We start from the raw sequence: 144,179 nt of genomic DNA on the forward strand, positions 1-144,179 counted from the left end.
ACTGCATCTTTATATAATACATTTATCACTAGCCACTTTAACTATGCCGCTTTGTTTACATACTCATCTCATATGTATATACTGTACTCAATACCATCTACTGTATCTTGCCTATGCCGCTCTGTACCATCACTCATTCATATATCTTTATGTACATATTCTTTATCCCCTTACACTTGTGTACAAAAGGACGTTGAACGCACCATTCGCAAAATTCTAATTTTATATACCATAAAATTGTATGCATGTTCGTTGCGGTAGCGTGGCCGAGTGGTCTAAGGCGCTGGATTTAGGCTCCAGTCATTTCGATGGCGTGGGTTCGAATCCCACCGCTGCCAGAACTGTGTTTTTATTTTGAAAAATCTATGCAAAACGGACATTACAGACTACTTGACCTTGACGTAATTTCAACTGCAACCTTTTATGGTGTTGCTGTATGATTTGTGGATTATGCAATTGCTCCCTCATGTTGTGCATGTATCATAGCTTCTTGTCTTTTATTGTCATTAGTCTTTTTCTGTAGGCAGAACTGAGCGATGTCACCTGATGTAAAGTACTAAAGTATATATACTTTAAATACTTTAAATACTACTTAAGTCGTTTTTGGGGTATCTGTACTTTACTTTACTATTTATATTTTTGCGAACTTTTACTTTTACTTCACTACATTCCTAAAGAAAATAATGTACTTTTTACTCCATACATTTTCCCTGACACCCAAAAGTACTCGTTACATTTTTACATAAATGGACCAAATCACACACATCAAGAGAACTTCCCTCTTCATCTCTACTGCCTCTGATCTGACTTGCTAAACACAAATGCTTTGATTGTAATTATGTCTGAGGTTGGAGTGTGCCCCTTGCTGTCCGTCAATAATTGTTTTACTTTAGTGCGGAGCCCCTAGTCCCACTGTACATGCCTAAGATACCTCCTTTGTCCCAACTCCCACACATGCAGTGACCACACCCAGTATAACCAGCGTGTCCAGAGATGCAACCTTTCTTATCGTCACTCAGTGCCTGGGCTAACCTCCACTGTACCCGCACCTCACCATACGCCTCTCTGCACATTATTCCCTGAATCTATTCTACCACACCCAGAAATCTGCTCCTTTTATTCTCTGTCCCCAAAGCACGAGACTACCAGTTTTGCTAGCCTTTAGCCGTACCTTCATCCTACTCCTCTTTTGTTCCTCGGGTAATGTGGAGGCTAACCCAGGCCCTGCGTGTCCCCAGGCACTGTCATTTGTTGACTTCTGTAATCGAAAAAGCCTTGGTTTCATGCATGTAAACATCAGAAGCCTCCTCCCTAAGTTTTTTTACTCACTGCTTTAGCACACTCCCCCAACCCTGATGTCCTTGCCGTGTCTGAATCCTGGCTGAGGAAGGCCACCAACATTTCTGAGATTTCCATACCCAACTACAACGTTTTCCGTCAAGATAGAACTGCCAAAGGGGGAGGAGTTGTAATCTACTGCAGAGATAGCTTGCAAAGTTTTGTCATACTCTCCAGATCTTTGCCCAAACAGTTCGAGCTTCTAATTAAAAAAAAATAATCTCTCCAGAAATAAGTCTCTCACTGTTGCCGCCTGTTATAGACCCCCCTCAGCTCCCAGCTGTGCCCTGGACACTATATGTGAATTGATTGCCCCCCATCTGTCTTCAGAGTTCGTTCTGTTAGGTGACCTAAACTGGGATATGCTTAAAACCCCAGTAGCCCTACGATCTAAGATAGATGCCCTCAATCTCACACAAATTATCAAGGTAACCACCAGGAACAACCCTGAATCCGTAAACATGGGCACCCTCATAGATATTATCCAGACCAACTTGCCCTCCAAATAAACCTCTGCTGTTTTCAATCAGGATCTGAGTGATCACTGCCTCATTGCCTGCATCCGCTATGGGTTCGCTGTCAAACGACCACCCCTCATCACTGTCAAACGCTCCCTAAAACACTTCTGCGAGCAGGCCTTTTTAATCGACCTGGCCCAGGTATCCTGGAAGGATATTGACCTTATCCCGTCAGTCGAGGATGCCTGGTAGTTCTTTAAAAGTAATTTCCTCACCATCTTAAATAAGCATGCCCCATTCAAAAAAAATGTAAAACTAAGAACAGATATAGCCCTTGGTTCACTCCAGACCTGACTGCCCTTGATCAGCAAAAAAACATCCTGTGGCGGACTGCAATAGCATCGAATAGTCCCGCGATATGCAACTGTTCAGGGAAGTCAGGAACCAATACACACAGTCAGTCAGGAAAGCAAAGGCCAGCTTTTTCAAACAGAAATTTGCATCCTGTAGCTCTAACTACAAAACATTTTGGGACACTGTAAAGTCCATGGAGAATAAGAGCACCTCCTCCCAGCTGCCCACTGCACTACAGCTATGTAACACGGTCACCACTGATAAATCCATGGTAATCGAACATTTCAATAAGCATTTCTCTACGGCTGGCCATGCTTTCCTCCTGGCTACCCCAACCCCGGCCAACAGCTCCACATCCCTCGCAGCTACTTGCCCAATCCTTCCCAGCTTCTCCTTCACCCAAATCAAGATAGCAGATGTTCTGAAAGAGCTGCAAAACCTGGACCCGTGCAAATCAGCTGGGCTAGACCATCTGGACCCTCTCTTTCTAAAACTATCCACTGCCATTGTTGCAACCCCTATTACCAGTCTGTTCAAACTCTCCGTCGTATCGTCCGAGATCTCCAAAGATTGGAAAGCTGCAGCGGTCATCCTCCTCTTCAAAGGGGGTGACACTCTAGACCTAAACTGTTATAGACCTATATCCATCCCGCTCTGCCTTTCTAAAGTCTTCGAAAGCCAAGTTAATAAACAGATCACTGACCATTTCGAATCCCAACGTACCTTTTCCACTGTGCAATCCGGTTTCCGAGCTGGTCATGGGTGCACCTCAGTCATGCTCAAGGTACTAAACGATATCATAACCGCCATCGATAAAAGACAGTACTGTGCAGCTGTCTCCACCGACCTGGCCAAAGCTTTCGACTCTGTCAATCACCGTATTCTTATCGGCAGACTCAATAGCCTTGGTTTCTCAAATGACTGCCTCGCCTGGTTCATCAACTACTTCTCAGACAGAGTTCAGTGTGTCAAATCGGAGGGCCTGTTGTCCGGACCTCTGGCAGTCACTATGGGGGTACCACAGGGTTCAATTCCCGGGCCGACTCTTTTCTCTGTATATATCAACGATGTCGCTCTTGTTGCGGGTGATTCCCTGATCCATCTCTACGCAGAAGACACCATTCTGTATACATCTGGCCTTTCTTTGGACACTGTGTTAACTAACCTCCAAACGAGCTTCAATGCCATACAACACTCCTTCCGTGGCCTCCAACTTCTCTTAAACGGGAGTAAAACCAAATTCATGCTTTCAACCGTTTGCTGCCCACACCCACCCGCCAGCCCGACTAGCATCACTACTCTGGACGGTTCTGACCTAGAATACGTGGACAACTACAAATACCTAGGTGTCCGGCAAGACTGTAAAACTCTCCTTCCAGTATATCAAACATCTCCAATCCAAAACCAAATCTAGAATTGGCTTTCTATTTCGCAACTTAGCCTCCTTCACTCACGCCGCCAAACTTACCCTAGTAAAACTGACTATCCTACCGATCCTCGACTTCGGGGATGTCATCTACAAAATAGCTTCCAATACTCTAATTAGCAAATTGGATGTAGTCTATCACAGTGCCATCCGTTTTGTTACCAAAGCGCCTTATACCACCAACCACTGCGACCTGTATGCTCTAGTCAGCTGGCCCTCGCTACATATTCGTCGCCAGACCCACTGGCTTCAGGTCATCTATAAGTCTATGGTAGGTAAAGCTCTGCCTTATCTCAGCTCACTGATCACGATAACAACACCCACCCGTAGCACGTGCTCCAGCAGGTATATCTCGCTGGTCATCCCCAAAGCCAACACCTCATTTGGCCGCCTTTCCTTCCAGTTCTCTGCTGCCAGTGACTGGAACGAATTGCAAAAATCGCTGAAGCTGGAGACTTACATTTCCCTCACTAACTTTAAACTTCAGCTATCTGAGCAGCTAACCGATCGCTGCAGCTGTACACAGTCCATCTGTAAATAGCCCACCCAATCCATTTGCACACACTGTATATCGACTTTCTTTTTTTCTATTATGTTATTGACTGTATGCTTGTTTATTCCATGTGTAACTCGGGCATTGATGTTTCTGTTGCAGTGCTTTGATTTATCTTGGCCAGGTCGCAGTTGTAAATGAGAACATGTTCTCAACTAGCTTACCTGGTTAAATAAAGGTGAAATAAAAAAGAAAAGTAAAAGAAAGAAAAAAGAAAAAAAAGAAAATGGTGCCATCTGCTTTAATTAATGTAAGGAATTAGAAATGGATTGTACTTTTACTTTTCATACTTAAGCATATTTAAAACAGAACCCTTTTAGACTTTTACTCAAGTAGTATTTTACTAGGTGACTTTCACTTTTACTTGAGTCATTTTCTATTAAGGTATCTTTACTTTTACTCAAGTATGACAATTGAGTAATTTTTCCCCCACTTGTAAAAAATTCATTAAACAAATATATATTTTTGGTCTTAATTTAAGGTTAGGTTTATGCATTAGGGTTAGCAGTGTGGTCACGGTACGGGTTAAGGTTAGGGTTAGGTTAAAAATCTGATTTTATGACTTTCTGTCCCATTGTCACAAAACGACAAACAGTTGTGTTTAGTAAGGCTTTATTCCGTTCATGTCATTCAGCAAAACATATTATTTAATCATTGTTTCATATTGCAATATTTGAATTGAAGAAAAATGGAAGAGCACTGGGAGCAATTAAATATTTCTCAGATACACACCATAAACATAAAAACTATTCTTAATACAAAATAGTAATTGGCATTCAACATAGAAAGGCTTTCTCTTTTTCCCAAAAGCTTATAAAATGACTATGACTGGTTGATTTAATCCTACAGACTAAATGTGGATCACAACAAATCCCTCACCAAAGAAGATGAGGGGGGGGGGGGCATGCATTATTATGAATGACAATCAACATATTTATATATATATATACAGCACCAGTCCAAAGTTTGGACACACCTACTCATTCAAGTGTTGTTCTTTATTTTTCTTTATTTTTAACATGTTCTACATTGTATAATAACAGTGAAGTCATCAGAACTATGAAATAACACATGGAATCATGTCGTAACCATAAAAGTGCTAAACAAATCAAAATACATTTTATATTTGAGATTCTTCAAAGTAGCCACTGCCTTGATGACAGCTTTGCACAGTCCTGGCATTCTCTCAATCAGCTTCACCTGGAATGCTTTTCCAACATCTGAGCACTTGTTGGCTGCTTTTCCTACACTCTGCGGTCCGACTCATCCCAAACCAAACTATCTCAAATTGGTTGAGGTCGGGGGATTGTAGAGGCCAGGTCATCTGATGCCACACTCCATCACTCTCCTTCTTGGTTAAATAGCCCTTACACAGCCTGGAAGTGTGTTGGGTCATTGTCCTGTTGAAAAACAAATGATAGTCCCACTACGCACAAGCCAGATGGGATGGCGTATCGCTGCAGAGTGCTGTGGTAGCCATGCTGGTTAAGTGTGCATTAAATTCTAAATTAATCACAGACATTGTCACCAGCAAAGCACCCCCACACCCTCACACTTCCTCCTCCATGCTTCATGGTGGGAATCACACATGCGGAGATCATCCATTCACCTACTCTGCATTTCACAAAGACACAGCAGTCTTCTCAATTTGGTTGATCTCCATATGTGATATTTCATAGTTTTGATGTCTTCACTATTATTGTACAATGTAAAAAATAGTAAAAATAAAGAAAAACCCTTGAATGAGTAGGTGTGTCTAAACGTTTGACTGGGACTGTATATATATATATACAGTATATAAACATCAATGCAAAGAGGAATCCTTTTTACTAAAACTTCTGTTTTCACTTCAGTCCAATAAAATGTTAAATTTCTAAATTCACAGAAAGTCATACCATGTAGTACTTTTTAAGTCTGTACTGTACTGTACTGTACTGTACTGTATTCACATTATGATTCTCTGGTTCAATATATTAGAACCTCTTTCTCAAGAAAATAAACCCAGATACATGATATACTCCGCCCTATGGAAGGCAATAGGGTTTGAACAAAGCACCATATTATTTCAAATATTCTACATACTATACATTTGATAATCATCCATCTACAGCCTTAGTCATTTGTATGATAACATGATATACCATGATAAACATTATAGAAGGGCGGAGTTGCTAGCATTAGGTCAACAGTATGTGGTATATTAATGTGGTCTTCTATGTGTATCTAGATGTACACTATGCATGCTTTCTATCATTGCTTTTAGCTTGATGTAAGGCCAAGACCATAGGTGTCCAGAAAGGCGGCTAACAAATAAAACGTATTAGTGAGTGTATTAGCTGTGTTTGATTTGGGTTGGGTCTTAGTGGGCTGTTACTTGAGTTTTAGCCACAGTAGCTACCTAGTGATCCCAGAGCCAGGAGCAAAGTAGGAGGACAGCCAGGCTGAACCCCAACAGCAGCAGGAGGACCAGGAGCAGGGGAACAGTCCAAGAGGGGCCTAGGGGGGAGGGCCTGGAGCAGGATGGTCGGGACCGTATGTACTGGTCCACTGAGTCCCCCAGGCTGTAGCGTCTGGGGCAGTAGCCCAGGTCTCGACGGGCCTTCTCGATCTTGAAGGTGTGGCTCACTGCAATGTTCCTCACCTAGGAGGATGCAGAAAAGATTCAGAGAAATGGTTGCCAGGTACCTGACTGTCTCTGCATTCAACAAAGTTAACTGTCTTGGTTGTTAAGACTTGACCCGTTGGTTAAAGCAGAAACAGACTGGCACCCAACACCCAGTTAAAGGAAATAGAGTTAAACAAGCTGTTAAGGAGAAGAGTGTTAGTGGTCTGTACTGTGCCCCTGTCTCTCGCCCCCACCTCTTTGCCACGAAGGCAGCTTAACAAACTCAATAGCACTCCTTCACTCTTGCCCAATCAGGGTGCTCTGAGATGGGCATAGCGCTCAGTACAGCCTGGGAGGCAAGTTAGGAGCTCTGGAGCTTCAAGGGAGTTTGACTCCATGCTAATGTCTTTGAATAACCTCAGTTTACCAACATCCTGCCCCCCCGTGTGAAGGATGTCTCGCTGGTTCCTATATCCCCTTACTACACAGAGGATACGATGTCTGCATGGAAAATACCTGTAGTGACAGAAGCTCTCAGACAAACCCGGTGGCTCAGTGTAACACAGAGATTCAACAGGTTTCCTTAACCTTGAACACTTTTACACTATATATACAAAGGTATGTGGACACCCCTTCAAATTAGTGGATTTGGTTATTTCAGCCACACCTGTTACTGACAGGTGTATAAAATTCAGCATACAGCCATGCAATCTCCATAGACAAACATTGGCAGTAGAATGGCCTGTACTGAAGAGCTCAGTGACTTTCAACGTTGCATCATCATAGGATGCCACCTTTCTAATAAATCAGTTCGTCAAATTTATTCCCTGCAAGAACTGTAAGTGCTGTTATTGTGAAGTGGAAACGTCTAGGAGCAACAACGGCTCAGCCACAAAGTGGTAGGCAACAAAAGCTCACCGAACGGTACCGCCGAGTGCTGAAGTGTGTAGCGCATATAAATCTTCTGTCCTCGGTTGCAACACTCACTACCGAGTTCCAAACTGTCTCTGGAAGCAACGTCAGCACAATAACTATTCGTCTGGAGCTTCATGAAATGGGTTTCCATGGCCCAAGCAGCCGCACACAAGCCTAAGATCACCATGCACAATGCCAAGAGACGGCTGGAGTGGTGTAAAGCTCGCTGCCATTGGACTCTGGAGCAGTTGAAACGTGTTCTCTGGAGTGATGAATCACACTTCACCATCTGACAGTCCAAAGGACAAATCTGTGTTTGATGAATGCCAGGAGAACGCTACCTGCCCCAATGCATAGTGCCAACTGTAAAGTTTGGTGGAGGAGGAATAACGGTCTGGGGCTGTTTTTCATGGTTTGTGCTAGGCCACTTAGTTCCAGTGAAGGGAAATCTTAAAACTATAGCTTCCAACTTTGTGGCAACGGTTTGGGGAAGGCCCTTTCCTGTTTCAGCATGACAATGCCCCCATGCACAAAGCGAGGTCCATACAGAAATTGTTTGTCAAGATCGGCGTGGAAGAACTTGACTGGCCTGCACAGAGCTCTGACCTCAACCCCATTGAACACCTTTGGAATGTTACTTTTGGTCATGTAGTGGATCTTTTGAATGTTTTGGTATTCATGCCTAAAAAGTCACTTTCTGACCACTTCGTCCATGGGCAAACATGTCTGGAAAGTTGTGTTTAAAACAACAGCGATTGAATTCAAATGGATTTACCCTTTAGAGACTTAGCATGTATGTCTCTCTGTACACCTGTCTGTCTCTGACGGACCACTGACTGCTGTCTCTTGTTAGCCCAGCAATAGGACCGTTGAGCAGAGTAGTGATGTTGTCCAGTAATGGTTCAGGTTAGGAGATAACCCTAAAGCAAGGTAACTAGTTGGAGTTGAGCCTGCAATGAGGTCAGTTCCTGTGTCCCCAGTGTTGAACTTCCTGACCCAGTCAATTTGGGTAGATGTTGGCTCTAACCACAGATCTAGGATTACCTTACTGTAAGTCATAGACAATCTTATGAGGAGTAAAATAATGTCTGACCCTGGATCAGTGATTATGGGGCAACTTCTCCCTACTCCATCCCACCCTTCCAGGAGAAATACACACAACAGGCTAATATTTTATTCACAGGACAATTATCGATCTCCCGGTGGCAGCCGCCAGAATGTCTGACTGAAGCAGCTCCTGGACCAGCAGCCCTGTGGGCACGGCTTTGGTTTCTGTCTCATCACACATTCATGAAGTAATACCTTCTTGGGTACGACAGATAGCAGCTCCTACTACAAACAGCTTCTCGGGCCCTCCTCAGTGCCAGGGCAGGATGTATGCGATACTACTGCCATCAGTATGGCTGCTTTCCATTCCAAAACCATATTTTTCTACCTCCTTTTACGGACCTTGAAAGGTCGGAGATGTGTGACATCAGACCTGGGTTCAAATACTATTTCAACTTATCTTAATTACTTTCACATACATTTGAAGTAAGTATTCAGATATATATCATTTCAAAAGACAAGTCATTCAATATTTTAATGCATTTGAAAGTTCACAAGTGTATAAAACAATTATTGCCCTTATGCCCTCAGAACAGCCTCATATCATCGGGGCATGGACTCTACAAGGTGTTGAAAGCGTTCCACAGGAATGCTGGCCTATGTTGACTCCAATGCTTCCCACAGTTGTGTCAAGTTGGCTCGATGTCCTTTGGGTGATGGACCATTCTTGGTACACACATGAAACTGTTGAGCGTGAAAAACTCAACAGTGTTGCAGTTCTTGACACACTTAAATCGGTGCGGCTAGAACCTACTACCATACCCCAAATCTTCTTTTGTCTTTCCCAGTCACCCTCTGAACGGCATTCATACACAATACATGTCTCACCTATATTAAGGTATAAACATCATTCTTTAACCTATCTCCTCCCCTTCATCAGCACTGATTGTGACATCAATAAGATTTCATAGCATTCCCCTGGTCAGCCAATGTCATGGAAGAGCAGGTGTTCCTAATGTTTTGTACACTCAGTGTACACTTGGAAAGTATACAACACATTTAAATACACTGACTCAAATACACTCCCATGGTTTTAACCCAGGTATTTGAAAAATAGTATTTGAAATAAGTATTTGAAAATCCTTTAAAATAAACCTTGCAAAAAATAAACATCCTCTCACTGTCAACTGTGTTTATTTAACATGTGTAAATATTCGTATGAACATAACAAGATTCAACAACTGAGACATAAACTGAACAAGTTCCACACACATGTGACTAACAGAAATGGAATAATGTGTCCCTGAACAAAGGGGGGGTCAAAATCTAAAGTAAAAGTCAGTTTCTGGTGGCCACCAGCTGAATTAAGTACTGCAGTGCATCCCCTCCTCATGGACTGCACCAGATTTGTCAGTTTTTGCTGTGAGATGTTACCCCACTCTTCCACCAAGGCACCTGCAAGTTTTCGGACATTTCTGGGGGGGAACGGCCCTAGCCGTCACCCTCCAATCCAACAGGTCCCAGACGTGCTCAATGGGATTGAGATCCGGGCTCATTGCTGGCCATGGCAGAACACTGACATTCCGGTCTTGCAGGAAATCACGCACAGAATGAAATCAAATCAAATTTATTTGTCACATACACATGGTTAGCAGATGTTAATGCGAGTGTAGCGAAATGCTTGTGCTTCTAGTTCCGACAATGCAGTAAAAAGAATATGTACATAAGGATATATGAATGAGTGATGGTACAGAGCAGCATAGGCAAGATACAGTAGATGGTATCAAGTACAGTATATACATATAAGATGAGTATGTAAACAAAGTGGCATAGTTAAAGTGGCTAGTGATACATGTATTACATAAGGATGCAGTCGATGATATAGAGTACAGTATATACGTATGCATATGAGATGAATAATGTAGGGTAAGTAACATTATATAAGGTAGCATTGTTTAAAGTGGCTAGTGATATATTTACATCATTCCCATCAATTCCCATTATTAAAGTGGCTGGAGTTGAGTCAGTGTCAGTGTGTTGGCAGCAGCCACTCAATGTTAGTGGTGGCTGTTTAACAGTCTGATGGCCTTGAGATAGAAGCTGTTTTTCAGTCTCTCTGTCCCAGCTTTGATGCACCTGTACTGACCTTGCCTTCTGGATGATAGCGGGGTGAACAGGCAGTGGCTCGGGTGGTTGATGTCCTTGATGATCTTTATGGCCTTCCTGTAACATCGGGTGGTGTAGGTGTCCTGGAGGGCAGGTAGTTTGCCCCCGGTGATGCGTTGTGCAGACCTCACTACCCTCTGGAGAGCCTTACGGTTGAGGGCGGAGCAGTTTCCGTACCAGGCGGTGATACAGCCCACCTCTGTGCATCTGTAGAAGTTTGTGAGTGCTTTTGGTGACAAGCCGAATTTCTTCAGCCTCCTGAGGTTGAAGAGGCGCTGCTGCGCCTTCTTCACGACGCTGTCAGTGTGAGTGGACCAATTCAGTTTGTCTGTGATGTGTATGCCGAGGAACTTAAAACTTGCTACCCTCTCCACTACTGTTCCATCGATGTGGATAGGGGGGTGTTCCCACTGCTGTTTCCTGAAGTCCACAATCATCTCCTTAGTTTTGTTGACGTTGAGTGTGAGGTTATTTTCCTGACACCACACTCCGAGGGCCCTCACCTCCTCCCTGAAGGCTGTCTCGTCGTTGTTGGTAATCAAGCCTACCACTGTTGTGTCGTCCGCAAACTTGATGATTGAGTTGGAGGCATGCATGGCCACGCAGTCGTGGGTGAACAGGGAGTACAGGAGAGGGCTCAGAACGCACCCTTGTGGGGCCCCAGTGTTGAGGATCAGAGGGGAGGAGATGTTGTTACCTACCCTCACCACCTGGGAGCGGCCCGTCAGGAAGTCCAGTACCCAGTTGCACAGGGCGGGGTCGAGACCCAGGGTCTCGAGCTTGATGACGAGCTTGGAGGGTACTATGGTGTTGAATGCCGAGCTGTAGTCGATGAACAGCATTCTCACATAGGTATTCCTCTTGTCCAGATGGGTTAGGGCAGTGTGTAGTGTGGTTGAGATTGCATCGTCTGTGGACCTATTTGGGCGGTAAGCAAATTGGAGTGGGTCTAGGGTGTCAGGTAGGGTGGAGGTGATATGGTCCTTGACTAGTCTCTCAAAGCACTTCATGATGACGGAAGTGAGTGCTACGGGCGGTAGTCGTTTAGCTCAGTTACCTTAGCTTTCTTGGGAACAGGAACAATGGTGGCCCTCTTGAAGCATGTGGGAACAGCAGACTGGTATAGGGATTGATTGAATATGTCCGTAAACACACCGGCCAGCTGGTCTGCGCATGCTCTGAGGGCGCGGCTGGGGATGCCGTCTGGGCCTGCAGCCTTGCGAGGGTTAACACGTTTAAATGTCTTACTCACCTCGGCTGCAGTGAAGGAGAGACCGCATGTTTTCGTTGCAGGCCGTGTCAGTGGCACTGTATTGTCCTCAAAGCGGGCAAAAAAGTTATTTAGTCTGCCTGGGAGCAAGACATCCTGGTCCGTGACTGGGCTGGATTTCTTCCTGTAGTCCGTGATTGACTGTAGACCCTGCCACATGCCTCTTGTGTCTGAGCCGTTGAATTGAGATTCTACTTTGTCTCTGTACTGACGCTTGGCTTGTTTGATAGCCTTGCGGAGGGAATAGCTGCACTGTTTGTATTCAGTCATGTTACCAGACACCTTGCCCTGATTAAAATAAGCAGTATGGCTGGTGGCACTGTCATGCTGGAGGGTCATGTCAGGATAATCCTGCAGGAGGGGTACCATATGAGGGAGGAGGATGTCTTCCCTGTAACGCACAGCGGTAAGATTGCCTGCAATGACGACAAGCTCAGTCTGTGTTGTGACATATCGCCCCAGACCATGACTGACCCTCCACCTCCAAATAGATCCCGCTCCAGAGTACAGGCCTCGGTGTAACGCTCATTCCTTCGACGATAAATGCGAATCCGACCATCACCCCTGGTGAGACAAAATCAAGACTCGTCAGTGAAGAACACTTTTTGCCAGTCCTGTCTGGTCCAGCGATGGTGGGTTTGTGTCCATATGCGAAGTTGTTGCAGATGATGTCTGGTGAGGACCTGCCTTGCAACAGGCCTACAAGCCCTCAGTCTAGCCTCTCTCAGCCTATTGCGGACAGTGAGCACTGATGGAGGGATTGTGCGTTCCTGGTGTAACTCGGGCAGTTGTTGTTGCCATCCTGTACCTGTCCCGCAGGTGTGATGTTCGGATGTACCGATCGTGTGCAGGTGTTGTTACACGTGGTCTTCCACTGCGAGGATGATCAGCTGTCCGTCCTGTCTCCCTGTAGCGCTGTACGGACATTGCAATTTATTGCCCAGGCCACATCTGCAGTCCTCATGCCTCCTTGCAGCATGCCTATGCCACATTCCGCAGATGAGCAGGGACTCTGGGCATCTTTCTTTTGGTGTTTTTCAGAGTCAGTAGAAAGGCCTCTTTAGTGTCCTAAGTTTTCATAACTGTGACCTTGAATACTAAAATACTCAGAAAAAGTATTTTAAATACCAGATATTCAAATACACATGTATTTGACCCCAGGTCAGTTTGACATAAGCCATTTCCAGTCCAATCATATCCATGAAAGAGAGGGAACATCTACATTTTAGTCACTTAGCAGACACTCTTATCCAGAGCAACTTACAGTAGTGAGTGGATACATTTTCATACTGGTCTCCCGTGGGCATCAAACACACAACCCTGACATTGCAACCACCATGCTCTACCAACTGAGCTACACAGAACAAGGTAAGAAGGAGGGGGCCTATACATTCTGAGCAGTTATTGCTGTTTGCAGTAACAGATAAACTTTTTTCAACTGCATCTCAATGGTCTCATCAGTTCCCCACCTGACTGCATCTCAGTGATCTCGTAAGTTCCTATACTGACTGCATCCCCATGTTCTTGTCAGTTCCTCTCCTGACTGCATCTCAATGGTCTCGTCAGTTCCTCTCCTGACTGCATCTCAATGGTCTCGTCAGTTCCTCTCCTGACTGCATCTCAATGGTCTCGTCAGTTCCTCTCCTGACTGCATCTCAATGGTCTCGTCAGTTCCTCTCCTGACTGCATCTAAATGGTCTCGTCAGTTCCTCTCCTGATTGCGTCTCAATGGTCTCATCAGTTCCTCTCCTGAATGCATCTAAATGGTCTCGTCAGTTCCTCTCCTGACTGCATCTAAATGGTCTCGTCAGTTCCTCTCCTGATTGCGTCTCAATGGTCTCATCAGTTCCTCTCCTGAATGCATCTAAATGGTCTCGTCAGTTCCTCTCCTGACTGCATCTAAATGGTCTCGTCAGTTCCTCTCCTGGCAAACAGTATAAAGAAGCATCGTTTCTCCATCTTCCAACGAATTCATGAAATCTCTCATTTTTGATTGACCCTGATCCATAATAAACCGTATGTATAAGAGATTGGATCAGGAAGGAAGGGGGTCGGTGAGCCTGGAAAATACTTCACTAATGAAGCCTCAGTGAGACAAACAATAATCTAATGAAGCATCTAGTAACCCAAGACAGACAGACAGACAGACAGACAGACAGACAGACAGACAGACAGACAGACAGACAGACAGACAGAGACAGACACAGACAGACAGACAGACAGACAGACAGACAGACAGACAGACAGACAGACAGACAGACAGACAGACAGACAGACAGACAGACAGACAGACAGACAGACAGACAGACAGACTATAGTAAGTGCCTGTTAAGCGCTAAATAAAGTAACAGAGTTGACTGAAACAGGGTTGACGACTTGTGACAAGGGAAATGGAAGCTGGAACAGGGAGGGGAATTGAATGCAAGTTTCACAATGTTTTATTTATTGTTAAAACATTTCTAGCCTGTCTATCTATGGGTAACAAGGTTGACGTATTACTAATGCTCAACCTGCTCAGTATTCCACCACAAACACCAGAAAATGGCCAAAAAGTATCACACCTGGATCTGTTTCACCTGTCTTTGTGCTTGTCTCCACCCACCTCCAGATCAAATCAAATTTAATTTGTCACATGCCCCGAATACAACAGGTGTAGTAGACCTTACAGTGAAATGCTTACTTACAACAGGTGTAGCCCTTAACCAACAATGCAGTTTTAAGAAAATACCTAAAAAAAAATATTAAATAGCAGCAGTAAATGACAATAGCGGGGCTATATACAGGGGGTACTGGTACAGAGTCAATGTGCGGTGGCACCGGTGTTGAGGTAATTTAAGTAATATGTACATGGAGGTAGAGTTATTAAAGTGACTATGCATAGATAATAACAAAGAGTAGCAGCAGCGTATAAGAGGGGGGGCAATGCAAAGAGTCTGGGTAGCCATTTGATTAGCTGTTCAGGAGTCTTATGGCTTGGGGGTAGAAGCTCTTTAGAAGCCTCTTGGACCTAGACTTGGCGCTCCGGTACTGCTTGCCGTGTGGTAGCAGAGAGAACAGTCTATGACTAGGGTGGCTGGAGTCTTTAACAATTTTTAGGGCCTTTCTCTGACACCTACTGGTATAGAGGTCCTGGATGGCAGGAAGCTTGGGCCTGTTGATGTACTAGGCCGTATGCAGTACCCTCTGTAGTGCCTTGCGGTCAGAGGCCGAGCTGTTTCCATACCAGACAGTGATGCAACCCAACAGGATGCTCTCAATGGTGCAGCTGTAAAACCTTTCGAGGATCTGAGGACCCATGCCAAATTTCTTCAGTCTCCTGAGGGGGAATAGGTTTTGACGTGCCCTCATCACGACTGTCTTGATGTGTTTGGACCATGTTAGTTTGTTGGAGATGTGGACACCAAGGATATTGAAGCTCTCAACCTGCTCCACTCCAGCCCCGTCGATGAGAATGGGGGCGTACTCGGTAATCCTTTTCCTGTATCCACAATTATCCTCTTTGTCTTGATCACATTGAGTGAGAGGTTGTTGTCCTTGCACCACACAGTCAGGTCTCTGATCTCCTTCCTATAGGCCGTCTCATCGTTGTCAGCGATCAGGGCTACACCTGTTGTGTAGATGTTGCCCATCTTCCCATTATCCCCTGTGTATTTATACCTGTGTTCTCTGTTTGTCTGTTGCCAGTTCATCTTGTCTTGTCAGGTCTTACCAGCCTTCCTGTTTCTCTAGTTATATTTTCTAGATCCCGGTTCTGACCATTCTGCCTGCCCTGACCCTGAGTCTGCCTACCGTGATGTACCCGCCGGACTCTGACTTGATCACGAACCTCAGCCTGCCCTCGACCTGTCATTTGACTGCCCCGTGCTCCTAATAAATGATCTGTACTATCCTCCCCCCGTGTCTGCATCTGGGTCATATCCTGTGTCGTCATAAAAAGGGTAGAACCAGCTTACCTGATTTTACACTATGATTTGACTATTAGATGTTCAACGTTTCTTTAAAAAAAGTTTTTGTTTCAATGAATTATTTCATCATATTAAAACGAGAGTTCAGTTCACGTAACAGGGTTGGCCTTAAAATTGGGGATGGGATTTTTTTTAAACCTTAAAATGGATCCATAATCACATGAATAAATAATCATCTTCAGAAATGACTTTGTCAAACCAACAAAATAACTACGGCTTTACAATGATGGTGAAAACCTGGATAAATTTTGGGACTAATTGTGTTAAAATATTCCTAGAAGTCACAGAGGATGCAAAGAGGGACATGTCCAAATGCAGAATTGTAACACTTTAGTAAGTCTTTATTCAAAAAAATAAATCTGATTTATTGAATATTCCACGTGGTCTATATTGAAGGGCACTTCATGGCTTTCAAATTTGTGCACAATTTCTACTTAAAATATCAAAGGTACTCATTTTGTGGAACGACCCTGCCACCGTGGCCCAGTGGGGTTCTACACTGACTGAGACATGTCATCATGACCCAGAATACAATAACTTCAGAACTTTAGAACTCACACAGAGTGAAAGGTCTAAGTAAATTCAAAATGTTCTCCCTTCTGTGAGTTTGCTCTTTGTATCGAGTATGTGACAGGAAAGAGACTGTTACACTTAATTAATACACTGAATATGTAACACTGGAAAACATGGTATATTTCTCAACAACGTTTTCTTGCAAGTGTGGTGAGGAAGGTTGGTCCTCACATCAGTGCTTGGCTGCAATGTAAAACTGAGAAGGGAGAAAGAAGAAGAATGGGTAAAAAGGCAGAGTAAAAATGGGAAATGAGAAGAGGGATTAGATGTAGAAAGCGCTATGAAGGTAGGTAGGTAGGTAGGTAGGCAGGTAAGCAGCCAGGCAGGCAGGTACATATAGATAGGTATGTAAGTAGTAGATAGGTACTGTAGATACATAGCTGTACGCTTACCTCATTTCTGGTGAAGAGCAGAGGGATCTCCACTATTGGCCTCAGAGCCAGGTGTAAACATTCCATCAGAATGGCTGTGAAATACACACCTCAGATGAGGAGGGAAGACAGCAGCGTGGCAGGTCTGAGCTACGAGCAGCGTACTATTACAACAGGTTGGCAAGTATGAAACTGGTGTGTATCCTGACAGATTGTGGCTGGTGTTGGGCATGATCAGCGTCCTGTTACAGCAGCGTGGGTATTGGTGTGTGTGCGTGTATGTGTGTGTGTGAATGCGTGCCCGTTTGTGTCTCCTACCTGCTGAATAGACCAGTGAGACAGGCAAGTGTATCAACGGTCGGCTGTACCCCAGCTTCTCAAACTAGAGAGGAGGGGAAAGACAGAGGGGATATCAAAGACCAAGACAAGATAAACTATATGTGTTAATCACCCAAAGAATATATAGAGTTACTCACCAGTGGTGTTAACCATTCAAACAGGTTGACAGATTCCCCGTCGTTGATGAAGTAGGCCTGTCCACTCTGAGGGAGAAAGGTTGATATTACTATGTATACACCCCCACCCCAAACACACAGGCCTAAATATGTACAATGTGTACAAATGCCACTTGAAGGTAGAACAAACAAGTGCTGAAACGATCATTGGTATCCATGGAGATGGTGAGTAGTAGTAAACTCACAGCCACACAGTTCCTCTTGGGTGTGAGGCTCTCAGCAGCCAGGATGTGGGCCAACACCAGGTTGTCCACATGGACCCAGTTCATCTTGGCCTGGCGGTTTCCAAAGCTAAAACTGAACAACCGGCGCTCCACATTCACCTGGGGAGAGAGAGAAGAAGAAGTGAAGAAAGAGAGAGAGAGAGAGAGAGAGAGAGAGAGAGAGAGAGAGAGAGAGAGAGAGAGAGAGAGAGAGAGAGAGAGAGAGAGAGAGAGAGAGAGAGAGAGAGAGAGAGAGAGAGATCAAGAGCGAGAGAGCAAGAGCAAGAGAGAGCAAGAGTGAGAGAGAGAGAGCAAGAGCGAGAGAGAGAGAGCAAGAGCAAGAGAGAGCAAGAGCGAGAGAGAGAGCAAGAGCGAGAGAGAGAGAGCAAGAGCAAGAGAGAGCAAGAGAGATACAGATACAGATACAGTCTAGGTTAGACTGTATTGTTGTGCTGAGAGTATGTCTGTTCTCATGTGAGTGTGTTTGGGGTTGTGTACGTGTGTCAAGGCATGCATGGGTTTGTGTGTGTACAATGGTCTGACATTGAGTGAGGGGAGAGGTAAACTGTATTAGGGGAAGAAAGATTAAAAGGCCTCTAAGCAGCTTTCCCTATAGTGAACCGGGAACTGCAGCATCCGAGCCCTGTTCAACCCAGCCCAGCATAGAGTATTCCTTCCCTTCATTCTCCCCAGGGGAGAGAGAGAGAGGCGTGAAACAGGATACTTTTAAGAGGGTCCATTAATAATATATCCTCACCAGGTACACATTCTGCCAGCCGATCTAAACCCTAAGAGAACCTCTATACCTGATAGAAGGGCAATGAGACAGGGCTGTCATTTTATTGTGCCACCCACACAATTAAACAGTACACAGACATTTATCCCTATGGTGCCGCTGTCTTGGATGGAAAGTGACAAATCAGGTGGAATGTAGAGATGTCGCAGTTCTTTTCATTGTGATTCTATGTGGTAGGTAGGTGTACGGACACTCACCATAACCCTGTGTAGGTGTCGTCTCTCTTCTGGCCCGTAGATGCCTGAGGGTCTCAGAACACAGGTCCGCAAGAGACCCCCACCTTTAAAGAAGATAATGGCATTGAATAATGAACTGAATCTGGCAACACTGAAAGTTTGTTACAAATGAGTTACTCCACCGTGTAATTACTTATAACTGAGTCTTACTTACATACAGTATTACAGTAACCTACATACATTTGCATAGTACATTAGTAATAGTTCATCAACATATATAATATGCTAACCTTTGCTTCAACCTGAACCCATCTTCCAGTGTTAATATATTTCCTCTACATCCCGTCTTAATAGATGCATGAATGGTCCAGTAATGACATAGCGCCATGCTCCTAGCTTAGTTTAATATATAATGACATAGCGCCATGCTCCTAGCTTAGTTTAATATATAATGACACAGCGCCATGCTCCTAGCTTAGTTTAATATATAATGACATAGCGCCATGTTTAATATATAATGACATAGCGCCATGCTCCTAGCTTAGTTTAATATATAATGACATAGCGCCATGCTCCTAGCTTAGTTTAATATATAATGACATAGCGCCATGCTCCTAGCTTAGTTTAATATATAATGACATAGCGCCATGCTCCTAGCTTAGTTTAATATATAATGACACAGCGCCATGCTCCTAGCTTAGTTTAATATATAATGACATAGCGCCATGCTCCTAGCTTAGTTTAATATATAATGACACAGCGCCATGCTCCTAGCTTAGTTTAATATATAATGACATAGCGCCATGCTCCTAGCTTAGTTTAATATATAATGACACAGCGCCATGCTCCTAGCTTAGTTTAATATATAATGACACAGCGCCATGCTCCTAGCTTAGTTTAATATATAATGACACAGCGCCATGCTCCTAGCTTAGTTTAATATATAATGACACAGCGCCATGCTCCTAGCTTAGTTTAATATATAATGACATAGCGCCATGCTCCTAGCTTAGTTTAATATATAATGACATAGCGCCATGCTCCTAGCTTAGTTTAATATATAATGACACAGCGCCATGCTCCTAGCTTAGTTTAATATATAATGACACAGCGCCATGCTCCTAGCTTAGTTTAATATATAATGACACAGCGCCATGCTCCTAGCTTAGTTTAATATATAATGACATAGCGCCATGCTCTAGCTAGCTTCATTTAATATATAATGACATAGTGCCATGCTCCTAGCTTCATTTAATATATAATGACATAGCAGCGCCATGCTCCTAGCTTCATTTAATATATAATGACATAGCGCCATGCTCCTAGCTTAGTTTAATATATAATGACATAGTGCCATGCTCCTAGCTTAGTTTAATATATAATGACATAGTGCCATGCTCCTAGCTTAGTTTAATATATAATGACATAGCGCCATGCTCCTAGCTTAGTTTAATATATAATGACACAGTGCCATGCTCCTAGCTTAGTTTAATATATAATGACACAGCGCCATGCTCCTAGCTTAGTTTAATATATAATGACATAGCGCCATGCTCCTAGCTTAGTTTAATATATAATGACACAGCGCCATGCTCCTAGCTTAGTTTAATATATAATGACATAGCGCCATGCTCCTAGCTTAGTTTAATATATAATGACATAGCGCCATGCTCCTAGCTTAGTTTAATATATAATGACACAGCGCCATGCTCCTAGCTTCATTTAATATATAAATAAGTGGTCATTGATAGGGGGTTAGGTTTCCCCCAAGGAGGGGCTGAAGGCATCACACCTATTTAACCAAGTACTCACTGGAATCACACTAACGCAGTAAGAGAATTCCTACACACCTTTGAGACAGATGGACTGTACATGGGTTTATGTTAATGGAAACATTGTGTGTGTATCAATGTCTCCTGTGATTCTGACTGTCAGTTTTACAGTAAGCATGTACCTGACATCTGTCTGTGACGAGAGTCTGTACTGCATGTCTGGTACTAATGCTACTAACTGTGTGTCTCTGTGTGTGTAAGTACATCCCTGTGTGTGTGTTGCTTGAGGCAAAACGGTGTCGGGTGAACACTGCTCTCCAGTCTCAAGTGGCATTGTGCTTTCCAGCTCTAAATTGAACTGGTGTCAGCAGGTCCAGTTGGATTAGGTTGCACACACATGGAAAGCTTGGTTTCCAAGCCAACCTCACTCACTCACAAATACACACAAGCACACACACACACACACACACACACACACACACACACACACACACACACACACACACACACACACACACACACACACACACACACACACACACACACACACACACACACACACACACACACACACACACACACACACACACACACACACAGAGTTTGGCTGTGGAAACATACAGCATCCATTCATACACACTGAGAATCATAAGACAATGTCAAGGACCTGAACAGACCATTTCCATTTGAGGATATCATCACTGTCTTGATGCTGTAAGTAGCCCCCATCCTATCACCTCAAGACCATGCCAGACAAAGGCACAGTGTCTCTGCCATGGACACAGAATTAAAATAATAGATATAATACTGTATATCTTCATTCTATTTCTAGGGTCTCTTACCTTTGAGTGAGCGTCCATTGGCTGTTAGGACCATCTGGTCAGAGATAGATTTGGTCCTGGAGTAGTGGTCTATGTGCTGGGACAGCAGAACACATCATATCTATGTGTTTTATTATTTCCTAAGACATAGCCATCAGAGGACGTATTCATTGTTACTGCTGCTGCTGAGGAAAGTACAGGTAACTGCCAGAATTTAATTGTACCTTTATTTAACCAGGCAAGTCAGTTAAGAACACATTCTTATTTTCAATGACGGCCTGGGAACAGTGGGTTAACTGCATGTTCAGGGGCAGAACGACAGATTTGTACCATGTCAGCTCGGGAGTTTGAACTTGCAACCTTCCGGTTACTAGTCCAACGCTCTAACCACTAGGCTACGCTGCCACCCCTAAAGGAAACACTTGAGTAAATGAGGGATACAAAGTATATTTAAAGCAGGAGCTTCCACACAGGTGTGGCTCCTGAGTTAATTAAGTTATTAACGTCACATCATGCTTAGGGTCATGTATAAAGATCTGTTTTGATGGCAGTCTCAGACTGAAGTATGTAGTGAATGAGAACAGGGGAAGAATACAGTTTGAGTCATCAGGCAAGTGTTTTCCACCACCATCAACAAAACACCAAAATATAGAATTTCTCGTGGAAGAATGGTGTTCCATCCCTCCAATTTAGTTCCAGACACTTGTAGAATCTATTCCAAGGAGCCTTGAAGCTGTTCTGGTGGCTCGGAGTGGCTCAACTCTCTATTAATTAATACATTTATGTTGTTGTTTCCTTTATTTGGGTGTGTGTATAGTTACCTGTATGTCCTTCAGAAGGGGTTGCAAGATAGATGCATGTCAGAGGTGTGACACCCATACTGTACACACCACACACACTCACTCTCTCTTACACACACCCCACCAGTGTCAGGTTGACAGGCTTTGAGCCTCCAAGCTATCCTAAACTGTGTAACTCTACTCATGCGGGACTTATACAATCATGCACAGCCATGTAAGCTGGAAGGAGTAGCTCTGGGAGAAGATTACATTCATGAGCTTCCTTTATCAGCCTGGTTCTGGATGTCATGTACACCATGTCAGCTTCAATCTCAAGATAAAACATCACATAGCAAAGGTGCCCAGTCCTTTAACCAAATGTATGTACCACATACATCAACCCAGAGCAAACACATATTCTATATAGACACAGTAAAGCTAGCCTGGGTAAAGCAGACCGTAAGCTGCACTCACTATCATTCAGTCTGGTTTACCCAGGCTACAGTAAAGCTGCTCCTCATTGGGACATCCTGTTCTTACTCACCATGTCCAGGGGGACACAGGGCAATGAGTCCTCGTCGCCCTCCTCTATGGGTTTGCCAGCAAACGTCACGTTGATCGTACTGGTGTAGACCAGCCTGGTGATGCCCTTCTCCACACACACTGAAACAGGCACACACACACACAGACAGGGTTATCATTGGGCCAAGTCATTTAACTGACAACGCATTTTTATTTAGGAGTTTATTTCATTTTCTAAACCTGGGTCATGACTCAAAAGCCTATTAGCCCACTGAGCTCAAGCCGAGTCATTAGCTCTGGGAGTTAACACAAGTCTGTAGGTCTTGGACAAGGAGACTGTTCTACACCATCTCCAACTACATTTAGCAGGCATTTTATGGCTCCTCATATATGGCTGTACTGTTACACTGCACCCCATTAGAAGCCCTTCAACAGGTCTCTTTCACAATTTCATCATAGGGGCCAAACGTTTACACATTATTGCGAAGGAGGGACAAAAATGTTCCACCTCCTAGGACATCTAGGAGCGCCTATAAAAAGGTATTTACATACAGTATGTTGTGCAAAGATAATACTGTATGTAATGTAAAGAATGTGTTGTTAATCTAAGAAATGGTCTACCTGTCTGTGGGAGAGGGGAAGCTGATGAGTGTGACAATAGTTGAAGAGTGAAGTGATGAGGGAGGGGAGGAGGGAGGGGAGGAAGGAGGGGAGGAAAGAGGGGAGGAAAGAGGGAGGAGTGAGGCGAGGAGTGAGTGGAGGAAGAAGGAGAGGAGGAAGGAGGGGAGGAGTGAGGTGAGGAGAGAGGTGAGGAGGGAGGGGATGAGGGAGGGGAGGAGTGAGGGGAGGAGGAGGGGAGGAAGAAGGAGAGGAGGAAGGAGGGGAGGAGTGAGGGGAGGAAGGAGGAGAGGAGGAAGGAGGGGAGGAGTGAGGTGAGGAGGGGGGGGGAGGGGAGGAGTGAGGGGAGGAAGAAGGAGAGGAGGAAGTAGGAGAGGAGGTAGGGAAGAAAGGAGGGAAAGAGGTAAGGAAGGAAGGAGGGGAGGAAGGCGGGGAGGAGGGAGTGGAGCTTGTTACCATTAATGACGTTGTTCGTCCCTCCGACGTTGACCGACTCCACCTGCTCTTTCCTCAGCTGTGAGACACAGAACAGAATAACTTTTAACACGGTTTGTGTGGGAACTAATGTGTAATGTGTAACTAATGTGTAACCCTAAATCCGGAACCATGGGCACCCTCTTAGATATCATCCTGACCAACTTGACCTCTAAATACACCTTTGCTGTCTTCAACCAGGATCGGAGCAATCACTGCCTCATTGCCTGCGTCCGTAATGGGTCCGCAGTCAAACGACCACCCATCATCACTGTCAAACGCTCCCTAAAACACTTCAGCAAGCAGGCCTTTCTAATCGACCTGGCCCGGGTATCCTGGAAGGATATTGACCTCATCCCGTCAGTAGAGGATGCCTGGTCGCTCTTCAAAAGTGCTTTCCTCACCATCTTAAATAAGCATGCCCCATTCAAAAAATGTAGAACTAAGAACAGATTAAGCCCTTGGTTCACCCCAGACTTGACTGCCCTTGACCAGCACAAAAACATCCTGTGGCGTTCTGCATTAGCATCGAATAGCCCCCGGGATATGCAACTTTTCAGGGAAGTCAGGAACCAATATACACAGTCAGTTAGTTTCAAACTGAAATTTGCATCCTGTAGCAATAATTCCAAAAAGTTTTGGGACACTGTAAAATCCATGGAGAATAAGAGCACTTTGCCCAATCTGGATCCCTACAAATCAGCTGGGCTATACAATCTGGATCCCTACAAATCAGCTGGGCTATACAATCTGGATCCCTACAAATCAGCTGGGCTATACAATCTGGATCCCTACAAATCAGCTAGGCTATACAATCTGGATCCCTACAAATCAGCTGGGCTATACAATCTGGATCCCTACAAATCAGCTGGGCTATACAATCTGGATCCCTACAAATCAGCTGGGCTATACAATCTGGATCCCTACAAATCAGCTAGGCTATACAATCTGGATCCCTACAAATCAGCTGGGCTATACAATCTGGATCCCTACAAATCAGCTGGGCTATACAATCTGGATCCCTACAAATCAGCTGGGCTATACAATCTGGATCCCTACAAATCAGCTGGGCTATACAATCTGGATCCCTACAAATCAGCTGGGCTATACAATCTGGATCCCTACAAATCAGCTAGGCTATACAATCTGGATCCCTACAAATCAGCTGGGCTATACAATCTGGATCCCTACAAATCAGCTGGGCTATACAATCTGGATCCCTACAAATCAGCTGGGCTATACAATCTGGATCCCTACAAATCAGCTGGGCTATACAATCTGGATCCCTACAAATCAGCTGGGCTATACAATCTGGATCCCTACAAATCAGCTGGGCTATACAATCTGGATCCCTACAAATCAGCTATACAATCTGGATCCCTACAAATCAGTTGGGCTATACAATCTGGATCCCTACAAATCAGCTGGGCTATACAATCTGGATCCCTACAAATCAGCTGGGCTATACAATCTGGATCCCTACAAATCAGCTGGGCTATACAATCTGGATCCCTACAAATCAGCTGGGCTACAAATACAATCTGGATCCCTACAAATCAGCTATACAATCTGGATCCCTACAAATCAGCTGGGCTATACAATCTGGATCCCTACAAATCAGATCCCTACAAATCAGGCTATACAATCTGGATCCCTACAAATCAGCTGGGCTATACAATCTGCTATACAATCTGGATCCCTACAAATCAGCTGGGCTATACAATCTGGATCCCTACAAATCAGCTAGGCTATACAATCTGGATCCCTACAAATCAGCTCGGCTATACAATCCGGATCCCTACAAATCAGCTGGGCTATACAATCTGGATCCCTACAAATCAGCTGGGCTATACAATCTGGATCCCTACAAACCAGCTGGGCTATACAATCTGGACCCTTTATAAAGTCCCTTCAAAAAGTTAGTAAATCTCCTGCTATATAACCACTGCCTTCAGCCTATCCTTACCCACCATCCAAACACACAGACAAGCTTTCTAAGTTACATAATCATCTGCTCGCTGACTGTAAATATTTCAGAGTGAGAGAGAGAGACTCAGTACCAGGCAGAGAGGGACTAGAGACAAGTGATACAACAATGTGAACAGTTGAGTTTCACTAACAAAGCCTCCATTCAATATGTTATGATTTATCCTACTCTGGAACCCATAGACAGGCATCCATTCCATCTCTGTCACACGCCACTCAAGTCGTTGCATTTAAGACAAAAGATTTACTCTGTACTGTATTCTTGGAACAGTGTTACAGGAGACCAGCGACTATGAGTGATGGTCTTTGAATTGTTTACATTCCCAGTCAGCTAAATGAATAAAGAAAGTAGAAGGGTTCAATTCTACCCTCCATCTGTTCAGGAACTCACCTGTTCTGGGCCTGACATCCCATAGGAAGCGGTGTGGAATATACAGTCGACCCCCTCACAGATCTTATACAGAGAATCATAGTCCCGGATGTCGCTCTGCAAGGGGACAAAATCAGTATTATGAAAGACAATGATATGCTGTGTTTTTTCCTCTACCCTATGACTGTACTTCACTGTTATACAGTATGTAATATAACAGTACGATAAACCATCGGATTTAACTGTCTCATGTTAGAAATAGTCAAGCCTTTGTTGTATTCGTATTAGAAAGAGCGGCTCTGATATTAAAGTGTAATGTGATGTGAGGAAACATTTGACATAATTCATCCAGTTCCTGCTATGGAACTCTCCGGCATCTTTTCACGGTGAACTATCTTGCTGGGTAAGATGACAGCTTGAACATATAGTACATGGTATGTCCATATATTAGCCAATGATTAGTAAGTACAATTAAGTTAAAGTGCCATGAAGGCTGCACCTGAAACCTGAATCAGAGCCCCGGCCTCCTTCTGTCCTAGTCAACACCTGGCACCCTCAACTAGATCACTTACCTGTGTCTTTATACCTGAGCCATGTATACCCAACCTTATTAGCCCTGTCTTTACCCTGGGGTATATGAGGAGAAATACTACACTAAAGACACTTGAATTTCAATGTATCCCCCTGATAACATACAATGTTCTCCCTCTTTACTTTTTCAATTACGATCTTAACAAACCAATTGGGGGAATTTCAAACTAGTGATCATTTAGGTACAATGATCAAAAACAAAAGCAGTGGTGTGAAGTACTTAAGTAAAATAAAAAATAAGTACTACTTCAGTTGTTTATTGGGGATCTGTACTTTACTTTACTATTTATATTTTGGCCAATTTTTACTTTTACTTCACTACATTCCTAAAGAAAATAATGTACTTTTTACTCCATACGTTTTCCCTGACACCCAAAAGTACTCATTACATTTTGATAGAAAAATGGTCCCAATTCATACACTGGTCATCCCTACTGCTGCTGATCTGGCTGACTAACTAAACACAAATGCTTCATTTGTAGAAGGATGTCTGAGTGTTGGAGTATGACCCTGGCTATCCGTCAATAAATATATATTTTTTTAATTGTGCCATCTGGTTTGCTTAATATACGGAATTTGAAATTGTTTATACTTTTACTTTTGAGACCTAAGAACATTTGAGCAGTTCCATTTACTTTTGATACTTAAGTACATTTAAAACCAAATACTTTTAGACTTTTACTCAAGTAGTATTTTACTGAGTGACTTTCACTTTTACTTGAGCCATTTTCTAATAAGGTATCTTTACTTTTACTCAAATATGACAAATTAGTACTTTTTCCACCACTGAGCAAAAGGAAAGCAACAGGGGATGAATCTTAACTTTAACTTTGTCAAGCATTGATGACAGTGAGATACTAAGTAAACATTTGAAAGTTGAAAGTTAGGATTTGCCCCGAAGTGACTAGTGCATCTACTCTACCTACCTGATGGAAGACAGTACCGTCTGGAGTATCCCACTGTGGCTTGTGAAGATCCAGCAGCACCACAGACACTCCCTGGCTGACCAGAGCTCTCCCCAGCCTCAACCCGAAATACCCTGCTCCCCCGGTCACCAGCACCCTGCCTGTCCCCATCCCTGCCCCTCTCAAGGCCTGATCAGTCACTTCATCCAGGCGGGAGGCTGGACACTCTGGGCTGCTGCACCAGGCACCCACCACCCCATTGGCCCTGTGTCGGGAGGCTGGAGTTGGGGTTGAGGTTAGGTCTGGGGCTGGTCGGCTCACCCAGGACTGGAGCTGATGGTTGAGGTGGTGGTTGTGGAGGTGTCTATTAGCCTGTATACGGCACCCAGCACTTCCTGGGTCAGGCAGGGGGACACAGGGGTAGGGCAGCTGCTCTACCTGGCACAGAGAGCCTCCGTTGTCCTTCATACCGGGGCCACACAACTCCATTCAGACTCCTCTTGGGATAGATGGAATTTGGAACCCTGTAAGTGACAGGGGGTTCAAATAGTAGCTACCTCATCATTACAGATATTCTCCATAAGATACACAGTAGCCACCTTCATAGGATATAACTAATAACATTTTCTTTGCCAATTAATTTACATGACCAGACTATAAAAAAATAACAAAGAAATGCTCATTCATTTGACGGAGTAATCAATAGAGTAAAGTACAGGACTAAAACAAGTTTGACTGTGAGTCAGTCTGTACAATGACTCATCTCGGAGAGCGCTGCAGATACAGACAGACACCATGTGCCATTGTCTATTCGGATGTCAAACTCTAGTTGTTTTACCTCAAATGTCGCATAAGAATACTAGTTCCGTGATACTATTTCCTTCTATATGCAACACTGGTGATTTCCTACGACAAAGTTGAGTCGAAAGTATGGGTTTTAAACATTGATACACAGCCAAAATACGCAGATTCTAAATGTTTTATTTTCTAGTGCAATTATATTGCATATTTTTACAACAGTCTTAAAAGAAACATACAATATCCCATCAAGCTTCTGAATAAACCAAAATATAGGCCTACCCAGTGATGAGCGGATCTGGTTGCCACATTAGTTTCCATTGTAAATGATGTCACTAAAACGACTTTGGTAAATAGGCCCACTGTACCTTTCAACGTACTGTCATGTATCTGCTTATGTCCATTGAATACATGTCATTAAAAGATCCCCCTTTTTATATTTTGACACCCCTCTCGCAGGTCCCTGCAGTCTACTCTGACAACCTTTGTCTGACAATCACTTGTGGCTTCATCTGAGACTCGTTACCGTAGGGTCTGGATGAAACACGCACGCTCTGACTGAGATCATGTTTCACAGGTACAAAATCAGAAAATGTACACAATACCTATTTGTCATTCCTCCTCCACAAACCTCGCCCCTCTCCTAGTCCTGTCTCTACCCTGCACTTCTCAAGTATCAACCCTTCTCCTCAAACCCCTCTGACGCCCACCCAACACCCCGGCATCCTTCTGCAAGTGCTGGCTCAGCTGCTTGCTTCTTGATGAAACCGTAACACCTTAAAGCGGGAATCGGGCAATCAGCGGTTGAAACAATACCAAATACTTTCCCCGCTCATGTTTTGGTAAAAAGCTGAGGGTCAGGATTGGAGAAATATAACCACTCTCAAATTCAGGACTGGCAATTCATGATATCAAAATTATAGTTTAATTATGTTTTGAGGCTGTATAGTGTTTCTTTACATTTACTTTGTTTACTAACACTGGGGTAAAATAAGCTTATATTTTGGGTTCTGATGGGGTATGACAGTTGAACTAAGCTCATTGGACATTTCTAAGTTATATTCTTCAAGAATCAATGGGTACATATAATTAATTTACAAGTCCAAAATGGATGTAGCAACTGCACATTACCCCTTAAAATGTCATATTTACTGGGAAAGCTTTCCCAACCCTCATTCTTTCATTGTAATATGTCATGTGTGTCGACCCAGTGCTTGGGAAGTGAACAGTATGAAGCTGTGTTGACTTGTCAAAAATGTCCTTTTGACACAAAGATCCTGATGAAATGTGGGATGATTGGGTTTTCAGTGCTGTAAGCAACCTTCCGGTTACTAGTCCAACGCTCAAACCCCTAGGATACCCTGCGCCCCAATAATATTCATATTAGGCATGTTCATATTAGACATGTTCATATTAGGCATGTTCATATTAGACATGTTCATATTAGGCATGTTCATATTAGACATGTTCATATTAGGCATGTTCATATTAGACGTGTTCATATTAGGCATGTTCATATTAGACATGTTCATATTAAACATGTTCATATTAGGCATGTTCATATTTATTAGGCATGTTCATATTAAACATGTTCATATTAAACATGTTCATATGAGGCATGTTCATATTAGGCATGTTCATATTTATTAGGCATGTTCATATTAGGTATGTTCATATTAGGTATGTTCATATTTATTAGACATGTTCATATTAGGCATGTTCATATTAGACCTGCTCATATTAGACATGTTCATATTAGACATGTTCATATTAAACCTGCTCATATTAGACATGTTCATATTAGACATGTTCATATTTATTAGGCATGTTCATATTAGACATGTTCATATTAGACGTGTTCATATTATTTATAACAGACATCATGGAATCATTTGTTTTATTCATGTCGATATGTTGATTGGTACATAGAAACAATATAACACAATAAGGTTATTAGGTGTTTTTATTTCAAACTAGAGAAACAATACCAAGCAGTCAGCCCCCTGCCTCTTTAGGCTGTACAGTGTTCGTTCACATGTACCTTTTTTTACAATCATTGGAGTAAAACAAGCTTTCTGATGTGTATGACAGTTGAAGTAAGCTCATGAGGCATTTATACAGTACATTATATTCTTCAAGAATCAATGGGTATATATAGAAATAATTTATAAGTAAACAATGGATGTAGCATTCTAGTTTTAAATTAAGAAAAGCAGAGCTTTGTCAATCTGAACAAAGCATACTGCACACCCAAATTAGGTCAAATAGAACTGTGTACAGTATATGGTTAATCTGACAAAATTCATGCACATCAGTTTTAATCTCTTAACAACCACTTTCTTCATATATTGAGTCATTGAAAATCTAAATTACAAATGTGCATATAAAATCATTGAAGTCAAATTCTTGAGTTTACAGTAATTTAGTCTGTTTGGTTGATTCTTGTTGATTCCTCTGGATTCTTCTTTTCCAAAATGATTTCCCTGTCAAAAACAGGTCAAGGTCAGTCATGGACAACAGTTTTTATGCCAAATTTAACCCATTTGCTCACTGTAAGACAAACCTGAAGACCTGTGCCTGCTTCCGGAAATGTCTCAGTTTGTCAATTTCCTGAGCCAGTCTCCTCAAGTCATCTCCCTCGAGGGCCGGCAGGGTAGGTTCCTGTTGGAATCAATTCACAATAGGGCCCTCAAACTTCAATATCTGTCTCTACTGTGTCCTCCATACCCCTGACTGGTATGAGACAGGGAAAGCTGATTCAGTGTTTGACTAATAGCACAGAGGCTATGCCGCTCAGGTGTGTATACATGTGTACATGTGTTTGTGTGTGCGTGTGTCTACTCACGTCTCCATCACTAAGGCCCGATTCCAACAGCCCACTGAGCGCATCCACATTGTCATGACAACGGTGGTACCGACCCCCAGTTTGGTGAGCCAGTTTCTTCAGAAAGTCATTGGCTGAGCTGTCAGAAGTGTAATAGTGGGTCATAGTGAGCGTCATCGTGTAATAGATTAAATGTACAAATCAATCAATGTACAATCATATAGACAGACCTGTCTGTGCAGTTGAATGAGACAGTGTGGATAGTAATGTGGTTCCCTGTGGTCAGCCTCTCTGTCTCTTTCAGCACCAGGCTGCAGCTGGAATCTGGCTTCCCATCACTCAGCAGGTACAGGCCCACACTGTCCCCAAACCCACAGCCAGTCTGAGGAGCATACATACAGAGGTTATAACATGACACAGAGCATACATACAGAGGTTATAACATGACAAGGAGCATACAAACAGAGGTTATAACATGACAAGGAGCATACAAACAGAGGTTATAACATGACATATATACATCTAATTGGTTAACATGACATATGCCATGTACCAAGAACAGCAGGTACAGGCCCACACTATCCTCTAAGCCTCAGCCAGTCTGGGCAACATACATACGGAGGTTATAACATGACATAGCCAGTTACTACTTAAACCCGTCACCTGCAGGGCCTCCAGAGTGTTGGTTCCCCCATGGGTGTTGAGCTGATATGCCCACTGCACCGCGTCGCGGCATGCCTCCTCTGTAGGCTCCTGCAGTGCCGGACGCCACACCTTCACCCCCTCGGAGAATGCCAGCAGAGAGAACCTGGGACACAGTCAGAGAGGGTGTCTGGGGTTAGATATGACAATAACCAATGGGTGTCTGTGTAGCAGGGGTGAGATGGTTATATGAACATAATGAACCTAAGTTACAGTAGTAACAACCACAGAACTAGAATAAGATTGTATTTATATTTCTACTGTCACCATTGCCTGTAATTTCCCTCTATGAAACAGACAGGTGGATAGAAGGAGAAACGTGAGCCTGTTTGTCTAGGCCAACACAGAGCTCCTTTTTCATTCTTTTTCTGGGATAGTCAACAGTGGAAGTGTCCAGGGGTAAGGAAAGCTTTTTAGGTTTAGTTTACCTGAGTGTGTTGTGATGCAGCTGTTCCCAGATGAGAGAGGCCAGCTTGGTCTTCAGCTCCCCCAGGCAGGGAGCCATGGAGCCGGACACATCCAGCAGCACACACACCTCCCTCTCCAGCACCGCCCCAAACACACGCCTGCTACCTGGGGATGAAGTGAGCGGAAGGAGCCAGACACTAGGGTTTCTTCAACCTTCAATCGCGCATTCATAGATATTCCAGTATTTTGGTACCATATAATTAGAATGACTAGAACAGAGAGAGACAGACAAGATACAGAGACAGTGACAGAGACATAGAGCGAGAGAGAGAGGCATACCGGAGAGCAGCCATTGCAGCCTCTGCATGTAGCGCAGCAGGAGTCTCTCAGTCTGAGTAAGGTACTGTTTTAACTCTCCTGGAGTCAGCTGCAGGTGCTTCACCATCCCCTGAAACAACAACCACAGACAGAGAGAGACATGAGGCTCAGACCAGCATGGGAGTGGATAGATAGCTGGTTGGATAAGTTGATATCTTTATTATTTATAATCAAATGTAATTATTTTTTCACTATTTGGCCGCATTGGACATTTGTACTCATACTTGAACTTAGTTGCTAGCATTTTAATTTGTATTCATGCCAAAAGATGTTATTGAAGCCATTCTCCTCTGACTCACATTGATGTGGACACTGGGGAAGATGGAGCAGTATTTGGCAGACACTCTCTTGAGGACCGAAGGGACCAGTTTCTTATGATGAGTACAGTCAGGTCCAGACACCAGCTTATAGATGTCAAGCTTCTGCCTCTTAATACTGAACCTCTTCAGCCACTACAGGCCAGGGCCAAGAGACATATGAGAAAAAATGTATCTTGGCCCCTCCCCACACACACATTTTTAGCACATTGCCTTATCAGAGCGACTTATAATTAGAGCATTTAAATAAGACGGCTGACGTGAGATGAATAGATCAATCTAGAAGAAAAAGAAACGCACACCTATTAGGCGAGGTGCTGGCTAGCGGAGTGGAAAACTTGAAAATAAAGGAGGGCCGCACACTATGTGCGGCTCTCCTTTATTTTCAAGATGAATAGATCAATCTGATTGGTTGACTTGATGATTGGCATGCATATCTGATACTGCACCCGTTTGGTCGAGCAGATCTCTTCCAGCTTTGGCAGAGTCACTAAGGGGATGGACTTTCGGACACTTTTAGGTTTGGGGTAAGACTTGAATACCACACCTAGGTCAAGACAAGAGGGAAAATACAATCACAACCCAAAAAGTCAACACGCACGCGCACTCGCACACACACACACACACACACACACACACACACACACACACACACACACACACACACACACACACACACACACACACACACACACACACACACACACACACACACACACACACACTTACCCAAGTTACCATCTTCCAGGTAGAACACAGACTGGGTGACCTGAGAAGGCTTCCTCTGCTTGGCTTTAGTCTCTACTGGACCCCAACCAGTCATAGGCTGTACTGAACGAGACACAAGAAACAAACAATTTTACATGATACAATCATTTAAACTTAAAAAAAACACTCATCCTTTGTATACAAACTATAAAAACATCTGCAGTTTTGTATTATCAAAACACAACAGTTCATCTCATGTGTGTATCCCTGGGAAAACAAAAATGTTAAAAATAACAACAAGAAAGCTAGTCTGAGGTAAACAGGTAACATTTTAGTAGAGGTCAAAAATAGAGCCGAGTCATCCTTAATTCATTACACTGAGGGGAGAAACCCTAACCCTGGCTGACTGGGTGATGATGTACCTGAGGGGAGAAACCCTAACCCTGGCTGACTGGGTGATGATGTACCTGAGGGGAGAAACCCTAACCCTGGCTGACTGGGTGATGATGTACCTGAGGGGAGAAACCCTAACCCTGGCTGACTGGGTGATGATGTACCTGAGGGGAGAAACCCTAACCCTGGCTGACAGGTGTGATGATGTACCTGAGGGAGAAACCCTAACCCTGGCTGATGGGGTGATGTATGTACCTGACCTGAGGGGAGAAACCCTAACCCTGGCTGACTGGGTGATGATGTACCTGAGGGAGAAACCCTAACCCTGGCTGACTGGGTGATGATGTACCTGAGGGGAGAAACCCTAACCCTGGCTGACCCTGGGGGTGATGATGTACCTGAGGGGAGAAACCCTAACCCTGGCTGACAGAGTGATGATGTACCTGAGGGGAGAAACCCTAACCCTGGCTGACTGGGTGATGATGTACCTGAGGAGAAACCCTAACCCTGGCTGACTGGGTGATGATGTACCTGAGGGGAGAAACCCTAACCCTGGCTGACTGGGTGATGATGTACCCCTAACCCTGGCTGACTGGGTGGGAGAAACCCTAACCCTGGCTGACTGGGTGATGATGTACCTGAGGGGAGAAACCCTAACCCTGGCTGACTGGGGGTGATGATGTACCTGATGTACCTGGGAGAAACCCTAACCCTGGCTGACTGCTGACTGGGGTGATGATGTACCTGAGGGGAGAAACCCTAACCCTGGCTGACTGGGTGATGATGTACCTGAGGGAGAAACCCTAACCCTGGCTGACAGGTGATGATGTACCTGAGGGGAGAAACCCTAACCCTGGCTGACTGGGTGATGATGTACCTGAGGGGAGAAACCCTAACCCTGGCTGACAGAGTGATGATGTACCTGAGGGAGAAACCCTAACCCTGGCTGACAGGGTGATGATGTACCTGAGGGAGAAACCCTAACCCTGGCTGACGGGGTGATGATGTACCTGAGGGGAGAAACCCTAACCCTGGCTGACTGGGTGATGATGTACCTGAGGGGAGAAACCCTAACCCTGGCTGACTGGGTGATGATGTACCTGAGGGGAGAAACCCTAACCCTGGCTGATGGGGTGATGATGTACCTGAGGGGAGAAACCCTAACCCTGGCTGACTGGGTGATGATGTACCTGAGGGGAGAAACCCTAACCCTGGCTGATGGGGTGATGATGTACCTGAGGGGAGAAACCCTAACCCTGGCTGACTGGGTGATGATGTACCTGAGGGGAGAAACCCTAACCCTGGCTGACTGGGTGATGATGTACCTGAGGGGAGAAACCCTAACCCTGGCTGACGGGGTGATGATGTACCTGAGGGGAGAAACCCTAACCCTGGCTGACAGAGTGATGATGTACCTGAGGGGAGAAACCCTAACCCTGGCTGACAGAGTGATGATGTACCTGAGGGGAGAAACCCTAACCCTGGCTGACTGGGTGATGATGTACCTGAGGGGAGAAACCCTAACCCTGGCTGACAGAGTGATGATGTACCTGAGGGGAGAAACCCTAACCCTGGCTGACTGGGTGATGATGTACCTGAGGGGAGAAACCCTAACCCTGGCTGACTGGGTGATGATGTACCTGAGGGGAGAAACCCTAACCCTGGCTGACAGGGTGATGATGTACCTGAGGGGGAGAAACCCTAACCCTGGCTGATGGGTGAATGTACCTAACCCTGGCTGACTGGGTGATGATGTACCTGACCCTGGCTGATGGGGTGATGATGGGAGAAACCCTAACCCTGGCTGACTGGGTGATGATGTACCTGAGGGGAGAAACCCTAACCCTGGCTGACTGGGTGATGATGTACCTGAGGGGAGAAACCCTAACCCTGGCTGACTGGGTGATGATGTACCTGAGGGGGGAGAAACCCCTAACCCTGGCTGACTGGGTGATGATGTACCTGAGGGGAGAAACCCTAACCCTGGCTGACAGGGTGATGATGATGATGTACCTGAGGGGAGAAACCCTAACCCTGGCTGACTGGGTGATGATGTACCTGAGGGAGAAACCCTAACCCTGGCTGATGGGGTGATGATGTACCTGAGGGGAGAAACCCTAACCCTGGCTGACTGGGTGATGATGTACCTGAGGGGAGAAACCCTAACCCTGGCTGACTGGGTGATGATGTACCTGAGGGGAGAAACCCTAACCCTGGCTGATGGGGTGATGATGTACCTGACTGGGTGATGGGAGAAACCCTAACCCTGGCTGACTGGGTGATGATGTACCTGAGGGGAGAAACCCTAACCCTGGCTGATGGGTGATGATGTACCTGAGGGGAGAAACCCTAACCCTGGCTGACCTGAGGGGGGGTGATGATGTACCTGAGGGAGAAACCCTAACCCTGGCTGACTGGGTGATGATGTACCTGAGGGGAGAAACCCTAACCCTGGCTGACTGGGTGATGATGTACCTGAGGGGAGAAACCCTAACCCTGGCTGATGGGGTGATGATGTACCTGAGGGAGAAACCCTAACCCTGGCTGACTGGGTGATGATGTACCTGAGGGAGAAACCCTAACCCTGGCTGACGGGGTGATGATGTACCTGAGGGGAGAAACCCTAACCCTGGCTGACTGGGTGATGATGTACCTGAGGGGAGAAACCCTAACCCTGGCTGACAGGGTGATGATGTACCTGAGGGAAACCCTAACCCTGGCTGAATGGGTGAGGGGGAAACCCTAACCCTGGCTGACTGGGTGATGATGTACCTGAGGGGAGAAACCCTAACCCTGGCTGACTGGGTGATGATGTACCTGAGGGGAGAAACCCTAACCCTGGCTGACTGGGTGATGATGTACCTGAGGGGAGAAACCCTAACCCTGGCTGACTGGGTGATGATGTACCTGAGGGGAGAAACCCTAACCCTGGCTGATGGGGTGATGATGTACCTGAGGGGAGAAACCCTAACCCTGGCTGACTGGGTGATGATGTACCTGAGGGGAGAAACCCTAACCCTGGCTGATGGGGTGATGATGTACCTGAGGGGAGAAACCCTAACCCTGGCTGACTGGGTGATGATGTACCTGAGGGGAGAAACCCTAACCCTGGCTGACTGGGTGATGATGTACCTGAGGGGAGAAACCCTAACCCTGGCTGACTGGGTGATGATGTACCTGAGGGGAGAAACCCTAACCCTGGCTGACTGGGTGATGATGTACCTGAGGGGAGAAACCCTAACCCTGGCTGATGGGGTGATGATGTACCTGAGGGGAGAAACCCTAACCCTGGCTGACTGGGTGATGATGTACCTGAGGGGAGAAACCCTAACCCTGGCTGACTGGGTGATGATGTACCTGAGGGGAAACCCTAACCCTGGCTGAAATGTACCTAACCCTGGCTGATGGGGTGATGATGTACCTGAGGGGAGAAACCCTAACCCTGGGAAACCCTAACCCTGGCTGATGGGGTGATGATGTACCTGAGGGGAGAAACCCTAACCCTGGCTGATGGGGTGATGATGTACCTGAGGGAGAAACCCTAACCCTGGCTGACTGGGTGATGATGTACCTGAGGGAGAAACCCTAACCCTGGCTGACAGGGTGATGATGTACCTGTACCTGGGGAGAAACCCTAACCCTGGCTGACTGGGTGATGATGTACCTGAGGGAGAAACCCTAACCCTGGCTGACTGGGTGATGATGTACCTGAGGGAGAAACCCTAACCCTGGCTGATGGGGTGATGATGTACCTGATGGGGGAGAAACCCTAACCCTGGCTGACTGGGTGATGATGTACCTGAGGGGAGAAACCCTAACCCTGGCTGACGGGGTGATGATGTACCTGAGGGGAGAAACCCTAACCCTGGCTGACGGGGGTGATGATGTACCTGAGGGGAGAAACCCTAACCCTGGCTGACTGGGTGATGATGTACCTGAGGGGAGAAACCCTAACCCTGGCTGACTGGGTGATGATGTACCTGAGGGGAGAAACCCTAACCCTGGCTGACTGGGTGATGATGTACCTGAGGGGAGAAACCCTAACCCTGGCTGATGGGGGGGTGATGATGTACCTGAGGGGAGAAACCCTAACCCTGGCTGATGGGGTGATGATGTACCTGAGGGGAGAAACCCTAACCCTGGCTGACTGGGTGATGATGTACCTGAGGGGAGAAACCCTAACCCTGGCTGATGGGTGTGATGATGTACCTGAGGGGAGAAACCCTAACCCTGGCTGATGGGGTGATGATGTACCTGAGAAACCCTAACCCTGGGAGAAACCCTAACCCTGGCTGACTGGGTGATGATGTACCTGAGGGGAGAAACCCTAACCCTGGCTGACTGGGTGATGATGTACCTGAGGGGAGAAACCCTAACCCTGGCTGACAGGGTGATGATGTACCTGAGGGGAGAAACCCTAACCCTGGCTGACTGGGTGATGATGTACCTGAGGGGAGAAACCCTAACCCTGGCTGACTGGGTGATGATGTACCTGAGGGGAGAAACCCTAACCCTGGCTGACTGGGGTGATGATGTACCTGAGGGAGAAACCCTAACCCCTGGCTGACCCTGGCTGGGTGATGATGCACCTGAAACCCTAACCCTGGCTGACTGGGTGATGATGTACCTGAGGGGAGAAACCCTAACCCTGGCTGATGGGGTGATGATGTACCTGAGGGGAGAAACCCTAACCCTGGCTGACTGGGTGATGATGTACCTGAGGGGAGAAACCCTAACCCTGGCTGACTGGGTGATGATGTACCTGAGGGGAGAAACCCTAACCCTGGCTGACAGGGTGATGATGTACCTGACCCTGGCTGGGAGAAACCCTAACCCTGGCTGACTGGGTGATGATGTACCTGAGGGGAGAAACCCTAACCCTGGCTGATGGGGTGATGATGTACCTGAGGGGAGAAACTGATGGGGTGATGATGTACCTGAGGGGAGAAACCCTAACCCTGGCTGACTGGGTGATGACCTGAAACCCTAACCCCTGTACCTGAGGGGAGAAACCCTAACCCTGGCTGACTGGGTGATGATGTACCTGAGGGGAGAAACCCTAACCCTGGCTGACTGGGTGATGATGTACCTGAGGGGAGAAACCCTAACCCTGGCTGATGGGGTGATGATGTACCTGAGGGGAGAAACCCTAACCCTGGCTGACTGGGGTGATGATGTACCTGAGGGGAGAAACCCTAACCCTGGCTGACTGGGTGATGATGTACCTGAGGGGAGAAACCCTAACCCTGGCTGACTGGGTGATGATGTACCTGAGGGGAGAAACCCTAACCCTGGCTGACGGGGTGATGATGCACCTGAGGGGAAGCTAGTTGAGAGAATGCCAAGAGTGTGCAAAGCTCGCATCAAGGCAAAGGGTGGCTACTTTGCCCTATAAAATATATTTTGATTTGATTAACACATTTTTGGTTACTACATGATTCCATATGTGTTATTTCATAGTTTTGATGACTTCACTATTATTCTACAATGTAGAAAATAGTAAAAAATAAAGAACAACCCTTGAATGAGTAGGTGTGTCCAAACTTTTGACTGGTACTGTAGGGAAAAGGGTGCCATTTGGGACAAATGCACTAGTCTACTCTTCACATCTTTAAAAGCATCTTGAAGATATAAAGCATCTGTAGAGAGAAAGATAAAGTGAAGGTCAACAAACCAGTTGGAAATACGGGTAACTCCTTACCGAACCAACATGGATTTAATTCCTCATGTAAAGGACTTTGATGAACTGGAGCCACCCTCCATTTGTTTAATAGTTGATTAACTTTTAGTCTGGCACTCACTTTGACTGGGGTTGGGACAGGAGCAGCAGTGAACTGTTACTTACTGCACTCGCTGTGGTACAGAAAGATGACAGTTGCTCTGTCTGGCATTCCATGTTTTCGACTGTTTGTTTCCGTTTGGTGCCTAATGAACTGGGCCCTGCTCTAGCCCCTGCCTGACACTCACCTGAGATAGAACCTTCACTCCACTGAACTGTCAGTCACCCACGGGGGAAGTTAACCTAGATACCGCTGGCTAGGCGGTATCTAGGTTAGAATGCTGGCTCATGCAGGCTAGAATGCTGACTCACCCGGTGGGATAGTAGATGTGGCACTGCTGGGATGCCATGCGAGAGCCTTCTGAGAGGAGGAATGCTCGTTTGTTGGGCCTTCCTTCATTTGCTGTCAGCAGAAAATAAAAACGTATGTAAACCTTCACTTGGAGTGGTGATATGCAGTATAAAGCATCATAAAACCTTGATTTGCATGGCATAAAGCGTCATAATGCCCTACATATGTTTATATAATCGTCATAATGCCCTACATATGTTTATATAATCGTCATATTGCCCTACATATGTTTATATAATCGTCATAATGCCCTACATATGTTTATATAATCTTCATAATGCCCTACATATATTTATATAATCGTCATAATGCCCTACATATGTTTATATAATCGTCATAATGCCCTACATATGTTTATATAATCGTCATAATGCCCTACATATGTTTATATAATGCCCTACATATGTTTATATAATCGTCATAATGCCCTACATATGTTTATATAATCGTCATAATGCCCTACATATGTTTATATAATCGTCATAATGCCCTACATATGTTTATATAATCGTCATAATGCCCTACATATGTTTATATAATCGTCATAATGCCCTACATATGTTTATATAATCGTCATAATGCCCTACATATGTTTATATAATCGTCATAATGCCCTACATATGTTTATATAATCTTCATAAATGCCCTACATATGTTTATATAATCGTCATAATGCCCTACATATGTTTATATAATCGTCATAATGCCCTACATATGTTTATATAATCGTCATAATGCCCTACATATGTTTATATAATCGTCATAATGCCCTACATATGTTTATATAATCGTCATAATGCCCTACATATGTTTATATAATCGTCATAATGCCCTACATATGTTTATATAATCGTCATAATGCCCTACATATGTTTATATAATCGTCATAATGCCCTACATATGTTTATATAATCGTCATAATGCCCTACATATGTTTATATAATCGTCATAATGCCCTACATATGTTTATATAATCGTCATAATTCCCTACATATGTTTATATAATCGTCATATTGCCCTACATATGTTTATATAATCATCATAATGCCCTACATATGTTTATATAATCGTCATAATGCCCTACATATGTTTATATAATCGTCATAATGCCGTACATATGTTTATATAATCTTCATATTGCCCTACATATGTTTATATAATCTTCATAAATGCCCTACAAATGTTTATATAATCTTCATAATGCCCTACATATGTTTATATAATCTTCATATTGCCCTACAAATGTTTATATAATCTTCATAATGCCCTACATATGTTTATATAATCTTCATAATGCCCTACATATGTTTATATAATCTTCATAATGCCCTACATATGTTTATATAATCTTCATATTGCCCTACATATGTTTATATAATCTTCATAATGCCCTACATATGTTTATATAATCTTCATAAATGCCCTACAAATGTTTATATAATCTTCATAATGCCCTACATATGTTTATATAATCTTCATAATGCCCTACATATGTTTATATAATCTTCATATTGCCCTACATATGTTTATACAATCTTCATAAATTCTCTACATATGTTTATATAATCTTCATAATGCCCTACATATGTTTATATAATCTTCATAAATGCCCTACATATGTTTATATAATCGTCATAATGCCCTACAAATGTTTATATAATCTTCATAATGCCCTACATATGTTTATATAATCTTCATAATGCCCTACATATGTTTATATAATCTTCATATTGCCCTACATATGTTTATATAATCTTCATAATGCCCTACATATGTTTATATAATCTTCATAATGCCCTACATATGTTTATATAATCTTCATAAATGCCCTACAAATGTTTATATAATCTTCATAATGCCCTACATATGTTTATATAATCTTCATAATGCCCTACATATGTTTATATAATCTTCATATTGCCCTACATATGTTTATATAATCTTCATAATGCCCTACATATGTTTATATAATCTTCATACATATGTTTATATAATCTTCATAAATGCCCTACATATGTTTATATAATCTTCATAAATGCCCTACATATGTTTATATAATCTTCATAATGCCCTACATATGTTTATATAATCTTCATAATGCCCTACATATGTTTATATAATCTTCATATTGCCCTACATATGTTTATATAATCTTCATAAATGCCCTACATATGTTTATATAATCTTCATAATGCCCTACATATGTTTATATAATCTTCATAATGCCCTACATATGTTTATATAATCTTCATATTGCCCTACATATGTTTATATAATCTTCATAATGCCCTACATATGTTTATATAATCTTCATAATGCCCTACATATGTTTATATAATCTTCATATTGCCCTACATATGTTTATATAAACTTCATAAATGCCCTACATATGTTTATATAATCTTCATAATGCCCTACATATGTTTATATAATCTTCATAAATGCCCTACATATGTTTATATAATCGTCATAATGCCCTACATATGTTTATATAATCTTCATATTGCCCTACATATGTTTATATAATCTTCATAAATGCCCTACATATGTTTATATAATCTTCATAATGCCCTACATATGTTTATATAATCTTCATAATGCCCTACATATGTTTATATAATCTTCATATTGCCCTACATATGTTTATATAATCTTCATAATGCCCTACATATGTTTATATAATCTTCATAATGCCCTACATATGTTTATATAATCTTCATATTGCCCTACATATGTTTATATAATCTTCATAAATGCCCTACATATGTTTATATAATCTTCATAATGCCCTACATATGTTTATATAATCTTCATAAATGCCCTACATATGTTTATATAATCGTCATAATGCCCTACATATGTTTATATAATCTTCATAATGCCCTACATATGTTTATATAATCGTCATAATGCCCTACATATGTTTATATAATCGTCATAATGCCCTACATATGTTTATATAATCGTCATAATGCCCTACATATGTTTATATAATCGTCATTATGCCCTACATATGTTTATATAATCGTCATAATGCCCTACATATGTTTATATAATCTTCATAATGCCCTACATATGTTTATATAATCTTCATATTGCCCTACATTTGTTTATATAATCTTCATATTGACCTACATATGTTTATATAATCGTCATAATTCCCTACATATGTTTATATAATCGTCATATTGCCCTACATATGTTTATATAATCGTCATAATGCCCTACATATGTTTATATAATCTTCATATTGCCCTACATATGTTTATATAATCGTCATAATGCCCTACATATGTTTATATAATCGTCATAATGCCCTACATATGTTTATATAATCTTCATATTGCCCTACATATGTTTATATAATCTTCATAAATGCCCTACATATGTTTATATAATCTTCATAATGCCCTACATATGTTTATATAATCTTCATATTGCCCTACATATGTTTATATAATCGTCATAATGCCCTACATATGTTTATATAATCGTCATAATGCCCTACATATTTTTATATAATCTTCATATTGCCCTACATATGTTTATATAATCTTCATATTGCCCTACATATGTTTATATAATCTTCATAAATGCCCTACATATGTTTATATAATCTTCATATTGCCCTACATATGTTTATATAATCTTCATATTGCCCTACATATGTTTATATAATCTTCATAAATGCCCTACATATGTTTATATAATCTTCATATTGCCCTACATATGTTTATATAATCTTCATATTGCCCTACATATGTTTATATAATCTTCATAATGCCCTACATATGTTTATATAATCGTCATAATGCCCTACATATGTTTATATAATCTTCATATTGCCCTACATATGTTTATATAATCGTCATAATGCCCTACATATGTTTATATAATCTTCATAATGCCCTACATATGTTTATATAATCGTCATAATGCCCTACATATGTTTATATAATCTTCATATTGCCCTACATATGTTTATATAATCTTCATAATGCCCTACATATGTTTATATAATCGTCATAATGCCCTACATATGTTTATATAATCTTCATAATGCCCTACATATGTTTATATAATCGTCATAATGCCCTACATATGTTTATATAATCTTCATAAATGCCCTACATATGTATATATAATCTTCATAATGCCCTACATATGTTTATATAATCTTCATAAATGCGGTCTTATGTAGCATCGACACAAAACATTATAACATCCACTCCATATTTATTAGGATCCTACTTTGTCTCGGCCCAAGATGAGGCAATTCTAAAATAATCTTTCATCCGATATTCTGTTTGTTATTTGTGAGTTGGTTGAGAAAGAAATGTCGAAAGTGCTGTTTGATGTTGAAATGAGAGAGGACAAAGAAGATAAAATATTATTGTGTGTTTGTGTGTGTGTTCGTACATCAATGCGTATGTGTGTAATACTAACCAGCCTGGCGAGGGTGAGTGCTGTGGGTCGCGGTGGGGGCAGTGGTCTGTCTCTGCGTCTCCAGGCCAGGGGGGACTGGGCCGGAGCTTTGTCCCCAGGAGAGAGATCCTCCCCTGGGCACCTACAGTCAGACTTCTGGGTCAAGGAGTCCACCAGCATGGCGCTCTGGAGCCACACACAGAAATACAGGTCATCCTTTAACTAGCAATGGATAGATTTGCAATGACAGTCTTACAATGTTAAAATGGTTGAATATTCTTTTCTCCATTAAAATAATATAAACAGAATACCTTACAGTATGTTGTCAATACATATGACTAGTATCTGAATCTAAATGTTTTGAGTAGTTTAGGAGAGATCTGTGTGTAAGCCATTGTTGTTGCTGCTGTTTAGCACTCTCCCTTCCCCATGCTGTTCCAATCTCACCTTCTGACAATAATTAGCAGCCCTCTCCATCTCTCCAATCAGAGCAGTTATGTCATCGCTCTCCAGGATGCCTGCAGTGAGAGGACAGGACAGACCAGGGCTCAGGGTTTCCACCCAGCATCACATACACACACACACACACACACACACACAACATGCATACATACACACAGACAGGTAACATGCATACACACACACACACACACACAGACAGACAAGCAACATGCAGACACACACAACATGCATACATACACACACACAACATGCATACATACACACAGACAGGTAACATGCACACACACACACACACACACACACACACACACACACACACACACACACACACACACACACACACACACACACACACACACACACACACACACACAACATGCATACACACACAACATGCATACATACACACAGACAGGTAACATGCATACACACACACACAGACAGACAAGCAACATACACATACACACAGACAGGCAACATGCATACACACACACACACACACACACACACACACACACACACACACACACACACACACACACACACACACACACACACACACACACACACACACACACACACACACACACACACACACACTGTATAGAATGAATATCTGTTGAATAGGCCATTAGCTGGGGGATAAGTGGGTTCACACAGCTGGCTGGTAGCCCCTCCAGGAAGTAATCACCTCTGTGGTGGGTAAGTGTTTCTACTTCTACTGTCATCACTGGTGCTCATTTCTTCAAGGTGCCACTTGATAGTGGAGTAATCTATTTTTCCATGGCACTTTTTGAAGTCTTCATGAAGATTGTGTGTGTGAATTCTCGCGTACCTGTCTCACTGATCCAGTGGAAGCGTCCGTTGCCAGCTTGTGCCAGTTCCCTCAGTGCCTCCGCAGTCTCCTCCCTGGTGGCATGGCGAGGTGGAGGGCAACCCCCTGTCTGTGCCTCTGTCTGTCCCTCTGTCTCCTCTCCAGTCAACAGACAGATGTGGAGACGTAGAGGCCGGCCACTGCAGCACTCTGACACATATGAAGACACCGTTGCCTGGGAACAGAGCAACAAGAGACTTGTTCTGGATTGATTGTTATTCATTTGACTTTGAGAGAAGAGTTTTTTTTAAATAAAACATTTATTCACATGTTCATAGAAACGCACAGCTGCCAGACAACATGCACGGGCATATGAATATGTAGGCACATTATATCAGTGACAACTAGCTAGTGCATTAACTCGCTTCCAGCAGCAGAGGGCACCAGAGGGAAGCATGTCTCTATTATAGTGCCCTGTTGGGATGAAGTGCGACCAGTGTAACAGTATGGTTACTCTCTGCGGCTAAAGAACTGATTTCAGATCAGCTCTTCTTATACCAGTTCTAATGTTCACCGTCATGAGTCATCATCACCAATTGATATAACTGTTGCCAGGACAGTGTCATACAATTTCCTGGTCAGGTAATCCACTGGTGAAGAGGTAGAGGCCCTGGGTGAGAGGGGGGGGGGATGGAGGGAGAAGAGGAGCGGGAGAGAGGGAGGGTGCCCCACTATTGAGGTCCCCCTCCAGAGACAGCCTCAGAGCAGCCATGGTGTTCCTGCTCCCTGAACACTGTAAACCCTGGACCCACCTGGAGGAGAGAAAGAGACACATGGTCAGAGCCATACATATCCGTGTGCAGCCACGCAAACACACATGCAAGCATGCTTGTACGCACACTCAGAAATACACGCAGATGCACAAAGGCACATGCACATGCAAACACACACACCATCAAACAAGCAAAGCGTCAATACAGGATTAAGATTGAATGCTACTACACCGGCTCTGACACTCGTCAAGACATGGCAGGGCTTGAAAACTATTACGGACTACAAAGGGAAACCCAGACGCGAGCAGCCCAGTGACACGAGCCTACCAGACGAGCTAAATGCCTTTTATGCTCACTTCGAGGCAAGCAACACTGAAGCATGCACGAGAGCACCAGCTGTTCTGGATGACTGTGTGATAACGCTCTCAGTAGCTGGTGTGAACAAAACTTTAAACATGTCAACATTCACCAAGCCGCTGGCCAGACTGATTACCAGGACGTGTACTCAAAGCATGCACGCACCAACTGTCAAGTGTCTTTACTGACATTTTCAACCTCTCCTTGACAGAGTCTGTAAAACCTACATGTTTCAAGCAGACCACCATAGTCCCTGTGCCCAAGGAAGGGAAGGCAACCTGCCTAAATGATTACCGCCCCGTAGCACTCACATAGGTAGCCATGAAGTGCTTTGAAAGGCTGGTCATGGCTCATATCAACATCATCCTCCCGGACACACTAGACCCACTCCAATTCGCATAACGTCCCAACAGATCCAGATGACACAATCTCAATCGCACTTCACACTGCCCTTTCCCAGCTGGACAAATGGAACACCTATGTGAGAATTCTGTTCATTGACTACAGCTCAGCGTTCAACACCATAGTGCCCATGAAGCTCATCACTAAGCTAAGGATCCTGGACTTCCTGAAGGGCTGCCCCATGGTGGTAAGAGAAGGCAACAACACGTCTGCCACGCTGATCCTTAACACTGGTGCCCCTCAGGGGTGTGTACTTAGTCCCCTCCTGTATTCCCTGTTCACCCACGACTGCGTGGCTAAACACGACTCCAACACCATCATTAACTTTGCTGATGACAACAGTGGTAGGCCTGATCACCGACAACGATGAGACAGCCTATAGGGAGGAGGTCAAATTGGCAGTGTGGTGCCAGGACAACAACAACCTCTCCCTCAATGTGAGCAAGACAAAGGAGCTGATCGTGGACTACAGGAAAAGGCGGGCCGAACAGGCCTCATTAACATAGACAAGGCTGTAGTGGAGCGGGTCGAGACTTTCAAGTTCCTTGATGTCCACATCACCAACAAACTATCATGTTCTAAACACACCAAGACAGTCGTGACGAGGGTACAACCAAACCTATTCCCCCTCAGGAGACTGAAAAGATTTGCCATTGGTCCCCAGATCCTCAAAAGGTTCTACAGCTGCATCATCGAGAGCATCCTGACCGGTTGCATCACTGCCTGGTATGGCAACTGGGGCATCACTGGGGCCAAGCTTCCTGCCATCCGGGACCTATATAATAGGCGATGTCAGAGGAAAGCCCATAAAATTGTCAGAGACTCCAGTCACCCAAGTTATAGACTGTTTACTCTGCTACCGCACTGCAAGCAGTACCAGAGTGCCAAGTCTAGGACAAAAAGGCTCCTCAACAGCTTCTACCCCCAAGCCATTAGACTGCTGAACAATTCATAAAATTGCCACCGGACAATTTACATTGACCCCCTCCCCCCTCCCTTTTGTACACTGCTGCTACTCGCTGTGTATTGTCTATGCATAGTCACTTCACCCCCACCTACATGTACAGATTACCTCAACTAGCCTGTACCCCAGTACACTGACTCGGTACCGGTGCTCCCTGTATAAAGCCTCGTTATTTATATTCTTATTGTGTTACTTTTTATTTTAGTCTACTTGGTAAATATTTTCTTAACTCTTCTTGAACTGCACTGTTGGTTAAGGGCTTGTAAGTAAACATTTCACGGTAAAGTCTACACTTGTTGTATTCGGCGCATGTGACAAATACAGTTTGACTTGATTTGATACGGATGCACAAATACATGCACGCACACGTGCGCACACACACGCACTTTGAAATACTTTTGAAAGACGTCACTGCATAGCATGTGACAAAAGCACTATGTGAAATCTCTCCGGTCTCCATACAGGCAGAGAACTGCCTCTCTCCTGAAGTAGAGCTAGAGACCAGAGAAAGAGAGAGAGAGAGAACAGCAAAGAGCCCTCAAAAGCAGAGACACCATACAGAAACATCAGACCGCCTCACAGCCAGGCTTACACATGCACACACACACACTTTGAGGACCTTACTGCCAGGCTTCCTGCAGGTTCTCTGGTGAGGTGAGGGCCAACCTCTCCCTCCAAGCTCTGACAGCTGAGCCGAACCTGACAGAGGACAGAAAGACAAGTAGAACACAGTGGAGTTATTATACTACACACTGTATAGTACTACAGAGAGGAACACAATGACAACCTTGAAACAACGTCTTGTATGGTAGAAGAAGGAACTCTGTCAAACTTGTACAACTGATCTGAGAGAGGACAGGATATGTCTTCTTCAGACTGATAGTGGGGAAGAAACAGAGGAGAGAGAGTGATGACAACTTGAAACCGGGGAATGAAGAATGTTAAAGGTGAAGAAGTTCTAGAGATATGGGCGCCACATGCCAACTTGAATCAAAGCAATGTGGAGGACTGATATTAAAAACTATAACACGTAGTAGAGGGGTGAAGACCAGAAACATATCAACCTACAAGCGTATTAACATATTATACATTCATCTCAAATGTATGAAAGGAAAGAAAGAGTGAAAATATACAGGACAGGGACTCACACACACATTCATACTGACTCGACACACACACAATCATACTGACTCTACACACACACAATCATACTGACTCTACACACACACACACACACACACACACACACACACACACACACACACACACACACACACACACACACACACACACACACACACACACACACACACACACACACACACACACATACTGACTCTACACACACATACACACACACATTCATACTGACTCTACACACACACACACACTAATACTGACTCTACATACTGACTCTACGCACACACACTCATACTGACTCTACACACACACACACATTTATACTGACTCTACACACAGACACATTCATACTGACCTTACACACACACACACACATTTATACTGACTCTACACACACACACACACACACACACACATTCATACTGACTTTACACACACACACACACACACACACACACACACACACACACACACACACACACACACACACACACACACACACACACACACACACACACACACACACACACACACACACACACACATACTGACTCACACACACATACACACACACATTCATACTGACTCTACACACACACACTAATACTGACTCTACATACTGACTCTACGCACACACACTCATACTGACTCTACACACACACACACACACACACACACACACACACACATTTATACTGACTCTACACACAAACACATTCATACTGACCTTACACACACACACACACATTTATACTGACTCTACACACACACACACACACACACACACACACACACACACACACACACACACACACACACACACACACACACACACACACACACACACACACACACATACTGACATTCATACTGACTTTACACACACACACACACACACACACACACACACACACACACACACACACACACACACACACACACACACACACACACACACACACACACACACACACACATTCATACTGACTCCACACACACACATTCATACTGACTCCACACACACAATGATGCCTGATGCCTCGTCACCTTACCCCTATACACATCTACCTACATATCTACCTGTACCACTCCAGTATCCCTGCACATTGTAAATGTGGTATTGGAACTGACCCTAAACTGACCCTGTATATACTGCAGCTTACTTACTTTTTCATGTTCTTCTTATTATTCTATTTTATTGTGTGTTTTTGTTCTACTTTATTTGATAGTACTACTGATAATGATTACTGCGGTGTTGGAAAAGAGCTTGAAAGAAAGGCATTTCACTGTACTTGTACACGTGACTATAAAAAGTGAAACTTGAGTGCTGGTGATGCCACAAACAACCAACCATACAACTCCATTGTAACCTTGTCAACTGACAGTGAAGGGACAACAACGAGATAGATTAGGGATCACAACATGCAACAATGTACTCTGCAATGTACTGCACATACTACAGAAACATCATCCACATACAGTATATGCACATCAATTCCAGGAACAACTCTATATTTCAATACCACATCCAATCTGCATTATAAATAGATTGAACTCCGACAATTACCTAAGACCCCAGGCTTTTTCTATCTCGATGAGAATGAGCAGGGATATCATTTGGATTCTTATTAGAGTGAGTCATTCCACTCTATTAACTCTATTAAACATCCCATCATGCAAATGTCTGTTCAAAACTGATGTGGTGAGGTGAGGTCACGGTCTGCAAGGCAGGTAGACGTGCTAATGCACGGAGAGGCTTTGACAACCAAATCAATTAGATCTATTCTCATGCAGAACGTAAGCAAATCACACATGAATAAAGTGGAGATTGGGGGAGTGGAGGTGAGAGAGTGTAGGAGTGTACAGGCTTGTCATGTCAAAGAGTTGTCTGATCAAAGATTAGAACATGCAGCATTGTGATTGGATTCATGTGAGCTCAATGTGCTATCAAATGGTGATTCTAGATGTGTGTGTGTTTCTGCATGCGTCCGTGTGTGTGTGTGTGTCTGTGTCTGTGTCTGTGTCTGTGTCTGTGTGTGTGTGTGTGTGTGTGTGTGTGTGTGTGTGTGTGTGTGTGTGTGTGTGTGTGTGTGTGTGTGTGTGTGTGTGTGGAGGCTGCTGAGAGTAGGATGGCTCATAATAATGTCTGGAACGGAGCAGATGGAATGGCATAAACACATGGAAACCATGTGTTTGACGTAATTCATTCCATTCCACTTATTCTGCTCCAGCCATTACTACAAACCTGTCCTACCCAATTAAGGTGGTACCAACCTCCTGTGGTGCGTGTGTGTGTGTGTGTGTGTGTGTGTGTGTGTGTGTGTGTGTGTGTGTGTGTGTGTGTGTGTGTGTGTGTGTGTGTGTGTGTGTGTGTGTGTGTGTGTGACCTACGCGATGATGTTGAAGCTGTGTTTGTTGGCCAGCTGCTCCTCCAGTAGCACCCTAAGGGAGTGCTGGATGTGGAGAGAGAAGCCAGGGATCATCATAGACATGTCTACCACAATCACCACCCTACAGAGAGACAGAGAGACAGAGAGAGAGATCATCATAGACATGTCTACCACAATCACCACCCTACAGAGAGACAGAGAGAGAGATCATCATAGACATGTCTACCACAATCACCACCCTACAGAGAGACAGAGAGACAGAGAGAGAGATCATCATAGACATGTCTACCACAATCACCACCCTACAGAGAGACAGAGAGAGAGATCATCATAGACATGTCTACCACAATCACCACCCAACAGAGAGACAGAGAGACAGAGAGAGAGATCATCATAGATATGTCTACCACAATCACCACCCAACAGAGAGACAGAGAGAGAGATCATCATAGATATGTCTACCACAATCACCACCCTACAGAGAGACAGAGAGAGAGATCATCATAGACATGTCTACCACAATCACCACCCTACAGAGAGACAGAGAGACAGAGAGAGAGATCATCATAGACATGTCTACCACAATCACCACCCTACAGAGAGACAGAGACAGAGAGACAGAGAGAGAGATCATCATAGACATGTCTACCACAATCACCACCCTACAGAGAGACAGAGAGACAGAGAGAGAGATCATCATAGACATGTCTACCACAATCACCACCCTACAGAGAGACAGAGACAGAGAGACAGAGAGAGAGATCATCATAGACATGTCTACCACAATCACCACCCTACAGAGAGACAGAGAGACAGAGAGAGAGATCATCATAGACATGTCTACCACAATCACCACCCTACAGAGAGACAGAGACAGAGAGACAGAGAGAGAGATCATCATATACATGTCTACCACAATCACCACCCTACAGAGAGACAGAGAGAGAGAGATCATCATAGACATGTCTACCACAATCACCACCCTACAGAGACAGAGAGAGAGAGATCATCATAGACATGTCTACCACAATCACCACCCTACAGAGACAGAGAGAGAGAGATCATCATAGACATGTCTACCACAATCACCACCCTACAGAGACAGAGGAGAGAGATCATCATAGACATGTCTACCACAATCACCACCCTACAGAGAGACAGAGGAGAGAGATCATCATAGACATGTCTACCACAATCACCACCCTACAGAGAGACAGAGGAGATAGATCATCATAGACATGTCTATCACAATCACCACCCTACAGAGAGACAGAGGAGATAGATCATCATAGACATGTCTACCACAATCACCACCCTACAGAGAGACAGAGACAGATCATCATAGACATGTCTACCACAACCCTACAGAGAGACACAGAGAGAGATCATCATAGACATGTCTACCACAATCACCACTATATAGAGAGACAGAGACAGAGACAGAGAGAGAGAGAGAGAGAGAGAGAGAGAGAGAGAGAGAGAGAGAGAGAGAGAGAGAGAGAGAGAGAGAACCTCCTGCCCAATGTATGACCATATTAGACACATATTTCCCTCAGATTACACAGATCCACAAAGAATTTTAAAACAAACCCGATTTTGATAAACTCCCATATCTACTGGGTGAAATATCACAGTGTGCCCACACAGCAGCAATATTTGTGACCTGTTGCCACAAAAAAAGGGCAACCAGTGTAGAACGAACACCATTGTAAATGCAACCCATATTTATGCTAATTTATTTTCCCTTTTGTACTTTAACCATTTGTATATCATTACAACACTGTATATATACGTAATATGACATTTGTAATGTCTTATTCTTTTGGAACTTCTGTGAGTGTAATGTTTACTGTTATTTTTTATTGTTTATTTGACTTTTGTATATTATCTACCTCACTTGCTTTGGCAATGTCAACACATGTTTCCCATGCCAATAAAGCCCTTTGAATTGAGACAGAGAGACAGAGAGACAGAGACAGAGACAGAGAGAGAGAGAAAGAGAGAGGCAGAGAGAGAGAGAGAGAGAGAGAGAGAGAGACAGAGAGACAGAGAGAGAGACAGAGACAGAGAGACAGAGAGAGAGAGACAGAGACAGAGAGAGAGACAGAGACAGAGAGAGAGACAGAGACAGAGAGAGAGACAGAGACAGAGAGAGAGACAGAGAGACAGAGAGAGAGACAGAGACAGAGAGAGCGACAGAGAGAGAGAGAGAGAGAGACAGAGACAGAGACAGAGACAGAGACAGACAGAGAGACAGAGAGAGAGAGAGAGAGAGAGAGAGAGACAGAGAGAGAGAGAGAGAGAGAGAGAGAGACAGAGAGAGAGAGAGAGAGAGAGAGAGAGAGAGAGAGAGAGAGAGAGAGAGAGAGAGAGACAGAGACAGAGACAGAGACAGAGACAGAGACAGAGACAGAGACAGAGAGATTGGTGGACCTTTGAAACTGCTTAATTTGAGCCAGTTTGCTACAGCAGGAAAATAATCCTGAAGCAACAGGAAATGTGAATTATTATGTAGATTATAATTAACTGACATTTTGTGTAGGGGTTGATACAAATCTAGTCTGTCATTTTAAAGTGGACTTTAGAATCAGTTTTAAACCTCAAATACACTACAAGTTTGCCTTTCCTGCTGTACAGGAACATTACTCAGCAACAAATGAAGATCTTACATCTCTATACTGTGAGAGAAAATAACTGCCCCTGACACAGGCTAGAGATATAATGGACATCATTATTTTGTGAGCAGACTGATAGCTGTGTGTGAGAGGAGAGAATCCCAGCGTCCTACAGTACCTCTGTTCACACACTGTCCCCCAGATCTGCCTGCTCCCACTGCTCAGCCACTGCACCCTCTTCTCCAACACAGACACTGCAGACATCAGCTGTTTCTGTAGGTGACACAGAGAGGGATGGGAGATAGGGATGGAAGAGAGAAAGACAGGATGGACAGGGGTTATGGGTGAGATAGATACAGACAAAAGGTGAGAGAAAATCATCACGATGAACACACCTAGACTAGTAAGAAGACAACTGTTTTTATTGGTCAGGAAGAGAAGAAAGGTTTAGACTAAGACTGATAATCAAATCAAAAGACAGACAAGACATCATGTGCTTCTGACATCACATCCTGACTGGTGAACCCACCTGGTAGTGGTAGATTAAGGGCAAGTCCACATGAACGTTCTTCACCGTTCCATCATGCCACTCACACTGCACCATGGCCTTCTGGGTAGGATCCGACATGGAAGGAGGAAGTCCAGGACAAAAACATTCATAAACATAATTTTTTTGTGACCAAAGGTTTTTTATTTCACAGCTAGAAAGGTACAAGAGACTAGAGACATATCTAGCCTGGTGGAAACAGTCTGATCTGACATGCTGTTTCACTTGAAACGAAACGTGAGCGCAGTGATCAGTCTGTTTGACCAGGCTAAGACATATCAGCCACCTCCCATCCTCCTACTTGAGATAAAAGAAAGGAAAAAGGACAGAACAGTTGTAAATACAAAGCTTACTAATAACCAAGAGTGACCGGCGCAATTACTCTAAATGCTTTTCCTCCACGTCCTCCCCTGCCCAGACAGAATGAAAGATCACTAAACTAGGAAGAGTAATTGATTTAGTAGCATTGATTAACTGATATAAGTTCATTATGCCCAGTCTAATAAGCATTGGGTTCCACCCCTCTGCACCTCCTAAAGAGGTTTGGTCAAGGACCACATTACGATTGACTGGACCATCAAAAGACAGGGAGGTAAGAGAGAGAAGGAAAGAGAAAGAAAGAAAGGGATAGAGGGATTGACAGAGTGGTACATCCTGTACTGTGACCTGGCCACAAAAAGAAGAGCCAGAAGAAAATGAGAGAAAGCACTGAGTGTGCAGAAGATAAAAAGAGGCAGTCAGTGATACCTCATGAACCATTGACTGTTGGGCCATTACAAGAGAAGGAGAAAAGAAAACAGTCTAGAAGGAGAAAGAAGAAAGAAGAGACAGACAGTAGTACCTCATGGACTGTTGAGCTGACAGTCTTGTTCAGGATAGGAACAAATCCCTCCAGTAGAGAATAGGCATTGGGAGACAGAACCTGGTACAGCCCCAGTCTCTTAGCTACAGGCAGAGAGAGGATTAGATAATACATCCAACATCAAAGTTTAGGACAGAGGCTTCATTCAGTTTCAATCTGAATCTATTATTGTCATGGCCAATGGCTTTTGGAATCAATACTTGGTTGCCACAGTTACTTTTAGAGTAGGATGAAGTTGACTTTAACACAGATCTATGGTCAGTTTTGTATTGTTCCTTTTTAATGGTTAAGGTTAGGATGAAAGTGGGTAAGCTGATTCTAGATCTGTGCCTATGTGTAACTTCTACCTAGAGCACTTACCTTTCAGTCCATGGTTCCTCAGCCAATCAGCCGAGGAGCTGGGCGGGACACCTGGGGGCTTGATGCTCAGGGGGACATTGTGATTGGGTGGTCTGGGGAGCGAAGGAGAGAGTGAAAAGCTGTCCAACTCTGTGGAAATCTGGGGGAGTACAGTAACAGGAAAGATTCACTAAAAGGTTTATGTTAGATGTTCAAGAAAAATGCTGTACACACAGACACCAGCACTGACACACACACACACAGAGTCCATTCACCTGCTGTCCCACCACAGTGACAGTCATGTCCCCCAGCCGTCCCTGACGCAGGGCCTCAGTGTGTCCCAGTAGCTCTCTGGCTGCCTTGATCTCTGTCCACAGCAGCTCCACATCTGTACTGCTGTCTACTACACCCTGATACACACACAGACACACACCACACAGACAAACAGCAGGGAAAGTTTTTTTTGACCACAACACACTAAAACACAAACCCAAATAGCACAGTCAGGACAGACAGGTTACCAGGGAAGCTGAGAAGATGTGGTGGCGTCCCTGTGTAACTTCAGCTAGTCTCTTTACAGTTGTCTGTTTGAGGCAGAGACACAGTGAATCATTGACCAAACTTTTCACAGGTTAGAAAGTTTAGTAAATCTGTCCCTCTATTAATAAAAACACATGATTGTTGGTGACCTGAAGGTCCAGCAGTTTGACTCACAATGGTCAGAGGGCTAATGCTACAGTAGGACACCACATGGATCAACAACGTCCTTCCCAAAATGCTTTGTCCTACGTAATCAAAGAGGGCATCTGCGGTCTGGTCAGGGCTAGAGAGAGGAAAGGAGAGAAGTCAGAGGAGGAGGTACGATCATCAAACACAGGGGACTTGTTACTTGTTATGTGGAAGAATAACCCTGCTTTCTGATCGCTCTCTTTATAATGACATTGTCATAACCCCACTCTCCGATTGGTCACTTCAAAAAGACATAATCATAACCCCGCTATCTGATTGGTCCTTTCATCATAAGATCGTCATAACCCTGCTCTCTGACTGGTCATCATAACCCTGCCCTCTGATTTGTCCCTTAAAAATGACATGATAATAATAAATACAACCCAATGTGTAGATATTGTACAACAGAATGTAGTTATTGCTGTACTTTCATCATCAGTCCCACTACATCACTGTCCTGTTGAAGTTGATTCACCTGGAGCCCAGGACGATGACCAAGGAGTCAAGCTGAGTGCAGTCCAGGCCAAGGCCTCTCTTCAGGGCCTGGAGGAGGTTACATCCCCCCCTGGCTCCCAGCTCATCCACCCAGCCACAAGCCTCCTGCAGTCTGGAGAGAGAGAACAGGCCACAGAGACACAATCTACTGTAGAAGGCAGCCTAAACAGATCCACTGACAACGAGTCAGCCTACAGAAACTAGCAGTTTAGGCCTAGTTCAAGTTCATGTTCAATTACACCCACACAGCAGTTAATACAAACTGAAATGCATGAGCACACAAATGGTATAGCTCTATCTAAAACATATTGATAAATGGATAAAAGGATGGAAAGACATATACTTGAAGTCAGAAGTTTACATACACTTAGGTTGGGGTCATTAAAACTTGTTTTTCAACCACTCCACAAATGTAGTGTTAACAAACTATAATATTGGCAAGTCGGTTAGGACATCTACTTTGTGCCTGACACAAGTCATTTTTTCAACAATTTTTTTACAGACAGATTATTTAACTTATAATTTACTGTATCACAATTCCAGTGGGTCAGAAGTTTACATACACTAAGTTGACTGTGCCATTAAACAGCTTGGAAAATTCCAGAAAATGATGTCATGGCTTTAAAAGCTTCTGATAGGCGAAGTCAATTGAAGGTGTACCTGTGAGTCAATTGGAGGTGTACATGTGAGTCAATTGGAGGTGGACCTGTGAGTCAATTGGAGGTGTACCTGTGGACGTATTTCAAGGCCTACCTTCAAACTCACTGCCTCTGCTTGACATCATGGGAAAATCAAGACATCAGCCAAAAATTTTGAAACAAAATTGTAGATCTCCACAAGTCTGGTTCAGCCTTGGGAGCAATTTCCAAACGCCTGAATGTACCACGTTCATCTGTACAAACAATACTACACAAGTAGTGCCATTAAACCCCTACAACTCATCCAGAACGCCGCAGCCCGTCTGGTGTTCAACCTTCCAAAGTTCTCTCACGTCACCCCGCTCCTCCGCTCTCTCCACTGGCTTCCAGTTGAAGCTCGCATCCGCTACAAGACCATGGTGCTTGCCTACGGAGCTGTGAGGGGAACGGCACCTCAGTACCTCCAGGCTCTGATCAGGCCCTACACCCAAACAAGGGCACTGCGTTCATCCACCTCTGGCCTGCTCGCCTCCCTACCACTGAGAGGAAGTACAGTTCCCGCTCAGCCCAGTCAAAACTGTTCGCTGCTCTCGCCCCCAATGGTGGAACAAACTCCCTCACGACGCCAGGACAGCGGAGTCAATCACCACCTTCCGGAGACACCTGAAACCCCACCTCTTTAAGGAATACCTAGGATAGGATAAGTAATCCTTCTCACCCCCCCTTTAAGATTTAGATGCACTATTGTAAAGTGACTGTTCTACTGGATGTCATAAGGTGAATGCACCAATTTGTAAGTCGCTCTGGATAAGAGCGTCTGCTAAATGACTTAAATGTAAATGTAAATGTAAGTATAAACAACATGGGACCACGCAGCCGTCATACCGCTCAGGAAGGAGACGCGTTCTGTCTCCTAGAGATGAACAACATGGGACCACGCAGCCGTCATACCGCTCAGGAAGGAGACGCGTTCTGTCTCCTAGAGATGAACAACATGGGACCACGCAGCCGTCATACCGCTCAGGAAGGAGACGCATTCTGTCTCCTAGAGATAAACGTACTTTGGTGTGAAAAGTGCAAATCAATCCCAGAACAACAGCAAATGACCTTCTGAAGTTGCTGGAGGAAACAGGTACAAACGTATCTATATCCACAGTAAAACGAGTCCTATATCGACATAACCTGAAAGGCCACTCAGCAAGGAGGAAGCCACTGCTCCAAAACCACCATAAAAAAAGCCAGACTACGGTTTGCAACTGCACATGGAGACAAATGTCGTCTGGTCTGATGAAACAAAAATAGAACTGTTTGGCCTAATGACCATCATTTTATGTTTGGAGGAAAAAGGGGGAGGCTTGCAAGCTGAAGAACACCATCCCAACCTTGAAGCACGGGGGTGGCAGCATCATGTTGTGAGGGTGCTTTGCTGCAGGAGGGACTGGTGCACTTCACAAAATAGATGTCATCACGAGGAAAGAAAATGATGTGGATATATTGAAGCAACATCTCAAGAGATCAGTCAGGAAGTTAAAGCTTGGTCACAAATGGGTCTTCCAAACAGACAATGACCCCAAGCATACTTCAAAGTTGAATGGCTTAAGGACAACCAAGTCAAGGTATTAAAGTGGCCATCGCAAAGCCCTGACCTCAATCCTATAGAACATTTGTGGGCAGAACTGAAAAAGCTTTTGCGAGCAAGGAGGCCTGCAACCTGACTCAGTGACACCAGCTCTGTCAGGAGGAATGGGCCAAAATTCACCCAACTTATTGTGGGAAGCTTTTGGAAGGATACCCGAAACGTTTGACCCAAGTTAAACCATTTAAAGGCAATGCTACCGAATACTAATTGAGTGTATGTAAACTTCTGACCCACTGGGAATGTGATGAATGAAATACAAGCTGAAATAAATCACTACTATTATTCTGACATTTCACATTCTTAATATAAAGTGGTGATCCTAACTGACCTAAGAATTTTTACTAGGACTAAATGTCAGAAATGGTGAAAAACTGAGTTTTAATGTATTTTGCTAAGGTGTATGTAAACTTCCGACTTCAACTGTATATACTTACAACAATAAGAACAACAAAAACAAAATAGCATTAAGTGTGTATACGGACGTTTCACACAGAACTTGTATTTGATCTATTTGTATTCTAAACCAACACTGTAGCTCTATTCCCTCCTACAGTACTAGATCAACTGTATGTTGTGCTATTTCATCGAGGAAACATGAGTGTATTACTCTACCTGAAAATATGGGCGTCCCCCAAACTATTCACAGTTTATGTTTTCACAAACCAGTGTAGGAATGGACAGTTTTTTAAAAGCAGAGATACACTTAACTGTAGGAATTAGTGATGATCTATGAGGGTATTAAAAGATGGAACGCTTAACATTTATTTACACTAATAGATACTAAAATGTTAAGTATGAAAACACATTCTGTTTGTATTATTTGGCATTGGTGTTGAATACAGCCAGTCAGTTACCACAGAACAGTGCACAGTAGCTCTCACTGTCCCTCACTCTTCCCTGTGTGTGTGTGTGTGTGTGTGTGTGTGTGTGTGTGTGTGTGTGTGTGTGTGTGTGTGTGTGTGTGTGTGTGTGTGTGTGTGTGTGTGTGTGTGTGTGTGTGTGTGTGTGTGTGTGTGTGTGTGTGTGTGTGTGTGTGTGTGTGTGTGTGTGTGTGTGTGTGTGTGTGTGTGTGTGTGTGTGTGTGTGTGTGTGTGTGTGTGTGTGTGTGTGTCTTCCTCTACTAACACAGGCACAAACTGTTCTCGCATGTATACACGCATTCCCAAATGACTCATCTAAAATAACACAAGAGCCATAAGAAGCATATTAAAATAGACATTATACCCTAATGAAAATAAACGCAGGAGCGAGCTGAAATAAACAGTGGGCGCTGTGCTGGGTTAGGTCCGTGAGACTGCAGGGACACACACACAAAGGCCGTGAGACAGTCCAGCAGGCCTCTCTCCTCCAGCACCATGCTGTTACATCAACATCCAGAGTCCTCTGGTATCATCATGGAACTTGAGCTAAAGTGACTGGGCAGCTTTTTAAGGATACTATAGCAACATCTGAAAAATAATAGTATTTTATCCCACCAAAACACTTGAGGGATACATGTCAGTTATAATATCCTCTCAATGGTGAACAACTGGAATTCCTGAGTGGACTATTTTGTGGTTAAAAATAATATGCCTGTCACCCCTCTGGGTCAAAGGTGCAATCTGTAGTTTCCTTTCTGGTTAAAGAAAACTACTTGGCAGGCTGACGGGGTACCTAAATGTATAGCCACAGGAAGTAGTTTGGGGGAGGGGCTGGAAAAACGTTTTGCCCACGCTGCAGACTGATATATTGGTCCGCTAATACAGGACTATTAAAGGCCCAGGGCAGTACTTTTCTGATTTTTCTAAATTCTATTTTTTCAACAACAAAAAATATTCACATTTTTCAGGGGGTTCTGCAGCACCCTCAGCACCCTACTTCCTGCGGCTATGCCTAAATGGTGTGTGTATGTGTGTGAGCATGGATTATTTCAGCATTTAGTCTGATGGCCCCAGGGGACAAAAAGGTTATGGGATACACTTTTAAAGCACAATGTTATGACCTCGATGACCTCTCTTAGGACTTCTCACCTGAAGGTGTCGACGTCTTTGGGGCCGTCCCAAAGGCTGCTGGTCTCAGTACCACAGGACATCAGGTACAGCTGACGCTTACAGCTGAGCTGCTCTTCTATCAGAGACTGACTCACACACAAACATACACACATAAACACACACACATCCAATGCTTGCTGAGAGACAAAGCCCATAGTAAATGAAGGAAATGATGAGGTGAAACTAGAGGTTTAAATGTCTATCTAGCTCGCCAGTAAATGAGAGGTGAAACCAGGGGTTTAAATATCTATTTATCTTACCAGTAAATGATGAGGTGAAACCAGGGGTTTAAATATCTATTTATCTTACCAGTAAATGAGAGGTGAAACCAGGGGTTTAAATATCTATTTATCTTACCAGTAAATGAGAGGTGAAACCAGGGGTTTAAATATCTATTTATCTTACCAGTAAATGATGAGGTGAAACCAATGATGTATACAAACTCTGGATTGCTGATGCAATATATTGGCCATTGAGAGGCTTTGAAGCCACTGGTCGGCCATTTTAGCACTACTTTGTAGGAGCAGTCCTCCATAGGAATGAATGGAATTCTACAGTATTTCAATTAAATGTTTCAAGGGCAAAATTACATGTATTTAAGAATATTTAAGTTGTAGTGAGGACACTAATATTAGTATTCTCTAAAGAAATACTTTAAGGTCATTTTTTAAATATAATTTTTCCTTTGTATGTTTAGCTCACATTATATAATTTAAAAGTATGCAAGTGTCTGTAATAGAATAAACATGTCAAAAACTAATCTAGACATGAATAATTGCATTTTATAGCTTCCAAAATATTTTTTTCAAGAGAGGAGGAGTACCAAGATGCTACACCAGTCCCTGTCAGTCATCCAGGGTTTATAAACATCGCTGGGCGAAACCAGGGGTCTAAATGTATATCTATCTCACCAGTAAATGATAAGGTGAAACCAGTGGTTTAAATGTCTATCTATCTTACCAGGAGGTTCCTCTGTAGATCTGGCAGTCTGTCCTTGGTGCAGTTAACATCTGAGGTGTCAACTATGACCCCTACTCTGGACCCCTTCACCAGCCCAAACACCTGCCACACACACAGGGGAATGGCACAGTTAAACTGTCACTCTGGACACTTTAGGTTGTATAGCAATAGTTATATAGTGTATATGATGATGATGATGAAGAAGAAGATCTACTATGCCATGCCTTCATACTTCCTTGGTTCAGCCATCTTATTCTGCCATGGTACAGCTCAATGGCCCTGTAGAATCCAAACAACACGTTCATTATCACAAACAGTGGCAGTCACGGTTGCAGTGTGTGTGTGGGTGACAGCACTTGTTTTGTGTGTGTGTGTGCTTGCATGCCAGTGTGTGTATGTGTGCCTGTGCGTGCGTGGCACCACATGCCAGTGTGTGTGTGTGTGTGTGTGTGTGAGTTTGCACGCACGCATGTGTGTGTGTGTGTGTGAGTTTGCACGCATGTGTGTGAGTTTGCACGCATGTGTGTGCGTGTGTGTGTGTTAAGAGAGGAGTACTCACTGGTACAGCTGGAAGTCAAAGTGAATGAGTGCTGCAGCAGTGATCTCCAGCTGTCTGCTGTGGCCTCCGTCCTCCTCAGCACTGCCACCAACACAGAGAGGTCAGAGAAGGGGACATGGGCAACTGCTATTAGGTCATAGTTCATACGTGGCCGTTCAGGCAGCCTTGCTCAGGCAATAACTGCCCAGATGGGATAAGTTGGATACATAGGGCATTTGTAAAATGGAAACAGCTAGGCGTGCTAGGGACCTTGGCACGTATTAACAAAGCGTCTCAGTGTAAAAGATCTAGTATCAGGTCCATGCTCTTTTTCATTATGATTTCAGTCAAAAACTGATCCTAGATCAGCAGTTCTACTCTGATACTCTTTGTGAATATGGGCCCAGATATGTAAAGCTGGCCCCTGTCACACACACTTGCCTGATCTTGGTTGTCCCATGTGAGAGGAGTGTTGATAGGGAGAGGCCGGAGCTGTAGAGACTGTGGGTCAGGAGCCAATCAGAGGAGCTCTTCCACTCCGCAGCCTGACCCTGTGACCTCTGGGTTACAGAGAGGAGCACAGACAGTAAGGTAGAGGACAGATACACTCTGAGGCTCACAACTACAGACATAAAGTAAGCCTTAGTACTATATACTGTATATAGAAACATTTAGAGGGTACAGACTAAGACATAAGGTAGGCCTATTGCACAGACAGCATTACAGACAGACAGGGGCAATACGGACTAAAACACAGACAGCATTACAGACAGACAGGGGCAATACGGACTAAAACACAGACAGCATTACAGACAGACAGGGGCAATACGGACTAAAACACAGACAGCATTACAGACAGACAGGGGCAATACGGACTAAAACACAGACAGCATTACAGACAGACAGGGGCAATACGGACTAAAACACAGACAGCATTACAGACAGACAGGGGCAATACGGACTAAAACACAGACAGCATTACAGACAGACAGGGGCAATACGGACTAAAACACAGACAGCATTACAGACAAACAGGGGCAATACGGACTAAAACACAGACAGCATTACAGACAAACAGGGGCAATACGGACTAAAACACAGACAGCATTACAGACAGACAGGGGCAATACGGACTAAAACACAGACAGCATTACAGACAAACAGGGGCAATACGGACTAAAACACAGACAGCATTACAGACAAACAGGGGCAATACGGACTAAAACACAGACAGCATTACAGACAAACAGGGGCAATACGGACTAAAACACAGACAGCATTACAGACAGACAGGGGCAATACGGACTAAAACACAGACAGCATTACAGACAGACAGGGGCAATACGGACTAAAACACAGACAGCATTACAGACAGACAGGGGCAATACGGACTAAAACACAGACAGCATTACAGACAGACAGGGGCAATACGGACTAAAACACAGACAGCATTACAGACAAACAGGGGCAATACGGACTAAAACACAGACAGCATTACAGACAGACAGGGGCAATACGGACTAAAACACAGACAGCATTACAGACAGACAAGGGCAATACGGACTAAAATACAGACAGCATTACAGACAGACAGGGGCATACGGACTAAAACACAGACAGCATTACAGACAGACAGGGGCAATACGGACTAAAACACAGACAGCATTACAGACAGACAGGGGCAATACGGACTAAAACACAGACAGCATTACAGACAAACAGGGGCAATACGGACTAAAACACAGACAGCATTACAGACAGACAGGGGCAATACGGACTAAAACACAGACAGCATTACAGACAGACAGGGGCAATACGGACTAAAACACAGACAGCGATGACACAGGCAGTAATAACATGGAGAAAGAACTATAAAGACACAAACAAGATTTACCCCATTACACCGTGGATTCAGCATCTGAATGATTATACATTAGACACAAACAAACTACAAATCAATTCAATTCAATGCTTTCAAGGGAAGTCTAAACACTATTTATCCAGTGTTTGGAGATGGAGATAAAATGTATTTTTCAAGAGAGAACTTGACCAGCTCACCAGTAAGTCCTGTGTTTGGTTGACATGGGTGACCAGTAGACCATCGTCTCTGTGAGGGGCAGACAGAGACAAATCTTCCCAGGGAGGGCAGTCATCTCTGAGGGAAGTACTGGCCGCTTCCATCACACCTGTTCACCAATGAACACCCAATAAAAACACACTATAACACCCAATAAAAACACACTATAAAACACACTGTATCTCCAACCTTTATTCAGAATGGCAATATTGTGCATCATGCAACCCTTGGTAACAGTGTGCAACCCACTGCAACACCTTTGGAGTGTGCAACATCCTCATAGGCCGGTGGATTATTAACATGGATAATTGGGCATCACCTCTGATCTAATAAACAGACAACACAATATGACACTCTTGACATCTTCTAAAAGAGTTCCTCAAAGGCATCTGTAAGACCTGCCAAAGTACAGTAACTAGCATCCTCTTTGCACACCCAGGCTGCATCACATCTGGCCGTGATTGGGAGTCCCATAGGGCAGCGCACAGTTTGCCCAACGGTGTCCGTTTTTAGCCCGTGTAGGCCATCATTGTAAATAAGAATTTGTTCTTAACTGACTTGCCTAGTTAAATGTAGGTCAAAATAGTGCAGAACAATTGGAGACATCCAGTGTAGTTAGAAGAGTTTGTAGTGAGACACAGTTCAGACAGAGGCAGTAACCCTGTGAGCTCTGTGGCCACTGGGGAATAACAAAACAGCAGCACAGCACTGTCACAGACTGACTGGGGCTTCAGTGTAATCAATACCCATTGATTCTGTTCATGAAGGATCTTAGCCATGCAGCCATCTGTCAGACACCTGTCCACCAGAGGAGGTGGGAGGAGCTATAAAAGGATGGGCTCATTGTAATGACTGGAATGGAACAAATGGACCGGAAGAAGAAATACGGTTTCCATGTGTTCGATACTGTTCCATTAACTCCATTCCTGTTATTACAACGAGCCCATCCTCCTATAGCTCAGCCAACCAGCCTCCTCTGCTGTGCACAGACTTCCCAGGAGAGGATAAGAAGGGAGGGAGGGTAGGGCCTTCAGATATCTATCACCTGAAGCATGCGCACAACATACAAATACATGCACTAGACGCATGCATACCTGCAAATAGTGCTGAGCGATTAACCATTTTTTAAAAACGTTTTTTAAACAACTAATTGACCGACATAAATTATTTTAATTCAATTTTGTTCTTTTTTTCTGTGAGCTCAATGAGTTTTTCCAGAGATAAATCAAATCCAGTCTGAACTGTGCGATGTAGTAGTAGTTTCCAAAAGGTCAATATTCCAAATAGTTTAACCCATAAAATGTGGTAATTAACTACAATGCCTTATTTACATCGAAGAACTACTAAAATAGAGATTTTGTCAGACAGCATAGGCAGCAGCTCTATAGAGATGATGATGACGTGGAATGAAATACTGAAGAAATTAAAGAAAACAAACGTAATATACACAAAAACTGAATTATTTTATTAAAGTTGAATAAATGATGGTTAATAAGTACTACCATCATGGATCTTTTATTCATTGTTTTATTCTGGTTTTGTTACAGCATTCAACCCACATAATGCAAAATGTATTTAACGTTGAAAAAAAAAATCTAAACCGAAATCAAAACAGTGATTATTTTTTAGTAATCGAACCGAAACAGAACTGACCTCAAATAACACTAATCATAAAGCACTAATCCCTGAGCAGTACTTGACGATTTTGTGGATGTGTTTACATGGTTCTGCGCATGCTTCGGGTGATATAAATCTCAAGGCACTAGCAGCTCTATGAAAAATGTATGTATACCGAACAAAAATATAAACGCAACATGTAAAGTGTTGGTCCCATGTTTCATGAGCTGAAATAAAAGATCCCAAAAATAGTCCAAATGCACAAAAAGCTTATTTCTCTAAAATGTTGTGCATACATTTGTTTACATCCCTGTTAGTGAGCAATTCTTCTTTGCCAAGATAATCCATCCACCTGACAGATGTGGCCTATCAAGAAGCTGATTAAACAGTTGACAGTGCATGACAGAGCAAAAACAAAGCCATGAGGTCGAAGGAATTGTCGTAGAGCTCTGATACAGGATTGTGTCGAGGCACAGATCCGGGAAGGGTACCAAAACATGTCTGGAGCATTGAAGGTCCCCAAGAACACAGTGGCCTCCATCATTCTTAAATGGAAAAGTTTGGAACCACCAACACTCTTTCTAGAGCTGGTTGCCTGGCCAAACTGAGCAATCGGGAGAGAAGGGCCTTGGTCAGGGAGGTGACCAAGGACCTGATGGTCACTCTGAAAGAGCTCCAGAGTTGCTCTGTGGAGATGGGAGAACCTTCCAGAAGGACAACCATCTCTGCAGCACTTCACCAATCAGGCGTTTATGGTAGAGTGGCCCGACAGAAGCCACTCCTCAGTAAACAGCCTGCTTGGAGTTTGCCAAAAATACATCGTTTTTGATTTGTCATTATTGGGTATTGTGTGTAGATTGATAAAGGGAAAAAAATATACATTTTAGAATAAGGCTGTAAAGTAACAAAATGTGGGAAAAGTTATGGGGAATACTTCCAGAGTGCACTGTATTTTGGGGGGTATATTGTCTCACATTCCTACCGCCAAAAACGACCAACTGCAAAAGGCAACCGGTAAAGTACTGTACGTTAAAATGTAACGTTATTAAACATTCTGGCTTGTAGATGTGAGCGGAAACTTTGGTGTAAATTCTCATGTATGCCCAACTTCGGATTTCCAGGCAAATCATTATCATATTCCCAGGATGGCCCTTTTTTAACCACATTGGTTTAAGGCATCATATTCTTAGACTACTTCCTTATTTAAAGAAAAATACTATAGAGTTTTTGAAAACATGCGATTAAATTAGATCATAGCTGAATTAGATAGGATGCAGCAGAGTTTCAGAATCTTGTCATTTGTAAATTGATACAATTTCACCGGCGCGTTCTACCTTTGCTTGCAGGGTGGACAATCAGAGCGTCTTTCTCAAGACATTCTGAAGACGTAAAACATGGATGTGTCCGACAGGTGCCTCGCGACAGTTTATGCAATCATCGGTTTTGTCTCAAAGCTTCTTAAATCGTATATAAAGTTGTACAGATATATTGAGGGTGCTTCGCTGAGAGTTTTCGTGTGGAAAGTCGAGGCTGAGACAGTCGTAACCGACCCTCTTCAATGTTTCTCATCTCCAAGGTGACCGACAATTTCCGATCTGTGCACGTGAGTGCGCATTTTGAAAGAGAGCGCATAAATACGTAGAGGCAGGTAAAGGCATGGAACATAAAATACCTGTAACTGTATTGAAAAGAAAATGTTATATAGATTTAACATCTGAATCAAAAGCGTTAATATTTTACCTGTAGGGTAGGCCTAGGCAGGCCTAATAACACTGTTCTCAGCCTGGTCTCATAGACTAGACGTAAAATAGTAAATATCAATTCGGGACACCAGCATAGTATGATATGTTACGTTTAGTAGTGTTGATAAGAGAAATGGTTACTTAAGGTAAAAACAAAAGTAGAATGGTTAGTCAGGGTGGGTGTATAACTCGAACCTCTAACAACCCAAAGATTGCAAGTTCGAATCTCATCAGGAGAACTTTAGCATTTGAGGTATTTAGCAACTTTTCAACTTCTTACTACTTTTTGCTTCTTTGTAACTACTTAGCATGTTAGCTAACCCTTCCTCTAACCTGAACCTTTTTAGCTAAACCTAACCTTAATTAACCCTTTAACCTATCTCCTAAACTTAACCCTAACCCCCAGCCCTAGCTAACATTAGCCAGCTAGCTAACGTTAGCACCTAGCTAGAAATTGTAACATATCACACGTTTAGCATATTGTACATTTTGGAAAATTTGTAACATATAATACGAATTGTAATTCATAACATATCATACGAAATGGGTGATGGACACCCACAAATGAATACATACCATACATATCATAGAATGGGGTGTCTCCACGTACATAATAATACGAAAGACTCAGAGACCAGGTTGCTGTTCTTGGCAGGCATGATCTATTCTGTTTGGCTTCCACTAAAAGTGTAGGCCCAAAGAGGGTTCATATAGCCTACGTTTTCCCCATCCCCTCTGGTAGGCCTGTTGGTATTTTTATAAAGTCCATAACCCTGCCATTGTGAACAATTAAATATAATATATGCATTAAATATAATATACTCTTATTTCCACAAGGTGCTTGCTATGCATTGTATCAACGCACTCTAAAAAGAAAAGGGTCCTGGGGTATCCTTTAGGGCTTCTTCAAATCGAAACAATGGGGGAACCCCTATAAAGTCTTTAAAAGGGTTCTTATTATTAATAATACGCATAACAATAACACAATATTTTAGTTGTCTGTGTTTAGTATGATTTTAGTGGCAAAGCAGCATAAAGAAATCTAAATATGAGGTAAACTCCCAGTAGAGCCCCAAGTCCAATGGGTTTATCCTCTGGCCTGTTGATGTTAGTGTGTTGATGTTCTCTGTATCCACAGGCAGAATGAGTTTGCAGTGCATGGTGTTCAAATAGGTTTCCTGTTATATTCATCAGAGGTGTGGGGAGGGTGAAGTCTGTGAATCCAAAAAATAGTAATTATACAGATATTTAACAAAACATGCACACAACAGTATTCATACCTTGTTTTTTGTGTTAAATGTGAATGAAAAAAACTGTTTTGATGATGGTTTTCATACACATGCCTTGTCCGTATTGTAGAGGCCTATTGGATTTTCATTGAAGAGGTAAGAGAAGAGGATGGTACATGTGATTTGCATAACATACCAATTGACATACTTTTGTATGCCTCCTCGTCTGTATACCTACAGACACACAAGTGAGCAGTTCAGTCATCTGCACCCAATACAGCCAGCCTTCAACATATTATAGCCTACATATTCTTACCTCTTTGTTGATTGATATCCATTGAATTGTGTCCATTCTCTGTTTTAGAAAGATTTTCACAAATATGAAAAGAGAGATGGTATCATTACAAAACAATATCCATTTAGATCATATAAGGGACCAACCTCAAATTGAGGAGATCTTTACATTTCTCAGTTAAGTACCTGCACCTGCTCTCCTTTCAAATTCAAATTGTCACGTTCTGACCTTTATTTCCTTTCTTTTGTCTTTATTTAGTATGGTCAGGGCGTGAGTTGGGGTGGGCAGTCTATGTTTATGTTTCTATGTTTTTTCTATTTCTGTGTTTGGCCTGATATGGTTCTAAATCAGATGCAGCTGTTTATCGTTGTCCCTGATTGAGAACCATATTTAGGTAGCCTGGGTTTCACTGTTGGTTTGTGGGTGTTTGTTTCTGTGTACTGGTTCGGTTTGGTTATTTCACGTATTCGTTTATTGTTTTTGTATTCCATAGTGTTCAGTGCTTTTCTTATTAAAATCATCATGAACACTTACCACGCCGCATATTGGTCCGATCCTTACTCCTCTTCAGACGAAGAGGAGAAAATCTGCCGTTACACAAATCATGTTTCAGTTGGGCAGTTAGGTTCCTGCAAGAACCCCCACCAACTAAGGAGGTTCCTCGATGAACCCCACCTCCTATGGGGTTTTAGGAATAACCTTTTGGGGGCAATTTTCAGTGCCATGAACACTAAGGTTCTTCAAAGAACTTTGAGGATCTTAGAAGAACCCTTGTTGAACCCTTAATTTTTAGAGTGTAGGCTACAGCTTCCTGCCAAATTCACTACAATGACCTCTCTCCTCACTGCTGCTTGGAGAAGGAGAGACTGCTGCAGCCTAGCTGGTATTATCTGCTCAGGTGAACTAAATAGAGTTGGAAGGCCATCAAATGAGCAGATGGGTACCACGTTTCCATCTAAGTGCACTTGGCAGCACTGACACAGTAATCTATCACAGTCAACAAACGTGAAAGCCATAACGCATAAAAAGCATGCATTTAGCAAGAAAAAACATTGTTGCATTCTATTCGAAAATCCTTCGAAAATCAAATGTTTCCATACGTATAATAATTTCTGTGAGATTATGTTCCTACACTTACCACCCACGTAACATAGGCCCCTATACATCAGCACCTGTCAGTGTGTAGGCTATAACATCTACGGAGATGACATCAACACCTGTCAGTGTCTAGGCTATAACATCTACAGAGATGACATCAACACCTGTCAGTGTCTAGGCTATAACATCTACAGAGATGACATCAACACCTGTCTGTCAGTGTCTAGGCTATATAACATCTACAGAGATGATATCAACACCTGTCAGTGTCTAGGCTATAACATCTACAGAGATGATATCAACACCTGTCAGTGTCTAGGCTATAACATCTACAGAGATGACATCAACACCTGTCAGTGTCTAGGCTATAACATCTACGGAGATGACATCAACACCTGTCAGTGTCTAGGCTATAACATCTACAGAGATGACATCAACACCTGTCAGTGTCTAGGCTATAACATCTACAGAGATGACATCAACACCTGTCAGTGTCTAGGCTATAACATCTACAGAGATGATATCAACACCTGTCAGTGTCTAGGCTATAACATCTACAGAGATGATATCAACACCTGTCAGTGTCTAGGCTATAACATCTACAGAGATGACATCAACACCTGTCAGTGTCTAGGCTATAACATCTACAGAGATGACATCAACACCTGTCATAGGCTATAACATCTCAGAGATGAATCACACCTGTCAGTGTCTAGGCTATAACATCTACAGAGATGACATCAACACCTGTCAGTGTCTAGGCTATAACAACATCTAGTGTCTAGGCTATAACATCTACAGAGATGATATCAACACCTGTCAGTGTCTAGGCTATAACATCTACAGAGATGATATCAACACCTGTCAGTGTCTAGGCTATAACATCTACAGAGATGATATCAACACCTGTCAGTGTCTAGGCTATAACATCTACAGAGATGACATCAACACCTGTCAGTGTCTAGGCTATAACATCTACAGAGATGATATCAACACCTGTCAGTGTCTAGGCTATAACATCTACAGAGATGATATCAACACCAGAGATGATATCAACACCTGTCAGTGTCTAGGCTATAACATCTACAGAGATGATATCAACACCTGTCAGTGTCTAGGCTATAACATCTACAGAGATGATATCAACACCTGTCAGTGTCTAGGCTATAACATCTACAGAGATGATATCAACACCTGTCAGTGTCTAGGCTATAACATCTACAGAGATGACATCAACACCTGTCAGTGTCTAGGCTATAACATCTACAGAGATGATATCAACACCTGTCAGTGTCTAGGCTATAACATCTACAGAGATGATATCAACACCTGTCAGTGTCTAGGCTATAACATCTACAGAGATGATATCAACACCTGTCAGTGTCTAGGCTATAACATCTACAGAGATGATATCAACACCTGTCAGTGTCTAGGCTATAACATCTACAGAGATGACATCAACACCTGTCAGTGTCTAGGCTATAACATCTACAGAGATGATATCAACACCTGTCAGTGTCTAGGCTATAACATCTACAGAGATGACATCAACACCAGAGATGTCAGTGTCTAGGCTATAACATCTACAGAGATGATATCAACACCTGTCAGTGTCTAGGCTATAACATCTACAGAGATGACATCAACACCTGTCATCTAGGCTATAACATCAACACCTGTCAGTGTCTAGGCTATAACATCTACAGAGATGATATCAACACCTGTCAGTGTAGGCTATAACATCTACAGAGATGATATCAACACCTGTCAGTGTCTAGGCTATAACATCTACAGAGATGATATCAACACCTGTCAGTGTCTAGGCTATAACATCTACAGAGATGATATCAACACCTGTCAAGGCTATAACATCTACAGAGAACATCTACAGAGATGATATCAACACCTGTCAGTGTCTAGGCTATAACATCTACAGAGATGATATCAACACCTGTCAGTGTCTAGGCTATAACATCTACAGAGAACATCTACAGAGATGATATCAACACCTGTCAGTGTCTAGGCTATAACATCTACAGAGATGATATCAACACCTGTCAGTGTCAGGCTATAACATCTACAGAGATGATATCAACACCTGTCAGTGTCTAGGCTATAACATCTACAGAGATGACATCAACACCTGTCAGTGTCTAGGCTATAACATCTACAGAGATGATATCTCAGACACCTGTCAGTGTCTAGGTCAGTGTCTAGGCTATAACATCTACAGAGATGATATCAACACCAGAGATGATATGTCAGTGTCTAGGCTATAACATCTACAGAGATGATATCAACACCTGTCAGTAGGCTATAACATCTACAGAGATGATATCAACACCTGTCAGTATAACTATAACATCTACAGAGATGATATCAACACCTGTCAGTGTCTAGGCTATAACATCTCAGTGATATCTAGGCTATAACATCTACAGAGATGATATCAACACCTGTCAGTGAGGCTATAACATCTACAGAGATGATATCAACACCTGTCAGTGTCTAGGCTATAACATCTACAGAGATGATATCACACCTGTCAGTGGCTATAACATCTACAGAGATGATATCAACACCTGTCATAACATCTACAGAGATGATATCAACACCTGTCAATGTGTAGACTATAACATCTACAGAGATGATATCAACACCTGTCAATGTGTAGACTACAGCATCTACAGAGATGATATCAGCACCTGTCAATGTGTAGACTACAACACCTACAGAGATGATATCAGCACCTGTCAATGTGTAGACTACAACACCTACAGAGATGATATCAGCACCTGTCAATGTGTAGGCTATAACATCTACAGAGTAGTATGGAGCAATTAAGCAACATTTAGGTCACTAATATATGCCATTTAGCAGACACTGTTATCCAAATCAACTTAGTCATGCATACATACATTTTACATATGGCAGGCCACAGCAGGAATCAAACCCACAACCCTTGGTGTTGCAAGCACCATGCTCTACCAACTGAGCTACACAGGACCACAGGATATTGGGAAAAGAAAGGGAATATCTAGGCAGTTATACAACTGAATGTTTTCAACTGAAACATTTCTTCCACATTTAACCCAACCCTTCTGAATCAGAGAGGTGCAGAGGGCTGCCTTAATCGACAGCTTCGGCACCCAGGGAACAGTGGATTAACTGCCTTGCTCAGGGGCAGAATGACAGATTTTTACCTTGTCAGCTCGGGGATTTGATCCAGAAACCTTTTTGGTTGCTGGCCCAACGCTCCTACCCGCCAGTCTATGCATGTATCAATGTACCTACATTCATTAAACTCTATCTAGATATATAATGTCATATTCATTATGTGCTTAGGCTATAAATGTGTTAGGAATAATGTAAACATGTTACCTTTATGAAGACAAATGTAGAGTATGCAGGAATTGAAACAGTCAGTTCATGAAACCCTTAAACAGTGGATTTTATTTGGGTACATTTGCTCAATAACATAAGTACAGGTGATAAAAAGGGGTTCCTTGTTCATAAACCACAAATCAACAGAAGAATACAAATAAAAACACATTCTGAAAAGTTAAAATCACCAAATATATGAACAATTATAACCTGTGATATTTCCCAGACATACACCACAAAAACATACATTGGTGATTATTACAATAATCCTCCAGCATTTCCGAAATACCAAATAATGTTCAAAATCGACATCGACTTGAGTGTGCTTCATCGCTAAAGACTCTTCATTTTACTCCCATTGAGGAGTCATTTGTTTGTACAGTGAACATCTCTCTCCTTGATAACCTCAATGTGGTCTGCTAATCTATACAGACAAGATGTAGGTTGCTTCCATCATCAAAGCAATGTTCCATTTTGACTGATATAGGCCTATAGGGTGTGTGTGTGTGTGTGCGTGTGTGCGTGTGCGTGTGCGTGCGTGCGTGTGCGTGTGCGTGCGTGCGTGCGTGCGTGCGTGCGTGTGTGTGCGTGTGTTGGTATAAGTAAAGACAACAGAAAATATATAGGGACTGTGTACTTGATATGGCCCTATGAACATTTCATCAGTAGAATGAATCATCATTCATCAAGTCAGCTATTCTTCCACAGTTCTCTTTGCTCTCTATAAATTATACAGATTTATTATAATCATTTGATGGGTGCTTATATTTGTCATATTTCACACCAATACAAGCGTGTATTAATATGCATGTGTGAAATGAAAATGTGTTTTTAGTATTTACCACTCTCCCTGAGAAACTCAGAGAGTGGTATCACGGCCAGATTTTGAAAATAGATCCAAAACATGTTCTTGGTGATTAGGTATCCTAATATGATCACAGGTTGTGCTCCTACTTCAAATGTAACATTATGTGGAGAAAAATAGGCTTTATATTCATCAGTATGAAAAAGGACCCATCATCATTATGTCTGCATGGTGTTGCTTCAGGCCAATCTGATTGCAGGGTTTCAATTTGATTACGTTCTGAGCTCTCAATTAATCAAGCTTAATTAATTGAGCTCTTAATTGGGATTGAGTGGTCAATTTAAGATTAGCTCTTTGTTTTAATTCATCACCACACGACCGTGATGCTTTTAGTCAAGTTCGCAACTGATTCATCTTAATTAAAGTTAACTACAAACAAATATTCTTAATTGATAACTAATTTGCATTCGAGAATGATCTCGAACACTCTATACATTTCTCCCAACGGTTTTAATCATATAAAACTGTGTTAAAATGGTTTCAGCGTGACTATAGATCTCCTCTTCAAACTGTTTTACCAATGACTCATTCCAAGCACGAGAATGTGGCAAACATAGAAATATAATTCCTAGAAGAGAAAATGGCATTCTATTTTTATGGTGGCAAATGGATGGATTGGTTAGTCACAGATGAGCTGAGGGACCAGAGAGAGCCTCTGACCGTTTGAATCCAGCCAGCACACCCACACTGCTCTCAGATCTGTCAGGGCTCATCAGCCAGGGCTCATCAGCCAGGGCCCAGAGGGAAGCCCATGTAATTCTAGGCTGGGAGACTCATCCTCAAACCTCATAATCTGTCACTCAAACATACACACACACCCACACATAGACATACATAAGGTACCCACACATGCGCAGATGCATGCATGTGCACACATATACACTATGGCTCTGTGAAGGCTTTCAGCTGTCATTTAGCTCAAGCTACTGAGAAAAACAACAACATTGTATTAACAGAGCAGAGTAGAACACAAAGAGAGGGGAAGAACCTCAGATGGCGAGGGAATGGGTGGATAGAGTGTGTGCTCAGACAGAGCAGATAAACAGATTAGACACGTAGTGTATGTAGATGAGTCACCATTGAGGAGGAAGAGATGTGGCTGCTGTTCTCTAAAAGGGTTCTTTGGCTGTTCCCATAGAAGAATAACCATTTTTGGTTCCAGGTAGAACCCATTCCACAGAGGGTTCTACATGGAACCCAAAAGGATTCTACCTGGAACCAAAAAAGGGTTATCTTATGTTGACAGACAAAGAACCCTTTTTGCTAAGAGTGTAGACTAGGCCCAGAGTTGTTACTGGTCAGGTTACATGGCCAAGAAAAGCTTCCTGTCTCTGGTTGACTGAACTTAATCCTTAAGAGTCTAAGCCCATATTTAACCTTTTTTGGGGCGCACTAAACGTTTACCTGGTACCGGGCTACCCATCAGATGCGTCTTGTGAGGATCATAGAGTAAGTCAGCCGACATGTTTATGAGATTCTCACCTTTCTGTGTTCGTGAGAGTCTCACCTTTCCATAGAGGGGTCATGTTAGTGTGTAGCCAAAACTGTTTGGACGCTACAGACAGAAGTTAGCAGATTGGCTGTAATGACTTCTGAGGAGTCCCATGACAATTTTGTGGATCGTAGAGAACACAAAACGGAGAACACCATCGTGAGAGTCTCATCTTTCCATAGAGTGGTCATATAGAGCACTACAGTATGAGTCATAATACCCATAAAACCTAGCAGTCAAACAAGGAAATGGTTGTAATTGTTTATCCACCATTCATTTTTCCCCATAGGAGATTTTATAAAAACTTAAAATAAGGGCTGTTTTGTATACCATCTCTACCTGTACATGACCATTTGATCATTTATCACTCCAGTGTTAATCTGCAAAATTGTAATTATTCGCCTACCTCCTCATGCCTTTTGGACACAATGTATATAGACTCCCCTTTTTTTTCTACTGTGTTATTGACTTGTTAATTGTTTACTCCATGTGTAACTCTGTGTTGTCTGTTCACACTGCTATGCTTTATCTTGGCCAGGTCGCAGTTGCAAATGAGAACTTGTTCTCAACTAGCCTACCTGGTTAAATAAAGGTGAAATAAAAAATAGGCTTACCCTGGCGTGACATTTTGATAACCGTGTAAATCTCTCTAGGACAAGGTGACTTTTATCAATATATTCACCTGTATCCCCCCCCACCCCCACAAAAATTAAAGGCTAATCAGCTGCTAATATGGTGGTCAAATAACTAAAAATGCCTTGGTGATCTGGACAAAACTGCCAAATCAAGGAAAAGGTAAGAATCTCTGGATTAACTATCTAATGTTAGATAAATTTAGTAATGAATAAATTGGTTACATTTCTTTGACTGTATACCGGTTAGCAACGGTGTCAGCTAAAGATGACGTGCAGGAGCTTGCAGGGATTTGTAGTCTTGTATGGTGTCTACTTTGATGCTAATTAGCATTTTCGAATCTGAGAGTAAATATATTGATAAAAGTCATCTTGTCCGAGAGAGATTTACACTGTTATCAAAACGTCACGCCAGGGTAAGCCTACACCAAACCCAGCCCTTATTTTAAGTGTATCTAACATTCCCTATAGGAAAAATAAATGTTGGAAAAATGATTTAGAACCATTTCCTTGTTTGACCGCTAGGTTTTATGGGAATTATGACACCTCCACTGTGGGACTCTATTAGTTTGGAGGCCAAACGGTTTGGACAATACAGACATTTTCGTGAGAAGACCGGGATGTGTCATTGTCTGACAAACACTGCTGTAGCTCGGCCAACTTCCACCGCAAATGCTCCATTTTAAACAGACAGATTTTGATGGGGATTTGTTTATTATGCTAATTACATTTCCACAGGGGCACGGGCATAGACTCTAGGGGGTCAATCTAGCTGGTAAATGAATTTCAATGGCAAAATGGCAGACTTCACCTAATACCCAAACAAGAACCAGCTCTCTTTAGCCAAACAACCAGATTTGGGACATTCCTCATTATAAAATGGCCCAAATGGCACGCTATTCACTATATACCAATAGATCAGGGAAGAAGGTGCCATTTGATAGGGAATAGGGTGCCACTTGATAGGGAATAGGATGCCATTTGATAGGGAATAGGGTGCCATTTGATAGGGAATAGGGTGCCATTTGATAGGAAATAGGGTGCCATTTGATAGGGAATAGGGTGCCATTTGATAGGGAATAGGGTGCCATTTGATAGGGAATAGGGTGCCATTTGATAGGGAATAGGGTGCCATTTGATAGGGAATAGGGTGCCATTTTGATAGGATGGGAATAGGGTGCCATTTGATAGGAATAAATAGGGTGCCATTGGGATGGAAACCTAAATGCCATTTGATCTGGAATAGGGTGCCATTTGAAGGGTGCCTGTTGTTATGCCAAGGGAATAGCCATTTGATGTTTTGCAGGTGTTACTAAAGACACTTTCATGGTTTAACTTCATTTTAAAATACAAATTTCTTTCTCTCAGAACAGGTGCAAACTTTGGACTGGTGGAAGTGATTGGTAAATGTGGCCCTTTATTTTATTTTATTAATTGATAGTATGGATCACATCTCAGACATTGATTAGTTTCAAGATGGTTGACAGACAAGATGCTGTAATTAGATGGAAGAGGAGCCTTGACTATTACACCTGTAGAGCTCATGTCTTTATTTGCATAGTTGGTGCCATTTTATTCTATACAGTCAGATGATGTTAGTGACGAGTGTCTCGCTAATAACTTACCCAAACAGTGAATGTGCACTTCCATATAATCAGATGATGTTAGTGACTAGTGTCTCGCTAATAACTTACCCAAACAGTGAATGTGCACTTCCATATAATCAGATGATGTTAGTGACTAGTGTCTCGCTAATAACTTACCCAAACAGTGAATGTGCACTTCCATATAATCAGATGATGTTAGTGACTAGTGTCTCGCTAATAACTTACCCAAACAGTGAATGTGCACTTCCATATAATCAGATGATGTTAGTGACGAGTGTCTCGCTAATAACTTACCCAAACAGTGAATGTGCACTTCCATATAATCAGATGATGTTAGTGACGAGTGTCTCGCTAATAACTTACCCAAACAGTGAATGTGCACTTCCATATAATCAGATGATGTTAGTGACTAGTGTCTCGCTAATAACTTACCCAAACAGTGAATGTGCACTTCCATATAATCAGATGATCATTTTGCCGTGGATACATCATTCCTTTTTGTACTGTAAATCATTAGTGTTTGTAAATGATGGAAGGAACATTTTAATCAGTTGCATTATGTAAATCTTTGTCTATTCTTGGCTGGACACTGAGCACACAGACTTCTGAACAAAACCCACATTTAACAGAAACATGAATGCAGTATGAACACGAATGAAAAGTCACTCATAGGTTTGACTATACACCACAGTGAATTGGCTCTTCATATAATCAGATGATGTTAGTGACTAGTGTCATTGCTATAACTTACCCAAACAGTGACTTCCACACAATCAGAATGTTAGTGACTAGTTCCCCCTTCCAAACAGTGACCATGGCACTTCCATATAATCAGATGATGTTAGTGACTAGTGTCTCGGATCTAATAACTTACCCAAACAGTGAATGTGCACTTCCATATAATCAGATGATGTTAGTGACCAGTGTCTCGCTAATAACTTACCCAAACAGTGAATGTGCACTTCCATATAATCAGATGATGTTAGTGACTAGTGTCTGGCTAATAACTTACTCAACTAACATCAAGGTGAACTGGTGATGCCCGTTCCTATAGGTTCATGATCTACAACATCCGCTAATAACTTACCCAAACAGTGAATGTGCACTTCCATATAATCAGATGATGTTAGTGACTAGTGTCTGCTAATAACTGTTGGCTGGGCCAAACAGTGCCTGTGCCATTAAATATAACTCATGATGTTAGTGACTAGTGTCTGCTAATAACTTACCCAAACAGTGAATGTGCACTTCCATATAATCAGATGATGTTAGTGACTCCAGTGTCTCGCTAATAACTTACCCAAACAGTGAATGTGCACTTCCATATAATCAGATGATGTTAGTGACTAGTGTCTCAGGCTCTAATAGGCCCTTACCCAAACAGTGAATGTGCACTTCCATATAATCAGATGATCTGGTGACTAGTGTCTCGCTAATAACTTACCAAACAGTGAATGTGCACTTCCATATAATCAAAATGTTAGTGACTCTGTCTCCCTAATGGTGGAACAAACCCCCCACGACGCCAGGACAGCGGAGTCATCACCACCTTCCGGAGACACCTGAAACTCCATCTTTAAGGAATACCTAGGATAGGATCAAAGTTTCCTTACTGTAAATCATTAGTGTTTGTAAATGATGGAAGGAACATTTTAATCAGTTGCATTATGTAAATCTTTGTCTATTCTTGGCTGGACACTGAGCACACAGACTTCTGAACAAAACCCACATTTAACAGAAACATGAATGCAGTATGAACACGAATGAAAAGTCACTCATAGGTTTGACTGTAAAACTTAACTGGAGATGAAGTCAATTCAAAGGTGAATATGGCAAACACTGTTAAAGTCTTGAAAAAGAAACAACTTGAATCAATAGTCGCGGGGTTGGGAAGGTACTGTACGTTTTGTTCTTCACTAACTTCACTGGTGCTCATTTCCAGATGAACAATAAGCACATTGCAGGCTGACTGAAAACATATTGCCCTTCAACTGATGCATCTTGGTTGCCTCTGTCTTCTACATAGGTTTGTGTTGACAAAAGTGCAATGTCTTAAAACGCTCACATGAGAAGGCCATTTGGAGATGGCACATTCCATACTATTCCAGAAGAAACTGAAAAATATATAACTGAACCCCCCCCACACAAATTAAATGATTTTGTGGTAAAATAAATAAATAATAAATAGGTCCTCTGGATTATTTGAAACAGGGAGGTTTTCTCCTACTGAACATCGCCCTGGTTTTTGTCATTGCCTTTTATCAGAGACCAGTGTGATTGGCTACTCCTTACCAGTCAATTATTATAAATATATTATTATTATTATTATTAACATGTTGAAACAGAGTAAACATTATACAGTATGTAGAGTGATTGTGTCAGACTCAAACACAGCCGTCTTTTTTCTCTTTTTATTCAGTGAAAGATAAATAATTTGCATTGATCACAAGCTTTATGCCTAGCCGCCTGATCAAGACAATACCATTTCTAGGGAACTCATCGCCATGGTTTGGAAAACATAATAGTAGTAGTTTGAATAAGAAAAAAATATGAGGTAAGAAGTTATTTTTTTATACATTTGTGGTGCCTCTTCTGCTATTAGCTATACCCTTGAATGCACAGTGCTTCCTAAAACAGAAATTCTGATCATGGCACAACAACAAATCAAACTAGGAACCAGAAAGGGCTTCTTCATTATCCATATTATACAGACCAACATAAAGAAAAGCTGAGCAGGAATGGAAATGGACAACAAATACTTCACCATGACTTGGAGATTGAGCCCGAAACACGTGTGTGTGTTTGCGTGCGAGTCTTTTGTGCATCTATTAGTGTGTGTGCGCGTGTGTGTTTCACAGGCATCGGGCACAGCACAGTAGTGAGGCACAGCCCCACACAACGACCTGACCTGCAGTCCCTGATGCCTTTTATTACTATTTTACAAAGCAAAAACAAAACATCCCTCCTGCCTGATCCCATCCATGTTTCATAATAATCCAGCTGCTCTCAGTCTTCATTCCCTTTTTCCTTTCCTATAGAGCAGCTGGAAGGTGCTTGACTTACTGTGTGGTGCCTGGTTAATTAAGGAACCTTGATCGTCAGGGCCTGGGGTCCTACCCTCCCCTCTCTGGAACAGCGCACCTGTCTAAATTCCATGGATTATATGGGTCATGGTGCTGGGGTTAAGGTTAGGGTGAAGATGGAAAGGCCAATGTAGCAGTCCACCCTCCCTCTTCCAAAGGGGACTTGCTCATACCCAGCAAGCTAAAATGTAATCTCAACCAACCTTCCCCCTCTACTCCAAATAACCTCCTCCCTAGTTACTGCCTAACCATGGCTGAAGTGACTCTTGTCCCAGACCACACATGGGGAGGCAGAGAGACAATGACCCCACCAGAAGCCTCTTAATATACCTTTACAGCTCCTCCAGAGGTTCGTTGGCCCAAACTTCACCTCAGTGAAAAAGGGGGAGAGGAGAAAGCAACAACCCCAAAAAACACTAAATGGAAGAAACTAAAACAACTGAAATAGTGTAAGAAGCCAAAAATAGCAACAGGAACAGTTGAGATGACAACGGTTTGTTTTCTCGCTGGGCAGGAAGGGTGAAGTGGAGATCCTCCGAAAGGTGTGACGTCATAGTTACTGTCGCCGTGGCAACGGCAGGGGAAAGGACGGCGGTTGTTCCAACCCCCCCCCACTCCTCTTCACCCCCCCATGGAGTGGACGTGTGTCTCCCACATCGCTCTCCAAAGTGCAACAACAACAATGTAAAAATAACATGTTTTAAATAAGCAAAGGCAGAGAGGGAAAAAAAAGCCTGAGTCAGTTCGACAGCGTCCATATTCGTCCATGTCTATTCATCTCAGTTAGTTTGTTATTCCGCGTTAACCGGCCCAGCTGCATATCGTCACACCGTCCGTCAGAGACATCCCATCCCTGCTTCCTGGCCAGTGTTTTTCTTTTTAGTCGTCCATTTTTCTTTTCCTCCGTTTTATTGATCTCCTTTGTATGTTTTTCCTCAGCCCCAGCTTAAAGTCCAGGTGGCAGAGTGGTAGCCGCAGTCAGCCGGGCAGGCACACCTTGCCTGCGAACAGCAGTCCCACTATGGTGAAGAAGATGGAGAGGACAAAGAGGACGTAGGAGGAGCCCACCACCGTGTTGTTGGGCAGCTTGTATGGCTGACCACCCACCTCGTTGATGTAGAAGCCGATGGGGAAGATGAGCGCCGCCATACAGAACAGGATCACTGAGGGGGAGAGAGAGAGATAATGTTAGACATGTTGGAATGACTATTTCCTGTGGTGTTTGCTACACTGGAGACAGCTCCGCTTTCAATTAGGATGAAACCTGGGATGGACTGGATGCTTGTCAACCAAATCTCCCTCTGGTATAATAAAGATTGACTTGATTTGTTAATTGATGAATTTAATGACTGAATCATCACTCGTCCTCAGTAGGCCTACATACTACCTACCGCACAAGGTCACACACACCATCACGCCTCAACCCTTTTACATAAATAGACCTTAGTTGTGAAGGAGACACACTCCAGTCTCACCACCGTGAATGTACCAAGGCCACGAACACACAACCAGACCATGCAGGCTTTTACAAGAGCTCCAAAAACAACAGGCAGACGGGACGCTCTTCGGCATAGGGTAATGGGGCCTTTCAGTGGGCTTCCAAGCAGATCAATGATCAGAGGGAGAGAGAGAGATAGAGAGGGAGGAATGGAGAGAGGAGAGAGAGAAAGTGTGTGTGTGGACAAGTTTAACTATACTACTGGGGACCAGAAGTCCCCACAAGAATAGTAATCCCAAGAAAAACTGAACAACTGCGGAGAGTCGCCACAAGGTAAAATTCAAATTTAGGGGGTTTAGGGTTTAGAATTAGTGTTAGGGAAAATAGGACTTTGAATGGGACTGAATTGTGTGTCCTCACAAGGTTAGTTACACAAGACTGTGTGTGTGTGAGAGAGGGAGTAGGAGAGAGAGAGTAGGAGAGAGAGAGTAGGAGAGAGAGAGTAGGAGAGAGAGAGTAGGAGAGAGAGTAGGAGAGAGAGAGTAGGAGAGAGAAAAGTGAGTTGGCGTTGTAACAAACTGAGGCAATTTTATAATCCACTCAGCAAGAGGGAGCCGAGACCAGGGAGCATCTGTCTCTCTTCAGACAGTCAGGGCAGCGGGTAGAGAGGGACTCAGGACCAGATCAAGAGACACAAACACCAACTGAACACCCACACGTACGTACAACATAGATTACTAATCTGAAACGGCAAAGCCAAGGACTTACACATACTCTTTAAAATATTACTTTAAAAGCTAATTCGATATACTGTAACTTAATCACTTAGGCTAACGCTAATTCAGTGGACATGCGGTGTTCTGCAGTGAAATAACTTTTGCTCTCCTCTATGGTAGAGTATCCGTGTTCTCTCCCTATCAGCAGCAATAGAAGGGCCACCCCATCACAAACACTGTCACATCATGACGGGGCCGTTTGAGACATACCAGGAGCTATAGGAGAGAGACTGCAGACATGTTCCCCAGGCATTCTACTCTGTGTCGAAAAAAGCAACAAATATTATTAGATTAAAAAAAAACAAGTAAAAATAAATAAATATATACAGTACCAGTCAAAAGTTTGGACACCTACTCATTCAAGGGTTTTTCTTTATTTTATTTTTTACTATTTTCTACATTGTAGAATAATAGTGAAGACATCAAATCTGTGAAATAACACATATGGAATCATGTAGTAACCAAAAAAGTGTTAATGAAATCAAAATATTTAAGATTGCCACGTTGTATACATGATTGGAGACAGGCGCAGGAATACGTAATAGGGGGTTTTAATACTCCACCCAAAAATACAATTCCATGAAAAGGCACGGGGAAGAAGCCCAAATCAAAACACGTATACAAAAACACAGGGATGTAACCCAAACAAAAGAGTGAGGTTAAACCTCTAATAAATACACAGGACGAGACCCGTAATAACAAGTGCACAATACACGCAGCACGAAGGTCGAAACAACAAAGCACAGGTACTCACATGACCGACGGACATGGGAACAGTAACCGACCAAGACAATGGTGAACAGAGGGCACACATATACAATTACTAATCAGGGGGAATGGGAACCAGGTGTCCATAATGAGACAGTTTAGTGACGCCTAGAGGACAGTGACATAGACTTCCGGAACTGGTGCACGGAATGAGCAGCAGTACCGGGGGGATCCGTGACAAAGATTTTAGATTCTTCGAAGTTGCCACCCTTTGCCTTGATGACAGCTTTGCAGCTTTTGCATTCTCTCAACCAGCTTCACCTGGAATGCTTTTCCAACAGTCTTGAAGGAGTTCCCAAATATGTTGGCTGCTTTTCCTTCACTTTGCGGTCAAACTCATCCCGAACAATCTCAATTGGGTTGAGGTCGGGTGATTGTGGATGCTTTCCTTCTTGGTCAAATAGCCCTTACACACCCTGGAGGTGTGTTGGGTCATTGTACTGTTAAAAACAAATGATAGTCCCACTAAGCGCAAACCAGATGGGATGGCATAACGTTGTAGAATGCTGTGGTAGCCATGCTGCTTAAGTGTACCTCGAATTATAAATAAATCACTGACAGTGTCACCAGCAAAGCACCCCCACACCATCACACCTCCTCCATGCTTCACGGTGGGAGCCACACAAAGACACAGCGATTGGAACCAAAAATCTCAAATGTGGACTCATCAGACCAAAGGACAGATTTCCACCGGTCTAATGTCCATTGCTCGTGTTTCTTGGCCCAAACACGTTTCTTCTTCTTATTGGTGTCCATTAGTAGTGGTTTCTTTGCAGCAATTCGACAATGAAGACCTGATTCACTCAGTCTCCTCTGAACATGGATGTTGAGATGTGTCTGTTACTTGAACTCTGTGAAGCATTTATTTGGGCTACAATCTGAGGTGCAGTTAAATCTAACGAACGTATCCTCTGAAACAGAGGTAACTCCTTTCCTGTGGCCGTCCTCATCAGTTTCATCATAGCGCTTGATGGTTTTTGCGACTGCACTTGAAGAAACTTTCAAAGTTCTTTAAATTTCCCGGATTGACTGATCTTCATGTTTCTCTTTGGTTATTTGAGCTGTTCTTGCCATAATATGGACTTGGTCTTTTACCAAATAGGGCTCTGTGTACCATGCCTACCTTGTCACAACACAACGGATTGGCTCAAATGCATTAAGAAAGAAAGAAATTCCACAAATGAACCTTTTACAAGGCACACCTGTTAATTGAAATGCATTCCAGGTGACTACTTCATGAAGCTGGTTGAGAAAATGCCAAGAGTGTGCAAGGCTGTCATCAAGGCAAAGGGTGGCTATTTTGAAGAATCTCAAAAAATATATATTTACATTTGTTTAACACTTTTTGGGTTACTACATGATTCCATATGCGTTATTTCATAGTTTTGATGTCTTCGCTATTATTCTATAATGTAGAAAATAGTACAAATCCAGAAAAATTCTTGAATGAGTAGGTGTGTCCAAACCTTTGCCACATTTGTCTCCCCAATTTCGTGATTACGATCTTGTCTCATCCCTGCAACTCCCCAACGGGCTCGGGAGAGTCACACGTCCTTCTAAACATGACCTGCCAATTGCGCTCCTTAACACCCACTCGCTTAACCAATGTGCCGCACCAATGTTTCGGAGGAAACACCGTTCGACTGACGAAGTCAGCCTGCAGGCGCCCAGCCCGCCACAAGAAGTCGCTAGAGCGCGATGAGCCAAGTAAAGCCCCCCTGGCCAAACCCTCCCCAAACCTGGACGATGCTGGGCCAATTGTGTCCCTATGGGACTCCCGGTCACAGCCGGTTGTGACACAGCCTGGGATTCGAACCAAAGGCTGTAGTGACACCGCAAAACACTACAATGCAGTGCATTTGACCACTGCACCACTCGGGAGGCCATAAATATATATTTCTGAAGAGACAAGCACTTGGCGTCCATTTCAAGACACCAATTAGTGTGTTAGACTTCCTGCTCAGAGAAGTGATATAACAGTGTAATAAGTCACTGCTCTGGCACCCCACAAAGTGGAGTGACACACCAGTCCTGATGGGGCACAATACAGTGTGTGTTCAGTGTGTATGTGTAAGCAGTGACTGGGCACAGGGACAAGGTCAGGAGTAAAATCATTATGGTAGTTATTGGTCTTAATCCAAGTGATTAGCCTCTTGGTAGGACCAGTTAATTTAAAAAGTCATTCTTAATTAGCATCATGAATCTCCTCATGTTTGGTTTTATTTTGGGGCTTTCAGAATATTTATTTGAAGATATTGCAGCCTCCCCAGCTACCAAATGTTAGTTCCCAGGACGATCTACCAAAACACTCTAATGTCAGTGGGGGACAAAATCTAACAATTGTAAAAGATTATGGAAAAATAAAACACTATTATATCTTGATTAGATAAGTATTCAACCACCTTAATCAATACATATTATAATCAACTTTAGCAGCGATTACAGCTGTGAGTCTTTCTGGGTAAGTATCTAAGAGATTATCACATGGATTGAGCAACATTTGCCCAAAATTCATCAAGCTCTGTCAAATTGGTTGTTGATCATTGCTAGACAACCATTTTCAGGTCTTGCCATAGATTTTCAAGCAGATAAGTCAAAACTGTAACTCGGCCACTCAGGAACATTCACTGTCTCATTGGTAAGTAACTCCAGTGGAGATTTGGCCTTGTGTTTTAGGTTATTGTCCTGCTGAATGTTGAATTAATCTCCCAGTGTCTGGTGGAAAGCAAACTGAACCAGGTTTTCTTCTAGGATTGTGCCTGTGCTTAGCTCTCTTTAGTTATTTTTTTTATCCTGAAAAACTCCCCAGTCCTTACAAGCACACCCATAACATGATGCAGCCATGACTATGCTTGAAAATATGGGGAGTAATACTCAGTGAAGTGTTGTTTTGGATTTGCCCCAAACATAACACTTTGTATTTAGGACAAAAAGTGAATTGCTTTGCCACATTTTTTGCAGTTTTACTTTATTACTTTATTACCTTCACTCTGTAAATTAGGTTAGTATTGTGGAGTAACTACAATGTTGTTGATCCATCCTCAGAGTGTGATAGGAGAAAACAAACTGTTTAAAAATCACCATTGCCCTCACGGTGAAATCCCTGAGTGGTTTCCCTCCTCTCCGGCAACATAGTTAGGAAGTACGCCTGTATCTTAGTAGTGGCTGGGTGTGTTGATACACCATCCAAAGTGTATTTAATAACTTCACCATACTCAAAGGGATATTCAATGTCTGCTTTTTTTATTTATTTTTAACCAATCTACCAATAGATGCCCTTCTTTGCGAGGCCTTGGAAAATCACACTGGTTGAATCTGTGTTAGAAATGCACTGCTTGTCCAGAGGTACAGAGATGAGGGAGTCATTCAAAAACCATGTTAAACACTATTATTGCACACAGAGTGAGTCCATGCAACTTATTATGTGACTTGTTAAGCAAATGTTTACTACTGAACTTCGTAAGGCTTGCCATAACAAAAGGGGTTGAATACTTACTGACTCAAGACATTTCAGATGTCTTTAAAAAAAAAAAATCATGATTTAAAAAAAGAAGAGAACTCTAATTTGACATTATGAGGTACAAAAAAAAAGTGACAACAAAAATCTCCATTTAATCCATTTTAAAGTCAGGCAGTAATACAACAAAATCGGTGAAATGTCAAAGGGTGTGAATCATTTCTGAAGGCCCTGTATGTCAAATAACCAAAGGAGAACGTTTAGGGAAGTGTTAGCTGGGTCTTGTCTAGAAGTGCAACTGTTAGGGAAGTGTTAGCTGGGTCTTGTCTAGAAGTGCAACTGTTAGGGAAGCGTTAGCTGGGTCTTGTCTAGAAGTGCAACTGTTAGGGAAGTGTTAGCTGGGTCTTGTCTAGAAGTGCAACTGTTAGGGAAGTGTTAGCTGGGTCTTGTCTAGAAGTGCAACTGTTAGGGAAGTGTTAGCTGGGTCTTGTCTAGAAGTGCAACTGTTAGGGAAGTGTTAGCTGGGTCTTGTCTAGAAGTGCAACTGTTAGGGAAGTGTTAGCTGGGTCTTGTCTAGAAGTGCAACTGTTAGGGAAGCGTTAGCTGGGTCTTGTCTAGAAGTGCAACTGTTAGGGAAGTGTTAGCTGGGTCTTGTCTAGAAGTGCAACTGTTAGGGAAGTGTTAGCTGGGTCTTGTCTAGAAGTGCAACTGTTAGGGAAGCGTTAGCTGGGTCTTGTCTAGAAGTGCAACTGTTAGGGAAGTGTTAGCTGGGTCTTGTCTAGAAGTGCAAGCTGGGTCTTGTTAGAAGGAACTGTTAGGGAAGCGTTAGCTGGGTCTTGTCTAGAAGTGCAACTGTTAGGGAAGTGTTAGCTGGGTCTTGTCTAGAAGTGCAAGCTGTTAGGGAGCTGGGTCTTGTCTAGAAGTGCAACTGTTAGGGAAGCGTTAGCTGGGTCTTGTCTAGAAGTGCAACTGTTAGGGAAGCGTTAGCTGGGTCTTGTCTAGAAGTGCAACTGTTAGGGAAGTGTTAGCTGGGTCTTGTCTAGAAGTGCAACTGTTAGCTGGGGGAAGCTGTTAGCTGGGTCTTGTCGAGAAGTGCAACTGTTAGGGAAGTGTTAGCTGGGTCTTGTCTAGAAGTGCAACTGTTAGGGAAGCGTTAGCTGGGTCTTGTCTAGAAGTGCAACTGTTAGGGAAGCGTTAGCTGGGTCTTGTCTAGAAGTGCAACTGTTAGGGAAGCGTTAGCTGGGTCTTGTCTAGAAGTGCAACTGTTAGGGAAGCGTTAGCTGGGTCTTGTCGAGAAGTGCAACTGTCAATCGAAAGTCAAACAAGATCATTCTCTGATTCCTGTGAATTACCACTGAACAGACGAACTGGAAACGGACTAAATCAAATCATGTTGCTTTGCCAAACACACAATCAAAGGCTTACAGATGAAGCTGTCTTCCATTCACACTGAGTGCACTAACTAATGCTTCAATCATAGGGCTGATTTTCCAAACGCACATAGATGGAAATCAAAAGAGGCCTGGGGCAATAACTCCTCATATGCTTCCACAACACTACAGCTACACATCATGTCCTCCAGCCCAAACCCACACAGGCTATTTTCCCCCTCAGAAAGGGACTGATTTAGCCTAGCTAAAATGTCTCAGATGATGCAGCTGGCTCTCTATGGCTCTCTCTACACTAGCAGGAAGGCTGGCTGGCTGGCTGAATGTGCCCTGTCTGTGCTGCCAGCTAGCGAGGAGAGTGTTGTCTGGCTAACCCCCCCGGACTGGGCAGACACGGCTAATATTTACGTCTGTCCTCACTGCCGCGGCCATGTGTTTACCCACCGCAAGCCAGAACCTCAGTGTTTTTCAAACTACCTTAGCTGATATGTTACTGATCCTTAGCCTGACAGAATACTGTACCTCACTGTACCTGGGGTGTAGTGTACAGCGAAGTCAGACAGTGGGGTTTGCGAGGACATAGTAGTGTCTGGCGTGTAGTGTACAGGGGACAGAAGGGGGCCTGGCTAGGGCCTAGTGTAAAGACTGTAGTGTACAGGGGACAGAAGGGGGCCTGGCTAGGGCCTAGTGTAAAGACTGTAGTGTACAGGGGACAGAAGGGGGCCTGGCTAGAGCATATTGTAAAGACTGTAGTGTACAGGGGACAGAAGGGGGCCTGGCTAGGGCCTAGTGTAAAGACTGTAGTGTACAGGGGACAGAAGGGGGCCTGGCTAGGGCCTAGTGTAAAGACTGTAGTGTACAGGGGACAGAAGGGGGCCTGGCTAGGGCCTAGTGTACAGACTGTAGTGCACAGGGGACAGAAGGAGGCCTGGCTAGGGCCTAGTGTACAGACTGTAGTGCACAGGGGACAGAAGTGGGCCTGGCTAGGGCCTAGTGTACAGACTGTAGTGCACAGGGGACAGAAGGGGGTCTGGCTAGAGCCTAGTGTAAAAACTGTAGTGTACAGGGGACAGAAGGAGGCCTGTGCTGGCTGTACAAAAGGGTCCTTTCAGGTGGCAGTGGCCCTGGGCCAGCTACGCCTACTGGTAGCTTCCTTTCCCCAGCCAGCAATCATCACCTGTTAGCCCCCTATTAGCTACCCCCCTCTCCCTGCACCTTTCATTCTGTAACAGAGCACCAATCACAGATGCCCCTTATCCCAACCCCCAGCCTCCTCACTCTCTCACATACTCAATCTCTCCCTCACTTTAACTCTACCTCTCTTTTAATCCCCTTTTAGTCTACCACCTCTCCTCACTCTACCTCTCCCTCCCCTCTCCCTCTTTCCTGAAAGGAGAAAGCCCAGCCTGCCCATTACACAGCAGCAGCAACCCTGTGAGGTGCAGTGCTCAGCACTGTCAGGGAAATACTCAAGGCCAAGGCCCTCTTACTTTCTACCCCCTTTAGAACCCTTCTCTCCTCCTCCACCCTTTCCTTCTCGCATAGCTGGCTCTCAGGTTACAAGTGATGCTTTTCTACCTCTCCAGTCTCTCAATCCCACTCTCATTTTCTCTTCATCTCCCTCTCTCTCTTCCTGGTCCAGCGTAGCTCACTGTCATTCTGTAGTCTCCTCTTCACGCATCTCAATCTCTACCCCCTACCTACAAACATTCTGCCGTTCCTTCTCTCTCAATCTCTACCCCCTACCTACAAACATTCTCCCGTTCCTTCTCTCTCAATCTCTACCCCTCCTTCTCAATCTCTACCCCTACCTCAAACATTCTCGTTCCTTCTCTCTCAATCTCCTACCTACAAACATTCTCCCGTTCCTTCTCTCTCAATCTCTATCTCCCCCTACCTACAAACATTCTCCCGTTCCTTCTCTCTCAATCTCTACCCCCTACCTACAAACATTCTCCCGTTCCTTCTCTCTCAATCTCTACCCCCTACCTACAAACATTCTCCCGTTCCTCTCTCTCTCAATCTCTATCTCCCCCTACCTACAAACATTCTCCCGTTCCTTCTCTCTCAATCTCTACCCCTACCTACAAACATTCTCCCGTTCCTTCTCTCTCAATCTCTACCCCCTACCTACAAACATTCTCCCGTTCCTTCTCTCTCAATCTCTACCCCCTACCTACAAACATTCTCCCGTTCCTTCTCTCTCAATCTCTACCCCCTACCTACAAACATTCTCCCGTTCCTTCTCTCTCAATCTCTACCCCCTACCTACAAACATTCTCCCGTTCCTTCTCTCTCAATCTCTACCCCCTACCTACAAACATTCTCCCGTTCCTTCTCTCTCAATCTCTACCCCCTACCTACAAACATTCTCCCGTTCCTTCTCTCTCAATCTCTACCCCCTACCTACAAACATTCTCCCGTTCCTTCTCTCTCAATCTCTACCCCTACCTACAAACCTCTCTCAATCTACCCCTACCTACCCCTACCTACAAACATTCTCCCGTTCCTTCTCTCTCAATCTCTACCCCCTACCTACAAACATTCTCCCGTTCCTTCTCTCTCAATCTCTACCCACTACCTACAAACATTCTCCCGTTCCTTCTCTCTCAATCTCTACCCCCTACCTACAAACATTCTCCCGTTCCTTCTCTCTCAATTTCTTTCTTTCTGGCGGCAGGGAGCCTAGCGGTTAAGAGCGTTGGGACAGTAACCGAAAGGTTGATGGTTCGAATCCTCGAGCCGGCAAGGTGGAAAAATCTGCCGTTCTGCCCTTGAGCGAGGCAGTTAACCCCCGCAACACCACCTGCTCCCCGGGTGCCGATGACATGGACGTCGATTAAGGCAGGCCACCTCACCTCTCCGATTCAGAGGGGTTGGATTAAATACGGAAGACACATTTCGGTTGAATGCATTCAGTTGTGCAACTGACTAGGTTTCCCCTTTCCCTGTTCCTTTAAAATGCATCCCTTTGTCTGAAAGAGCCATCAATGGTAGTCTTCACTGCAGTGGGAGAGAAAGCGATAGAATGTGAAAGCACAAGAGGGAGAGAAAGAGAAAGAGAGATTATCACTGAGAACCTGATACAGCCAACGGAACCCTGGATGATTGTGACTATATCCTCCCTGTTGCCCGGGCAACCTCATCACTAAGCTCAGAGCCATGTGTGATTGTCAAAAAATGACTCAATAAAATCACATGTAGCACGTGACACAGATTTGCAATGAACACATTGACAACGCATCTTTTCAGACGGGTTGGAGGGAAATGGATTATTGGGTGATTCTTGGGTAAATACACCATAGAAATATAATCCTTCTTGTTCACTAAATACGACTAACATATAATGACTGTGATGCACCAATTCAATCAAATGTGTCTGTGTGCTAGTAAAACTCTCTACGTGTGTGAGTGAGTGAGAGAGGGGGGGGGGGCGTCTCTTCTCTTTGCTAAACAACCAATCAGAATATGAACACCTACACAGCCTTACGAAACAGCCCAGCTCAGCAGGGCTGCTGAATGTTGGGTTGGTATTGAGTTAAGAAGTGTCTCCTCTGAATTCCTGCCTAAAAAGAGGGGGATGAGTGTTGAAAGACAAAAAGAAGCGATTGAGTGGTATTCTATGACGCCCACACAGGTACCATAGAATGCACTTCTCAGTCGAAGAGCTGCAGGGAAGGGATGATCTGGAGGTATGGAGGATAGAGAAGACACATACACCATACACATACAGCATACACATACAAGTACGCACACACACACACACACACACCGCCCACACAAAAGACGCAAACATCACACACATTGGTTCCATTGGTTTACCTGAAATCAGCTTCACCACTGAAATTCTGGGCATGAATGCAAAGCTAAACCAATATTTTCATAGCCCCCCTCTCCCTCGCCTCCCCCTTTCCACTTCTCTCCCTCAACTTACTCTCTCTCTACCCCTCCTCTGTGTAGGAGAGGGTATATCTGCTCGTAGACGGATGCACTGGTGTTCAGGGGAGTGTTATTCCAAGGAAATGATGTCATGAAAGAGGGGAGTGAGATTGGAGAGAGGAGTAAGAGAGGAGTGAGAGAGAGACCTCTGTACTTAGGCCTACAGCTTGTTTGGTCAAGCTACTTAACAGGGTGATAGAGAGGGTGCATTTTTCAATTTAGTGGTCAAGTGTAGTATGTCTCTGAGTAACGTCTATCAGTAAAGAGAAGAGACACAGTTGGTTGAGCTTGGCTTTGATTGGTCAATGTACACTCGACCGTCATTAAGGTAGGGTCGTTTCGGTCACTTACTCCCGGTGAAGGCAATCCAGCGGGCGTATTTGGTGGCCTCGCGGCGCCAGTGGGATGCCACCAGCAGGCCACAGGTCACCGTGAGGGAGATGATACCCAGGATGATGAAGAAGAGCGTGGTGACCCACTCGGGGGGAAGCCGCGGGGGGATACAGGTGCGGTCCCGACCGTGGATGGTCTGGCACTGCCGCACCAGGCCTACCGTCAGGGCACCTATATATATATATAAATGAGAGAGAGAGAATAGGTGTTAGATCATACACACATTTAAATACTCACACCAGCCACACTGTTAGGGCACATCCTTGTAGGGCTGGGCAGTAAACCGTATTTTACTATATACAGGTATTGATGCACAGTGCGGTTTGTATTTTTACTTTACTTTACCTTAACTTAAATAATGGTATTTGGTATGTTAAATGTAATTGAAATGTAATAACTGAGTGATGTAACTAAAAAAAAATATGGCAATCGCCTGTTCTTGCCGTCAGTAAGAGACTGCGAACAGCTGAGAACTGCTCATTTCCTAGCAAGAGCTTCTGGTGTGCACTTGTGCTTTTTTTGCCATGAATAGTGCCTGTGAGGCAACACTGGAGACAAAGATGTGCAAATGTACTTTTTTGCCGCAAATCTTGCCTGTGAGGCAGTGCGGGTAACAAAAGCACTCTAGAAATCGGCACAATGCCCCTTGTGGCGAAAAGAACTGACATTGAATCCATTTAATATACAGTATATGGTACTTGGAAAGAAAAAGTGTATTTCACAAAATAGAGGCATACAAAGAAAACAAATGTGGTACAGTGTGGAAATAACAAGCATGTACTGCGCCCGGCCCGCCACAGGAGTCACTAGTGCACGATGAGACAAGGACATCCCTGCCGGCCAAACACTCCCTAACCCGGACGACGCTGGGCCAATTGTGCGCTGCCTCATGGGCCTCCCGGGCACGGCCGGCTGCGACAGAGCCTGGACTCGAACCCAGAATCTCTAGTGGTACAGCTAGACCACTGCACCACTTGGGAGGATGATGTGTTTTTATTTGAATTCCGGTGCTGCTCTGCACACACAAACATGTTAGCTAGCTAGCAGGTCCAACGTTAAGTCAACTATGACGTTCAAAGACATTCAAAGTTCCTTTATAGAAGCTGCTCCTCCATAGGTATAATTCTGTGGGCCTAATTCAGGTAATGCATGTCATAAGATTCCCAGCGCTTCAAGCCAAGCCTCCTCGACCCTCTCTCTCCCCACTGCAAAATGTCAGTCCCATCTCACACCCTACACTCATCTGTCCAGTGCATGTAAATATTTTGCCCGCTCCACCACAAGCTGCTCTATCCGCACTGATTTCAGAAGTTTAAAAAGGAACAGAAAGGCACCATATAAACCATTAGTTTTTTTTTGGTTCGAACCGGTTCAGAACATTATTTTGCTGGTCGGAACAGTGGAACGGAATGAAAACAATAATGGTTCTGTTCAGAACGATTGTAAAATAATTTCGGTTCCAACCTCTGGTACTGAGTACAGTACAGCACAGTGAGTAGAGCATAGTATAGTCCAATACAATAGTACAGTAGAATATAGTAGAGGACAATAAATAAAAGAAGCGTTTAGTACAGTATATTGTCCTGTACTGAACTATACTGTATTCTACTGCGCTGTACAGAACTCCACTCATCTGTGCTGCGATGCCCAAACTTGTAAAACATGAAGACAATGATATTCATATCCATAATTACTCATTTCTGTATAGTATAGATCAGGGACCCATGATGTATTTCCGTTACTGTAATTCCACTTCACTTACTGTAGTTCAATATCCAAAAGAGATTTTTGTTAAACTCAACATGCCATAGCTGATACCCCCTTCTTTCTGCAGACATCTTTGAATCTTATTGCAGCATTATGCAACTTTATGGGCGACCCAACCAAATTCACATAGAAATGTGAGTTATAGATTGGCCATTCACATTGAAAGCAAGTCTAAGAAGCGGTATATTTGTTCTATGAGAGCTATTTCTATGCTTCTACTTGTGTGTTTTACTTTTGGGTTTGTACACCAGCTTTAAACACATGAAAATACTATATTTTCTGTTATGGAAAATATAGTATTTCACAGTGATTTAGATGGCACAATGATTCTCTACACTATACTTGCTTGTTTTGTCACAAACTGAAATTAGGCGAACTATTCTAATTTTTGCAACCAGGAAATGGTGTTCTGCATAGTGTATCTTTAATTCTGAGCGTATATTTAACCGTTTTTGGAAAACCCGAGGGAGATTTTACAGTAATTCCGTTACCATCTGCACAGTTCAAGTTTCCATCTGCACAGTTCTTACATTAAATTTGTTTTTGTAAAAAAAAAAAAGTGGAAATTGTTAAAAGTAGTCCTTGTGCATAGAGCTATATTGTTTGTTAAACTTTGAAAATAAATGTTTTTTGTTTGGCATACATTCTAAAGTGAAAAGACTGAGACAAAGTTTAATTCTGTTACTGTGGAATTCCCCCCCTTTAATCTGTCTGTGAACCAATACCTGCTAGGAGCTCCTCTCTGCAGCCTACAGGGCCCAATTATGTCAGAGGAGGCTGCGGCTGTTGCTCTGTAACACACACAAGGACACACAAGCATGCACATCTCCCACACACACACTGCAACCGATTGTAATGGTTCTTCTCACACACAGGTGCACGTACACACAGCAACAGACATAAATCATTATCCACTCACAGGCACGCACACACACTGCATCCGGATGTTTGTCTCGACACCTCAGCATTCCCTGTATAATGTGTCAGTTCATTAAGAAGCAGAGGCTTTGAAAAAGTCTAAAATTCTGCTAGCTAACGTGACAGCAGTTTGCATCGCTACTATATATTTCATCTCACTTCTCCCATCAGACATAGTACAGTATTTCTCCCTTTGATTTATCCACCAAACACACACACCTCCCTGTCCTCTCTCTTCCTCTCTTCCTACTTCACTTTCTCTCACTTCAAACTGAAGAAGCTTCTTTCTCTCCAGGAGAGTTTCTTCCCTGATCTTGAAGTCAGTCAGTAAGTATGCACATCTGTTGGTCTGGAACACGGAGGAGAGGAGATAATATCTAGCCTATGGCGGCGAGCCTACTGAAGCCATCTATCACTGATCAGACACACACAGAGGATTTATAGCCTCTGGACTGAGGCATGATGACGTCTGCCAGAGATAGACTAGCTCATGAGCACACACACTTGTACAGTTACGTAGGCAGCCACACGTAGGTCACACACACACACACACACACACACACACACACACACACACACACACACACACACACACACACACACACACACACACACACACACACACACACACACACACACACACACACACACACACACACCAGGCCACTGAGAACCATAGGAGACACTAAATCAGTGTGTGTTCGTCTTCACGGAGATTTCTACCTGAGTAAGCAAAACGGTATCATATTAAGCATGAAAGGTTTAGGTGGTAGGAACCTGTAGTCTTTTTCATGAAAGGTTTAGGTGGTAGGAACCTGTAGTCTTTTTCATGAAAGGTTTAGGTGGTAGGAACCTGTAGTCTTTTTCATGAAAGGTTTAGGTGGTAGGAACCTGTAGTCTTATTCATGAAAGGTTTAGGTGGTAGGAACCTGTAGTCTTTTTCATGAAAGGTTTAGGTGGTAGGAACCTGTAGTCTTTTTCATGAAAGGTTTAGGTGGTAGGAACCTGTAGTCTTTTTCATGAAAGGTTTAGGTGGTAGGAACCTGTAGTCTTTTTCATGAAAGGTTTAGGTGGTAGGAACCTGTAGTCTTTTTCATGAAAGGTTTAGGTGGTAGGAACCTGTAGTCTTTTTCTTGAAAGGTTTAGGTGGTAGGAACCTGTAGTCTTTTTCTTGAAAGGTGGGCTCGGATATGAAGACTGGGTTTTACTACCACCTTCACCATAATCTTACCAGGTAGGCTATCGACAATACTTGAATTTTACAACAACTTGGAAAGACATGGTGGAAAAGATGATACAATACATATTGGTGGTCCAATGGTGGAGATGCTGAAAGACAGATTGGCCTGGTAATCTCCTCTTGCACTGGGGCAGGGCGGGTCTCCTCTCCTCTGGTATCCCACAGCGAGCCAAACAGTCCACTGGCCATCAGTCCAGAGGAAATCCTGTCCCCTTTATAACAGCTAGCAGGCCAGAACAACACCGCCTCTACAATAACAAGCAAACACCGCCTCTACCCTTCCCTAACCACACGTACAAACACTATGAATGCCTAATGCTCCTCTGCTGGAGAATGCTTTCATGTGCTAGAACAATAGAGAACATTTTAGAGATTATATAATCAACATAATCTAGAATCTGAGCCCTGGATATTCTAAAATAGGCTACATCCAAGAATACCAACATTCTAGAAGGCCATTATTGCCTTTGCCTTGTGTAGTCTGCACTGGGGCCAATGTGTTCTGCTGTCAACCGGAAGAACTACTCAGCCTTTAGACTAAAGAAAGAAGGAGGTCAGAGCGAGGCAGACTAAAATGGTGCCTGGAACGCCCACCAGAGCACTAGAGCTTACCCAAGAGCCTATTTCTGAAGTGAAGTAGGCCATATATTCCTGCCTGGGTACTGTAACCTTGAACCTGTCTGAGGACGGGAAGTGTGTGTGTGTGGAACATCAGCGGGCTCTGATAGCACTAATAGTCTTGTTTTATGGCCATTTCCCCCCGGATCCTCCAGCCTCCTGCTGATTCACTAGCTCTCAGTGGAATTCCTGCCTTACAACAGGCAGGCACGGCATGGCACACACACCACTGGACACGACACACACACGGCATGCAAAAACATGGTACTCTGACATAAATTACACAAACGTACACACACACATACACACTCCGTGAGACTACACATCTGGGTAAATAAACCTGGAATCTAAAATGAAAAGTGTGAGCAATGGAGCGACGCCTCATTTCCCCCCAGCCCACCGCAGAGCAGAGATGGTGAAGGGTACAGCAAGACCCACCACTGCTGCTGTGTAGAGACAGACATCCAGATATACACAGAGCACAACAACCAGTAACACACAAACACTCATACACTGTCCCACACAATAATACAGCCTCTTCACAAAGATACTGACAGTCCCCATAAAAACATTATTAACAGTTCTAATCTCCATGGATCCCTGTGTCTCTAGCTAACCGTCTCCCATGTGCCTCCCCTCTATTCTCTCTGTATTCACACAGCTCATATCTGTTTCTCTTCTCCGGTGTTCCCTCCCATGTGCCTCCCCTCTATTCTCTCTGTATTCACACAGCTCATATCTGTTTCTCTTCTCCCCATCCCCATCCCCTCCCTCCTGACGTCTCACTGTTTATCACAGCTTCTCTCTCTCTATGTTCCTTCCTTCTTTCCCTCCATCCATATTCACTCTTCTTTGAGTGAGATCACTGTTTCTCACCCCCTCTCTCTATCTCCATTAGATTACTGCTTCTCGCCCAGTCTGTGTCTAATTGAGAGGAAATGAGGGCTGTGTGAGTTGGTCCTGAGCATGGGAGAGCATGGCGATGCTGTTATTAGTGTAGGTGCAGAGAGGTGTTAGCCACTGTTAGCCAGACAGCAGGCAGCACTGGAGCGATGAGTGGAGCAGGAGGCCTCTAAACTCTGCTGGGTGGAAGTATGGAGGTGGAGGCAGCACTGGAGGGATGAGTGGAGCAGGAGGCCTCTAAACTCTGCTGGGTGGAAGTATGGAGGTGGAGGCAGCACTGGAGGGATGAGTGGAGCAGGAGGCCTCTAAACTCTGCTGGGTGGAAGTATGGAGGTGGAGGCAGCACTGGAGCGATGAGTGGAGCAGGAGGCCTCTAAACTCTGCTGGGTGGAAGTATGGAGGTGGAGGCAGCACTGGAGGGATGAGTGGAGCAGGAGGCCTCTAAACTCTGCTGGGTGGAAGTATGGAGGTGGAGGCAGCACTGGAGGGATGAGTGGAGCAGGAGGCCTCTAAACTCTGCTGGGTGGAAGTATGGAGGTGGAGGCAGCACTGGAGGGATGAGTGGAGCAGGAGGCCTCTAAACTCTGCTGGGTGGAAGTATGGAGGTGGAGGCAGCACTGGAGGGATGAGTGGAGCAGGAGGCCTCTAAACTCTGCTGGGTGGAAGTATGGAGGTGGAGGCAGCACTGGAGGCGATGAGTGGAGCAGGAGGCCTCTAAACTCTGCTGGGTGGAAGTATGGAGGTGGAGGCAGCACTGGAGTATGGATGGATGAGTGGAGCAGGAGGCCTCTAAACTCTGCTGGGTGGAAGTATGGAGGTGGAGGCAGCACTGGAGCGATGAGTGGAGCAGGAGGCCTCTAAACTCTGCTGGGTGGAAGTGGAGGCAGCATGGAGGTGGAGGCAGCACTGCTGGGGGATGGAGGTGGAGCAGGAGGCCTCTAAACTCTGCTGGGTGGAAGTATGGAGGTGGAGGCAGCACTGGAGGGATGAGTGGAGCAGGAGGCCTCTAAACTCTGCTGGGTGGAAGTATGGAGGTGGAGGCAGCACTGGAGGGATGAGTGGAGCAGGAGGCATCTAAACTCTGCTGGGTGGAAGTATGGAGGTAGCACTGGAGGGATGAGTGGAGCAGGAGGCCTCTAAACTCTGCTGGGTGGAAGTATGCCACTGCAGGTTTTAACAGCCCGGCCGTTCTTGTACTTACATCACAGGGCTGCAGGGGAAGGCAGACTGTAGTGTTGACTATCCCCACACACACACACACACACACACACACACACACACACACACACACACACACACACACACACACACACACACACACACACACACACACACATTCCATGACAAAAGGACAGACGCTTACACACACAGTTTTACTTAACACAACCACATAAAAGCACTTGTTAAGGGAGAGGGCAGGAAGCTGGTAGTATACTTTTCAACAGCGAAGCACTTCTTTCTCCCCCTAGTCCCTCATGCCCTGACCACGTACTACAACAGGATGCTGCCCAGTCAGTGCAGACAAAGATGGTGGAGGAGGATTCTGCTCTCTGGTACAGCTGGTACAGGGAAACAGGTGATGTTATTGTGGCTGTGTCCCAACTTGGCTGTTGATACTAGCATGGCCACCTCCAACTGGCTCATTCAATCTCTCTACACTCCACTGTAACTCTTCCCTGGCCAGGATGTTGAAAATGTGTTCAGTTAACCTATCTGGTAAAGTAAGGGTTAATGATCAAATATTAACTTGCTACATTCACACATACAGCCTACTGTAACTGTGCTTGCTCTACTAAAACAAGGCTAACCAAGACAGTTATCCAAAACTTATGCCCCAATAGCACGCAAGGAAGCAACAGGGATGCTTTGGCTGTACAAGGACGAGGCCAAATTAAGAGCTATTTCCAGATGTACGCTTTTAAATATCAAATTTTCAATGGCACGGCTTTGTTAAAACAACAACAAAAACAATTTCCTCAATTGTACCTCAGCGCAAAGGTTGTTTCGTCAGAACAGAGCGATCAGAACAGAACATTTTCACAGCAGTGGGAGGGCTTGGCACCGCTTGCTGGCTTTGCCATTTAGAAGTAGACCAGAAATCACTGTAAAAACAGCCACCGACACGACCTATCACTGAGAGAGACAATCAGCCGTCCATGTCAACACACCGATGAATAGAACAGAAGAGTGTGAGAGACAGAGCGGGAGAGAGACAAGAGAGGTACATCATTTTCTCCCTTCGCAGCTGTAACACACATACACACACTCCAACACAGAATTTATACACGCCATGACGGCCTTGCTGGCTGTTCTCTTTTCTGAAATTGTCACGACTATCCCCTTGTGGTCTTCTTCTATGGTGGACTTTGTTCTCTCTCATAGCTCATGTCAAAGCTTCCCCTCCACTGTGTTTTCAGGGTGATGTTGTACCCCTCGGTTATAGGCATGGATTTGTGGAACGACGGCGTTAATCCAATGTCTTTATGCCTCTTAGATTCTCGGAGCAGTGTGAAAATACAGAGAGAATCTGAAAAATGTTAAAATCTGTTGTCTTATCAATATGTGTTGTGTGTGTTCGGATCACCAAAAGTAGAAATCAAATCTTGCCATGAAAAAAGGACCTGGACAGGAGTATAGAGTAAACTATTTCACTTAAGTGTCACTAATATCCCTTTCACATAGGATTTACAGTTTGTTGCATGCAATTGTTTTGCAATGTTAACATGACCCCCTGTCAAACAGGTCCATCTTTACCACATTCTTGCCGGCATCAGACTTTCACATGTATATCTCCCCAGCGCATGCCGGCACAGGTGACGAGTGAGGGTAGGGGTGTGCAGATGTGTGTGGACGGCTATTTGAATAAAATAGCTGTCATCTAACAAAACATGTTTTATTGCACATGAGAGTTTGTAGGTGCCTGTACAGTGCCTTCAGAAAGTATTCATACCCCTTGACTTATTCTAGTCGTGGCCAAAAGTGTTGAGAATGACACAAATATTAATTTTCACAAAGTTTGCTGCTTCAGTGTCTTTAGATATTTTTGGCAGATGTTACTATGGAATACTGAAGTATAATTACAAGCATTTCATAAGTGTCAAAGGATTTTATTGACAATTAGTAGTCAATAGTTGATGCAAAGAGTCAATATTTGCAGTGTTGACCCTTCTTTTTCAAGACCTCTGCAATCCGCCCTGGCATGCTGTCAATTAACTTCTGGGCCACATCCTGACTGATGGAAGCAGATTCTTGCATGATCAATGCTGGGAGTTTGTCAGAATTTGTGGGGTTTTGTTTGTCCACCTGCCTCTTGAGGATTGACCACAAGTTGTCAATGGGATTAAGGTCTGGGGAGTTTCCTGGCCATGGACCCAAAATATCGATGTTTTGTTCTCTCGAGTCACTTAGTTATCACTTTTGCCTTATGGGAAGGTGCTCCATCATGCTGGAAAAGACATTGTTCGTCACCAAACTGTTCCTGGATGTCTTGGGAGAAGTTGCTCTTGGAGGATGTGTTGGTACCATTCTTTATTCATGGCTGTGTTGTTAGGTAAAATTATGAGTAAGCCAACTCCCTTGGCTGAGAAGCAACCCCACACATGAATGGTCTCAGGATGCTTTACTGTTGGCATGACACAGGACTGATGGTAGCGCTCACCTTGTCTTCTCCGGACAAGCTTTTTTCCAGATGCCCTAAACAATCGGAAAGTGGATTCATCAGAGAAAATGACTTTACCCAAGTCCTCAGCAGTCCAATCCCTGTACCTTTTGCAGAATATCAGTCTGTCCCTGATGTTTTCCCTGGAGAGAAGTGGCTTCTTTGCTGCCCTTCTTGACACCAGGTCATCCTCCAAAAGTCTTCGCCTCACTGTGCGTGCAGATGCACTCACACCTGCCTGCTGCAATTCCTGAACAAGCTCTGTACTGGTGGTGCCCCGATCCCGCAGCTGAATCAACTTTAGGAGACAGTCCTGGCGCTTGCTGGACTTTCTTGGGTGCCCTGAAGCCTTCTTCACAACATTTTAATCGCTGTCCTTGAAGTTCTTGATCTGATAAATGGTTGATTTAAGTACAATCTTACTGGCCGCAATATCCTTGCCTGTGAAGCCCTTTTTGTGCAAAGCGATGATGACGGCACATGTTTCCTTGCAGGTAACCATGATTGACAGAGGAAGAAAAATTATTCCAAGCACCATCCTCCTTTTGAAGCTTCCAGTCTGTTATTCAAACTCAATCAGCACCTCTGAGTGATCTCCAGCCTTGTCCTCGTCAACTGTGTTAACCTCTTGAACCTATAGGGGCGCTGTGTCATTATTGGATAAAAAGACATACCCGTTTTAAGCGCAATATTTTGTCACGAAAAGATGCTCGACTGCATTGAATTGACAGCCTTGGAAAGACACAACTCTGACGTCTCCAAAACGGCAAAGATATTATCTGTGCGTGCCCCAGAACTAATGCAACAGGTGAAACCAAGATGATGTTTCATACAGGAAATGCCCCGGATTCTGAAGGCGCTGTGTTCCAATGTCTCCTTATATGGCTGTGAATGCGCCAGGAATGAGCCTACGCTTTCTGTATATTCCCCGAGGTGTCTGCAGCATTGTGACGTGTTTGTAGGCATATCATTGGAAGATTGACCATAAAGAGACTACATTTACCTGGTGTCCTGTGTGCGTAATCAGTAAGTCCATGCGCGTTCCATTTCTTCAGAATTGAAAGTAAACTGCCACGATGGATTTGATTGTCGATAGATATGTGAAAAACACCTTGAGGATTGATTCTAAACATCGTTTGCCATGTTTCTGTCGATATTATGGAGTTAATTTGGAAAAAAGTTCGCGTTTCAATGACTTATTTATTTTTTCCTTACCCAAAAGCGATGAAACAAAACGGAGCGATTAGTCGACACAAATAATATATTTTGTAAAAACGGAACATTTGCTATCTAACAGAGTCTCCTCATTGAAAACATCTGAAGTTCTTCAAAGGTAAATTATTTTATTTGAATGCTTTTATGGTTTTTGTGGAAAATGTTGCATGCTGAATGCTAATGCTAAATGGTACGTTAGCCATCAATACTGTTACACAAATGCTTGTTTTGCAATGGTTGAGAAGCATATTTTGAAAATCTAAGATGACAGTGTTGTTAACAAAAGGCTAAGCTTGAGAGCAAATAGATTAATTTCATTTCATTTGCGATTTTCATGAATAGTTAACGTTGTGTTATGCTAATGAGCTTGAGGCTGTAGTCACGATACCGGATCCGGGATGGCTCGACGCAAGAAGCTAACAAGAGAATTACTAACATAATGTCAGCTGGTCCTTTTGTGGCAGGGCTGAAATGCAGTGGAAATATTTTGGGGGGATTCAGTTCATTTGCATGGCAAAGAGGGACTTTGCAATTTGTTGCAATTCATCTGATCACTCTTCTTATCATAACATTATTGGATATATGCAAATTGCCATCATACAAACTAAGGCAGCAGACTTTGTGAAAATGTATATTTGTGTCATTCTCAAACATTTTGGCCACGACTGTAAATGTTTGTGTTAGAGCCTGAATTAAAAATGGATTTAAAAAATATATCTCACCCATCTACACACAATACCCCATAATGACAAAGTGAAAAAATGATTTTAGACATTTCTGCAAATGTATTGAAAATGAAATACAAAAATATCTAAATTAGGATAAGTACTCAACCCCTGAGTAAATACATGATAGAATTAACTTTGGCAGCGATTACAGCTGTGAGTCTTTCTGGGTAAGTCTATAAGACCTTTGCACACCTGGATTGTACAATATTTTCACATTCTTTTTAAAATTCATCAAACTCTGTCAAGTTGGTTGTTGATCATTGCTAGACAGCCATTTGCATGTCTTGCCATAGATTTAAGCCGATTTAAGTCAAAACTGTAAACTAGGCCAATCAGGAACATTAAATGTCATCTTGGTAAGCAACTTGTGTATATTTGGCCATGTGTTTTAAGTTACTGTCCTACTGAAATATATATTTGTTTCCTAGTGTCTGTTGGAAAGCAGACAACCAGGTTCTACTCTAGGATTTTGCCTGTGCTTAGCTCTATTCCATTTCTTTTTATCCCCCAAAAATCCCTAGTTTTTGACGATGACAAGCATACACATAACATGATGCAGCCACCACCAAGCTTGAAAATATGAAGAGTGGTACTCAGTGATGTGTTGTGTTAAGATTTGCCCCAAACATCACACTTTGTATTCAGGACAAAGTTAATTTCTTTGCCACCTTTTTGGCAGTTTTACTTTAGTGCCTTATCACAAACAGGATGCATATTTTGGAATATTTGTATTCTGTACAGGCTTCCTTCTTTTCAATCTGTCATTTAGGTCAGTATCGTGGCGTAACTACAATGTTGTTGATCCATCCTCAGTTTTCTCCTATCACAACCCCCCAAAAACATCTGTAACTGTTTTAAAGTCACCATTGGCCTGGTAAATTCCTTCAGCTTTCCTTCCTCTCTGGCACTAGAGTTAGGAAGGACGTGCGTATCTTTGTAGTGACTGGGTGTATTGATACACCATCCAAAGTGCATTTCATAACATCACTATCCTCAAAGGGATATTCAATGTATTTTTTTATTTATACTTATCTACCAAATCGGTGCCCTTCTTTGCAAGGCACTGGAAACCCTCACTGGTCTTTATGGTTGAATCTGTGTTTAAAATTCATTGTTCGACTGAGGGATCTTACAGATAATTGTACATGTAGGGTACAGAGATGAGGTCATTTAAAAAACCCTGTTAAGCACTGTTATTGCACACAGAGTGAGTCCAAGCAACTTGTGACTTAAGTGTTAGTCGTGAACTTATTTAGGCTTGCCATAACAAAGGGGTTGAATACTTATTGACTCAAGACATTTCAGCTTTTAATTTTTTATTAAATTGTACATTTCTAAAAACATAATTCCACTTTGACATTATGAAGTATTGTGTGTAGGCCACTGACACAAAATATAAATGTAATCAATTTCAAATTCAGGCTGTAACACAACAAAATGTGGAAAAAGTCAACGGGTGTGAACACTTCCTGAAGGCCCTGTATGTGCTTTAGAAAACATTAGAATCTGCTCTTTCCGATCTTAAATTTGACCTGGATGAACCTCTGCACCATTTATCTTTTTTTCCGACCCTGGCTCCGCTTTGTTAGGGAGCAGGCGTAGGCTGTTACATTTGGAGTATCTTCCTCATGATACAGATTAGAAAATATAGATTGCTATTATTTTTCAAACAGATATTCAGATAATGCCCCCATGCTTGTTTCAAAGCAGCGCGATGGTGCTGTCCCAATCAAAAATGGTGCTGAAATGATCATCAAGTTGACCACGCTTTTTGTCTTGGAAAGAAATGTATAGAAGACACAATATGCTTCCTGCATGAAATGATAGTGCTACATATGTCTGACAGCTGGAAGGTGAAGCGAGGATCTCATCATCAAGTCTACTTGTAGGATAGCATTGTGAGAGATGGCATATCGCATTTCAGTCAAGAAAACAAAATAACACTAAATACTGAACCGTGACCCTTTTTAATCTCACTGTCTCTCTCTGTGTGTGGGTCTATTTTCATTCAGATGGTGACAGAGACATTCTGAAGACAACAGGATCTACAGGAGGGCAGAGGGCTGCGGGCAGATTCACAGTTGTCTCCGTGACACTGCCAGTAATAATGGGATTTGTGTAGAAGCCCAGGCAGGAAATGAAGTTTACTGTGATTGCCTGGGAACGTCACACAGAGGTGAGGACAGGGTCTTTTCAGCTGGAGAGCCAACATTTCTCCTCCTTTTGTGCCAGTGGTTGTCGTGGTCCCCAAACGTCTCTGTGTTGCCCTGGGCCAGGAGTTGTTCCTAGTCAGGTTACGTAGTCAGGATTGGAGAAACTCCAGACTACTTATGACTTACTCACTTGCAGGCTTTTTAATTGGTCTTGTTTAACTACAAATCAATAATGTTATCTCCTTCATTAGAATTATCTTTAGCCATGACCAAAGACAGGTGTAGAGTAACCCATTTAGGAAACACAGCTGTGGCATTGTGTTGAGTGAGGAGACTCAACCCTTCTTCTGTATATTATACACACAAGGTATCTGACTCAAGGTTTCAATTACAGGGGTGTTTAGAGCTGCCGAGCGCTCCTGTAGGAAATCAAGGCACCGTAATAAGGGCACCACCCTAAGAGTCAATGAGTAGCTCAAAATCCAAATCCTGGTTCCATTAACGCTAATCCAGATAACAAATGTAGGTACAGCTAACTTAATTAGGAGGTTACAAAAATCTGACCTATGATCAGTGTCTGTGGGCAACATCTTCATGCATCCCTACTAATTGGCCTGGGTGGCATTTCTGTTTCTCTACACTTTGACCTTAGAGAGACACCATGATGAGGTCCTCCGCCACTGATCCCAAATCAGGTTTGCTTTTTGTTTTTATATAGTAATGCTTTAGGTTTAATGCTGGGGTATGGTCATCTGATCCTAGATCTGAGCATAGGGGCAAATTCCACTAGGATTGTGTTTGGGTGACATTTCACCCCGGTCCATAATGCCCCGCAATGAGAAATGTGTGTGGGTAACACACAAAGGATGCAATTCAATAGCCTAAAGTGACCACCTCTGCTGGTCTCCTCTACTCCTCTTTACTGAGTGCACTGGCTAGGTCAGGGTTTCCCAAACTTGGGGTTGCGACCCCATGAGGGGTCGTCTGCTTTGAAAATGGGGTCGCGAGAGAAAATGTGCGCTTGCTTCATAGAACCAGGGTTACATCATTAACCTAGATGTGGTTTTAATAAAAAAAGAGTGGTTTATGTAGGGCCCTATGATTTCCGAGATGCTGAAAACCCAGACGGAATTTGGTAATAAAAATGGAATCAACTGTAAAACATGGAAGATTGCAGAATTTTCCATAATTTGGCTGAAATTGAAAATGATTTCATAATTGTAAAATTAGACGAGTAGGCCTAGATAAATAATTCAGTTTTCGATTGGGGTGTTTTGAGGGGGAGGTTGTGCGTGGGACCCTTACGTCACCTCACAACTTGGCTGTCACTTTGAGAAACATGTCGAAGAGGCCGTCTAGGACGGCCAAGTCATCAAAAACACGAAAAACTTTGACCCTAACCCCTAAATTCAGAGAGAGCAATACCCAAAGGACTATTATGAGTCAGGCGATAAGCTGTTCTGCAAATGATGTCAACATACTATTGATTGGACCCGTAAAAATACATGTGATGGCTTTAGACTTTAAGTGGTCCATGTGAAGAACAAGGAAAAGCACCGTGTTAGCCAGGTCATACCTCTGATAGATTCAAGACGAGAATTTATTCAGGACTTTGCGGCTGTGTGCGCGCCGAGTCAGACATCCCCTTAGAAAAGCTAAGAAAGCTATGGCCGTTTAAAGTGTGAAGCACTGCAAACAGGAAGGAGCGTTCCTCGAAAATGAGAGCAGCCTGTCAAACTCACCCACCCCGTGTGTTCGACCAACATATCTTTCATTGCAGGTGTTGAAAACCAGTACTTTCTGGTAGATAAACAGATAAAACTACTCAACGTTTTCCCAAGCTATACTAGCCTCCCTCCACAGCAACCATCTGAACCTGAATGATGCCTGGGCAGTGGTCAAAGACAATGCCTCCTAGTGCCTGAAGGCATACAAGGAGGTTCTGAAAGGAGAGATGCCCAACAGTGTCCATGTACCCTGTCTCTATCAGGTCATCAATCTGGAGGGTGAAACCTGGCAGCACTACAAATACTTCTCTGAACTTGCATCACTTGGGACATGGATGAGATTTGTCTTCTTCAAGAAGCCTGTCAGAAATAGAAGATGGGTGAGCTTCCTCATTATGAAGGAGTTTGTGCAGGCCAAGGCTCCTCCTGAAGCAGTGAGCTCCAGATGGAATAGTTCATTTGAGGCAGTGAAGTACCATGCAGAGCATGTTCATCTGTACAGAGAGTTTTTGTTGGCAGAAAAGTCATCATCCCAGGCAGTCAGAAACCTCCTCAGCCAGCTGGAAACAGAGGAGAAGGTTGCTGCATTGTTGCCTAGATTCTTGCATTATTATTTATTTATTTATAATGAAACACTTTGTAGAACTCTGTATTGAAGCACTTGCCATGATAAAACATTGTGAAATGTTGTGTTGCATCATTACAAATGTACTGTCTCCCTGTACTATGCCCAAAAGCAGTTAGAACCGAGTGGACAAGACCCGTGGGACTGTGATGATGTTCTTTTCTACACAGATCATCCAACATTATTGCCATACCTTTGATGCACTACAGTCACTTAATACTGTCATAGTCCAAACTAAATAAGTAAACAATTGCAGCTGATTACATAACTTCTTTTAATTTAATAAAATGTTTTACATCGTGGGGTCGCAATTATTATTTTTATATCAAAATGGGGTCAGGAGCCAAAGAACCTCACAAGGTTAAAGCCATGTGGATAGACAGCCATCCAGGAATTCACCTGTTCGGTACAGGTGGAGGATAGGAGACGAGGAAGCCACTTTAGACTATTGAGATACACCCACTGTATTTTTTTATTTTATTTAACCTTTATTTAACTAGCCAAGTCAGTTAAGAACAAATTCTTATTTACAATGACGGCCTACTCCGGCCAAACCCAGACGATGCTGGGCCAATTGGGAGCCGCCCCATGGGACTCCTAATCACGCCCGGATGTGATGCAGCCTGGATTCGAACCAGGGACCAGGGTGACACCTCCAGCACTGAGATGCAGTTCCTTCGACCGCTGCGGATAGTAGATGATTTAATGCTTTGCTAAATGCCATGTCTGCATCTTTGTGCTACGCTAAGAGAAACTAAGAGGAACTGAAACTGACAGAGGAAGATTAAAGCAATATTCACATTGGTCACACAATGTCTTTACAACCAATACTACATTCAGTCTCATAAATTACATTCAGATGACTTAATCAAAAGCAGAGGCTGAAGACTGATGATAGAGTTCTTTGCTTGTTTCTGTTTTTTATGTTAAAATCTTTCTACTATAGCAATGTTGTTTGGGGGCAAATAGAGCATAGCCTATTTGTTGCTTGTACAGGCATTAAAGAAGTGAGGCTGTGTTCGGCCAATTATGACAGTATAAATTGAGAACAGAAGAAGAAAAAAACACTACAAAACAAACTGCATTTGTATGCTTGATTTCCCTTCATCCAAAAATAAATCAGCCCAACAAATAAAATTATCACTTACATTAATGTGCTTGTTGAGAGTGTAAGATCTACAATTATCTCCCAAATTGTGGTGAGCAATTAGGCTAACCACTATGTCCACAACCACATCACAATCAAACCATGATGACAGAGGGAAATTGTTATGATGCGTCACACAGGCCAACCCTGACCAAATTACTTTTTCTGCCATCCATTAAAAGGCTGCCAATGTGCTGGAAATGTTCTTCTCTATATTGAATTACTTCTATAATGAATTGGACCGATAACACCTAATACCCGCAGCCTGTCACAAAACCAGGAGGGTATGATGAGAAGCACAGGACACCAAACACAGGCTTTGTGACTAAATCCCTGGGTGAGAAAAGCCTGGTGCCTTCAGAGACAGGATGTTAAGGTCTTTCCATCTCATAAACAGCCCAACAAAAGACCCACCATCATCATCAAAGAAACCACAGGGGAGACTGTGGAGGGGAAGTGAGAACAGTGGGAGATATGAGAGGATGGTCGTTTGCACCACTCTACTAAAACCAGCAGCCAAACCAAAACAAACCCTTTTGGCCAATTGCAGCCTGAGTTGCGCCTTGGAAAGTATTTTTTTGTCGAGAATTAAAACATTATATAATTGGAATCGGTTATGACATTGTTTTCCCTATATTCATTTAGCAGGGGTGGCCCACCACTGTTAATTGTTGCCACCACTGCAAAAAAAATGATTGTTTATAATCAATATCGGCTGAGACTCGCTTTTAAATGGATAGTCGTTGGCTCAATGACTGGAAGTCTATGGGAACAGCTTGCATGTCATTGCCCTAAAGCTACCCTTGCCACCACTGCTGAACAAAAATCCAAGGGGAAACACTAAGATGTGTGGTTTGCAATGCATGCAATCCTACACTTACCAGCACTTTTGCTGTGGTAGGCTAATTGCAGGTGTGACCATTATCAACAAAGCAGGAATGAGGCAGATGGCACAGCCTAGCAGGAATAAGTTACTGAGGCCATTGCTGAGTAGGCATACTGAAACAACTCAGCATGCTTTCTAATTACATGTAATTACAATGTTATTTACTGTCGAACATGAGTTAGCTACTCTTCATTTCCAGTAAGGGTGTCAATATTGTCAAGTCGTTTTAAAAGACAAAACATTAATGTTATTGTCATAGAAGGCTTATTTGAGTTGATGTGTGAGAGTGTGTGTGGACACAGTCCAATTGAAAGATAAAGACAGTGAGCACACATCAGAAACAGTGTTTTGAAAACATCCATCCCTTTTCTTCTTAGAAAATAGGGCAATGAAAACAAATAGCTTCTGCTGCAGCAGCTGACAGGCTACATTGGTTTCACATTGGTGCATGAACCCTTCCTGACCCAGTTCCTACTATAAGCCGTCATCATCGTGGGTGGGGGTGCATGAACCCTTCCTGACCCAGTTCCTACTATAAGCCGTCATCATCGTGGGTGGGGGTGCATGAACCCTTCCTGAACCAGTTCCTACTATAAGCCGTCATCATCGTGGGTGGGGGTGCATGAACCCTTCCTGACCCAGTTCCTACTATAAGCCGTCATCATCGTGGGTGGGGGTGCATGAACCCTTCCTGACCCAGTTCCTACTATAAGCCGTCATCATCGTGGGTGGGGGTGCATGAACCCTTCCTGACCCAGTTCCTACTATGAGCCGTCATCATCGTGGGTGGGGGTGCATGAACCCTTCCTGACCCAGTTCCTACTATAAGCCGTCATCATCGTGGGTGGGGGTGCATGAACCCTTCCTGACCCAGTTCCTACTATAAGCCGTCATCATCGTGGGTGGGGGTGCATGAACTCTCCCTGACCCAGTTCCTACTATAAGCCGTCATCATCGTGGGTGGGGGTGCATGAACCCTTCCTGACCCAGTTCCTACTATAAGCCATCATCATCGTAGGTGGGGGTGCATGAACCCTTCCTGACCCAGTTCCTACTATAAGCCGTCATCATCGTGGGTGGAGGTGGGTACAAAGAAGAGCATCAGCCTATTAATGGCATGTGGATACGTTTTGAGGCTTGTCAACAGAAAAAGACCAACTGGCATTTGGGAGGCGAGCAGGAAGCCTGTATTCAACACTTGTTACAGTTGATCAAGTCTGTCGATTGACCCATAGGATTGACCTCGAAGTGGTCATTGACGTGGCCAATTGCTCTGATGACAGATCTACCTACTAAATAAACAACCGCCGCCAAGAAATGACTGAGTAGTGCTTCTTGGTCTTGCTAATATGAAATCATTACAGCACTACCCTTACGTAATACATGGGAAAGAGAGTAGTAGAGAATACAACATATCAAATTATTTCTGTGTGTCCCCAATATATCAGCAATAACTTATTATATAGGCCTAAAATAATATCTACATGTGATATATACATTATATATTTATTATGCATCCCTATTTTGGATTAGTAGCCCAGTGTTTCAAATCACAGAGGAACATAGGACAAACGACTGAGTTGCAGAGAGGACAAGATACCCCTGCTGATATGTAAACATTGCTAGAGGGTGAATGCAGCAGCAGGTAAAGGCTTCAATGAATGTATAACGTATAGCCCTACAATCTGCAAAGGGGAATCATTCCATCAGTGATGCTGTAACATTAAAAGGAAAATACCGTGGTCAATGTCAAAGATAAGAGTTCAATAATTCCCCAATTACCTGCAGATTCGCCTGTGTTGATCCAGTCGGGGTTTGCAATGCTTGCGATTGCAAAGATATCCGCTGCCAGAAACAGACATCCTGATATTATTGTTAATTTATCCATATTTGCAGCTCAAGTCTGTGTACTTTAAATGAGCAGATATGAAAGACGTGGCTTAGAGTTCCAGGTAAGACCAAGGAGTGTAAACCTCAGAGATACAGTTTTTAGATATATGTTTTCGTTAGATAGTTATCAGTCCACCTCACCCCCTTCAAAAGAGATTAAACTGGTTTGGAGGTTCAGCCTGTCATTATTCATTTGGACATGGCAGCAACAGCAAATCAACACTCCTTCATTCCGCTTACATATGGCTAAAAACGGAGGAAAAAAATCACATCTCAAACGACCATCTTTTCGACCCGAATCTTCCTCCGATAAAGCAAAAGGAGCTGGCGCAACGTCAGGGCCCAAGTCTCCAGTCGCTGGTGTTCTCGCTCGGATCTGCACGGTAGCAGCAGCATTTGGTTATTGAGACTAGCCGGATAGCTAGCCACCTAGCTAGCTATTTCCCACATTCGAACTCCGTGTGACGAACAACAACCCAGAGAGGGTGCTTGACGGCCGAACCCCCATTTGAAGAAGTACTTTAAACCATTTCACGAACAAAAATCCGTCACACAGAGGTACTAAATAATCGAATAATGGTGTGCCTTCAGTATGTCCTTGTTTTCAGCGAAGCTCTAAGGCTAGCTAGCCGTCAGGAAAACGAGAACCCATCCTCCCTCTTGCTTATTCATGCCCCCTTCTCCGCTGCTGGAATAGCATCTGTAGTGTAAATAGACCGCTAGCTAGCAAGCTCTGGTGCCGACATAGCGAAGTAGGAACCAAGGCAGCTCGAGCAGGCTCGGCGGCTTTCGCATAATCTTTATATGGAAATACGATATTATTAAAACCGCTAGGAGAGGTGGTGATTATGCTTTCCCCGATTAGCCCACTAGCTTGACCCCCTATCAACCGAACACCGTGCCTCACGCAGTGCGTTCCACAGACACAACAGCTCTCTCTCTCACACACACACACACACACACACACGGGGCATTCGCTATCATCTCGCGAGATCGTTGGCGTGAGAGACGTTTCAGACAGATGGGACCATGCAGAGGGGGTAGATGAGACCACTCATTTAGAAGGACATGACATTCATCAAACGGTTTATTATTCTCATCAGAGGAAGAAGTAACGCCTTTCCTTTTAACACTCAAAGGCTCCTTATCCCATGTTTGAATAAGTGTCCATTCTACCAGATAAAAGTGGTCCCCGAGATAGGAGTGATGGGGGAAAAACGACAGTCTGAAATGTTTGTATGATTACCTTTTTGTGACACATTTTTGCCAACAAAAGCATGTGTAGATGCCTTAGTTTATTCTCACTGACACATGCTGTAGTTAAGGTCAAAGCAAATCCTCTGATCTATCAAGGGAGTGTGCCAGATAGCAGTACGTTGCTGGTCAGCGCTTTCCACTATTCCATTAGAGCAGCAAAGCAATCAGCAGAAAGTAACCTCCCACCCACTCAACACAGCAGTCTCAGCAATGTGAGTCTTCACACTCTGCACAGATGTCAGTTTAACATCTTGTTTTGATGCACATTTTGTTGAGTTGTTAACTAACGTGAATTCAATGTGAAATCAACCAAACATGTCACCCTGTCATTGAATTTAGGTGTAAAATACAAAATACCTTTAAGTTGATGACTATTTGCAAATCCAATCAGTTTTCCACAACATCATTACATTTTTTGGTTAAAATAATGTGGAAACAACTTTGATTCAACCAGTTTTTACCCAATGTGTTTCTGCTTTGGAGAGAATATATAGATCACCCAGTTCTCATAAACTCAGCAAAAAAAGAACTGTCCTCTCACTGTCAACTGGGTTTATTTTCAGCAAACTTAACATGTGTAAATATTTATATGAACATAAGATTCAACAACTGAGACATAAACTGAACACAAGTTCCACAGACATGTGACTAACAGAAATTGAATGTGTCCCTGAACAAAGGGGGGGTCAAAAGTAACAGTCCAGTATCTGGTGTGGCCATCAGCTGCATTAAGTACTGCAGTGCATCTCCTCCTCATGGACTGCACCAGATTTGCCAGTTCTTGCTGTGAAATGTTACCCCACTCTTCCACCAAGGCACCTGCAAGTTCCCGGACATTTCTGGGGGGAATGGCCCTAGCCCTCACCCTCCGATCCAACAGGTCCCAGATGTGCTCAATGGGATTGAGATCTGGGCTCTTCGCTGACCATGACAGAACACTGACATTCCTGTCCTGGAGGAAATCACGCACAGAACGAGCAGTATGGCTGATGGCATTGTCATGCTGGGGTGTCATGTCAGGATGAGCCTGCAGGAGGGGTACCACATGAGGGAGTAGGATGTCTTCCCAATAACGCACAGCGTTGAGATTGCCTGCAATGACAACAAGCTCAGTCTGATGGTGCTGTGACACACTGCCCCAGACCATGACAGACCCTCCACCTCCAAATCGATCCCGCTCCAGAGTACAGGCCTCGGTGTAATGCTCATTCCTTTGACGATAAACGCGAATCCGACCATCACCCCTGGTGAGACAAAACCGTGACTTTTTGCCAGTCCTGTCTGGTCCAGCGATGGTGGGTTTGCGCCCATAGGCGACGTTGTTGCCAATGATGTCTGGTGAGGACCTGCCTTACTACAACAGGCCTGGGGACAGTCTGAGTACTGATGGAGGTGTTGTGTGTTCCTGGTGTAACCCGGGCAGTTGTTGTTGCCATCCTGTACCTGTCCCGCAGGTGTGATGTTCGGATGTAATGATCCTATGCAGGTGTTGTTACACGTGGTCTGCCACTGCGAGGACGATTAGCTGTCCGTCCTGTCTCCCTGTAGCGCTGTCTTAGGCGTCTCACAGTACGGACATTGCAATTTATTTCCCTGGCCACATCTGCAGTCCTCATGCCTCCTTGCAGCATGCCTATTCCACATTCACGCAGATGAGCAGGGACCCTGGGCATCTTTATTTTGGTGTTTTTCAGAGTCAGGAGAAAGGCCTCTTTAGTGTCTTAAGTTTTTATAACTGTGACCTTAATTGCCTCCCGTTCGTTCCACAGGTGCATGGTCATTAATTGTTTATGGTTCATTGAACAAGCATAGGAAACAGTGTTTAAACCCTTTACAATTAATATCTTTGAAGTTATTTGGATTTTTATTAATTATCTTTGAAAGACAGGGTCCTGAAAAAGGGCAGTTTCTTTTTTTCAGAGTTTGTATTGCTTGCCTGTATGATCTAAGCTTTTACAGAACTCAACCCAAAATTGACACTAGAATATGCAGGAGACCCAACTTGGAAAATTATATCCTGTGTGCTCATATTCACTCAATTGTAGGTCCCACTGGCTGACCAGGCAGAATGACATGAACACACATTCTAATGGTGGAAGAGGTCCTTAGCTGACAGTGTGTTATTTGTTCAAATGTATTATGAATTGTATTAATGTTTAAGGACTCTTGGAAGGTTAGTCCAAATGAGGACTAAAATAGATCCTAGTAATATGTATACCAATTTGAAGAGAAAAAATGTCTTAATTTGTTTAATAAGATTAGATTTTCTCAGAGGACCCCACACTATAGCCTTCATGGCACATGAGGTATATTAGTGCATTTCCCTGTTACCACAGTCAGTCAATCACTGATTCAAGCACCACTCCACCACCTCCAATGGGCAATACATGTTCAACCTAAATAGACCCACATGGATATGTAGCTTTATTATTCACTACGTTCGTTGAATACATGAGTCACTGACACCCAGTCGATATCTGTGTTGATTTGTCATGTTTAGTCATCAAGGCCTTTTTTGCCCCTCTCGAGCCATAGCGGTTATTCTTAATAGCTGCTTTTGCTGTGCCATATTTTTGATAACGTGTTTGACCAAACTCCAGATCGATCAATATACTTAAAAAATATATAAACTTAACATGCAACAATTTCAAAATGTTTACTTACAGTTCATAGAAGGAAATCAGTCAACTTAAATAAATTGACCCCCCAAACGATCCTACAGGTGAAGAAGCCGGATGTGGAGGTTCTGGCTACATGTGGTCTGCGGTTGAAAGTCTGCGGTTGAAAGGCTGGTTGGACGTACTGCCAAATTCTTTAAAACGGAGGTGGCTTATGGTAGAGAAATGAACATTAAATTATCTGGCAACAGCTCTGTTGGACATACCTTGCAGTCAGCATGCCAATTGCACGCTCCCTCAACTTGAGACATCTGTGGCATTGTGGTGTGTGACAAAACTGCACATTTTAGTGTGGACTTACACTGCCCCCAGCAGAAGGTGCACCTGTGTAATGATCATGCTATTTAATCAGCTTCTTGATATGCCACACCTGTCAGGTGGATGAATTATCTTAGCAAATGAGAAATGCTCACGACCTGGGATGTAAACAAAATTGTGTGCACAATTTGAGAGAAATTAGCTTTTTGTGCATATGGAACATTTCTGGGATCTTTTATTTTAGCTCATGAAACATGTTGCGTTTATATTTTTGATAAACAATACCCCCACAATTTTCCCTCATTCTAACATACTTGGCTGCTACACTAGATGCAACATTTTTGCTGATGTAGCAGCTCCAACAGATTTTCAAGGCTCTTCGTCTCCCCCTGCAGCAGCTGGGCGGAATAACAAAGATATATCATTACTCACATTCATTTTGGTGATCAAATCAGACTGCCATTACTGTAGATAGACCATTTAATGAATTTACATCAAATATACAAAGAAATTGACAACAAAAAGCATAATTATTCCTGATACCTGTGTACAATTATTGCAGAACAAACTTTAACATGATTTGTTAACAAAGGATTATCGTTTGCTGTGAGATGAAGTCATGGGCTTCATATCAGAACCAGGTTCCTTTTTCTGGAGTAAGCAGCCAGGCACAACCTGCCCAGGTTAAAATGTTAAATAACTGTTTCATTGTTTATGGTTTATTTCTTTTCACAATTCATCCACAAAGGGTGTGTTGGCGAGGTGTCCACTAGCTGCCATCGATTTCTTGCCGTCCACAAACTTTCTCGCAGCCTGGAAAAACAAAATAATACACTTATCATATTGTCCCTTATTCCCCTTCTGTGTCCCCAGCTGAAATCAGAACACAGAAATCAGTCTTGAAAAATGTTATTCATATATTTATTTTTTTCCCCTTTATTTTTTACTTGGAGAATGGCATTCCGATCACTTTACCCAAACATTATTATTTTATAGGACAGATGGAGGTATAGTTTGGAAGATAGACAGAGGGAAAGGAAGGATTTAGGGGCACATACAGACAGCAACCCCCATAGCCAAGGGGGCAATATATTCACCATAAATATTCACAGGCATACACAGAGTGTACAAAACATTAGGAACCCCTGTTCTTTCCATGATAGACTGAGCAGGTGAAAGCAATGATCACTTATTTTTTTTTATTTTTATTTTTTTTTAATTATTTTTTTTTATTTTTTATGCCATTTAGCAGACGCTTTTATCCAAAGCGACTTACAGTCATGTGTGCATACATTCTACATATGGGTGGTCCCGGGAATCGAACCCACTACCCTGGCGTTACAAGCGCCATGCTCTACCAACTGAGCTACAGAAGGACCAGGTGACTTATTTATGTCACCTGTTAAATCCACTTCAATCAGTGTATATGAAGGAAAGGAGACAGGTTAAAGAAGGATTTTTAAGCCTTGAGACATGGATTGTGTATGCGTGCCATTCAGAGGGTGAAAGGGCAAGACAAAATATTTAAGAGCCTTTGAGCAGGATATGGTAGTAGGTGCCAGGCACACCAATTTAAGTGTCCAGAACTGAAACACTGCTGTGTTTCACACTCAGTTTCCCGTGTGTATCAAGAATGGTCCACCACCCAAAGGACATCCAGCCAATTGACACAACTGTGGAGTCAACATGGGCCAGCATCCCTGTGGAACGCTTTCGACACCTAGTGGAGTCCATGCCCGATGAATTGAAGCTGTTCTGAGGGCAAAGGGGGGTGCAACTGAATATTAGGAAGGTGTTCCTAATGTTTTACACACTTAGTTGAAGTCGGAAGTTTACATACACCTTAGCAAAATACATTAAAACTCAGTTTCACAATTCCTGACATATAATCCTAGTAAAAATGCCCTGTTTTAGGTCAGTTAGGATCACTACTTTATTTTCAGAATGAAATGTCAGAATAATAGTAGAGAGAATGATTTATTTTTGCTTTTTGTTTCTGTCATCACATTCCCAGTGGGTCAGAAGTTTACATAAACTCCATTAGTATTTGGTAGTATTGCCTTTAAATTGTTTAACTTTGGTCAAACATTTCAGGTAGCCTTCAACAAGCTTCCCACAATAAGTTGGGTGAATTTTGGCCCATTCCTCCTGACAGAGCTGATGTAACCGAGTCAGGTTTGTAGACCAGCTTGCTAGCACACGCTTTTTCAGTTCTGCACACAAATGTTCTATAGGATTGAGGTCAGGGCTTTGTGATGGCCATTCCAATACCATGACTTGGTTGTCCGTAAGCCATTTTGCCACAACTTTAGAAGTATGCTTGGGGTCATTGTCCATTCTGAAGACCTATTTGCAACAAAGCTTTAACTTCCTGACTGATGTCTTGAGATGTTGCTTCAATGTATCCACATAATTTTCCTTCCTTATGAGGCCATCTATTTTGAAAAGAGCACCAGTCCCTCCTGCAGCAAAGCACCCCCACACAATAATGCTGCCAACCCCATGTTTCACGGTTGGGATGGTGTTCTTCGGCTTGCAAGCCTTCCCCTTTTTCCTCCAAACATAACGATGGTCATTATGGCCAAACAGTTCTATTTTTGTTTTATCAGACCAGAGCACATTTCTCCAAAAAGTATGATCTTTGTCCCCATGTGCAGATGCAAACCGTAGTCTGGCTTTTTATGGCGGTTTTGGAGCAGTGGCTTCTTCCTTGCTGAACGGCCTTTCGGGTTATGTCAATGTGGGACTTGTTTTACTGTGGATATTGATATTTTTGTATCCGTTTCCTCCAGTACCTTGACATGGTCCTTTGCTGCTGTTCTGGGATTGATTTGCACTTTTTGCACCAAAGTATGTTCATCTCTAGGAGACAGAACGCGTCTCCTTCCTGAGCGGTATGACGGCTGCGTGGTCCCATGTTGTTCATCTCTAGGAGACAGAACGAGTCTCCTTCCTGAGCGGTATGACGGCTGCGTGGTCCCATGTTGTTCATCTCTAGGAGACAGAATGCGTCTCCTTCCTGAGCGGTATGACGGCTGCGTGGTCCCATGTTGTTCATCTCTAGGAGACAGAACGCGTCTCCTTCCTGAGCGGTATGACGGCTGCGTGGTCCCATGTTGTTTATCTCTAGGAGACAGAATGCGTCTCCTTCCTGAGCGGTATGACGGCTGCGTGGTCCCATGTTGTTCATCTCTAGGAGACAGAATGCGTCTCCTTCCTGAGCGGTATGATGGCTGCGTGGTCCCATGTTGTTCATCTCTAGGAGACAGAATGCGTCTCCTTCCTGAGCGGTATGACGGCTACTTGGTCCCATGTTGTTCATCTCTAGGAGACAGAACGCGTCTCCTTCCTGAGCGGTATGACGGCTGCGTGGTCCCATGTTCTTCATCTCTAGGAGACAGAACGCGTCTCCTTCCTGAGCGGTATGATGGCTGCGTGGTCCCATGTTGTTTATCTCTATGAGACAGAATGAGTCTCCTTCCTGAGCGGTATGACGGCTGCGTGGTCCCATGTTGTTCATCTCTAGGAGACAGAACGCGTCTCCTTCCTGAGCGGTATGATGGCTGCGTGGTCCCATGTTGTTTATCTCTATGAGACAGAATGAGTCTCCTTCCTGAGCGGTATGACGGCTGCGTGGTCCCATGTTGTTCATCTCTAGGAGACAGAACACGTCTCCTTCCTGAGCGGTATGATGGCTGCGTGGTCCCATGTTCTTCATCTCTAGGAGACAGAACACGTCTCCTTCCTGAGCGGTATGATGGCTGCGTGGTCCCATGTTCTTCATCTCTAGGAGACAGAACGCGTCTCCTTCCTGAGCGGTATGATGGCTGCGTGGTCCCATGTTGTTTATCTCTAGGAGACAGAACGCGTCTCCTTCCTGAGCGGTATGATGGCTGCGTGGTCCCATGTTGTTTATCTCTATGAGACAGAATGAGTCTCCTTCCTGAGCGGTATGACGGCTGCGTGGTCCCATGTTGTTCATCTCTAGGAGACAGAACGCGTCTCCTTCCTGAGCGGTATGACGGCTGCGTGGTCCCATGTTGTTTATACTTGCATACTATTGTTTGTACAGATGAACGTGGTACATTCAGGCGTTCGGAAATTACTCCCAAGGATGAACCAGACATGTGGAGGTCTACAATTTATATTCTGAGGTCTTGGCTGATGTCTTGATTTTCCCATGATGTCAAGCAAAGAGGCACTGAGTTTGAAGGTAGGCCTTGAAATACATCCACAGGTACACCTCCAATTGACTCAAATTATGTCAATTAGCCTATCAGAAGCTTCTAAAGCCATGCCATGACCTTGTCATGCACAAAGTAGATGTCCTAACAGACTTGCCAAAACTATAGTTTGTTAACAAGAAATTTGTGGAGTTGTTGAAAAACAAGTTTTAATGACTCCAACTTAAGCTTATGTAAACTTCCGACTTCAACTGTGTGTGTGTGTATACACACACACACATACATACACACACACACACACACACACACACACACACACACACACACACACACACACACACACACACACACACTTATTATGTCATAGCCATGAAGGTCAATAATGCAGTAGTAACATAAGAACATGTTAGAACCTGATATATGTTGATAAGTGACTGTCCCTAACAGTGACTGTCCCTCTATACAGGTGATCAAAGCTGCAATCACCCAGGTGACAGGGGTTGTGAAGGGAGGCATGTCCGAGGATGATGTCACCAGAGCAAAGTGAGTTCACGAAACAACTTGGCTCATTAAGTGGACCTGAAACTTGGTGCTGTTTCTGTGGTTTTATTTAACCTTTAACCAAGCCAGTCAGTTAATAACAAATTCTTATTTACATTGATGGCCTATAATACCTTCTTGACCTGAAGTGTACTCACGTTGACGACGTCTGCGTGGCTGACAGAGTCGATGCTCTGGGTAACTGTCTCTGGTGAGTGGTAGGCTCCGCTGGACAGAGCCTGGGCCCCCATCTCCTCCAGCAGGCCCTCGGAACTCTCCATGGACATCAGGTACTCAGCTTTCAACTGCTTCCTACCAGGTAAGAGGGGGAAAGGGTCAAAGGTCAAATCAGGGCAAGAAGTTATTTTAGGCCATCAATGTAAATAAGAATTTGTTATTAACTGACTGGCTTGGTTAAAGGTTAAATAAAAATAAAATCACAGAGACAGCACCAAGTTTCATGTCCACTTAATGAGCCATGTTGTTTAATGAACTCACTTTGCTCTGGTGACATCGTCCTCGGACACGCCTCCCTTCGCAACCCCTGTCACCTGGGCGATGGCAGCTTTGATCACCTGTATAGAGGGACAGTCACTGTTAGCGACAGTCACTTATCAACATATATCAGGTTCTAACACGTTCTTATGTTACTACTGCATTATTGTGTGCTCACCTCTCCTGCGGAGTCGGCTTGGGCGATGGAGTAGACTCCAAAGAGTCCAGAGTCAGCGTATGTGGCATTGAAGGCTGTGGCCTGAATAGGAGACAGAGAAATAAGCATTAGATTAACTTCTGTACACAAGATAGTCCAAGATCATTGTGCTTTCTAACCTCTTAACCTTTTATTTTTCTCTGTGCGTAATTTAGACAATCATACAATGAAAACTCCAGTTATGTAGAATTTCAGCTATGTTGAATATCGATTTCTATTGTAGTGACCACAACCAACAACACAGGAATAACTGTAGCAACAAACAGGGAAGTTACTCACATCGAAGGGCTGTGTGGTTGCATTGGCGATGCCCTGGCTCAGTTTGCTGGTGACGTTGGAGCCTCTCTTTACGTGTGGCCCGGCTCCCAGAACCCTTTGCAGCACACTAAAGGCATTGGCCTCTGCTGATCCAGTCACACCGCCCTCGCTGGCGATCAGCGAGTGGACCAGACCGGCCCCGTTCTGCACCCGCAGCTCACCTGCAGGGACACACAGTCACACACGGTTAACCACCATCAGGGTACAAACACACAACCCATCTTGGCTCACACACTGGGGTTGACTGAATCAGTGGCCCAGACTAGAGCTCAGCAGTTAGGCGTGCATTGCTTCTAAGGCTCTCTATGGGTCTTACCTCCGCGGTATACAGCCTTGGCCCCAGCAACTCCAGCCCCACTGCGGACACTGAGAAACTGCTCTCCTACCTGCCTCAGCACTGAGTGATTCACACCTGGGGAGAGACGGCACAGACAGGGGTCATGTCACAGGAAGACACACCAGAGAGCCAGCAGGAAACACACACACACACACACACACACACACAGGTGGACTGTCATCACATGCCCTCAGTTCAGTGTTTCACACAGCGGTACATACTAGGGCCGGGAATTGCCAGGGACCTCACGATATTATCACCATACTTACGTGCTGAAGCGATATGTAATGTCGTTCTATATGTATTGCGATTCGATACTGTGATTTTATTTCGATTCAATATATATTTTGCTCACCATATGTCTGCGGCCGAGGGATAAGAGAGCCATGAGAAAATTACTTTTGATCAGTAAGGGAAATATACTACATGGCTAAAAGTATGTGGACACCCCTTCAACTTAGTGGATTCAGCTACTGTGTAAAAGGTGTAAAAATTGAGCACACAGTCATGCAATCGCCATAGACAAACATTTGCAGTAGAATGGCCTGTACTGAAGAGCTCAGTGACTTTCAACGTGGCACCGTCATAGGATGCCACCTTTCCAACAAGTCAGTTTCTCAAATTTCTGCCCTGCTAGAGCTACCCCAGTCAACTGTAAGTGCTGTTATTGTGAAGTGGAAACGTCTCGGAGCAACAACAGCTTAGCTGCGAAGTGGTAGGCCACACAAGTTCACGAAATGGGACTGCCGAGTGCTGAAGCGTGTAAAAATGTGTATGTCCTCGGGTTGTAACACTCACTACTGAGTTCCAAACTGCCTCGAAGCAACATCAACACAATAACTGCTCACCAGGAGCTTCATGAAATGGGTTTCCATGGCCAAGCAGCCTTACACAAGCTTAAGTTCATGCGTTGGCTGGAGTGGTGTAAAGCTCGCCGCCATTGGACTCTGGAGCAATGGAAAAGTGTTCTCTGGAGTGATGAATCGCGCTTCACCATCTGGAAATCCGACAGACGAATCTGTGTTTGGAGGATGCCAGGAGAACACTACCTGCCCCAATGCATAGTACCAACTGTACAGTTTGATGGAGGAGGAATAATGGTCTGGGGCTGTTTTTCATGGTTCGGGCCCCTTAGTTCCAGTGAAGGGAAATCTTAACGCTACAGCATACAATGACATTCCAAACGATTCTGTGCATCCAACTTTGTGGTAACAGTGCAAAAAGCGAGATCCATAAAGAAATAGTTTGTTGAGATCGGTGTGGAAGAACTTGAATGGCCTACACAGAGCCCTGACCTCAACCCCATCGAACACATTTGGGATGACTTGGAGCCAACTGCAAGCCAGGCCTAATCGCCCAACATCAGTGTCCGATCTCACTAATGCTCGTGGCTAAATGGAAGCAAGTCCCCGCAGCAATGTTTCAACATCTAGTGGAAAGCCTTCCCAGAAGAGTGGAGGCTGTTATAGCAGCAAAGGGGGACCAACTCCATATTATTAACAATGATTCTGGAATGAGATGTTCGACAGGTAATGTAAGTGCTGAAAACAAATTGGCTCCCTATTTAAAAAGAAGATGGGAGAACAAGTTTTGGGGCAGGTACCGCCAACAAGCGCAAAATCAATATTGCGATATTATCAAAACTATACGATATCGTCAAAAATAATATCTCAATATGTAACTAGCAATTTATTTCTTATCACTTGTACATACCAGAGAGCAGTCATGTCACACAAAGTGCGTCATACTGGAGCAGAACAGCTGACCTCTACTCCACATATCTTTAGACAGCCTTTAACTCTAGGGTTTGGACAGAGGCCAAAAGAAATGTGATGTGTACACAGTACGTACACACACAGAAGGAGAGTGTGTTTACGTCAGCCTAATTCAAAGGATATGACCCTTATTGTGACCAAATCAATAGGGTTGTTCCGATTCCCTACCCTTCTTCCTGAAGTGTGCACTTGCTCAATATCCCCTCAAGGATTTAAAAGTAATACATTGGCTAGAGTGAGTTTCCACCATATTCATTTTCAATCCATGAGGGGCTGCACACTTCAGGGAAAAGGTAGGGCAAGGAATCAGAACAGCCCCGGAGACATGCTGAAGGAGCTGCAACATGTTAAAAGGAGAACCCAGGGTGCCATTGGATCAAAAAGACTAACAGCCAGACACACTCACCTAGTCCTACAAGAGCCATTCTGGCACTGGTGAAATTGTTCTGGACAAAGGACTGCAGCTGAGGGGAATAAGGAAGTAGCAGAGAGTTTAAGAGAGAGCTAAGCTGTGACAAACACAAGGTAGCACTATAGTGAAAAACACAGCTATTAACAGTCTTACCTGTTCACCACTGACTTTGCCAACCATGTAGTCAGGACAGTACAGGGAGTTGGATAGAGCGTTTTTGTAAGCAGCTTCATGCAACTTCTCAATGACACCTTCAGAGAAATAAACCCCATAACAAAAGACTTCAGTCAGTGTGTTGGCAAGGAGAAATAATAACAGGATGCTAGAAAAAAATAAAATAAATCGGCAGCATACAAATATATACTAAACCAAAATGCTACTGGTAATTTTATTTTATTTATTTTTTATTTTACTAGGCAAGTCAGTTAAGAACAAATTCTTATTTTCAATGACGGCCTAGGAACAGTGGGTTAACTGCCTGTTCAGGGGCAGAATGACAGATTTGTACCTTGTCAGCTCGGGGATTCGAACTTGCAACCTTTCGGTTACTAGTCCAACGCTCTAACCACTAGGCTACCCTAAAACATATTAATTCAACAAGGACCAATCGTGCTGAACAAGTAAAGTGAATAGAGGGGAAGTGTTGCTGACCTATCTGTGAACACTGGTGGGCCAGGGCCCGGTCTACCTTGACCCTGGAGGTCAGGTCGTCCACCTCCCATGGCCGGAACTCTGGGGTCATAGTCACGTTGATCAGGTACTCAATCACTGTGTCTCTGAGGAGAAGGATGGACGTTGGATGGGCAGACAAACATATGGACACACACGGACAATGCAACAGTCATAACTCTCAACATACATTGGCAAGAAAAAGTATGTGAACCCTCTGGAAATACCTGGATTTCTGCATAAATTGGTCATCAAATTTGATCTGATCTTCATCTAAGTCACAACAATAGACAAACACAGTCTGCTTAAACTAATAACACACAAACAATTAGAAGTTTTCATGTCTTTATTGAACACACTGTGTAAACATTCACAGTGCACGGTGGGAAAAGTATGTGAACCCTTGGATTTAATAACTGGTTGACCCTTCTTTAGCAGCAATAACCTCAAACAAACATTTTCTGTACAGTCGTGGCCAAAAGTTGAGAATGACACAAATATTAATTTTAACAAAGTCTGCTGCCTCAGTTTGTATGATGGCAATTTGCATGAACTCCAGAATGTTATGAAGAGTGATCAGATGAATTGCAATTAATTGCAAAGTCCCTCTTTGCCATGCAAATGAACTGAATCCCCCAAAAACAATTTCCACTGCATTTCAGCCCTGCCACAAAAGGACCAGCTGACATGTCAGTGATTCTCTCGTTAACACAGGTGTGAGTGTTGACGAGGACAAGGCTGGAGATCACTCTGTCATGCTGATTGAGTTTGAATAACAGACTGGAAGCTTCAAAAGGAGGGTGGTGCTTGGAATCATTGTTCTTCCTCTGTCAGCCATGGTTACCTCCAAGGAAACACGTGCCGTCATCATAGCTTTGCACAAAAAGGGCTTCACGGCAAGGATATTGCAGCTAGTAAGATTGCACCTAAATCAACTATTTATCGGATCATCAACAACTTCAAGGAGAGCGGTTCAATTGTTGTGAAGAAGGCTTCAGGGCGCCCAAGAAAGTCCAGCAAGCGCCAGGACTGTCTCCTAAAGTTGATTCAGCTGCGGGATCGGGGCACCACCAGTACAGAGCTTGCTCAGGAATGGCAGCAGGCAGGTGTGAGTACATCTGCACGCACAATGAGGCAAAGACTTTTGGAGGGTGGCCTGGTGTCAAGGGCAGCAAAGAAGCCCCTTCTCTCCAGGAAAAACATCAGGGACAGACTGATATTCTGCAAAAGGTATAGGGATTGGACTGCTGAGGACTGGGGTAGTCATTTTCTCTGATAAATCCCCTTTCCGATTGTTTGGGGCATCCGGAAAAAAGCTTGTCCGGAGAAGACAAGGCGAGCGCTACCATCAGTCCTGTGGCATGCCAACAGTAAAGCATCCTGAGACCATTCATGTGTGGGGTTGCTTTTCAGCCAAGGAAGTGGGCTCACTCACAATTTTGCCAAGGAACACAGCCATGAATAAAGAATGGTACCAACACATCCCCCGAGGGCAACTTCTCCCAACCACCCAGGAACAGTTTGGTGACGAACAATGCCTTTTCCAGCATGATGGAGCACCTTGCCATAAGGCAAAAGTGATAACTAAGTGGCTCGGGGAACAAAACATCGATATTTTGGGTCCATAGCCAGGAAACTCCCCAGACCTTAATCCCTCAAGAGGCGGGTGGACAAACAAAAACCCACAAATTCTGACAAATTCCAAGCATTGATTATGCAAGAATGGGCTGCCATCAATCAGGATGTGGCCATTCTATTGTTGATTTACTTCTGTGTTTTGGGTCGTTGTCCTGTTGCGTCACCCAACTTCTGTTGAGCTTCAATTGGCTGACAGATAGCCTAATCTCCTGCAAAATGTCTTGATAAACTTGGGAATTAATTTTTCCGTCAATTTTAGCAAGCTGTCCAGGCCCTGAGGCAGCAAAGCAGCCTCAAACCATGATGCTCCCTCCACCATACTTTACAGTTGGGATGAGGTTTTGGTGTTGGTGTGCTGTGACTTTTTTTCTCCAAAGTGTTGTGTGTTCCTTCCAAACAACTCAACTGTAGTTTCATCTGTCCACAGAATATTTTGCCAGTAGCGCTGTGGAACATCCAGGTGCACTTTTGCAAACTTCAGATGTGCAGCAGTGTTTTTTTGGACAGCAGTGGCTTCTTCCGTGGTGTCCTCCCATGAACACCATTCTTGTTTAGTGTTTTATGTATCGTAGACTCGTCAGAGATTCTGTAAGTCTTTAGCTGACACTCTAGGATTCTTCTTAATTAACCTCATTGAGCATTCTGCGCTGTGCTCTTTGCAGTCATCTTTGCAGGACGGCCACTCCGAGGGAGAGTAACAACAGTGCTGAACTTTTATAGACAATTTGTCTTACCGTGGACTGATGAACATCAAGGCTTTTAGAGCTAATTTTGTAACCCTTTCCAGCTTTATGTAAGTCAACCATTTTTCTGAGATCTCTTTTGTTCGAGGCATGGTTCACATCAGGCGATGCTTCTTGTGAATAGCAAACTCAAATTTTGTAAGTGGTTTTTATAGGGCAAGGTAGCCCTAACCAACATCTCCAATCTCGTCTCATTGATTGGACTCCAGGTTAGCTGACTCCTGACTCCTATTAGCTTTTGGAGAAGTCATTAACCTAGGGGTTCACATACTTTTTCCACCCTACACTGAATGTTTAATTAATATATTCAATATAGACAAGAAAAATACAATAATTTGTGTGTTATTAGTTTAAGCACACTACGTTTGTCTATTGTTGTGACTTAGATGAAGATCAGATCAAATTTGATGACCAATTTATGCAGAAATCCAGGTAATTCCAAAGGGTTCACATACTGTTTCTTGCCACTGTAGATGATGAATCAAGATGATCTCAAGTGGCCCTATGGGAAGTCTCTATGATAAATAGGTAAGAAACACAGGAGCTAATTACACCATGAATCAACCCTGTCCTCGCATACAACGTGTCCGTAATTCAAGTTTCCTCATCCATCAATTCAACACCAAAGTAAACCCACACACTTTGAGGGAGTCTGGCTGCGGTAGTAAGGGTACTTACAAGTGGTCTCTCAAACACTCCACAGAGTAAACCATGGTCTCCCTCGATGACGTTACGCTGCGGACATACAGAAAACAGACATGTTAGCTACATCCTCCAGACTAGACTAGCTATGATGCACATTGCTTTGGAATGAGGTGAAAATAGGAACATTCTTGTGCTGTGTGTACAGATTGGCATTTACTGGGATGATTAATGTACTGGAGGGTGGTCACTAGCTGGCACAGCCACAAAGTCATCAAATCTGATTTTAAACCTAAACTTAACCATACTGCTAACCTTAAATTGAGACGGAAAAAAAACAACACATTTTTGTTTTCATAACTTTGTTTACGATATAGCCAATTTTAACTTTGCAGCTGGCCCATCTAGCGGAACACTTAGCTTTGCCCCCAGGACAAGATTCATCCCAATAAATGTCAACCTGCATGTGACTCTGTGCATCTCTCATCTTGTTCATTCTGCTCTATCCTAAAACGTGAGCCCCCTGTTGACTCGAGGGCAACTGTGTGTGTGTGCATCTATAATGTAGTGAAGCTATAGCTTGTGTGAGGTATGGGTGTTGAAGTTGGTGTTAACGTTTCACTGCCTCCTACATTTACGTTTATTTACGGCAAGTCAGGCGGGGACACAGAAGGAATAAGGGACAAGGAGGGAAGGGGTACACAACACAAGTGTATAAGAAAATAATAATATTCCATTTAGCAGACGCTTTTATCCAAAGCAACTTACAGTCATGCGTACATACATTTTACTTATGGTTGGCCCCGAGAATCGAACCCACAACCCTGGCGGTACAAGCACCATGCTCTACCAACTGAGCCATACAGGGTAACAGAAGGTATATTGTAACATACAGAGTGTATGTGGAGATAGGAAACAGTATAATGTATACTCTGCATGAGGACAAAAATGGGGTTAGGGGACAGGGAGGGAAGGTACTCTCCATACTCACTGACCTCAGACTACCCCCCACTGCCTCCACACCACGACAGATCCTGAACGCAGACGCTCCCTTAGTAGTCTGAAAACAACAACAGTGACAGTGTTCATTCATTAACTTAAGGACTTACCAAAAAACAGTGTAGTTGTGATGGAAATTGCCCTTATTGTTGAAGTCATTCACAAGTCAAAGAGATCAATCCATTCATAAAACCACTGGGACTTACCAGGTTGGCTGCCAACCGCAGGACATGACTGACTCCCTGGTTCTCCACAGTCTCATAACGAGTGCCTGCTTTAACAAACACACCCACACTGGACACGGGAGAGTAGTTCTCCAACGACGCAATCACTAGACCGTTGGGCAGCTTGGACACCTAGTAGAGAATACAGGGAGGGAGAGTCATGATGTCACAGCTGGAACACATGTGAGACTGGCAGCATTGTTGTTTTGGAAACTGCAGAGTGAGTAAGAGAGTAAACATTCCATTCTGTTCAACTGAGGTAAAGTTCTTGTGATCAACTACACAATCAAAAGTTAATTTTCCAATATGGAGGGAAAAATATGTCTACACAGTAAGTAAGTGTGTGCATGGTAGTACCTAAAACAAGTCTACACATGAACATAATCACAATGCTTAGCCATAGAGTAGAGCACATCCTCATCCCTGACACGCCATGCAAGGACCCACCAAGAAAAACTCCACACCCCAGTTTGGGCTACAACTCGGGCCCAGAGTTTTTCCTGTGATCCCATGTGAAAACTTCTTGGCCTCTATGACATACCTGTACACTCTGGGGGGGCAGGGCCACCCCAGCCTTCAGGCCAGCCAAGGGCTCAGTGAGGACATCACTCCTCCTGGCTGCATAGCATCGTATCTGGGGAGGGAAATTATAAAAAATCATGTCAACAAACACTCACCAGCACTTCCTCAGCTAGGGAATTACAATATGACACACTATTCAGTTCATGTGGAGGGATCTAGATTTCCTTCTGTCCTCAAATGACCCCAGTCAAATTACTTCTAATGACCATAATAACAGGTTTTGTTTAGGAGGATGTTTTGTGATACGAGCAGCTTCCTCTAGACCTAAAGATGGGAGATTCTGAGCCTGGTCTAGACTAGAGCAGTGGGTTTGCTTGATGATATTTAGTCCACTCTGAGGGTAGACTCACTGGGTGCCAGGCCAACCTGAAATATGTAGTATGTTAAGCCGCCTTCTTATTTGTCCTTCCAAGAAGACACATCATACATTGGCAGTAGCACCTTGGTTAAGATGAGGGTGAGGTGTAGGGAAACTCAATCGGTAGAAAGGCTAAATCCTAAAGACCTGATACGATCCAACCCCCAGTCAAACATCTAATGTCAGAAGAGATTATGGTGTCTGCTTGTACAGACAACCCGACAACAATATGAAAGAGAGAAATAGAAGCTACTCATTTTTTTTGCAGTATGCAGTCTTACAGATCATTTTCCACATTAAAGCATTTCATGTTATTTCCACAGAAATGACCAAAACAGGTGTCTTCAACCTTTTCTGGCATGAGAGCTACATAAAAAAAAGTGTAGCAAGCTACTCATTTTTCTCTAGCTTTCAAATAGGCCCATTTTTCCTTCTCTTCTCCAGGTTCTTAATGAACTACTTACTCTTGTACACCGTTTATTTTTTCCTGGTTTTAGATGTTTAAGTTTCACTTTCAAAACTATAATTGTTAATAGAAAAACAACGAAATTGGATGTTCTGAGTCCATGTCAACGGTTAAATCACATCAGAAAACATTTTTAGGTATGTAAAAATACATTTATTTTTGGTGTAATTCCCCTTAAATTGCGCATCTAGTGAGTGGGGAATGTGCTAGGACAGTGAAATGGCGGAAGCAGAAGTGTCGATTAAAGCGCGTCGAGTACAGTTAGCGTGAAAGATTAGTGGACAACAGCGAAGAATGGAACAAAATGGGCTTAAGTTGTTGTGGAAAATTAGTCTAATGTATCGTTCCTTGTTGGAGTACGTTTTTTGGATAAAGATGTTTATTTGGGAAACCCTTTTGAAGTCACGAGGATGGTGAAGGCGGCGTTGGGAAAAGTGGATGCAGTCAAAGTAACCAGAAGTGGTATGGTGTTGATATTGTGTGTATCTGAAGAGCAAAAGGAGTGTGCATTGTGGCTCGCGAAAATATCGACGCATGAAGTGAACAGCTTTGATTTTCGGAGCAGGGCACCGGTAAAATGTTATTTCTGTCGTCCTATTGGACATTGATAATCATTATCTTAGGCCAAAAATTCCAGGAGTAGTTCATACACAGCGCTTGACACATGGAGAATGGGGGAAATGAACAGTTTATGTATTATTGTTTAATTAGTATATACCACCCACCCTAAGATACGCCGTAACAGCATTCCTCCAAAACCCGATGCAATGCAAGAAGTGTAAAAAGGTTGGCCTTGTGTCAAGTCTTTGCAGAAGGAAGGAATCTTATTGAAGAGTCTTAATGTAAAATGTTGTAACTGTGGTGGGGATCGTATTTCCGAATTCCCTGAGTGCCCTGTTAGGGTGAAAGAGGTTGAGGTGTCAAAGATCAGGGATGTAGTCTGTGAAGAGCTTTGAAGGGGCAAGAGGTCACAGTTCTGAAGAAGATATGGAGGTGGATATGCCACAACCAGTTGCAAACGTTGAATACACTTATTGTGAAAAAGGTGTATTTTGTAGCATTTATAGCCACAGTTATTAATTGTACTGCACAAGTGTCCAAGAAGCTGGACATCATTATATCTGCAGCCAATAAGTTTTTGGGCCTCCAAGACTTAATGACAGAAGCACTGCAAGGACGACTGTCACTGGGATATGTCCCACCATCACAGGATCCTTCTGAGCCTGTGTAGGGACCAGCTTCAAACAGAAAAGCGTTAGTTTAATTAACATTTCGTTAGATAGTTTGAATGGATTTAAAAAAAAAAATGTTACCCCATTTTTTTCTCCTTCCTTTTTAGAGCCTTTATTATCAACTTGTAGTGTAGGTGGCAGAATGCACATATAATTGATGTGAACGCCATTATACCAAAGAAGAAGCACCAAGTTTGCAGTTAACATTTAATTGAGGTTTTGGGGAAACTGTCAACCCACAAAATGGTTATCATATCAACTGGCAACACATAGTGTGATGGATAAACGCGCGCACCACACAGACAAATGCATTATTGCTCGAAATTAAGAGACAGTGTTAGGTTTGGCTTTTTAAGCCAATAGTGGCTAACCAGGAGTTGGATAATGTCAATGTTGCGTTGATTAGATAGTAACTGGGAGATTGCTGTGTCTGATATTTAATAAATTGTATGTACTTTCAGAATTGTTTGGCGAGCTTCTCGTAGGTGGGCTGCGAGCTAATCGACCTGTTGGAGACCTCTGACCTAAACTAATCTGGAACCTGATATCTGAGAAGCTAATAAACTCAACAAAAAAGGAAACATCCCTTTTTCAGGACCCTGTCTTTCAAAGACAATTAGTAAAAATCCAAATAACTAAACAGATCTTCATTGTAAAGGGTTTAAACACTGTTTCCCATGCTTGTTCAATGAACCATAAACAATTAATGAACATGCGCCTGTGGAACAGTTGAGACACAAACAGCTTACAGACGGTAGGCAATTAAGGTCACAGTTATGAAATCTTAAGACACTAAAGAGGCCTTTCTACTGACTCTGGAAAAACAAAGATGTCCAGGGTCCCTGCTCATCTGTGTGAACGTGCCTAGGCATGCTGCAAGGAGGCATGAGGACTGCAGATGTGGCCAGGGCAATAAATAGCCATGTCCGTACTGTGAGACGGCTAAGACAGTGCTACAGAGAGACAGGATGGACAGCTCGCAGTGGCAGACCACATGTAACAACACCTGCACAGGATCGGTACACCCAAACATCACACCTGCGGGACAGGTACAGGATGGCAACAACTGCCCGAGTTACACCAGGAACGCACAATCCCTCCATCAGTGCTCAGACTGTCCGCAATAGGTTGAGAGAGGCTGGATTGAGGGCTTGTAGGCCTGTTGTAAGGCAGGTCCTCACCAGACATCACTGGCAACCACATCACTTATAGGCACAAACCTACCATCGCTGGACCAGACAGGACTGGCAAAAAGTTGCGGTTTTGTCTCACCGGGGTGATGGTCAGATCCGCGTTTATCGTCGAAGGAATGAGTGTTACACTCTGGAGTGGCATCGACTTGGAGGGTCCGTCATGGTGTGGGGCGGTGTGTCACAGCATCATCGGACTGAGCTTCTTGTTATTGCAGGCAATCTCACCGCTGTGCATTACAGGGATGGCATCCCCCTCCCTCATGTGGTACCCTTCCTGCAGGCTCATCCTGACATGACCCTACAGCATGACAATGCCACCAGCCATACTGCTCGTTCTGTGCATGATTTCCTGCAAGACCGGAATGTCAGTGTTCTGCCATGGCCAGCGAAGAACCCGGATCTCAATCCCATTGAGCACGCCTGGGGCCTGTTGGATCGGAGGTCGATGGCGACATCTCACAGCAAGAACTGGCACCAGACATCACTGGCGACCACATCACTTATAGGCACAAACCTACCATCGCTGGTGTCTGGAACTTGTTCAGTTTGTCGGTTGTTGAATCTTGTTGTGTAAATTTGTATTAACATATGTTAAGTTTGCCGAAAATAAACAGTTGAAAGTGAGAAGACGTTTCTTTTTTTGCTGAGTTTGTCAGCTAAGCCTATCTGCAGACAGCTGAGCTAGACACCAAACACTTGGCTGCCACTGCGAATTCTGTCTGAGTAGTCTACATTAAAACATCTCAATGCTGATGCTTTGGATGTCAAGCATTAGCAAGTAACACTGGGAATTCTGCAGCACACTCCAGATATACTATAATACATTGTTCAAAAACAGGGCAATATCAAAACATTAACTTGTCAAGCTTCCTAGAAATCAACAGTATACTAGATAATAAGGGAGAAAGCCGGTGGCTTATTGTCAGACCTTCGTAGCTAAAACTGCCAGATACTTAATCCCATCACTACCAATCAACATTGCAATGAGATTACTTTATCGGTTAAATGAGACATTGACTGTTCCATGAAATGTCACCTGGTTTGGATTGTCAGTGTGGGATTGATCTGAAAACCAGCAGAACCGAAATGACCTTCAGTGGGTTGAGCTGGATGGAACCATGGGCTACGTGACAGCTAGCTAGCAATACAGCCTGCCAGCGATTCGCCAGTAGAGAACATGCCATTGTAAAATGTAGTACATAGCCTCATTTGTAAGTAAGAATGGCTATTATAGGTTCATGAAACCGATTGGATACATTCTCGGTCAAAATTATATAAGTAAGCGTGCCTAGCTAACTTTAGCTACGGTAACCGACAGGCTAATTAACCATCCGTTTCCACTAGCCAACCTTGGCAACTTAGCCGGCGAGTCCGCGGGGTGGGTTCTAAATGACTCCCCAACGGAAAGAAATGCACGAAACCTCATGATACATCGTTATAAAATACACGTTTAATAGGATAGAGTAACGAGACTCACGGATAATTTATTTAGAGTTCGGATCCCTTTCATGACTCGGGTTTCTCTCCTTCAGCAGCAGTAAAATACAGATATGGACGCGCAGACGTCCTACCCAGAATGCACCGCTCTTCACAGCCAATCCAAAAATGGTAAAAATATTCGTCAAGCTATTTAACTTTAAAGGGCCAATCGGTAGTTGAAACAATACTCTTTTGGTAAAAATCTGAGGGATGAGCCTGGAGAAATGTTACCACTTAAATGCATAGACAGAGCTATGGATGCAAGGACTGACCATCCATGATATCAAAGTTGTAACCATGGTTTGAGGCTATACAATGCAGAGGAGGCTGGTGGGAGGAGCGGGCTCATTGTAATGGATGGAATGGAGTTAATGGAACGGCGTAAAACATGTGGTTTCCATGGGTTTGATACCGTTACAGTATTCCATTCCAGCCATTACAATGAAGCCATCATCCTATAGCTCCTTCCACCAGCCTTCACTGATAGTGTTTGTTTACATTAACCTAATTTACAACCAATGGAATAATACAAGCTAATATTTTGGGTTCTGATGAGGTATGATTAATGACGTTGTATCAATGGGTATATACCATTCATTTATAAGTGCAAAATGGATGTAGCAACTGCAGATTACCCATTTAACAAGATTAACGTTGATCAGATTCAGAAATTGTATGGACAGGCTAAGTCGACTGTAATGCATTTTCATATTGTAACTTTTGCCATAAGGGTATGTGTTAAATACACTACAATAAAACAAAACAGTTGTGATGACTGAAGGAGAAACAGCTCAGCTGAAGAGAGAGGCCAGGTCTGGTGTGATCAACTGGGTTTGTCATCAAACCCACCACAAGACTGTCTTAGCCCACTGAGCTAAAGCCTATGCATTAGCTTGGTGAACAAGTCTTCAGGTCTCATGCAAGGTTACTCACACAAGTGAGACTGACTGCAAACGGATTTGATCCCATCTGCGCAATACAAGTCTGGTATTCTATTCTAAAAGCCAAGGCGGTATTTAATAATGCAAGTCTTTATGTCTTGCAGCCATTAGCTGTTGGATTTTGAAATTTGAGGTATGGGGATTCTTACTGACTTTAAAAAAAAAAAAAAACTATGTTCAGAATGTGCACTATCCCCAAATTCATTACAACAGCTGAGAGTTTCATATCTCGATAGACTACTATTTCTACAGCATGATTAAAGTCCCTCCTCCCGGGTCGCCAGTAGCTTCCACCATAGACAATCGGCACATAACTAATCCTGTGGAGAAAGAGAGAGGTGAATTTAAGTCAGCCTGGTTAATTGGAAATGGTACATTGCTAATATTTTGTGGTATCCAGGCTCAGCAAGGGAAGATTCTGCAAATGGAAAAGCTTAATGGGAAGAAGATTAAAAGCCATGCACCTGGTGATTACTCTAGGTTGAGGGGAGTCATCACTGGGGTCCCAATATATATGTCCACAGCACATGAGATTAGTGCCACCTTAATTGGGGAGGACAGGCTCATGGTAATGGCTGGAGCAGAATAAGTGGAATTTATCAAATACTTCAAACACATTATTTCCACGTGTTTGATGCCATTCCATTCGCTCCGTTCCAACCATTATTATGAGCCGTCCTCCCTTCAGCAGCCTCCACTGGTCCACAGATGTGAAGGGAAGCAGAGTGATTCAGGATGGTGTTCTTGGGGTTGTACTCATCCTTCTTCCTCCAAACACGGCAAGTGGAGTTCATACCAAAAAGCCCTATTTTTGTGTCATCAGACCACATGACCTTCTCCCATTCCTCCTCTGGATCATCCAGATGGTCATTGGCAAACTTCAGACGGGCCTGGACATGCACTGGCTTGAGCAGGGGGACCTTGCGTGCGCTGCAGGATTTTAATCCATGATGGCGTAGTGTGTTACTAATGGTTTTCTTTGAGACTGTGGTCCCAGCTCTCTTCAGGTCATTGACCAGGTCCTGCTGTGTAGTTCTGGGCTGATCCCTCACCTTCCTCATGATCATTGATGCCCAACGAGGTGAGATCTTGCATGGAGCCCCAGACCGAGGGTGATTGACCGTCATCTTGAACTTCTTCCATTTTCTAATAATTGTGCCAACAGTTGTTGCCTTCTCACCAAGCTGCTTGCTTATTGTCCTGTAGCCCATCCCAGCCTTGAGCAGGTCTGCAATTTTATCCCTGATGTCCTTACACAGCCCTCTGGTCTTGCCCATTGTGGAGAGGTTGGAGTCTGTTTGATTGAGTGTGTAGACAAGTGTCTTTTATACAGGTAACGAGTTCAAACAGGTGCAGTTAATACAGGTAATGAGTGGAGAACAGGAGGACTTCTTAAAGAAAACTAACAGGTCTGTGTGAGAGCTGAAATTATTGTCATGCAATAAAATGCAAATGAATTACAAATCATACAATGTGATTTTCTGGATGTTTGTTTTAGATTCCATCTCTCACAGTTCAAGTGTACCTATGATAAAAAAATTACATACCTCTACATGCTTTGTAAGTAGGAAAACCTGCAAAATCAGCAGTGTATCAAATACTTGTTCTCCCCACTGTATATATATCCTGTCACCTTACACACACACACACACACACACACAAATATGGTATTGGAAATGACCTTTTAAATATTTCCTGTATATTTCTTGTTCTTTTATATTTTGTTTCTAGTAATACATTGATTATTGCATTCTGGGGGTTTGAGTTTGTAAGAAAGGCATTTCACTGTGCATGTGAGGTTAGGAGCTAGACAGTAGCAAGTTAATGTGTTCGGGGGAAGACCAGCAATTCATCCCGACCAGTAAATGCAATCGACATGCCTCTGAAATAGTACCACCTAACAGCTTCAGAATTGTCACTCTCTAACCTCTGCTCGCCCTCTCTCCCCCAGCCACTAAAACACTTAACCGCGGTATTGCTGAGTTCATTGTGATGGCCGCAGACGCAGAGCCCCTGGAGATCATCCTCCACCTGCCACTGCTCTGCGAGGACAAGAACGTGCCCTATGTGTTTGTGCGCTCCAGGCAGGCCCTGTGGGGTCTCACGCCCAGTCATTGCCACTTCGGTCACCATCAAGGAGGGCTCACAGCTCAAGCCCCAGATCCAGTCTACCCAGATGGCCACTCAGAGACTGCTGGTGTGAGCAGAGAGCTCAGGGTGGGGGTTGTAGGGTTAATGGGACACCACCTGCTTTGGTCATATTCAGATTTTTGTAAATGGGACGGACTATGATTTAATGTTGTCCTGCTTTGTTTCATGTCCTGTCAGACTTTTGTGCAGAAGATTCTATTTTGTAGGGCTGTGTCCATTTTGAAATGTTGGGACAGAAAAGGTATATCTGAAGCGTTGGAACAAAAATGGCTTAACTTGTTTTTAATATTACTATGTTGTAAATGTGGTAATTCTATATAGAGTATACGGGACGTCAAACTAAGCATAGTAGAATCATAGCAACTACACTTAGCTTTCCTTATGTTGACCTTTTTCCTTCATTTGGTGCAGTTAAAGGTGGACATGTTCATTCCAGTATTTGTAGTGTTTCATTTGGGAAACATTCCTACATTGGTTTTAAATTATAATTTGATTATCACCTACACAGTGACTTGTCCAATGTATTTAATGTATAATTATGGAAGACCCTGTTCAAGTTTCAGCATTGTAATCAATGGAACCTCTATGGGCAGATGGATGCATTTATGACACTGGCCACTTGGGTAAAAGCCATGTGCTAAAATGGGTTGAGATCCTGGCATCTGTAGGGGGACAAGATTAGGTAGAGATCCTGGCATCTATAGGGGGACAAGATTAGGTAGAGATCCTGGCATCTATAGGGGGACAAGATTAGGTAGAGATCCTGGCATCTATAGGGGGACAAGATTAGGTAGAGATCCTGGCATCTATAGGGGGACAAGATTAGGTAGAGATCCTGGCATCTATAGGGGGACAAGATTAGGTAGAGATCCTGGCATCTATAGGGGGACAAGATTAGGTTGAGATCCTGGCATCTATAGGGGGACAAGATTAGGTTGAGATCCTGGCATCTATGGGGGGACAAGATTAGGTTGAGATCTTGGCATCTGTAGGGAGACGAGATTAGGTTGAGATCCTGGCATCTATAGGGGGACAAGATTAGGTTGAGATCCTGGCATCTATAGGGGGACAAGATTAGGTTGAGATCCTGGCATCTATAGGGGGACAAGATTAGGTTGAGATCCTGGCATCTATAGGGGGACAAGATTAGGTTGAGATCCTGGCATCTGTAGGGGGACAAGATTAGGTTGAGATCCTGGCATCTGTAGGGGGACAAGATTAGGTTGAGATCCTGGCATCTGTAGGGGGACAAGATTAGGTTGAGATCCTGGCATCTATAGGGGGACAAGATTAGGTTGAGATCCTGGCATCTATAGGGGGACAAGATTAGGTTGAGAGATCCTGGCATCTATACAAGATTAGGTTGAGATCCTGGCATCTATAGGGGGACAAGATTAGGTTGAGATCCTGGCATCTATAGGGGGACAAGATTAGGTTGAGATGTGTTGATATCCTGGCATCTATACGGGGGACAAGATTAGGTTGAGATCCTGGCATCTATAGGGGGACAAGATTAGGTTGAGATCCTGGCATCTATAGGGGGACAAGATTAGGTTGAGGTCCTGGCATCTATAGGGGGACAAGATTAGGTTGAGATCCTGGCATCTATAGGGGGACAAGATTAGGTTGAGATCCTGGCATCTGAGGGGTACAAGATTAGGTTGAGATGTGTTGAGATCCTGGCATCTATAGGGGGACAAGATTAGGTTGAGATCCTGGCATCTGTAGGGAGACAAGATTAGGTTGAGATCCTGGCATCTGTAGGGGGACAAGATTAGGTTGAGATCCTGGCATCTGTAGGGGGACAAGATTAGGTTGAGATCCTGGCATCTATAGGGGGACAAGATTAGGTTGAGATCCTGGCATCTGTAGGGGTACAAGATTAGGTTGAGATGTGTTGAGATCCTGGCATCTATACGGGGACAAGATTAGGTTGAGATCCTGGCATCTATAGGGGGACAAGATTAGGTTGAGATCCTGGCATCTGTAGGGGTACAAGATTAGGTTGAGATGTGTTGAGATCCTGGCATCTATACAGAGACAAGATTAGGTTGAGATCCTGGCATCTATAGGGGGACAAGATTAGGTTGAGATGCACCCAGAATAGTCAGATTCAGTAATAACTATATTGGCATCCATATGCTTTTATTAAATTCACATTTCCACTTTTACAGAATTAAAATGACTACTCAAAAGCAACATTTACTAAGCATACCGATTAGACATATAAACTAAACCATATAACAGGAAGTCAAAAGGCAATTGTGAACATACCTTCCAAATTTGCATGACAAAACACTTAACAGGTTTGGCTTTTGTTCACTAATTAGTCTTAAATACTGGTTCACAATAGATTATTTGGCCAATAAAGAGCATCTTTTATAAACGGGAAAAATATTGATCTTCCAATTGTAATAAAATAAATACTAAACGTCACATACAAATAATGGAAAAATAGACTGCGATGGTTGTGGAGAGAACATCTTGGTGACAGTTTAATGAAACACCCTGACCCCAAACGTTCACGTAACATTAAAAGAGAGGGTTCCATAAGTGTGTGACGAGGGTCATCCATCCTAAATGATACCGTTACCATGGACACGGTGACATGGCAACAGAATGGAACCGTGCCATTGAGTAAGAGAACAGGCTTTCATGGTGAAATAAAGACCACTTTTGTCAGGCTTGCCATTGAGGCAGCCACACAACTGTCCTTCTCCATGAGTTAAGCCTTGAGGCGCAGTCACTTGGCAAGGTCAAGACTCACGATGAGACAGAATACCAGCCCTACTAAGGTAGTTAGCTGCCCTCTGCCATTCTCTCTGGCACAGAGTGACTTTGTTCAGCACCTGAACAGCCAGGGTCAGGTTGACTGTTTGGCAGAGATGCATACTCAGAGCTCTCCAAAAGGTGGCAGTCTGGAGCAATATAAATGAATGGTACAAGGACCTCCGTCTGGAGTTGTCCCTCAGTCCACAGAGAACTCGGTCTCCGAGGCAGTGCCGGGGCGGCTGCCCCCATGGGCATCCTTCCTCAGCTGCAGAGAGACACAGCTCAGCCAGCTCCGGCTGGTGGGCATCTCCCCCACGATCTCCCAGCTGTCTGTCTCCTCACAGTACCGCTCGATGGTGTCGTGGTACCTGGCGGACAGATGGGACAGGTTGTGTCGGCTCTGGTCAAAAGTAGTGCACTACATATGGAATAAGGTGCCATTTCATCAAAAGTAGTGCTATGAATAGGGTGCCATAGGCAGCCCAGATACTTTTCATATTCTCCTTAAAAATATATTTTATAGGCCTTGCACCTGCCAAATCAGGGTCGTATTCAGTAGGCACCAAACGCGGGAAAACTGACTGAAATAGGGAGAGAATACGTCAACTTGTTCAATAAGAAACGCTTGATTTCATTTTCTGTTGAAAACCATTTTGCTCAGGTGTGGCCTAATAAATGCAATCAAGCTGAATATGATTAGAAAAGGCTTGACATGGAGCTGTCTTACCTGTCCCAGCCCTCCTCTCCACCCAGCACGTAGATCTTACCTGTCCCAGCCCTCCTCTCCACCCAGCACGTAGATCTTACCTGTCCCAGCCCTCCTCTCCACCCAGCACGTAGATCTTACCTGTCCCAGCCCTCCTCTCCACCCAGCACGTAGATCTTACCTGTCCCAGCCCTCCTCTCCACCCAGCACGTAGATCTTACCTGTCCCAGCCCTCCTCTCCACCCAGCACGTAGATCTTACCTGTCCCAGCCCTCCTCTCGTAGATCACCTGTCCCAGCCCTCCTCTCCACCCAGCACGTAGATCTTACCTGTCCCAGCCCTCCTCTCCACCCAGCACGTAGATCTTACCTGTCCCAGCCCTCCTCTCCACCCAGCACGTAGATCTTACCTGTCCCAGCCCTCCTCTCCACCCAGCACGTAGATCTTACCTGTCCCAGCCCTCCTCTCCACCCAGCACGTAGATCTTGCCGTCCACCACGGCCACACCGGGCCGGTAGCGCCTCTCCCTCATATGGGCACACATGGTCCACTGGTTACTCTTGGGGTCGTAACACTCCACCTTGTCTGTGTTCTCTGTGGATGCATGCCAGCCACCTAGGAATGGAATACAGGAGAAAATCCTAATGTATTTTTCCACGGACAATGTGAAAATATCCCCTGGCTTCAAACTTGGGCCTTTTTTCCTGATCAGGTCACGTGTTCAGGGAAAAGTCACTATGTATCAAGCATCTTAGAGCATGTGTGCTGATCAAGGATCAGGTCCCCCCCATGTCCATGTAATTGTATTCAT

At 43.6% G+C, this 144,179-nt stretch overlaps 6 protein-coding genes, 2 long non-coding RNA genes and 1 other non-coding gene across 22 annotated transcripts in view; 3 read left to right on the forward strand and 6 right to left on the reverse strand.

The window, feature by feature from the left end:
• The first annotated feature begins 256 nt into the window (after positions 1-256).
• trnal-uag (transfer RNA leucine (anticodon UAG)) lies at positions 257-338 on the forward strand. The gene has a single exon. It is a non-coding gene; the product is annotated as a tRNA-Leu (tRNA).
• Positions 339-4,724: 4,386 nt separating this feature from the next.
• On the reverse strand, positions 4,725-28,998 carry sdr42e2 (short chain dehydrogenase/reductase family 42E, member 2). Of its 3 annotated transcripts, none has more exons than XM_052510303.1 (12): positions 28,736-28,998; positions 27,591-28,093; positions 26,095-26,190; positions 23,700-23,757; positions 22,648-22,766; positions 21,346-21,421; positions 18,753-18,835; positions 17,742-17,879; positions 17,518-17,583; positions 17,360-17,423; positions 17,063-17,136; positions 4,725-6,770 (listed from the first exon to the last, which is right to left on the reverse strand). In XM_052510303.1, the coding sequence occupies exons 2-12, from the start codon at positions 28,056-28,058 to the stop codon at positions 6,528-6,530; spliced, it is 1,485 nt and encodes a 494-aa protein (XP_052366263.1). In that variant the 5' UTR covers positions 28,059-28,093; positions 28,736-28,998; the 3' UTR covers positions 4,725-6,527. The 3 variants fall into 3 exon arrangements, with proteins under 3 accessions (XP_052366263.1, XP_052366264.1, XP_052366265.1); XM_052510304.1 differs by having other exon boundaries at positions 28,650-28,998; XM_052510305.1 differs by lacking the exon at positions 4,725-6,770 and adding an exon at positions 16,418-16,866.
• Positions 28,999-30,312: 1,314 nt separating this feature from the next.
• Positions 30,313-68,625, reverse strand: vwa3a (von Willebrand factor A domain containing 3A). Of its 4 annotated transcripts, none has more exons than XM_052510293.1 (33): positions 68,376-68,625; positions 65,406-65,533; positions 65,242-65,265; positions 63,789-63,907; positions 63,369-63,449; positions 63,034-63,088; positions 62,810-62,911; positions 61,829-61,935; positions 57,523-57,654; positions 57,033-57,141; positions 56,840-56,902; positions 56,594-56,728; positions 56,340-56,478; positions 55,959-56,062; positions 55,100-55,177; positions 54,749-54,843; positions 51,957-52,076; positions 49,050-49,124; positions 46,558-46,741; positions 45,951-46,164; positions 45,101-45,171; positions 44,675-44,839; positions 40,189-40,279; positions 33,726-33,827; positions 33,446-33,543; positions 32,979-33,131; positions 32,641-32,749; positions 32,322-32,466; positions 31,855-31,999; positions 31,422-31,573; positions 31,213-31,330; positions 30,931-31,028; positions 30,313-30,850 (listed from the first exon to the last, which is right to left on the reverse strand). In XM_052510293.1, exons 2-33 carry the CDS (start codon positions 65,526-65,528, stop codon positions 30,790-30,792), a joined length of 3,567 nt encoding a protein of 1,188 aa, XP_052366253.1. In that variant the 5' UTR covers positions 65,529-65,533; positions 68,376-68,625; the 3' UTR covers positions 30,313-30,789. The 4 variants fall into 4 exon arrangements, with proteins under 4 accessions (XP_052366253.1, XP_052366252.1, XP_052366254.1 ...); XM_052510292.1 differs by having other exon boundaries at positions 55,100-55,180; XM_052510294.1 differs by lacking the exon at positions 65,242-65,265 and having other exon boundaries at positions 55,100-55,180.
• A 13,157-nt stretch (positions 68,626-81,782) lies between these two features.
• mosmoa (modulator of smoothened a) lies at positions 81,783-115,068 on the reverse strand. 2 transcript variants are annotated; one of them, XM_052510306.1, is made up of 4 exons: positions 114,244-115,068; positions 113,995-114,057; positions 94,586-94,798; positions 81,783-83,631 (listed from the first exon to the last, which is right to left on the reverse strand). In XM_052510306.1, the coding sequence occupies exons 1-4, from the start codon at positions 114,293-114,295 to the stop codon at positions 83,447-83,449; spliced, it is 513 nt and encodes a 170-aa protein (XP_052366266.1). In that variant the 5' UTR covers positions 114,296-115,068; the 3' UTR covers positions 81,783-83,446. The 2 variants fall into 2 exon arrangements, with proteins under 2 accessions (XP_052366266.1, XP_052366267.1); XM_052510307.1 differs by having other exon boundaries at positions 113,995-115,066.
• On the reverse strand, positions 91,649-94,575 carry LOC127925429 (uncharacterized). 2 transcript variants are annotated; one of them, XR_008120959.1, is made up of 4 exons: positions 92,877-94,575; positions 92,380-92,701; positions 92,193-92,284; positions 91,649-92,041 (listed from the first exon to the last, which is right to left on the reverse strand). It is a non-coding gene; the product is annotated as an uncharacterized LOC127925429 (long non-coding RNA). The 2 variants fall into 2 exon arrangements; XR_008120958.1 differs by having other exon boundaries at positions 92,785-94,575.
• LOC127925428 (uncharacterized) lies at positions 97,932-99,272 on the forward strand. 4 transcript variants are annotated; one of them, XR_008120955.1, is made up of 3 exons: positions 97,932-98,186; positions 98,225-98,414; positions 98,453-99,272. It is a non-coding gene; the product is annotated as an uncharacterized LOC127925428 (long non-coding RNA). The 4 variants fall into 4 exon arrangements; XR_008120954.1 differs by having other exon boundaries at positions 98,491-99,272; XR_008120957.1 differs by having other exon boundaries at positions 98,225-98,376.
• Positions 115,069-118,761: 3,693 nt separating the features above from the next.
• On the reverse strand, positions 118,762-136,962 carry LOC118379176 (cytochrome b-c1 complex subunit 2, mitochondrial). Its single transcript, XM_052510300.1, has 14 exons — positions 136,797-136,962; positions 132,030-132,122; positions 131,471-131,620; positions 131,261-131,325; positions 130,302-130,358; positions 127,225-127,349; positions 126,727-126,824; positions 126,568-126,625; positions 124,366-124,461; positions 124,011-124,210; positions 123,693-123,773; positions 123,518-123,594; positions 123,178-123,331; positions 118,762-119,108 (listed from the first exon to the last, which is right to left on the reverse strand). Exons 1-14 carry the CDS (start codon positions 136,827-136,829, stop codon positions 119,025-119,027), a joined length of 1,371 nt encoding a protein of 456 aa, XP_052366260.1. The 5' UTR covers positions 136,830-136,962; the 3' UTR covers positions 118,762-119,024.
• A 2,703-nt stretch (positions 136,963-139,665) lies between these two features.
• Positions 139,666-140,325, forward strand: snu13a (SNU13 homolog, small nuclear ribonucleoprotein a (U4/U6.U5); the record flags this gene model as incomplete). The annotated part of the gene is given in 2 exon segments (XM_052510302.1): positions 139,666-139,829; positions 139,831-140,325. Coding segments are annotated over 2 exon segments (276 nt in total), but the record flags the coding sequence as incomplete, so codon positions are not given.
• Positions 140,326-142,018: 1,693 nt separating this feature from the next.
• Positions 142,019-144,179, reverse strand: part of si:ch211-256e16.3 (kelch-like protein 20) — a 13,550-nt gene continuing 11,389 nt past the window's right edge. For all 4 annotated transcript variants that reach the window (XM_052510296.1, XM_052510299.1, XM_052510297.1 and 1 more), the window contains 2 exons: positions 143,818-143,983; positions 142,019-143,030 (listed from right to left, as the gene is read on the reverse strand). In XM_052510296.1, coding sequence (XP_052366256.1) covers positions 142,859-143,030; positions 143,818-143,983 — 338 coding nt within the window. In that variant the 3' untranslated portion in view covers positions 142,019-142,858. The remainder of the gene's footprint in view (positions 143,031-143,817; positions 143,984-144,179) is intronic.

This window comes from Oncorhynchus keta, unplaced genomic scaffold, assembly GCF_023373465.1.
Source record: "Oncorhynchus keta strain PuntledgeMale-10-30-2019 unplaced genomic scaffold, Oket_V2 Un_contig_5557_pilon_pilon, whole genome shotgun sequence".
Taxonomy (NCBI): Eukaryota; Metazoa; Chordata; class Actinopteri; order Salmoniformes; family Salmonidae; genus Oncorhynchus; species Oncorhynchus keta.

Excerpts from the sequence above, each read along its gene's own strand:
- mosmoa (XM_052510306.1), bottom strand. The coding sequence starts at position 114,295 with ATGAATAATGACAGGCTGAACCTCCAAACCAGTTTAATCTCTTTTGAA. Across the intron at positions 114,058-114,243 it reads TTTAATCTCTTTTGAAGGGG|CGGATATCTTTGCAATCGCA; the intron begins GTGAGGTGGACT and ends TGTTTCTGGCAG. Across the intron at positions 94,799-113,994 it reads CAACACAGGCGAATCTGCAG|GTGCCCTGACGGTAGGCCTG; the intron begins GTAATTGGGGAA and ends ATATATATATAG.
- sdr42e2 (XM_052510303.1), bottom strand. The coding sequence starts at position 28,058 with ATGGAGTTGTGTGGCCCCGGTATGAAGGACAACGGAGGCTCTCTGTGC. Across the intron at positions 21,422-22,647 it reads CCTGTGTCCCCCTGGACATG|CACATAGACCACTACTCCAG; the intron begins GTGAGTAAGAAC and ends CTGCTGTCCCAG. Across the intron at positions 6,771-17,062 it reads TGCTCTTCACCAGAAATGAG|GTGAGGAACATTGCAGTGAG; the intron begins GTAAGCGTACAG and ends GCATCCTCCTAG.
- vwa3a (XM_052510292.1), bottom strand. The coding sequence starts at position 65,528 with ATGGAAGCGGCCAGTACTTCCCTCAGAGATGACTGCCCTCCCTGGGAA. Across the intron at positions 61,936-62,809 it reads ATCTACAGAGGAACCTCCTG|TCTCTGATAGAAGAGCAGCT; the intron begins GTAAGATAGATA and ends TGTGTGAGTCAG. Across the intron at positions 54,844-55,099 it reads CCTTAATCTACCACTACCAG|AAACAGCTGATGTCTGCAGT; the intron begins GTGGGTTCACCA and ends TGTCACCTACAG.
- LOC118379176 (XM_052510300.1), bottom strand. The coding sequence starts at position 136,829 with ATGAAAGGGATCCGAACTCTAAATAAATTATCC. Across the intron at positions 126,626-126,726 it reads GCAAAGTCAGTGGTGAACAG|CTGCAGTCCTTTGTCCAGAA; the intron begins GTAAGACTGTTA and ends TATTCCCCTCAG. Across the intron at positions 123,774-124,010 it reads CAACCACACAGCCCTTCGAT|GCCACAGCCTTCAATGCCAC; the intron begins GTGAGTAACTTC and ends TCTCCTATTCAG.